The 142,270-nt window shown below is 35.4% G+C and overlaps 4 protein-coding genes and 1 long non-coding RNA gene across 5 annotated transcripts; 4 read left to right on the top strand and 1 right to left on the bottom strand.

The window, feature by feature from the left end:
* The first annotated feature begins 5,329 nt into the window (after positions 1–5,329).
* LOC136043823 (uncharacterized) lies at positions 5,330–10,535 on the top strand. Its single transcript, XM_065728748.1, has 2 exons — positions 5,330–5,487; positions 9,848–10,535. Exons 1-2 carry the CDS (start codon positions 5,404–5,406, stop codon positions 10,481–10,483), a joined length of 720 nt encoding a protein of 239 aa, XP_065584820.1. The 5' UTR covers positions 5,330–5,403; the 3' UTR covers positions 10,484–10,535.
* An 18,732-nt stretch (positions 10,536–29,267) lies between these two features.
* On the top strand, positions 29,268–32,487 carry LOC136043822 (uncharacterized). Its single transcript, XM_065728747.1, has 2 exons — positions 29,268–29,425; positions 31,801–32,487. The coding sequence occupies exons 1-2, from the start codon at positions 29,342–29,344 to the stop codon at positions 32,434–32,436; spliced, it is 720 nt and encodes a 239-aa protein (XP_065584819.1). The 5' UTR covers positions 29,268–29,341; the 3' UTR covers positions 32,437–32,487.
* A 13,599-nt stretch (positions 32,488–46,086) lies between these two features.
* On the top strand, positions 46,087–58,181 carry LOC136043821 (uncharacterized). Its single transcript, XM_065728746.1, has 2 exons — positions 46,087–46,275; positions 57,490–58,181. The coding sequence occupies exons 1-2, from the start codon at positions 46,192–46,194 to the stop codon at positions 58,120–58,122; spliced, it is 717 nt and encodes a 238-aa protein (XP_065584818.1). The 5' UTR covers positions 46,087–46,191; the 3' UTR covers positions 58,123–58,181.
* Positions 58,182–73,204: 15,023 nt separating this feature from the next.
* LOC136043820 (uncharacterized) lies at positions 73,205–86,805 on the bottom strand. The gene is made up of 2 exons (XM_065728745.1): positions 86,693–86,805; positions 73,205–74,687 (listed from the first exon to the last, which is right to left on the bottom strand). Exon 2 carries the CDS (start codon positions 74,683–74,685, stop codon positions 73,684–73,686), a length of 1,002 nt encoding a protein of 333 aa, XP_065584817.1. The 5' UTR covers positions 74,686–74,687; positions 86,693–86,805; the 3' UTR covers positions 73,205–73,683.
* Positions 86,806–101,804: 14,999 nt separating this feature from the next.
* On the top strand, positions 101,805–138,961 carry LOC136043819 (uncharacterized). Its single transcript, XR_010621736.1, has 3 exons — positions 101,805–101,884; positions 128,594–128,784; positions 136,206–138,961. It is a non-coding gene; the product is annotated as an uncharacterized LOC136043819 (long non-coding RNA).
* The last annotated feature ends 3,309 nt before the right edge of the window (positions 138,962–142,270 follow it).

Below are 142,270 nucleotides of genomic sequence, written 5' to 3'. Positions count from 1 at the left end.
CAAGCTGCGAATTATTAAAAGTACAAACAACTGCCCAAATATGAGACCTGTAGTCAAAAATAAAAAATGCTACAATAATTAAAACATGGTCAATGCAAGAAAAATTTGTCAACGATCACACACAGTTATCAAACGCACAATCTGCGAATTAATAAAAGTACAAACAACTGCCCAAATATGGGACCTTTTAGTCAAAAATAAAAAATGCTAAAATAATTAAAACACGGTCAATACAAGAAAAATTTGTCAACGATCACACAAAGTAATCAAAACGCACGAGTTGCGAATTAATAAAAGTACAAACAACTGCCAAAATATGGGACATTGAGTCAAAATAAAAAATGCTACAATAATTAAAAGATGGTCAATACAAGAAAAATTTGTCAACGATCACACAAAGTTATCAAAACGCACCAGCTGGGAATTATTAAAGTACAAACAACTGCCCAAATATGGGACCGTAAGTCAAAAATAAGAAATAAAATAATAATTAAAACATGGTCAACACAAGAAAAATGGTCTACGATCACAAAAATGTATCAAAACGCAAAAGCTGCGAACTATTAAAAGCACGAACAACGCCCTAAATATGGAAAATGCTACAATAATCAAAACATGGTCAATACAAGAAAAATTCGTCAACGATCACAAAAAGTTATCAAAAGGCACAAACTGTGAAATAGTAAAAGTACAAACAATGGCCAAAACATTGTACCTTTTAGTCAATTAAACAAAAAAAAACAACAGTTTTTTAACTTTAGCGTAAAAAGTGGGGCGTTGAGGAGGAAAAGCTCCCTTCATATACGGAGTAATATCTGTTCGTTTTAAGTTTTAATGTCGCTCCTTACTTTCATTTAAAAAAACTGTTTTTTTTGTTTAATTTCTGGACGTTTTAGAATTAATGTATTTTTTGATCTCGGCTCTCCGCGCATAAATAATTAAAACGAAATTTGCATATTAATTTTTTTGGGCTAAATGGCTTTTTCATAGTTTTAATCCGAAGATTTTGAGAAAAAAGGAGCGAGAGAGGAGGCCTAGATGCCCTCCAATTTTTTGATTACTTAAAAAGGCAACTATAACTTTTAATTTTTTATGAACGTTTTCATAAGTAAAAAATATACGTAACTTACGAATTAACTTACGTAGCGAACTTCTATATTCGTATGTTTTTATTGCGTATATAAGGGGGCTCATCCCTAGTCGATACCTCGCTCTTTACACTAAAGCTTAAATTTTGTCCCAATTCCGTAAGAATGACCCCTGAATCACAAAGGCCGTAGAATAAATAGTTGAAATTATTAAAAATACTTTAGCGTAAAGAGCGAGGTATTACGCGGAGGTAAACCCCTCATATGCGTAATAATTTCTGTTCGTTTTAAGTATTAATGCTGCTCCTCACTTTCAGTAGAAAAAACTTTTCATATTTATTTTTTCATTGTTTTTTAAATAATGCTAGAAAATCCTGCGCCCCCTCCATTGAAAGTCTCTTCCCCCATGAAAAGTTCCTCCATGGAAAGATCCTCCCACGTAGCCCCCCCTCAACCTCCCCCCAAACTAAAAGAAATCCCCCTGAAAACGTCTGAACACTTCCCAGTAACCATTACTGTATGTAAATACAGGTCAAAGTTTGTAACTTGCAGCCCCTCCCACGGGGACTGCGGGGGAGTGATTCGTCCCCAAAGACATAGTTATTGGGTTTTTCGACTATGGTGAATAAAATGGCTATCTCAGAATTTTGGTCCGGTGACTTTGGAAAAAATTAGCATGGGAGAGGGCCTAGGTGCCCTCCAAATTTTTTGGTCACTTAAAAAGGGCACTAAAACTTTTAATTCCGTTAGAATGAGCCCTTTTGCGACATTCTAGGACCACTGAGTCGATACGATAACCCCTGGGAAAAAAAACAATAAAAAAACAAATAATCACGCATCCGTGATTTGTCTTCTGGCAAAAAATAAAAAATTCTACATTTTTGTAGATAGGGACTTGAAACTTCTACAACAAGGTTCTCTGATACGCTGAATCTGATGGTGTGATTTTCGTTAAGATCGTGTGACTTTTAGGGGGTATTTCCCCCTATTTTCTAAAATGAGGCGAATTTTCTCAGGCTCGTAACTTTTGACGAGTAAGACTAATCTTGATGAAACTTATATATTTAAAATCAGCATAAAAATGTAATTCTTTTGATGTAACTATTGGCATCAAAATTCTATTTTGTAGAATTTTGGTTACTATTGAGCCGGGTCGCTCCTTACTACAGTTCGTTACCACGAACTGTTTGAAAATAAAAAATACTATAATAATTACAACATGGTCAATACAAGAAAAATTTCATTGTAACAAAATGGTTGTCAACACTTCAAAAACTTGTAATGTTTTTTTTTAGTATTACTGCAGTAGTACTACTGCAGTATTTACGTTACAAAAGGTTGTTGAAGTCACATTTGGAGGTCGAGTAATAAAAATAAATCGAGTGCAAACAATTCGGTATTTTGCAGTATTGTTGATCAGAATTTAAGCTGGAAAGCTCATATCACTAGCCTAAGGCTTAAGTTAGGAAGGAACGTAGGTGTAATGCATCGCCTTAAATTTTTCCTTCCTTTTTATACTTTAAAATGAATCTATTTTTCTCTTGTTTATTCGTATATTAATTATTGTTCGATTATTTATTTGAGTGCGTTGCAGTCACATATTTCTCCTATTGTGAAGTTACAAAGTAAAGCAATGAGAATCCTTAAGATGTTATTTTAAAATCAATCTATTTTTCTCTTGTTCATTCGTAAATTAATTATTGTTCTATTATTTATTTCAGTACGTTTCAGTCACATATTTCTCCTATTGTGAAGTTACAAAATAAAATTTTAGCTTTTCAATGCATACTTTTCCTAATCGATTATCTAAAGGATCTGCAACGAGATTGTTTTAAATCATTTTTTCCAGGCCCTCCCTCAGTCCGATCACATAATACTCGTTGACCTTTAAGTAAGCTTCTTGTGCGTTTCATTGTCTCCGAACGGTCTAGATTTTCGCCTAAAAATATTATTACAAATTATTGGAACACATATGAATCTTTTTTTGATCCGAGTCTATCGCTATTTACATTAAAGACAAAAATCAAAGCTCTGCTAATTAGTTAATATTAATTTGCGAATAGCTCCCGGCTGTTCAGCAATTTGATAAATAATGACAATAATTTTAAAAAAATGTTTTTTGGCATTTATTTTTTGGTGTGAGATAGAGTGAGAAGTGTGATGACATCCGTTCCTTCTGGGTTTATTTGTTTATACTGTTTGTATTGCCGTCCGGCTTTTGATCCCGTGTCCCTGTCGGGGAATTAGCTCTGAAACTTGTATCATAAGATAAAACAACATATACAAATCGGTATTTGTGATAAGATATCGCCCCCTAGCGTACTTAGAACAAACTCTCTCTTTACTTACAACATAAGACTTAGGGCTAGAATACGGCCGCTGAAACTTATTCAAAGTATGGTACGGCTTAGGAACAGGAGCGTATGTGCACTTGCTAAAATCACAACTTGTACTTGCCTAAATAAGCACAATCAGCATCAGAACATTATTTGAATCGCTCTTTATTTTCATGCTAAGAATTTATTCTCATTACTGAATTTTGATTGCAAATATAACAATTTGGCACAAATTTGAAAAGATTTGTATTAAATCTTATGTTCAAACGTTTGAACAGTTAATATCAAAAACTTAGTTTTTCCAGGTTTGCCTTCATGAAACTGAGCTCAAGCTCAAGACGAGAAAGATGGAGAAGATTAGCACACACTGATCACACATCTTTAAGTTTTAGACTCCCTGTGTTTTTGTGTCAAGTCCAGAGCTGTAGCTTGCTCTAAAAGGACAAGATACTTAAATTAACGGATTCGTCCGACCTATTCATTCACTAGACCAGAATTATGATATTACTTGGATTTTTTCTTAGAGAAGGATCAAAATTTATTAAGAAATACAGACATTTCCTTCTTTTCCCATGCTTCCAAGTCAATCTAAAAGAAACCAAAAGGAAACAGAAGTCTCAAGAAAACGAAAAGAGAAAAAAAAGTCTAAGAAAACGAAATAGAAAACAAACAAAAAAAATACAAGAAAAAATTTGTTGCCCCGCATCTTCCCCCCCCCCCATATTTTGTCCTGTGGTGGCGCAGTGGATTTGACCTTAGCTTGGTAATACGGGACCCAGAGATCGAATCATGCTGCAGGAATGCACTGCAGGGCCGACGCAGGGACCTTAGTAGTCAAGAAGCGTCGTTAATCTGATACAACACAATACAATACAAGAAAAAAAAATTCAATCTAAAAGAAAAGAAAATACAAGTTCCTGAAACTTAATTCGTTAGTAGATTAAGCCGGATCTCAACTATCGAATGATAGAAAAATTGTCCTCTTTTCTCGCAAAATTAAAGCCATAGAACTTCAGAAAAATAACATGCGAGAAACTTGGAAAAGAAGCAAAAACTTCAAAGAAGCCCAGAAATTGGACCTAAACGAAGAGGCATTCCGAAGAATTCATGAAGAGCAAACATCCTTTACCTAAAATTATTCTTAATGCAGTGCTTACCAAGCACTGAAACCCATTACACTCAAATGGAATTATTTCATATAAATTAAGGCTAAACAATGAAAATTACCAAAAAAAAAAAACATTTCCGATGAAACAACGAAAAATGGTATTTTTCAAAATCTAGGGGAACGTCTTGGTCGGAGGCAAATGCCCCCTCTCCCTAATTGACACCCCTGAAAAGCTCTTGTAGTATGAATTTCCTTTGGGTTTCTATTATTCACAATTTTTATAAAACTATAACAAGACAGCTATGGGGATTTCAGAAGAAAAAATAGCATTATGGATTTGAATTCAGCTAAAGAAACTGCATTAGGCGTGTAATTGTTTTCCAGGTGTAATTGTGTTCAATCCTCCATAATAAAAAAATATTTGAGGGGAAAAATGTTTAGGAGATCTTCTGCAATCTTCTGTAAAAGTTTATTTTGAACCGGAGCTTCATCCTGACCTCTTATTTGACATCAACAAAGTCTATGAAGAAATAATTAATTCGCACTCTATTTTTTGACCTTTTTTTCTTTGTCTTACTTATTTATCGATATTAGACTTTGATCGAAAATGTGATTCAGTTTTAAAACAAATATGAATTTTTGATCCTCAAGTACCTTGTACAAATCCTCAATAATTATTCACCGAATCGATGATTCATTCTCAAGTTTGATCTTTGATTCTGCTGTTAATAAGGTAAAAAAGCTACATGTCAATCAATTAGATGCCTGGCGATTATGGACGCTGATAAGTCGATATGTAGGCGGTTTAAATTAGAAGTGCGTTCCTAGCCGAGTTCAGTGGCACTTAACGTCTCTTCGTTGTCTTGAAAACATGGAAAAGAAAATGCCAACTTCTGCGTACAAAGGACTTGGAGCTACATTGATCTTTCTTGGATTTGCATTATTAACTACTTCGGTAAGACTTGTCTCTTAGCTGGCAGGCTGGATAGACGTACCGTTTTTCAATCTAAAAACGGTCGTTTTTATTTAAAGAGTATGTTTTAAAGACCAGCTTTCGGACTTTTTTTCAATCAATACTAATTTTAGAGGGCTTTTTTGCCTATGCAATTGAATTTTGGGAGCTGAACAATAAAAAAAAACTAAATATTTTCAAAATTAGATTTGTGGAAATATCCGGGGAAAAAATTATCCAAGTAGGAATTTTCCGGGGGAGGTGGTTTCTTGTGTTGTTGAACCAGGCATGGAGAAAAACTGTATAGATCTAGCTGATTGAACTATAACGTGAAGGAGGGCATAGTTAGAAGTGCCTATTTCATTCCTCTGTTGACATTGGTTGTATTTTACCATCATAGTTTTAAAATGAACATTAGTTTCTGGGACAAAAGAAGAGGTTCTTCTGGCTGCCGACTGCCGACGTCTCAAAAGAGTGCAAATCAAGGCCCAAAAATGGGATATTTGATCAAGAAGAATGCAAGCTGTACAATTTCTGCGAGCTTAGCAGCGGTCACGTACGTTTCCTTTCTCACTTTTCTGATCAACCTTTCGTCATTTACAAATAATTATCTGTTATCCTAACATCAATGAACCTGTTGCCCGTAAATTTTTCAAATGTATTCATTATTTTTCATTATAAAGTTATAAGGACTCCCTACTTAAATGAAAGTTCTTAAGCCGAACTGGCCAGACATGACAATAAACAATCAAGAGAGATAAGACTCTACAAAAAGAAAACGAGAACGAGAACGACGGCCAGTAGAATTAAAAGACTAAAACAACGCGGATATTTCGCCTGTATAAAACAAGGCGTCTTCAGCACAAGATAGAAAATTAAAAGAAAACTAATCTAAAAACCAATAAAAACCACCACCAAATATAATAAATACAATTGCCGCTACTTATCCACGTAGGGAAAAGTAGCTATGCGAGTTACTTCAATGAGAATCAAAGAGCAACTGAGGAAAAATTTATGAAAATTGAAACTTAGTTAATTATTCTGTTGTGAAATAATCCTCTTGTAAGCTAACATTGAAGCAACTCTTTTTGGTCTATTGGGTAATCTTGTCCCCTGGTGATTGTGTAAAATTTTAATTCCCCCGTCGACTATTGGTTCATTTTTTAAAAGAATATCATAAATTGGGTCAATATTTAAATTTCCTGTGTCTCTATTCATTGAAATATTAGCAAATATATGTTTTTTAATTTCTATAGCCTCCCTCGCCCACTGAGAAAAACCTCTATCATTAGAAATAGCTGTAGCCTCGTCAAATTGTATAAAATGTTCAGGATAAAAGAATGTGTGTTCAGCTAGAGCCGAAACAAAAGTTTCGGGAGGCTTTCTTAGTTGTAGAGTTTTTTCTATTGAGTTGCGATGCTCAATAAATCTTTCAGTAAATTGTTGGTGAGTTCTACCAATATAAAACTTTCCACAGGAACAAGGAATTTTATATACCCCACTAACTAAATCTCCCCGGGTTAAATCCTTCCCAGAATGAAGAAAACTACCTAATGGTCTCACTGATTGGAAACAAGTATCAATGTTATGTTTACCCAAAATTCTTTTAAGCATCTCCCCCAAAGTAGGTACATAAGGTAAAGAAATGAAACGTTTCGGTAAGTTTAAATCTGTGCACTGTGAATCCCCAATAACCCCATTGTTGTGTTTAATGCGTCTATTTTTTATTATTTTATCAATGAAATTAATCGGGTAGCTTTTACAAAATAAAACATCCCTCAAATATAACAATTCAGAATCTAAAAACTCCCGAGAACAAATTCTGAAAGCTCTATCCACCAGTGCAATCACAACCCCTCGTTTCACTGAGATAGGATGGCAAGAGTGAAAGTTCAAATACCTATCACTGTGGGTAGGCTTTCTATAAACTGAGAAAAGTAAATGGAACTCACTTTTGATCAGTAAGATATCCCGAAAAGGTAATTTATCACTTTCTTCAAGCTCCACTGTAAATTTTACGTTTTGGTCAAAACTATTTAAATGTTTATGGAAAAGGTCTAAAGACTCTAAACCGTGTTTCCAAATGCAGACCATATCATCCATGAATCTGCCCCAGAAACAAGGAGAGAGCCTAAAACTGTGTATTTTCATTTCTTTACCTTATGTACCTACTTTGGGGGAGATGCTTAAAAGAATTTTGGGTAAACATAACATTGATACTTGTTTCCAATCAGTGAGACCATTAGGTAGTTTTCTTAATTCTGGGAAGGATTTAACCCGTGGAGATTTATTTAGTGGGGTATATAAAATTCCTTGTTCCTGTGGAAAGTTTTATATTGGTAGAACTCACCAACAATTTACTGAAAGATTTATTGAGCATCGCAACTCAATAGAAAAAACTCTACAACTAAGAAAGCCTCCCGAAACTTTTGTTTCGGCTCTAGCTGAACACACATTCTTTTATCCTGAACATTTTATACAATTTGATGAGGCTACAACTATTTCTAACGATAGAGGTTTTTCTCAGTGGGCGAGGGAGGCTATAGAAATTAAAAAACATATATTTGCTAATATTTCAATAAATAGAGACACAGGAAATTTAAATATTGACCCAATTTATGATATTCTTTTAAAAAATGAACCAATAGTCGATGGGGAAATTAAAATTTTACACAATCACCAGGGGACAAGATTACCCACTAGACCAAAAAGAGTTGCTTCAATGTTAGCTTACAAGAGGATTATTTCGTAACAGAATAATTAACTAAGTTTCAATTTTCATAAATTTTTCCTCAGTTGCTCTTTGATTCTCATTGAAGTAACCCGCATAGCTACTTTTCCCTACGTGGATATGTAGCGACAATTGTATTTATTATATTTGGTGGTGGTTTTTATTGGTTTTTAGATTAGTTTTCTTTTAATTTTCTATCTTGTGCTGAAGACGCCTTGTTTTATACAGGCGAAATATCCGCGTTGTTTTAGTCTTTTAATTCTACTGGCCGTCGTTCTCGTTTGAAGTTTTCTTTTTGTAGAGTTTTATCTCTCTTGATTATTTACTACTTAAATGAGCCTCTTAATAATGAGTTGAATATTAATTTTCGTTTCATTTTTTCCTAGGATACCCCGGTGCGCTGCGATCCCTACTTTAGATACTTTTGGGTCCTGAGGTTAGCTAACTGATAGCCTGATATTAGATCCAAAAGAGCATCGTTGCGGGCACAAGAGATTCGGTATTTTTGTAAGACCCAATAGTCGCATGTCTGATAATTAACGAAGATTATTATACAAGAGATGGTCACATATATATAAAACAAAATTTAAGATAATTTGTTTCCCCTGAGCCTATTTTAGCTCTATTCATACCTGGTCTTTAGGATATCATAATAATTTAATCAGTGGTGCCACGTTTAACCACGAAGAAAAATAAGCAAAACTAATTAATTACATTTGGCAACGCTTTTCATTCGTAATATCCAAAAGCCAGTAATCTGTTGATTCCTTGATACACCTGCAACTTCTATTTAACTTCATATATTTTTCTTTATATATTTTAAATATATATATATATATATTATATATATACATTTTTTTAATATACAAATATGTATTTTTCATATATTTCTAATTATTTTTGCTAGTTTTTCACCCACGGGTCTTTGTCTTTTTTTTAGTTTGGTGCCCGCTACCACCAAAAACTGCACTACTGTATATGGAGGCCGTTTTAGTTGAAATCAAATTCCTGACTTTTCTTTATATTTTCAAAAATTACCTCATTGCATAAAAATCCACTAAACCGATTAGACATTAGTTTCACTATCTCTGGTACATCAAAATATTTTTAATAGTTAAAACTTGAAACATGTTCATACATGTAGTTATTTTTTAATAAATAAATTATATAATTCAATCCTTATTGAATTTTATAGAGTTGTGCTCGAAACCCTTTAAATACTTCATTTTTGAAAAAAAAGTGCGCTCAGCTTTCGAACACAATTGTTGTTGTGTTTTTAGATTGCTTTAGTTCCCACTCAACCAATAAGACACTAGTTTCGCTATCTCTGGTACTTCAAATATTTTTAGCAATTAAAACTTAAAACACATTCATAGTTTTTTTTAATGAATAAATTATCTAGTTCAATACTCATTTTTTGAATTTCATTGAGTTGTGCTCGAAACTCTTTAACAACTTCTTTTTTGAAAAAAAAAAAATCCGCTTAGCTTTCGAACACAATTGTTGTTGATTTTGATCTTCTTGGGAAAATTCTGGCCGCTTGGAAGATTAGCTTGTAGATTCAAAAACTGTGCATTTTTAGCATGAAATTCCGCTCATGTATTTTTTAGTAAATGTATTAATCTTTTTCAGGTTTTAGACTTGATACTCAGCACCTGCAGTTTTGACGTCAAATATGTATGTTCAGGCTTGTGGTCTGGAATACCCTGCATTGTCACAGGCGTCCTTGCAGTAGCTGTTTCCAAGAACTCGTCACATTGCTTCTTGTCAACACATTTAAGCTTTTCCATATTAGCATGCTTGCTTGTATGTGGACCAATTGTGTGTGGAATAATTGGACTGAATTACCATCTTGGGGATGAAAGGGGTTATGTTTTATCAGAAAACCCGCTCCAACTGTGCAAAGATAATGTAACTTCATCTACATACTACTATGACGCCTGTTACATGTCCTGCTGTAGTTGTAATTATGACTATCTTGGTGGTAACCTTTACGATTATCATTTCTTCTACGATTTTGAAGGCGAGAGTGCAGGTATTATAATAAATTCAGTGCTCGCTGGATTGGGGGTTTTATCATTAGCAATATCCACAGCTAATGCGACACTATTCTGTCATGCAACTACATGCTGTCCAAAGAGAGATAAAAAAGAGTCTATGATTTACGATCGGAATGCTTTCCCGCAATACCAAGTGTTTTCTAACCCTGGAGTTGTAAACCAGGCCCAGGATAAGCCAGTGGAAGCCGAGGAAAATACCACTAAGTAGCTTTTTTCATTCTGTTATTAAACAACATGAGTAAATAAAAGGTTCAATAATTTTTTTAAGCTCTGTGTAATACTAGGTTTCCTACAAGAACTGTATACAGAGGATGAGACTAATCGGTTTGACCCCTTCCCCCAACTGCACCACGCTTATTCAAATTTCCGTCTCTTCACCCCGGATTTACGCTTACATATCTGCAGATCCACTCTAAATATACCACCGTAATTTAAAATATCCACTGGGTTAGGGTCAGCTCAGTCCAAAGACTCATGGATATTTAAATAGACTCATGGATAATTTAAAGCGAATAAGATAAGTTTTGGGCTTATTTTCAGGCTCCACCTTCATAGAGCCTGAGTCCCCAGCCTAATTTCTTTATGTATTAGGATTATCTTGGCACAAATATTTGCATATATAAGTTTCAAGTTGGTCGGAATAAACAATTTTTGGTTCTTTTCGGATCAGATTTTTGGACAAAATGATACTCTTCATTTTTCAATTTTGTTTTGTGCAACTGAGTTTCTTTAAATGAAAGGATTTAAACAAAAATAAATTCAACTTTTAAGACGATTGAGAAAAAACTTTTCTGCTCTTTTCGTGCTCTATTTTCTCGAGGGTGAGGGAGGGTGCCTCCATCTCCACTTTCTGTACATTGGGATCTCCTTGGCCCAAGGGATTACTGACATCAGCTTCAAACTGATAAGACACAATAAATTTTTGACCCTATTTCAGAAGAATCTAATGTATCCATGGCCAGCGATAGATGTATGAAAGCTTCAAGCTGATTGTACAGCCGAGACACAGATTTATGCTTAAACGAATCTGTGAATACTGCATAACTTGTATAACTTAAGGTACTTCACCCAGGGCTGTCTAGGTTGTGTTATATCTAGAGGCATATCTATTTTTTACAAACTATTATTGCAAACCGTCAATGTGAAAAATTTTAATTCGACACAATGGGGATAGAGGAGAAGGTCACAGAGTACCCGGGGATAGAATGAGACACGAAAGGGCTGGTTTCCCTCCAATGACATGAAGTTCCTGTAATTGTCGACGTAATACCTTAAATTAGGTCAGGTGGACTCAATCCACAAGCGTGCATTGAAAATTATTGGAGATGTAGGCGACTGTCTGTCCCTTGGTTCCCTTTACCGTCTGTTGTGCTCAGTTTTTGTTTTTAAATTTTATCCGGTTTACTTCCATCTCCCTTCCACAATCTGTTTCGGTTGACATCTCAACAACATAATCGAAACACGCGCTCTGCCTTTGACCTTCAAGTGAGACGAACTCCAACAGTACGTTCAGATTTTCCCCCGGATGTAGCATGTGCTAAAGTGTGGAACATGCTTCTAAAACAGCTGAGATGTAGGAGCTCCCTCGAGTCTTTCAAAAATAATTTAAATAAATATCTAGTTAAAGGTCAATAAGTTAAGAATGATAAAAAAAGAAAGATAAATTAAATTTGATGAAGTTTAGATTTTTTAGAATATTTAGTTGAGGTGGTTGTACGGCCGGGCAGGGAGGAAGGAACCCTCTGGTTAAGATTAAAAAAATTATATAATGAGGAGGCGTGTGGTTGTGTTGAAGAGTGAAGTAGGAGCCGTACTACGTGTTCGTGAAGAGTCTTTTATGTTTATGGGTCTCAACGAGAGTTTTGTCACAGAGCAGTGTACTTTAAGTTTATTTATTTCCTTTTTTTTAAAAAACCCGATTAAACCTTGAACCTTAAACCATTCAAGACCGCACTGCCTTTCTATTACGAACAAATAAACATTCAAATGGCGATAATTTCATTTATTAGACAGTTAAAACAGATACAAAAGTATGGATATTCCGACCACTTAAACAACATATTAAAGCATTAAAATTAATGCAAACATAGTTATACAGAACAAAATAATTGCTTCCGGTTCATTCACTAGATTTTTCTGAGAGAGTTCAGTACCTGGGTTCATCCAGAGTCTTGGATTGTAAATTTTCTTCTTTAATATTGCCAAAATGTAAGATGAAGCTCTACTTCATTCGGCAAATCTTCTTTGTTTTCTAATTACAAAAGAGTGTTGAATTTATGCTATGTACTTGATTGGTCCAATGTTCGCATTTATACGAAGTATTTTCGACATACTACCTTAGATTATAACAATAACATATTATGAGACGCAGGTCATATGCAATGTCGCCCAGTCAGCCCTGGAAGTCCAAAAGGTGGACCAAAAATCTTGGATCACGGATTAAATAATCTCTTTAAGCCAAGAAAAGCGCAACCACACAAAAAAAACTATTTAGAGAAAATTGAAATATGTACAAACGATTGAAAGGTGTGGTAGAGAAAACCCACTCGCCGTGCTCATCGCTCCTATATAAGGGAGAATGTGAAATGGTATTCAAGAAAGATGAAACTCACTTCATGCACAGACGCACAGACGATTGCAGGAACTAACCAAAAAAGAAAAGAATTAAAACCCTCTACTCTCGTCGATGAAGATGGTAAGCAGATCCAAACCACAGACAGAATCCAAACCAGATGGAAAGAAAACTTTGAGATCAAATTTAACTCAACGATCCTCCTAGACCCATCGGTCCTTAACAGCCTCCCCGTTGTCGCCACACTCAAGCCCACCCTCACTTTGTTCTGAGATAGAATCGGCTATCAAGGTTTTAAGGACAAACAAAGCTGCAGGCCCCCATGGAATCCCACCGGAGCTACTAAAAATTAAATGCGATCCACTTGTTAACCTATGCCTAAATATTGTTATTGCTGCTTGGGAAGAAAGTCAATTCCCCTGCTCATGGTGTAAGACCACAATAATTGCACTCCATAAGAAGGACTAAAAGGTAATCTATGGTAACTACCGGTTTATTAGCCTTACGAGCCACGCCGCTATAATACTCACTAGAGTAATGCTGGAGCGTATAAAAGCAACAGCTTCAACTGTTATTCCAGAATATCGGGCTGGTTTCCGCCCATACAGGTCAACGATTGATCAAATATTTACGATCTGTGAGATTATGGACAAATATCTTGAACTTGGACGTGCTATTTTACACCTTTTCACTGACTTAGAGCATGCTTTTGACCTCATATATGCAGATGACATAGACCAAATAAGTGAGAACCTTGGGGATCTTTAGTCCCAGGCCAACAATTTCCAATCAACCACCAGCCACTTTGGAATGACCATTAGTTCCTTAAAGACAAAAACCATACTCTGTTCAAGAAAACCCGAAAACAAAGAAAGCTTAAGCCTCTAGTTCGTTGGTGACAGTTCGGTTAATCAGTAGAAGAGTAAGCGTCGAAGGAAAGAATAAATATGACTTCTAATGCTTTTTTTATCTTATCTTTTCTTAAATTTTTTTGCCGCTTTTTAATGGCTTAGTTGGATATAGATTTGGTTTAAAGGCACGTTATAAAACTCAGTCCGTAGCTAGAGTCTCCTTAATATATTTTTATTTACTTTTCTCATTTTAATTTTGTTCTCTTTGTACGTTTTCTTAGTATTTTTGTTTTACATGAGATAATGTAGCTGTTATTGGCCTAAAAAAAGCGTGATTTTAACTTTAAATAAACATAGTTCGAATTGTATTCTTGAACATTTTCAGAAGTTGTATTGTCTTAAAGTACAACACTCTGGAGATTCTGAAAATTTTGAACTTCCATGTCAATAATACTGCCATATAATTTAAGATCACCCTAAAGCAGATATCATCAGAAAAGCATATACTGCCCCCCCTCAAAGAAAGAAAATAAAAAGAAATACTCCCAAAACTAGAGTTTTGCCCAGAAGCACTAACAAATTGGTTTATGATAATAGGTAAGTAGTATGTTCAATAAAGAGCCGGGGACCTTATGGCCTTGTAGGAGTTGAAAATAATATGCGAGCCATATTTTATCTCTTCCCCCTCCGCTCATGGAAAACGCCACCCCTCTCCAGAAAATACCCCACTACGGATATTACCCGCTCCCCGGGGCTGTTTGGTCCCCAATCACTTTCGACTTATAAAAAAGATCTAGAACTCTCAATTTTTGATCTAATGAGCACCCTCCAAAGTTTCTGCGACCGTTATGCACAGGTGTTGATGAAAAAGGGTCCGTCCCCCTCCTCTGTGGAATATGTTTTGCTCATTTTGAGGTTTAATGTTTAATTGTGACATTAAACTATTAAATGTTTAATTTTGAGGTTTAATGAGCTTTACTTTCATAATTACAGCGCAGACCAAAAATATTCCCAGAAATCTGACCAACCAGCCGCCAAACTGACCAACCTGAAGTCTAAACCAACCAGCCGCAGGGAGTTTTCCAGGGGGGGGGGAAGTAGTAAACATCTAGCTCCAAATAATCTATATATTGTATAAAATTAATTAATGAATCGATAAGCTGTGTTTTGGGACGAGTTAAAAATGCATGCATAGCGTTGATTTTGTTTTTTTTTATGTGTTTTCTTCTATTTTTTATGTTTTGTACACGGCCTTTTAGGCTTTTCAATAAATTTACCTATTATGGGAATTTAAAAAATCATGGAGAACCCGTGTTTTAAGAGAGGCTGACAAATTTGTAGCATAATCCCACCAATACTTATATCTTAAAATAGCAAAATAAATGTAAAAGCTTAAATTTTTGCAGATTTTTTTTAAAGCTTGTTACTGTGACACTTTAGTTCCTGGTGTGGAGGGAGCTTCTGTGTCCAAAAGCCATTATCGAAGGGAGCAAATAACTGTATCATATCGCTTCTCGGCACTACCCTCTTTGATATTTAATCAAGTTCATATAGGAGCCCAAAGAAAAGAAATGGGAAATGTGCTCCGGTACAATAATCTTTAATGCCCACTATAACTGCACATTTTTTAGCCCCACGCTTCTAAAAAATCAAACCAATTAAACGCAACAGTACTTGACAAATAGCGTAGAAACTACTCTCGATTATATTGCGTTTCCCGATACTTCTATACGATACCTCATGGATCGTCCCTCAGTGATGTTTTATCGATGGACGGGTACTCTTAAGACGTCTCGATGTTATGTGATAGGTAGGTAAGTTTTATTTTATCCACAATACAAACGTAAATAAAAAATGACAACACTAATAAATTATTGCAGCAAAAAGAAAGTCCTAAGGACTTGTGCTGCAATTTCATATTATGATTTACATCTTATAAATAAATATCTAAACATAACATCTCATGATTAACCACCTAGCCTATCTTATATATAAAAAATAACAACACATACTCATGAACAAAATGCAACAAAATAATACTATTAAATATCATTTATCGGTATTCAGCCCCCACCCCACATCAATCAAATGCAAAAAAAAGCCATCAAAAACCTTCTGCCCTTCAAAACCTATTACTTAAATAAAATATTTTCAATTTATTTTTAAACCCATATAAAGTGACGGACTCCCTGATGCCAGCCGGCAAACTATTCCAAACAAAAGGCCCCAGATTACGAACCACATATGATGATCGAACTGTTTTTCTTTGTTCATGGCTTAAAAGTTGTGAATTTCTTGTATCATAGTTATGGTACTCCTGATTCAAGGAAAAATAATCATGAAAATACTCAGGGCATATATGTTTCATGCTCTGGAACACAAAAATTTATGCCTGGTAGTCACGAATCTGACCAACATTTAAAACATTACACCGGGAAAAGCTAGCAGTAGTTTTAGATTCAACCTGCTCTTTTATGTCCGCAATCAATCGAATGTTTTTATTTTGCAAAATCTGGATCCTTTTGTAATTAGAGAAGAAATTGCTAGCCCAATGAACACAACCATAATCTATATAAGGATGAACAAGGGAAAAATAAATGATTTTTAAAATCTTGAACGGAAAAGTTTTTTTTACACGTCTCAAAATTCCTAGACCCCTAGCCATTTTAGCACCAATAACACTACAATACTTTTTCCAACTAATATTATTATCTAAATAAAACCCCAAATACCTAATTTCAAAAACTTGTTTAATGGGTAAATGTCAAAAAAAATGTTTATTATTATCATTAAGTAACCTACCTGTTCTATTAAATATAATGTAATTTGTTTTAGATGCATTAACTGCTAGGGAACTACCTACTGTAAAACTGCGCAAACGTTCAAGTGCCAAATTAGCCTTATGTGCAACCTGCACCAAACAACTACCAATTACTGTTATCGCAGTCTCGTCCGCGAAAGAGGTCAGCGCTTCAACTCCAACATGTGAAGCCAACGAATTAACATAAATAAGATAAAGTAGAGGTCCCTGCACGGAATCTTGAGGCACTCCACACTTAACACCGAACTCTCTGCTTGATATATCTGATAAAGCAACTTTGATAGTCCGGCCATGCAAATACGATGAAAACCACTTTACATAAGTACTACCTAATCCAAGCCCACTTAGTCTACTAAGAAGAGTATTAAAATCAACAGTGTCAAAAGCCTTACGGAAATCTAAAAAAAACAGTTAAAGGAACCATATTATTTTCAAACGCATTAACAAAAAAAACTTAAAAGATGGTGTACTGCATGACTAGTGGAATGTTTACTTCTGAAACCAAACTGTCCATTATACAAAATTTTCTTCGAATCTAAAAAATCATACAATCGTTTATAAATAACTTTTTCATAAATTTTATTAAATAAAGGTAAAATGGAAATTGGTCGCCAATTACAGGGGTCTGAGGGGTCCCCACCTTTATGTAAAGGTATGATTTTAGATCGTTTCAGTTCCGACGGGAAATGCCCTTTAACCGTTGAGAGATTAATTAAATGAACCAGTACCGGTAAAAGATACACCGACACATAATTAAAAGCCTTTAGGTTCAATCCATCTACACCAGAAGAATTTGATTTAAGGCTACAAACAATTTTTTCAACTTCTTCTACATTACATGGTACAAATTCAAACCCATTCTGCATGCTTGAAGGATTTGCGTTAATGTTGACGGCACAACCACCTCTAGACACTTCATTCTGTATAACACTACCAATTTTCGAAAAATAATCACCCATGTAATTTGCTATTTCCAATTTATCATGAATAATTCTATTACTAGTTTTTAAATTGGTTACACACATATCTTTTTTTTCACATCCTTTCACTTCACGGACAATTCCCCAAGTATCTTTTATATTACCTTCCTTAATCTTCAAACAGTTTAAATAATACTCATTCTTTGCATTTCTTTTTGAATTATTAACATAATTTCTCAACTCTTTAAACTCATTTAAAATCATTTCAGATGGATTATCAAGATATTGACAATACAACTTATTTCTTTGTCTTATTAAACTCAAAATTTCATCATTTATCCACGGCTTTCTCGGTTTAGCTTTCTTGCAATTAATTTTATTCAATGGGCAATTTGTCTCAAACACAGGGTAAAGAATATCTGAAAAAATATTAAAAGCTTTTGAAGCATCATCCTTTTCATTGTAAATCACCTCCCAATCCAACGAACTAACTTAATTTTTAAATTTAGCCAGATTAACTTCTTTCATGTCACGCCGAAGAATCTTATTTTTTCTTTTAATTTTACAATGTGATAACTTCTGCAACAAACAAAGAAGCGGTAAGTGGTCCGAACCAGAATGGATTAATTCATCACACATGCTATCTTCCACCATAACTTCACTGACGAAAACATTATCAATCAAAGTTGCAGAATGGTCTGTCAATCGGGATGGGATAGAATTTAATGGGAAAAGACCAAATGAAAGCATGACATTAAGGAAATCCAAATTTTTGGCTTGAAGATCTAATAAATCAAAATTAAAATCACCTATGATTACAATTTTATCAAAATTTCGATTTATTTCAGATATTAAAATTTCAAATTCCTCTAGGAAAAAATCCGGACTAGCACCAAGGGGAAGAAGTGGATTATTATTACTTGTCACTATTTCAATAGCAAAAGTTTCAATCTTACCTTCAATCCATAAAGATAAATCTTCCCTTACTTTAAATTTTATATCATCCTTGATTATGAATGCTAAACCTCCCCTTCCCATCAATGACCGGTTCTTGGAAATAAGTGTGTAACCTGCAAAATTAAATAACGAAGCAGGACACTGTTCACTAATAAATGATTCACAAATACCTATCACTCAAGTTTATTAATTATATAAACTACATTTTCATGCGAAGTAGTTAAATGACAATTCCAGTGGAGAATCTGGAATCCGGACAGCATAACGGGTGCACTCACATCATCTACTGCAACATATTTACTAAGCCTTGCAGGCTGTTTATCTGAAAATTCCGACCGGCTACCAAGATCACTCGAAAAAATATTATCCAACGAAAAGTGATTATTTTCTAACTGTAGTAATCGTGAAAAAATTCATAAATAAATTATCCTACTTCCTATTAAAGAACTATTACTACGAAAGAATGTAAATACTGAAGTACACATTTATAACTACTAAAACGAAAAAAAAAATTCAGATTAGATGTCGTCACAACTCCACAGTTGGCGTGTCCGAGCGTCATTTCCAGATCGAGCGAAAATACGGCCGTGATCAGACCATACGTTATGGTTACCTAACCTATCACGAGCCAGTTGCAGAATTTCTCGTCGCTTCTTAGTTAAACTTTCTGACACAAATATACCAGATTTGGCCAGTTTGCTCAAGATACACTAACATTACACAAGTTAATAGTGTCTGATATTTCTTCCTAAAAATGTCTGGATTGTGATCGCTTTATTTACCGATTACTCCGTATATGAAATGGATTGTCCCCTCCGCAATCCCTCGCTCTTTACGATAAAACTTTTAATTGTTTTAAAAAGTAAAATTGTGGCAAAGAGTCAAACTTTAGCGTAAAGAGCGAGGGATTGCGGAGGGGACAACCCATTTCATATACGGAGTAATTTCTGTTCGTTTTAAGTTTTAATGTCGCTCCTTACTTTCAGCTAAAAAAATTAGTTTTTTTTATTTAATTTCTGAACGTTTTTGAATTAATGCATGTTTGGTTTTGGCTCTCCGCACATAAATTATTAAAATGAAATTTGTATATTAATTCTTTTTTTGGCTAAATGGCTTTCTCTTAATTTTGATCAGACGATTTTGAGAAATAAGGGGTGGAGAAGGAGGCCTAGTTGCCCTCCAATTTTTCGGTTACTTAAAAAGGCAACTAGAACTTTTAATTTTTAACGAACGTTTTTATTAGTAAAGAATATACGTAACTTAAGAATTAACTTACGTAACAAACTTTCATATCCTTATATTTTTATTATGTATACAAAGGGATTTGTACCCTGGTTAATACCTCGCTCTTTACACTAAATCGTAAGTTTTGTCCCAATTCTTTAAGAATGACCCCTGAATCAGAAAGGCCGTAGAATAAATAGTTGAAATTACTAAAAATACTTTAGCATAAAGAGCAAAGTATTTATCTCCTCCTAAATACCTCGCTCTTTATGCTAAAGTATTTTTAGAACCCCTCATATGCGTAATAATCTCTGTTCGTTTTAAGTTTCAATGCTACTTCTTCCTTTCATTTGAAAAAAGTTTTCATGTTTATTTTTTCATTGTTTTCTTATAGTAATGCTAGAGAATCCTGCGCCCTTTTCATTGAATTTTTCTTCCCCCATGACAGATTACTCCAATGAAAGATCCTCCAACATAGCCCCCTCTCCTCAGCCCCACCCCCAAACAAAATAAAATCCCCCTGAAAACGTCTGTACACTTCCCAATAACCATTACTATATGTAAGCACTGGTCAAAGTTTGTAACTTGCAGCCCCTCCCCCAGGGATTGTGGGGGAGTAAGTCATCCCCAAAGACATAGTTATTATGGTTTTTGACTATGCTGAACAAAATGGCTATCTCAAAATTTTGATCCGTTGACTTTGGAAAAAAATAAGCGTGGGAGGGGGCCTAGATGTCCTTCAATTTTTTTGGTAGCTTAAAAAGGACACTAGAACTTTTCATTTCCATTAGAATGAGTCCTCTTGCGACATTCTGGGACAACTTGGTCGATACGATGACCCCTGGAAAAAAAAAAATAAAAAAAAAAAATAAACACGCACCCGTGATTTGTCTTCTGGGAAAAAATACAAAATTCCACATTTTTGTAGATAGGAGCTTGAAACTTCTACAGTAGGGTTCTCTGATACGCTGAATCTGATGGTGTGATTTTCGTTAAGATCCTACGATTTTTAGGGAGTGTTTTCCCCTATTTTCCTAAATAAGGCAAATTTTCTCAGGCTCGTAACTTTTGATGCGTAAGATTAAACTTGATGAAACTTATATATTTAAAATCAGCATTAAAATGCGATTCTTTTGATGTAGCTATTGATATCAATTTTTTAGTCAAAATTCAATTTTTTAGAGTTTCGGTTACTATTTAGCCGGGTCGCTCCTTACTACAGTTCGTTACCACGAACTGTTTGATATCACCGTAAAACCAGTCATAGAGACAGAACTAAGTGGTCAAATTTGACCACTGTCGTTCATTTCTTGCCACTGGTCGGAATGCAGTCGGTTCAGTTTACCGATACCACCGTAAACCAAGTCTTAGAGACAGAACTAAGTGGTACATTTGACCAGTGTCATTCGTTTCTTGTCACTATTGGGGGGTTCTCTTGCTAATCAAGAATGCTAGGTTGAATTCCCTGTAAAATCTGATGTTTAGCTTTGAAATGAAAGTCAAATGTAAAACTCCTATCTTTAAGCTCTACAAATTATTTAAGTAATCAAGATAAAAGCTGTGGTGTGATGAATAAATATCTAATTGAGAATAAGTAGTAATATAGACGTGAGGGCAGGTACGGAGGAGGTCAATGGAGTTGATAGCTTCATTTACCTAGGTAGCATTGTTTGCAAGAAAAGTGGATGCAAGTGAAGCCAAAAGAAGAATAGTCAAGGCATTGAGTGTCTTTCTTAGTTGCTAAAGACATTGGTAAGAATAAAAATGGTAAGAATTAAACTAAAATTATGATTTTATTAGCAGGGATAATATTAGTGTTAAGTATGGGCAGCTGAGTGCAAAATTGGGTGCTAGAAAAGTTGAGTAAGACATGCAAGAGGTTTTTGAAATAAGTCGTCTTAGAATAGTTTGAGTACGCTAGTTTGAGTGACTGTTGAGCCAATCATTGTATGATTTCAGGAGAGGGCTCAATTAAGCATATATTTTAAGTTTTATGGGCCTTTTTATGTAGCAAAAGAAGTTTTGCCTCAGTGACGTGCCTATTCGGCATTTTGCGCTGAAAAACGTAAATTTCAGTCCCAATAGAAGACTTTGTGAGTAAAACGGAAGATTTAATTCATGAGCTTAATGTCACAGAGGAGAGAGTGAGTCAGGCCCGGACTTACCAATAGGCTCGCGCTTAGGGGTGCGCAATTCCGGGAGGCGCAATAAATTATCCCTAAGTGGGAGGATCGAGATTTTACGAAAAACCTCCATCCTCTGTAAGAATCCAAACTCTACATCTGAAGATTCACTTTTTGGCAATTTAGGCACCACCCCCTTATGAAGGAAGTTTTCAAGTTGTTTTTTCCCCCTGTTTCCTTGCCTATAAACGAGAAATCCAGCTTTCAAGGGTATGATTCCTCGCGGTGGTGTATTTTGCTCGCAAATTAAGTTGAATTAATTTAAGAAAAACAAGATTTCTGGCTGGAAATGAAAGAGCGAAGCTGAAACTGAAAATTAATACAAATTGCCGTAGATACTAGAGGGTGGGGGTTCCAAACTTTTTGTTCCCCTGCCCTTTGTCCTTTTGTTGGACTTACGCTTTATTAACCTCTGATTTATTGAATGTGTATTATAATTCAAAAAAGTATAGTCTTTGTTAATTATAACTGTTTTGCTCACTTGTTACCTTTCACAACATTTGAGCGGAGACTTTTCAGTATAAAGCAAATACACATAATCGAATCATTTATTGAAGAAAGATACACTTACATAGGTACGGCCCAAACATGGTATCTTTTACTCAAAAGCGGAAAATGCTATAATAACTAAAACTAGGTCAGTGCAAAAAAGAATTGTCAACTATCACAAAAGTTATCAAAACGCACAAGCTGTGAATTATTAAAAGTACGAAAAATACCCAAAAAATGGTAGCTTTTAGTCGAAAATAGAAAATACTATAATAATTAAAACATGATCAATGCAAGAAAAATGTGTCAACAAACACAAAAAGTTATCAAAACACACAAACTGTGAATTATTAAGAGTACGGACAATATCTCAAACATGGTAGCTTTAAGTCAAAGATGGACAATACTATAATGATTAAAACATGGTCAATGCAAAAAAAAAAATGTCAACGAACACAAAAAGTTATCAAAACGCACAAACTGTGAATTATTAAAAGTACGGACAATACCTCAAACATGGTAGCTTTAAGTCAAAGATGGAAAATACCATAATGATTAAAACATGGTTAATACAAGAAAAATTTGTCAACGAACACAAAAAGTTATCAAAACGCACAAACTGTGAATTATTAAAAGTACGGACAATACCTCAAACATGGTAGCTTTAAGTCAAAGATGGAAAATACTATAATGATTAAAACATGGTCAATACAAGAAAAATTTGTCAACGAACACAAAAAGTTATCAAAACGCACAAACTGTGAATTATTAAAAGTACGGACAATACCTCAAACATGGTAGCTTTAAGTCAAAGATGGAAAATACTATAATGATTAAAACATGGTCAATACAAGAAAAATGTGTCAACGATCACAAAAAGTTATCAAAACGCACAAGCTGTAAATTATTAAAAGTACGAATAATACCCGAAACATGGAAAATTTTATGATAATTAAAATATGGTCAATGCAACAAAAATTTGTCGATGATCACACAAAGTTATCAAAACGCACAAGCTGCCATTTATTAAAAGTACGAAAAATACCCCAAATATGGTAGCTTTTAGTCGAAAATGGAAAATACTATAATAATCAAAACTTGGTAAATGCAAGAAAAATTTGTCGACGATCACACAAAGTTATCAAAACGAACAAGCAGTGAATTATTAAAAGTTTGAACAATACCCCAAACATGGTACCTTTTAGTCCAAAATGTAAAATACTATAATAATAAAAGATGGTCAATTTAACAAAAATTTGTCAACGATCACGAAAAGCTATGAAAACGCACAAGCTGTGAATTATTAAAAGTAAGAGCAATACCCCAACATGGTACCTTTTAGTCAAAAACGGAAAATACTATAATAATTTAAACATGGTCAATGCAAGAAAAATTTATCAACGACCACAAAAAGTTATCCAAATGCACAAGTTCTAAAATATTAAAAGTACGAAAAATACCCCAAATATAATACCTTTTAGTCAAAAGTAAGAAATACTATAATTAAAACAAGGTCAATACAAGAAAAATTTGTCAATGGTCATAAAAAGTTATCAAAACGCACGAGCTGTGAATTATCAAAAGCACGAACATTACCCCAAAAATGGTAGCTTTTAGTCAAAAATCGAAAATACTATAATAATTAAAACTTAGTCAATGCAAGAAAAATTTGTCGACGATCACAAAAAGTTATCTAAACACACAAGCTGTGAATTATTTAAAGTACGAACCATACCCTAAACATGGTACCTTCTAGTCCAATATGTAAAATACTATAACAATTAAGGCATGGTCAATTTAACAAAAATTTGTCAACGATCACGAAAAGCTTTGAAAGCGCACAAGCTGTGAATTATTAAAAGTAAGAGCAATACCTTAACATGGTAACTTTTACTCAAAAATGGAAAATACTATAATAATTAAAACATGGTCAATGCAAGTAAAAATTGTCAACGATCACAAAAAGTTATCAAAACGTACAAGCTCTAAAATATTAAAAGTACGAAGAATACCCCAAATATAATACCTTTTAGTCAAAAATAAGAGATACTATAATTAAAACAAGGTCAATACAAGAAAAATTTGTCATCGATCGCAAAAAGTTGACAAATACTATAACAATTAAAACATGGTCAATACAAAAAAAAAATTACCAATGATCGAAAAAACAATTAAAACGCACAAGAAGTATTAAAAGCCCGAATGATGGTCCAAACATTGTACTTTTAGTCAAAAATAAAAAATACTATAATAACTAAAGATGGTCATCTTCTCATGGGAGTCGGGATATAAGAGGGACAAATAAAAAATACTATAATAACTAAAGATGGTCACGCTTCTCATGGGAGTCGGAATATAAGAGGGACAAATGGAGGCATGAGGGAGTATTTGCAGATGGGGTGACGGAAAAGAATTGAGCCAAGTTTCATGCACAGTTTCTCATGACTGACAAAAGGCGGGTCAAGTTTAAATGCTTTTACATAAAAAAGTAAGGTAGCAGGAAACTTGTTTAAATGATCTATAGTGTTCTCTTCTGAATCTGCTCAATTTTGTCACTTTCTTCTATTGTCAGAGCGAAGTGTTAAACAAAATATGTATGTTCTAATAAGGTAATTTTAGTTTATCCTTTGGAACCCGAAATTTCTCTAGAGTTTTCAGCATTGGGATAGTATCGTTTGCCTTAATTACAATCAATGTTGTATTTTCATGCCAAGTAAGATCAGAAGAGATAATTAGCCCTAGTAGGCTATTTCTGGAGCTGAGTAGATTTGGGTCCATAAGTGGTTCAAATTTAGGCTCACTTTTGGTATGAAAAGAATATGTAGTTACAGAGCATTTATTTTTATTTACCCGACCCCCGCCCTCCCATTCAGTTTTGCTGTTTCAGAGGTGAGTTGTTCAATTTGATTGAAAGTTTGGCTTTTACCCCTTCCAGAGACTATCTCAGCTAGAGAAAAGTTATCTATACACTTGTATCTTTCAATCTATCCCAACAGCTATTTCATTGATCTGGAAGAGGAAGTATAAAGGAAGGATCTCTGCTTCTTGTGGGACATCGCAAAAAAACTGACAAAGAAGAAAATCTTTTTATTTTGCAATTTTTTCTCCATTTGCTAAAAAACTTTTTTACAATATTAATAAGACATTCGAAAAAGTTTTCCTCTACAATTTTTTCCAGTAAATCTCGTAAACAAAAAGATTGAAGATTTTTTTAAATTGTATTGCAATTAAATGTTTCCATTCCCATGGCTCGTCTCGATGTTTAAAATGACATGAAGTAAACTATTGAGACAGTTAACACTTCGGGACATTGTTTAAATTGTTTCTTATCAGTTACTTCCGATTTTTTTTTTTAACCACGAAGCAATGAAACTTAAATTTGGCTAAAGATCGGCGGAAGAGTGATCGGCCTCGCACCAGAGAAATCATTAACTGATCATTTTTTTCTGAATAGGAGTGTTGAATCTGATTTTCCCTTTTTAGGAAAATATCCAGTTTTATTTATATTTTTGTATATATTATGAAGGGAGACGATAATTATTTCGCTATTTTTTTTGCTAATGGCTACTGGGACATCTTAGGGTGACAGTTATACAATAGGGAATTTTCTCTTATAATTTCACATCTTGAGATTTGGGACATTAAATTAAAATCTCCTTTTGAATCTTATTGTGAATTTTGTGATGGTGCTTCAGCTGAAAATTAAGGTGGTTTTTCAGGAGAAAGGCGCGGATAGGACTGTACAATAGAAACAACATGAGAATTTAGATCGTTCACTGGTTTCTCCGGTGGCTTATCTTTAATGAAATAAATTGGTCGCAGGCCTCTCTAATTAGGTGTTCAACTTTACGGAAGAACTTTGGCTTGGATTCGAAAAGGCTATATACTTTGATTTTATAATACTTCTCGTAGATAACTTTTCTGGACACAATCTAGTGCTTGTTTGATTTTCCATTTAATTTGTTTCTTAATTTTTTGGCTTCTTTCTTCCCTTTTCCAATAATTGTTTGAGCATTTGTTTAATCTCTGAATTTATATAGGGTTTGTCGGTTTAACACATTTTGGTCCTTCTTTACGGAAAATATTCTAAAAGTTTTCTATTAAAAATTTCTTCCTGTGTCAAAATCCTCAGTAGTTGAAACTCCGGCCCAATTTTCTTTAGTTAGACCTATGCAGTCCCCAAACTTAGAATTTTCCTGATCAGTACTTGGTCTTGAATTCATTTTAGCTACTGAGAAATTGACGTTAACTTTCTCAATTGGATTCCACTGCAATATAAAATGATAGTTACCATCAAGTCGTGTGATTTTTCTCGGTTTTTGATAATAATTGTAGAGATTTATCATTATCATAGCCAGAGAAGTACCACCTTTAGTTATTGGAAAATCGTCAATTTTCTTTATGTTGATTTTGGCCAGAGATTTACTACTTAGTTTAATGATATCTCCTAGCGCAGCTATACTGACAAAGGATATGTATTCTGGACATAATCTGTCGATTTCTGAACCTTTTCCTAAAAAGCCTTTCTTACAGCAGCGGGTTTCCCAGTTGCCTGGGTTGCACACCGCTACCGCTGAGACAAATCTAGGGGGTTGCTTTTGCTGGAATTTATCCCATAAAACATCATCTTACTCATTAAGAGAAGGAATATTCATAAAGTCAGGCCACAGGGTCTCATTGAGTGGGGCCTGACTTTTCCCCTTTTTCGCAAATAAAAATCAGCAGGCCTTAATTAAATAAATAAATAAAACGAATTTGGACATTTTCAGTAAAATAAAGTCTTGCCTTTGTACTTCAGTTACACAAATAACGAAGGAATGAATCTTTGTCAAGCTCTCAAACTGTGTCAATTTTGCCAAATTTGTATTTTCTGCATTAAAATAGAGAAGTGACGGAAATTTTCTGCATTAAAATAGAGAAGTGACGGAAATACGTCACGTTTAGCACTAAATTCACGACCGGCTGCGCCTGTCGCCAGTTCCAAAATTGACTCCAGTTGATCGAATGCTCTAGCGTGTTTAGTATCGAATCTATAACGAGACCGCAGAGAAGCTTAGTATTGGAAGAGGAAACCGAAACGGCGGTAGCGGAGGAGGGGGATTCCGCTGAAGAAAAAAGGAACAGTAAAAGTTGAAGAATCGCTAAGGGTAGCAAACCGATTTCGTCATACGCATGACAGGTAAAAATCGTCAAGTCTCACTGTAGAATTATGCTGCCGTCGCAAAGGAAGTCAATCTGCATTTGGCTGGCGACTATTTTGGCTATAAAAATAATTAACTGTAGTAATGTCATCGGCGGGTAAACGATTGGCTCTAAGACTCGTATCACGGGATAAAACAACGTATACAAATCGGCATTTGCGATAAAATATCGCCCGCTAGCGTACTTAGAACAAACTCTCTTTGTACGTGCACTTGCTAAAATCACAACTTGTACTTACCTAAAAAAGCACAATCAGTATCAGAACATTATTTGAATCGCTCTTTATTTTCGTGCTAAAAATTTATTTTTATAGATTCATTAATTAATTTTAATTGCAAATATAAAATTTGGTACAAATTTCTTGAAGTATTAAATCTTATGTTCAAACATATTAAAACATTTTCCATCAAATACTTTATTTTTACAGGTTTACTTTTACGAAACAGAGCTCAAAAAGAAAAGACGAGAAAGATGGAGAAGGATAGCACACACTGATCACACATCTTTAAGTTTTAGACTCCCTGTGTTTTTGTGTCACGTCCAGAGCTGTAGCTTGCTCTAAAAGGACAAGATACTTAAATTAACGGATTCGGCCGACCTACTCATTTACTAGACCAGAATTATATTATTACTTGGGCTTTCTCGTAGAGAAGGATCTAAATTTATTTTAGAAATGCAGACATTTCCCTATTTTCTCATGCTTCCAACTCAAACAAGAAAAAAAAAAAATAAAAGAAAACAAAATAATTTCAATCAAAAAGGAAAAAGATGCAAAGTCCAGAAAATTAATTCGTTAGTAGATTGAGGCGAACCTCAACTGTCGAATGACAGCAATATTGTCCTCTTTTCTTGCAAATTAAAGCCGTAGAACTTCAGAAAAAAAAGCATGCCAGAAACTTGGAAAAGAAACAAAAAACCTCAAAAAGGCCAGAAGTTGGACCTAAATGAAGAGGCATTCCGATGAATTCATGAAGAGCAAACATCCTTTGCCTAAAATTATTCTTATTACATTACTTACCAAGGCTCCAATGGATTTAATTCATAGAAATTAAGGCTAAAATTTATTTCTCTAAATCTAGGAGGGCTTTTTTGCAATGAAAATTACCAAAAAAATCTATTTTCAATGAAACAACAAAAAACGGTGTTTTTCAGAATCTAGGAGACCGTCTTGGTCGGAGGCAAATGTCCCCTCTCCCTAATTGACACCCTTGAAAAGCTCTTGTATTATAAATTTTTCTTGGTTTTCTGTTATTCACAATTTTTATAAGACTATAACAAGACAGCTATAGATTACATGAAAAAATAGCATTATGTATTTGTATTCAGCTAAAAAAAACTGTATTAGGCGTGTACTTGTTTTTCAGGTGTAACTACGTTCAAAGCTCCATCATAAAAGATTCTTGAGGGGGAAAAACCTTAGGAATATCTTCTGTAAAAGTTGAGTTTTACAGAGCTTGAACTGAAACTTTACCCTGACCTTTTATTTGACGTCAACAAAGGCTATGAAGAAATAATTCAGTCGCTTTCTATTTTTCTACCTTTTTTTTCTTTGTCTTACTTATTTATCGATATAAGACTTTGATCGAAAATGTGATTCAATTTAAAAACAAATATGAATTCTTGTTCCTCAAGTACCCTGTACAAATTCTCAATAATTATTCACCGATGATTCATTCTCAAGTAGGATCTTCGAACCTGCTGCTGATAACGTTAAAAAGCTACATGTCAATCATTTAGATGCGTGATGTTTATGGACGCTGATAAGTCGATATGTAGGCGGTTTAAATTAAAGGTGAGCTCCTAGTCGAGTTCAGTGGCACTTAACGTCTCTTCGTTGTTTTAAAAACATGGAAAAGAAAATGCCAACTTCTGCGTACAAAGGACTTGGAGCTACATTGATCTTCCTTGGATTTGCATTATTAGCTACTTCGGTAAGAGTCTCACTCTTAGCTTGAAGGCTGGATAGACTTACCGTTTTTCAATCTAAAAACGGTTGTTTTTATTTAAAGAGTATATTTTTAAGACCAGCTTTCGGACTAGGAATTCTTTCTGAATCAATGCTCATGTTATTGGGCTTTTTTGCCGAAGCAATTGAATTTTGGGAGCTGAACAATAACCAAAACTGAATATCTTCAAATTGGTTTTGTGGAAATATCCGGGGAAAATTATCCGGGAGGGGAGGGGGGGGGTTTCGGGGAAGAAGTTTTCACGTGGGAATTTTCTAGGGGGGAGGGGATTGATTATGTTGAATGTCTTTTTGTAAGCACCAGTCATGGAGAAAGGCTGTATTGCTATAGCTGACTGAATTATAACCTTAAAAAGTCCATAGATAGAAGTGCCTATTTCATTCCCTTGTTGGCATTGGTTATATTTTACCGTTGTAGTTTTAAAATGAACGTTAGTTTGTGGGACAAAAGGAGACGTGCTGCCAACTACCGACATCTCAAAAGAGTGCAAATCAAGGCCTAAATAGGGATATTTGATCAAGAAGAGTGCAAGTCAAACAATTTCCGCGAGCTCAGCTGCTGCCACGCGCGTTGTCTCTCTCGCTTTTCTGATCAATCTTTCGTCATTTACAAAGAATTATCAGTTATCTAAAGATCAATAAACATATTATCCTTAAATTTTTCAAATGTATTTAAAATAAAGTTATAAGGGCTCCCTACTTAAATAAGCCTCTAAATAATGAGTTAAATATTTATTCGGTAAAATTCTAGTTAATTGATTTCTTGCTATCTCAGAAAGGGTATAGGTTAGGAAAATGAAACTTTCAGGGATGAATCTACAAACTAATGTATGTCCCGGGAAGGTATTTTGATGCAACTACCTCCACTCCTTCTCCCTCTAGAGGGCCCTGACCTTTGATGACCTTTAAAAATATTTCTGTTATAAAAGTGAAACCTTGCAAAATAGATCTTATGCTTAATTGAAGTACAACAAAATTGATTTCAGCTTCATAGCTTTGCCCAATTCCACTTTATAAAGGTTTTAAAGATATGCAAATACATTTCCTAAATTTTGAAGAAAAACATTGATATGGCTCAAAATTCTACTCAAATAACAGAAGTTGCATTTGCATAACTAAAGGCATTGAAAAAGCAACTAGTAACTGAAAATTAAGGTAAAATGTTGTTTTGTCAAAATTTCAATAGGTATAGACCTGTCATGTAGGCAAATTTCAGAGCCCTCTAGAGGGAGAAGGAGTGGAGATGGGTACTTTAAAATACCTTCCCGGGACATAGTTTAGCCTGTAGACCCATCCATGAAAGTTTGATTTTCCTAACCTAAACCCTTTCTGAGATAGCAAGAAGTCAATTAACTAGAATTTCACCATTTATTTTCGTTTTATTTTCCCCCCAAGAAACCCTGGTATGCTGCGATCCCTACTTTAGTTGCTTTTGGTTTCAGAGGTTAGCTAACTGATAGCCTAATATTAGATCCCAAAGAGCATCGCTGCGGGCACAAGAGACTCTGTATTTTTGTAAGACCCCATAGTCGCATGTCTGATAATTAAACGAAGATTATTACACAAGAGACATACATACATACATACAAGAGACACATACATCAAGTAAAATTTGGGGAAATTTGTTTCCCCTGGACCTATTTATAGCTCTATTTATACCTGGTCCTTAGGATAATATAATGTTTTAATCAGTGGTGCCACGCTTAACCATGAAGAAAAATATGTAAAACTAATTAATTACATTTTTCAATGCTTTCTATTTGTAATATCCAAAAGCCAGTAATCTGTTGATTCCTAGATACAACTATAACTTCTATTTAGCGTCATATGTTTTTAAATTATTTTTGCTGGTTTTTCACCCACAGTTCTTTTTTCTTTTCTTTTTTTTAGTTTGGTGCCGGCTACCAGCAATAACTGCACTACTGTATATGAAGGTCTTTTAAATTCAAGTCAAATTCCTGACTTTTCCATAGAGTTTCAAAGATTACGTCATTGCCTAAGTTCCCACTCAATACATTAGACATTAATTTTACTATCTCTGGTACATCAAAATATTTTTAACAATTAAAACTTAAAACACGCTCATAGTTATTTTTTAATGAATAAAATATCTAGTTCAATCCTTATTGATTTTTATAGAGTTGTGCTCGAAATCCTTTAACAACTTCTTTTTTTGAAAAAAATCCACTTAGCTTTCGAACACAATTGGGAATTTTTCCCAATTGTCCTTTGGAAAAATTCTGGCCGCTTGGAAGATTAGCTTGTAGATTCAAAAACTGTGCATTTTTAGCCTGAAATTCCGCTCATGTATTTTTTAGTAAATGTATTATTCTTTTTCAGGCTTTAGACTTGGTATTCAGCACCTGCAATTTCTACGTCAAATATGTATGTTCAGGCTTGTGGTCTGGAATACCCTGCATTGTCACAGGCGTCCTTGCAGTAGCTGTTTCCAAGAACTCATCACATTGCTTCTTGTCAACACATTTAAGCTTTTCCATATTAGCATGCTTGCTTGTATGTGGACCAATTGTGTGTGGAATAATTGGACTGAATTACCATCTTGGGGATGAAAGGGGTTATGTACTATCAGAAAACCCGCTCCAACTGTGCAAAGATAATGTAACTTCATCTACATACTACTATGACGCCTGTTACATGTCCTGCTGTAGTTGTAATTATGACTATCTTGGTGATAACCTTTACGATTATCATTTCTTCTACGATTTTGAAGGCGAGAGTGAAGGTATTATAAGAAATTCAGTGCTGGCTGGATTGGGGGTTTTATCATTAGTAATATCCACAGCTAATGCGACACTATTCTGTCAAGCAACTACCTGCTGTCCAAAGACAGATAAAGAAGAGTATATGATTTACAATCGGAATGCTTTCCTGCAATATCAAGTGTTCTCTAACTCTGAAGCTGTTACTCAAGTTCAGCATAAGCCAGTGACAGCAGAGGAAAATACCACCAAGTAGCTTTTTTCCATTCTTTTGTTAAACAACGTGAGTAAACAAAAAGTTCAATAATGGTTTAAAGCTCTGTGTAATACTAGGTTTCCTACCAGGACTGTATACAGAGGACGGGATTAATAAGTTTGACCCCTTCCCCCTTCTGCACCACTCTTATTCAAATTTCCGTCTCTTCACACCGGAATTACGCTTACATATCTGTACATCCGCTCTTTTTTCATTCTTTTGTTAAACAGCATAAGTAAATAAAAAGTTCAATAATTTTTTAAAGCTCTATGCAATACGAGGTTTCCTACCAAGACTGTACACAGGGGATGGAAGTAATAGGTTTAACCCCTTCCCCTTCTGCACAAAGCTTATTCAAATTTCCGTCTCTACACCCCGGATTTACGCTTACATATCTGCACATCCACTCTAATTATATCTAAGTAATTTAAAATATCCACTGGGTTAGGGTCAGTTCAGCCCAAAGACTCATGGATATTTGAATAGAATCACGGATAATTTAAAGTTTTTGGCTTTCTTTCAGGCCCCATCTTCATGGAACCTGTATCCCCAGCCTAATTTCCTTATGCATTAAAATTATCTGGGCACAAATATTTGCATATTTAAGCTTCAACTTGGTCAGGAGAAAAAAAAAGAGCTAAGAGCTCATACACCACTTATGACGAGGCCCGACGAGCCAAGAGCCAAGAGCTCATATGGTATGAGCTCTAGCAAAATTCTAAGAATCAATAGATTGATATAAACGGAAAATTGGAGGCTTAATGTAGGTTGGGATTTACAATAAGAGCTCTGAGTCACGAGGTCCTTCTAAATATCAAAATTCATTAAGATCCGATCACCCACTTGTAAATTATAAATACCTCATTTTTTCTAATTTTTCTTCTCCCTTCACCCCCCCCCCAGATGGTCTAATCGGGGAAAACGACTTGATCAAGTCAATTTGTGTAGCTCCATGACACGCCTACCGATTTCCATCGTCCTAGCACGTCCAGAAACACCAAACTCGCCAAAGCACTGAAACCTACCCCCTAAATCCCCCAAAACAGTGGGTCCAGTACGTTTACATCAATCACGTATCTACGACATTTGCTTATTCTACCCACCAAGTTTCATCCCGATTTCTCTACTCTAAGCGTTTTCCAAGATTTCCGGTTTCCCCCTCCAAATCCCCCCAATGTCAACAGATCTGGTCGGGATTTGAAATAAGAGCTCTGAGACATGAGTTCCTTCTAAATATCAAATTTTTTTAAGATCCGATCCCCCTTTCTTAAGTTAAAAACTCCTCAATTTTTTAATTTTTACAAATCAACACCCCCCAGCCCCCTCCGAATTGATCATTCCGTTCTAATTATGTCAATAACGTATGTATAACTTGTGCTCATTCTTCCCATCAAGTTTCATCCCGTTCTCTCCACTCTAAGCGTTTTCCAAGATTTCTGTTTCCCCCCTCCTACCCCCTATGTCACCGGATTCAATTCGAATTGAAAATGGAGCATCTGAGACATAATATCCTTCTATATATCAAGTTTCATTAAGATCTGATCAAACTAATTTGATCATATTTTTTACAAACTATTTTTGCAAACCTTCGATCTGAAAAATTTTAATTTGACACAATGGGGATAGAGGAGAAGGTTACAGAGTACCCGGTGATAGAATGAGACGCGAAAGGGCTGGTTTGCCTCCAATGACTTTAAGTTGCTCTAATTTTCGATGTAATACCTTAAATTAGGTTTTTTTTTCAAGATCACACTGACTTTCTTGTACGAACAGATAAACATTCAAGTGGCGATAATTTCATTTATTAGACAGTGAAAACCGATACAAAAGTATGGATATTTCAGCCACATAAACAATGATCACCATCAGCAGATATAATAAAGCATTAAAATTAAAACTAACATAGTTATACAGAACAAAATAAGTTTCCTGTTAATTCACTGGATTTGTCTGAGAGAGTTCGGTACCTGGGTTTATCCGAAGTCTTGAATTGTAAATTTTCTTTTTTAATATTGCCAAAATGTAAGTTGAATCTCTACTTAATGTGGCAAAATCTTCTTTGTGTTTTAATTACAAAAAGAGCGTTGAATTTATAGTTATGTACTTGATTGGTCACATCTCCCCATATAAATGAAGTATTTTCGACATGATATCTTACATTATAGCAATAACATATTATTGAACTCTCTCAGACAAAGGTTATATGTGATGTCGACCCTGGGAGTCCAAAAGACCGACCCAAAACCTTGAATCACGTATGAAATGATCTCTTTATGCCAAGAAAAACGCAACCAGATAAACAAACTAGATAGAGGAAATAGGGATATGTACAAACGATTGAAACGTGTGGTAGAGAAAGCAACTCGCCGTGCTCAACGCTCTTATATAAGGGAACAATATGGGCAATTTGAAATAGCATTCAAGAAAGATGTCGCTCACTTCAAGTAGAGGCGAGTGCAGGAACACACCAAAAAAAGGGCTGAAATCCTCTGCCCTCCTCGTTGAAGATCCAAACAACAGACGGAATCCAAACCAGATGGAAAGAACACTTTGAGAGCAAATTACACTCAACGATCCTCCTAGACCAATCGGTCCTTAACAGCCTCCCCGTAATCGCTGCTGTATTCAAGCCCACCCCCACTTCGTTCTGAGATAGAATCGGCTATCAAATGTTTAAGGACAAACAAAGGTGCAGATCCAGATGGAATCAAACCAGAGCTACTAAAAGTTAGTTGCGATCCCCTTGTTGACCTATACCTAAAAAATTTTATTACTGCTTGGGAAGAAGGTCGTTTTCCCTCCTCATGGTTTGAAGCCACTATAGTTCCACTCCGTAAGAAAGGTTCAAAGGTAATCTGTGATAACTTCCGGCCTTTAAGCCTTACGCGCTACGCCACTAAAAAAATCACTAGAGTAAGGCTGGAGCGTATAAGAGCTATAGTTTCAACTGTTGTTCCAGAATATCAGGCTACTTTTCACCCAAACAGGTCAATGCCTGATCAGATATTTATGGTCCATTAGATTATGGAAAAATATCTTGAACTTCGACGTAGTATTTTCCACCTTTTCATTGACTTTAAACAGGCTTTTGACCTCATATGGAGAGAAGGTCTGTAACACGTTTTTTCCGCTTTGGTATACCATAAAATTAAGTATCATTGATCAGAGATGTGTACTCAAGGTTAAGAAGCTGTGTCATGATGGGAGAGGGCCTTTCCGATAGCTTTGGAACATCTACTGGTGTGCTGCAGGACTGCTTGCTTTCATCGGAAGTGTTTAACCTGTCCCTTACTTCTGTCCTATCAATCCTTGACAACTCATCACGTGTCCTCATTGGTGAAATATTGATTGATAAATGAACTCATCTAGACGACATTGACCAAATAAATACGAACCGTGAGGATCTTCAGTCGCAGGCTGACAACTTCCAATCAACCACCAGCCTCTTTGGAATGACCCCCAATTATTCAAAGACAAAAGCCATGATCTTTTCACCAAAGCTGGAAAACAAAGAAAGCTTGAAGCCTCTAGCTCGGTTGTGACAACACAGAATGGGTCAAAGATTTCACCTACCTCGGTAGCCTTATAACTTCTGATAACAACCACTCAAAAGATATTAAGAGACACCTGGTGCTTGACAAGTCTAGCTTTAAAGCCTTGATACTGATCTGGAGGAACAAGAATTTGTCAACACTGTTAAAAACAAGACTCTTCAATACACTGACTATCCCCTTTGCCATTAACATTTGTGAATCATGGACCCTCAAAATGGATGACCAATCTCACCTAGCCGCATTCGAAACAAAGTTACTTTGTCGTATTGCGGACATTACGTACCTGGACAGTATCTCTGATGTTAGACTGTTTGAAAGCCTCAACTTCAAGCACGCCATACTTGAGACATACTGGACATACATTCGTCATATTCGTCGCATTCGTCGTAAGAGCACTTGTAAGGTCTTGCAAAGACACTAGAATTCTCAATTCCAATTAGATGAGCTTCCTTTGACGTTTCTATAGATATCCTTTCCATATAAACAGGTTAAGTATTTGGCTCTAAGCTTATCTAAATTTGAATATATTGAATTGGGCACTTGAAGCAGGTACTGGGTAAAATCAGTTTGGAAGAACTAATCTTCGGTCAGAATAGGATAAAAAGGGTTCGGTCATTTACGTACCTTGAGATTATTATTCGTTTTCGTTTATTAAAATCTCTATCGTAGCACTAAGAAATAAGCACTAAATTATGCTACTTTACAATCACAAGAAGAATAAAAAAAGAGAAAGAGAGAGAGAGAGAGAAAAGGCCACTTGTTAAATACGCTTAAAAAATATGGTACAAAGTAGTTGACAAATCTGTTTGTACAACACTTAAAGGGTTGTAGTTTATAGTGATGCTTAGTAATTGTGCTGATCAGTGCAGATGGTGGAAAAACAAGTCAGTTCTAATAGCTTTTCCCAAATTTCACTATCATTTCATGTCTTGAGGAGAATAATGTGGGCAAATTCAAGAGCACTTTCGTAGTTGCTGAAGCGGGGCCGGATCATTATTTTGATAGCACATTTTTGAATATCTTCTAGCTCTCCTGACATGTCAGAAGTGTTTTTAAGTTTGAGGAGCCTAAAGGGGACAGCATTGCTTGAGGATATGCCTAATATAGGTTGTATACGCCAGTGTGAGTTGGCGAACAGAAAAGTCTTCTCACAAAAACTCCGATCCTTTGTTTCTGAATAATCCAGAGTCAGGTAGTACAAATTCTTTGGCTCTTCATTCCTCACCCTACGATGTCTAAAGTCTATAGGGAATCCAAGATAAATTTGCACATTAGGGGGTGTTACAGGTAGAGTGAAGTGAAGCACTTTTAGGATTGATATTAATGTGTATTTTAGGATTCTGCTGATTATTTATGTCATTCCTAAAAGCGCTCCACCTCCTTTTAACGTCTACCCCCCCCCCCCCCCCTAGTGTGCAAATATATGGCCAAGTCACATTTTTCCCATGCATTTAACCTACGTCACATTTTTGTTTCAACTGAATACCCGAAAATTCAAGGAACTTAATCCACGAATAAATAATGGTACAGGTATAACGGAAAAGACCAAAACAATATGTACAGTACAACTGCTAGTTTTAATAGATGAACTGTCTATAGAAATATTAATTATGGACTGCATAATTTATTAAGGATAAATGGGCTACAACACACCAGTCTGTCCTCTGAAATATATCCTTACGAAATATGTCCGATACAAATATTGTTACGATAATCCAAGGCCAATTAGATAACTTCCAATCCATATTATTTCATGGTTTGATCTTTATTTACAAGGGTTGCTCCTTCTTAACAGTTTATTATCACGATTTGTTTCGTGTAAAAAACCTTTAGGATCAAGATTTTTTTCAGACTTTTTATTCTCTTGATTTCAATAGGCCGTAGCGTTCACTTATCCAAGCATTTTCGTTTTTTGTGATGCCAGAAATTACGACAGAAATTACGATCCTTATATGGCACTTGGCCGACGGGCAAGTGCCAAGAACATGGACGATTATAAAAATCCGCTGTTAAGTCTGGTCATTCACCTCCATCATTACCAACGAAGGTCAAGCTAGACGGAAAGGATATTGATAAAGGAAAGAAGAACATAGAAGAAGGATATAGAAGAACAAATAAAATGGGTATTTACATCGTATTTTGCTTCAATTGGTCATTAAACACCTTTCTCTGTATCTGAGTCAAATCTAATAGTGATTTTACTAGATATTTGGGTCCTTCTTACCACAAATCGTTTGTGCTTGAACAAGTAACTGAAACAGAGGCTTCTCGGATAGTTTCTATTTTAAAGGGGTCATCTTGTTCAGGACCTGATTTAGTGTCTACTCGAGTATTCAAGTCTATTATCCCAGTGATAGTGACTCTGCTAACAAAATTAATTAATAGGTCTTTTGAACGTGGAGTTTTCCCTCAGGCACTGAAATCCGCGTGTATAATCGTCATCCACAAAGGTGGTAGCAAAAGTCATGCTTCAAATTAGTGACACTTTCCCCTTCTTTCTACATTCTCAAAGATTTTTGAAAAATCATTCCATTTTTGTTTGGTTTATTTCTTTGCAGCTAAGAAATCTTTTCATGAGCACCAGTTTGGGTTTCGTCCAAAGCATTCAATTGAACAGGCTTGCATTGGCCTTCTCAATTTTGTGAATAATGGTTTAAAGTTCAAGCCGAAATTTTTGTATTTTGGTGTTCGGGGACAAGTATTAGAATGGTTGAATTTCATTTCGTGGCTGATTTATTGCTTTTGATCTAGGGTCTGATATTAAGGCCGAAGTAGACTTTGCAATTCCACCTGGATCTATCCTTGGTTCTTTTCTTTACATTATATCTCGTCGCCTGAAAGCGGTTTTGCCGAATCTGTTTTTCCAAAAACCGGAGAAAACGAGTTTGAAAATTTTGACATTTCTATCTCGGAATTGGCTAAAGCTAGAGCGTTGATTTTTGTTTCAGAATTAAGAAGAAAAATCGCTTAAATCGTTGTGCTAATTTTTATTGGCCTAAGGTGAGCCTTTTCTGAGATAAAACGGAATGAATATCGGTTTCGGCAAAACCGCCTGAAAATTCCGGAACATAGGTAAGATATGGCAAAACCGAATTGGCTCAGCATGAATTAGAAATGCGATTTTCTGCAAAACGTATATCATCTGATAGATAAATTTTAATTTCGACTTTTAACTGGGGGCTATACAATAAAATGCTACAAAAGATCCGTGGGAGGTCTCACTTAGCAACAAGCTTCTTGGAATTTCTGGTTTTAATCTTCGGAGCATTAACGGAAGAGGCTGCTTTGGGACACGCTGTGATTTCAGCTGAAGTACTACGTACCTCAGCTCTCTTACAACTTCTAATAAGACTTTTCACATATGCCACATCTACTGCTGGCATGAAACGGTGAAGCGATTCTACGTCTTTTATTTTTGCTGTTGGCAACTCAACTACTGTACTAGAAGGTACAGGAGGCGGCAACATTTCCACAACACTCAGTGCTGAAACATTGGGCAATGGCCTCCTTGGGCTAGCCTCTGGTGCAATCAGCGCTAAAGAAATTGGCGATTTTTTTGTAATAGAAAGCATGAATTACTGTGAATTTTACTTTTCAGTTTTACAAGTCTAAAACATCTCTAAAAAATATTTAAAAAAAACCATTGCATTCAGGACAAAATTGTGTGTCTTATAAGTCCATCAGTAAGATGTTCTAGCTATTTAATATTATTTCTTAATTTTCAATGTAAATTTAGATGTAAAAAAAGCAGCTGAACTTGCCTACAAAAATTTACTGATACTAAGGAGGAAAAGTCAGTGTTATACAGCAGTAATAGGTCTACTGGACTATAACCTTGATGATCATATTCACATTTTGCCATCTAACTCACTTGCTGGGGTTTCCCATGCACCCAAAACCAGCTCAAAACCACCCAGTTTCATAGAATTTCATTGAAGCACATAGTTCCAATTTGGATACTAGATGGACAGAACCCTAAAGTCAGTAGTAAAACACAGGCATTTCCTTCTGTAAAATACTGTTTTCTAAAAAAGATTTAAAATGCTTAGAGGCAAAATAGAGAGGTGACTTTGGCCTCAAATCAAAGCAGAAAGATAGGAGAATCACATTCTGATCTTCAAAAGCTCAGGTTTTATAATTTTTTTTTTTTTAGTGGCTACACTATCAATGATCTAACATAGAAGGTCTTTAGTAGTAGAGGAAAAACTTTTAAGAACAAAATGGCTATCTTAAAATTTTAATCTGTTGAATTTTGGAAAAAAATTAGCGTGGGAGGGGGCCTATTTGCCCTCCAATTTTTTTATCACTCAAAAAGGGAACTAGAACTTTTCATTTCCGTAAGAATGAGCCCTCTTGCGACACTCTAAGACCACCTGGTCGATACGATGACCCCTGGGGAAAAGAAAAAAAAACAACAAACAAACAAATAAACACGCACGAGTGATTTGTCTTCTGGCAAAAAATATGAAATTCCACATTTTTTTAGATAGGAGCTTGAAATTTTTGCTATAGTTCTCTGATATGCCGAATGCGATATTGTGATTTTCGTTAAGATTCTATGACTTTTAGGGGATGTTTCCCCCTTTTTTCCAAAATAGGGCAAATTTTCTTAGGCTCGTAACTTTTGATGACAAAGACTAAATTAATTGAAACTTATATATTTAGAATCAGCGTCAAAATTCTATTCTTTGATGTATCTTTTAGAGTTCCGTATACTATTGAGCCGGGTCGCCCCTTACTACAGTTCTTTACCACGAACTGTTTGAAAAGAAAATAACCTACGACTTTTAGGGGGTGTTTCCTCCTATTTTCCTAAATAAGGCAAATTTTCTCAGGCTCGTAACTTTTGATGGCTAACACTAAACTTGATGAAACTTATATATTTAAAATTAACATTAAAATGCAATTCTTTTGATGTAGCTATTGATATCAAAATTAAATTTTTTAGAGTTTTCGTTACTATTGAGCCGTATCACTCCTTACTACAGTTCGTTACCACGAACTGTTTGATTTAGAAGATCTTTATTTTTTCTTTATCCAAAATTTTAGATTTTTTTCTGAACTCGTTTAACACCACAAAAAATTGCATTTGAGAGTGGAATAATATCAGAGAGAAACTGATAACTGAAAATAAAGGTAAAATCTTGTTTTGAGAGTGGAAGACGATCAACAATATATATTTTATTTAGACAAATTAATTTTAAGAAAGGTATCAACCAATCTCCATCAGGAATTGTATTTACTAAAGATACAACCAGCAATGTGAATGCTTAGCTTTGTGATATTCTAGTCTTGAAATAATAAAAAAAGAAAAATTAAATGTTCTATATCTTTCCACCAGCTCATTTGAGCAAAATCATTTATAAAATCATTGATTTCATCTTTTCTCTAAAATGCTTTAAAACATAAGAAATTTTAAAACCAATTATACTGATCAGCAAAAAGAATATTAAAATAACTTTCTAAACCTGGCACTTCTTAGGAAATTTTTTAGCAAAGTAAATGCAAAACTTTAATGCTGTCCTATATCATCTCTTAAAAAAACATTAAAATGTATCAGATGTATTTTGATATAAGATACTTCAAAGAGTTTTAGTCAAATCTATTAAATGAAGGGCCAGGCATTCCTTCACAATTTATCTAACATGTAAGAGAACAACAATTCATTTTTTTTTTTACAAAAGAAGAAGCTTGATTTAAACAAAATATATATATTTTTAAGAGAATGCAAGTGACGTCAATGAAATCAAACAAAACAAAAATTCAAGAAGAATTAATAATATCAGTCATATATTTAACCTATACGGAGGTGGGAGAAAAGATTATTCCTAAATTTATAAAAATCCGGTGTTATGGCCTAAAGTTTTACTCAAATAATAAGAATTGCATAGGCCTGAGAACAAGAAACTGATAACTGAAAATGAAGGTAAAATGTTGTTTTGAGAGTGGAAGATGATCAGACCCAGGAAACATGATCACGTCGGAAAAACTTAGATGAATTGAATACATTGTCAATAATCGTTGCAGATTGACTCACGATTCTCGTTGGAATATTGACGAGTGGATATAAATCATTTGCGATCAGAAAATTTAAGAAATCACCATTTTGACTAGATGGATCTTATAAATCAAAATTAAAATCCCCCGTCACTATATGACTAATAAAATTCAGAACTATATCAAGGAGCTCATTTAATCCAAATAAAGGAAAAGGAGTAGGAACTAGGAGGGGTGGGAGGCAGGGACCGGTGGCTCCAAAATCGACTCCAGTCTATCAAACGCACTAGCACGTCCGGTATTGAATCTGTAAGGTGACCGCAGAGAAGCTCATTCGTGATAGAAGAAACCGAAACGGTGGCAGCGGAGGAGAACAATTCCGGTAAAAAAGGATCAGCAAAAGTAGAAGAATTGCAAAGGGCAGCAAACCCATCTCTTGATACGTATGAACGCGTAAAAATCGTCAAGTCTCATTTTGGAATATGGCTTCCGTGGCTAAGGAAGTCAAACTTCATTTGGCTGGCGACTATTTTGGTTAGGAAATGATTAACTACAGGAATGTCATTGGTGGATAAAAGATTTGCTCTGAAACTTGTATCCTGGGATGAAACAACATCTACGAATCCGCATTTGTGACAAAATATTGCCTGCTAGCGTAATTAGAACAAACTCTCACTTTACTTACAACATAAGACTTAAAGCTAGAATACGGCCGCTGAAACTTATTCAAGGTTTGTTACGGTTTAGAAACAGGAATTTATGTGTACTTGCTAAAATTACGACTTTTACTTGAATTAATAAGCAGAATCAGTATCAAAACATTATTTGAATAGCTCTCTATTTTCGTGATAAGAATTTATTCTCATAGATTCATTACATAATTATAATTGCAAATATAAAAATTTGGCACAAATTTTTTGAAGTATTAAAGCTTTCGTTCCAAACTATTGAACATTTAATAATCAAAAACTTGAAATTTTTCCAGGTTTACCTTCACGAAACAAAGTTCAAGTTGAAAAGACGAGAAAGGCGGAGAAGGACAGCACACACTAATTCCACATCTTTAAGTTTTAAGACTCAAGTTTAAGTTTGAAGACTTTAAGTTCATGTTTAAGTTCAAGACTTTAAGTTTAAGTTTTAGACTCACCGTATATTCATGTTAATTCCAGAGCTGTAGCTTGTATTAAAAGAACAAGAGATATAGATTAATAGATTCGTCCATTCGCAAGACCACAAATATGGTATTGTTTTGAGTTTTACGTAAAGAAGGATCTAAATTTATTTAAAAAATACAGACCACTCTTTTTCTTGCTTTTACCTAAATCTAAAAAAAGAGAGACAAAAGTATATGAAAATGGAAAAGAATTTAACAAAATAAAAGGAAACAAAAATTTAATCTAAAAGAAAAATGTATAAGTCCGAAAAATTAATTTGTCAGTAGTTCGTTAATTTGTATACCGAATCTCAACTATCGAATGATAGTAAAACTGCCCTCTTTTCTTGCAAAATTAGTGCCGTAGAACTTTAGAAAAATAACATGGCAGAAACTTGGAAAAGAAATCAAAACCTCAAAGAAGCACAGAAATTGGACCTAAAAGATGAGGCATTCCGAAGAATTCATGAAGAGCAAACATCCTTTGCCTAAATTATTCGTATTGCATTGCTTTCCAAGGCTCCAATGGAACTATTTTATAGACGTTATTGTTACAATTTATTAATCTAAATCTACAAGGGCGCTTTTGCAATGAAAATTATCAAAAAAGCCATTTTCAATAAAACAAATAAAAAAACATTATTTTTTAAAATCCTGAGGGGACGTCTTGGCTGGAGGCAAAGACTCCTTCTCCCTGATTGATACCCCCTGAAAAGCTCTTGTATTATGAATTTTTCGGGTTTCTACTATTCACCATTTTTATAAAACTATAACAAGACAGCTATAGGTTACAGAAAGAAAAATCGTATTTTGTATTTGAATCCAGGTAAAGAACTGCATTGGGTGTGTAATTGTTTCCCAGGTATTTACGTACAATGCTCAAGAATAAAAAAAATTAAGGAGAAAATAATTTACGAAATCTTCTGTAAACACTTTCTGTAAACGAGTTTTATAAAGCTTGACCCGGAACTTTATCCTAACCCCTTAATGTGACGCGAGAGCAACACTTTGATTCTATCCAATTTTTTTTTCTTCTATGCCACCGATCTCAGCTTACTCCTGGAAACTGGTTAGGGTCTAACCTGTGCGGTTTTTACGAAAAGTGTGGACCTCGGGCCGGATTGATGAATATGACATTACATTTCGGAAAGCTCCGCAGAACTCTTGCCTGGGGTAAAAAAGGATGGTTTTTGCTTGTCCACGAGCCAGAGCCTATGGTGTGCGAAGCGAAGTGGAGTTATATAGCCTATGTCAGAGAGGAGTATCTGAAGTTGTACAGTCAAGCTTTCGTTTGATCAAACAAATGTTTCTGCTTTTGAGTGGAAAGCTCCGTTCTAGCAGGCAGGCACCACTTTCAAATTGAAGATGGACTAAAATCTATAAGTGTTAAATTTATGCAGCAGTTACCCGGCCCCACAGCCAATATATCTTCTTTGAGTGATAAATAGAAAAATTTACAGAAACAAAAAAGTGGCATTTTCCCACGGGTCCGAAAGTGCTGCCGTGATTTCGGCTGGGTTTATCATTTGTTTTTTCGGACTCGGGATTGAGGTAGAGAAATGTTATCAGATATATATTTTAAACTTCATAAGTTCTGTCATTGCTAAAGATATTAGAGCTTATCCTTTGCTCCTTTCTAAGTGGTGACGTTAAAAACTTGGCCAACGGCAAAAAAAAAAATCAACTTTTGAACTAACACAGATAGAATTTTTTTCAATGGCAAATCGCTAGCTCTTGATGAGCTGATCAAAGTGTATATCATCCATTTTTTGGTAAAAAAATTGAGGTATACTAGTTTGAAAGTTTCAAGGTGTTGACAACTTCAGTAGTAGGGTACTTACTGAAACCAAAAAAAGGCTGATACTAATTGTTGGACAAGTAGAGGACTTTGTAAGCAACAGTCGACTGTTAGACCATAATCACCTTCGGCAATAAGGGGTTTGCAACTTTGGCTAGTTGGTGTACCTGTTATTTGTTTCCGGTGTATTTGATGGTTAGACTAATTTGGTTCCAGTGGTAAGACATGCAGGGGACTTGTAAGTAATAATCGTCTGTTAGGCTACAATCATCTTCAATAAAGAGGGGTTTGTAACTTTTGCTAGTTGGTGTAGCCTACCCATACTCACTGTAATCTAGAATTAAGTGTTTACGCAACGGGTACAAACGATAATGTAAAACAATGAAAGCGCTGAGGGGTTTGTAACTTTTGCTAGTTGGTTTACCCATATTCACTGTAACATAGAAATAAGTGTTTACGCAAGGGATACAAACGATAATGTGAAACAATGAGGCAGTTTCGTAGTAATTAATGGAGTGTCATCTATGGTATTTTGATCCTGAAAAGTTACTGATAGCTTTATAATACCAACTAGATTATATAAGATATTGTTCCAAGTCTTGATCCGTCACAATGTCTATGACTGGAAAGGATAAAGTTCAAATGGCTTCAAAGTCAATTTAGTCCCTTCTTTCGATATTCTTTTGTTATTGTTTTTTTTCAACGCTGAGGAATAGCCTTTGATCATGTGATTACTGATCGCGTTCTTCCTTGAACATAACGTTTTAAAAGCTTCGACACGCTGACAACTTCAACGTTTAACATAGAAAAGAAACAAACCTAAAGTATTGCTTTCGCAACACTTTATTCGGCGACGTATAAAGGGCTCAGGCAACGTAGGTCTAGATTGGCATCAAGATAGGCTATGAGAAATAACTCAGTCGCTGCCTATTTTTCTATTTTTTTTTTCTTTGTCTTACTTATTTATCGATATAAAACTTTGATCAAAAAGGTGATTCAATTTTAAAACAAATATGAATTTTTGTTTCTCAAGTACCTTGCACAAATCCTCAATAACAATTCACCGAATTGATGATTCATTCTCAAGTTTGATCTTTGATTCTGCTGCTGATAAGGTTAAAAGGATACATGCTAATTTAATAGATGCGTGGCCATTCTGGACGCTGATAAGTTAATACTTAGGCAGTTTAAATTGGAACTGCGTTCCTAGACCAGCTCTGTGGGGCTTATCTTCTCTTTGTTGTCTAAGAAACATGGAAAAGAAAGTGCCAACTTCTGTGTACAAAGGACTGGGAGCTACATTGATCTTCCTTGGCTTTGCATTATTAGCTACATCGGTGAGAGTTTCACTCTTAGTTAGCAATTCGAATAGACACACTGTTTTTTTAAACTAACAAAAGCTAAGATCTCACATGGTACTTGTGAAAAGGTTTGAAGAGCCAAGAGCTCATATGGTATGAGCTCTGGCAAAATTCTAGGAATCAATAGATGGCTTTAAAAGGACAATCAGAGGCTTAATGCTAGTCAGGACTTGAATTAAGAGCTCTGAGTCACGAGATCCTTCTAAATATCAAAATTCATTAAGATCCGATCACCCACTCGTAAGTTAAAAATACATCAATGTTTCTAATTTTCCCTCCCTCTTGAGCCCCACCCCCTAATGGTCGGATCGGGAAAAATGACTTTATCAAGTCAATTTGTGCAGCTCCCTGACTTGCCTACCAATTGTCATCGTCCTAGAATGTCCAAAAGCACCAAACTTGCCAAAGCATTGAACCCCAGCCCCTAAATCCCCCAAAGAGAGCATATCCAGTCCATTTACGCCAATCAAGTATCTACGACATTTATAAGTATTTTCCAAGATTTCTGGTTTCCCCCTCAAACTCCTTCCAATGACAACAGATCTGGTGGGGATTTCAAAGAAGAGCACTGAGAAATGAGTTCCTTCTAAATATTAAATTTCATTAAGTCATCCATCCATTCTTATGGATGGATTATTATCCATTCTTATTCTTATGGTCATCCATCCTTAAGTGAAAATACCTCAATTTTTCTAAATTTTTTTAATTAGCAGCATCAGGCTCCCCTAAAGAGAACGGTCCCGTTCCAATTATTTCAAGTTTCATCGCGATCTCGTCACTTTAAGCATTTTCCGAGATTTCCGGTTTCTAAGATTTCTGTTTCCCCCCTCAAGCTCCCCCAATGTCACTGGATCTGGTCGGGATCTAAAATGCGAGTTTTAAAAACAAGATCCTTCTAACGATCAAATTTCATTAAGATCTGATCACCCGTTAAAAGTTACAAAAACCTTATGTTTTCTATTTTTTCCGAATTACTCCCCCCAACTCCACCAAAAAGAGCGGATCCGGTTTGGTTATTTCCGTCACATATCTTGGACTCGTGCCTATTCTTCCCACCAAGTTTCATCCTGATCTCTCCGCTTTAAGCGTTTTCCGGATTTCCGGTCCTCCCCCCTATGACACTGGATCCGGTTGGGATTTTAAGTAAGAGATCTGAGTTACAACGTATTTCTAAATTTGAAATTTCATTAAGATCCGATCACTCCTTCGTTAGTTAAAAATACCTCATTTTTTAATTTTTTTAGAATCAACCCTTCCCCCAAACTCCCCCAAAGAGATCGAATCCATTCCGATCACGTTAATCATGTATCTAGGACTTATTCTTATTTTCCCCACAAAGTTTCATCCCGGTCTTTCCACTCTAAGCGTTTCCCAAGATTTTAGGTTCCCCCCAACTCCCTTCAGTGTCACCGGGTCCGGTCAGGATAAAAAATAAGAGATCTGAGACACGATATCCTTCCAAACGTCAAATTTTATTAAGATCCAATTACTCCTTGGTAAGTTAAAAATACCTCATTTTTTTCTAATTTTTCAGAATCAACCCTCCCCCCAACTTCTCCAAAGAAAGCGGATTCGTTCCAGTTATGTCAATCACTTATTTAGGACTTGGGACTATTTTTCCCACAAAGTTTCGTCCCGATCCCGCCACTTTAAGCTTTTTCCTAGATTTTGGATTCCCCCCTTGCAACTACCCACAATTTCAGCGGATCCAGTCGGGATTTAGAATAAGAGCTTTGAGACACAATATCCTTCCAAACATCAAATTTCATTAAGATCCAATCACATCGAAAATACCTCATTTTTTCTAATTTTTTAGAAATAAAACCCCCTCTTCCCAAATCTCCCAAAGAGAATGGATCTGTTCCGGGTATGTCAATCATGTATCTAGGACTGTATCCAAGACTTTGTCCCCCCCCCCAAACTCCCCACAAGGTCACTAGATCCGGTCGGGATTGAAAATAAGAGATCTGAGACACAATATCCTTCTAAACATCAAATCAAACAGTTCGTGGTAATGAACAGTATTCCAGAGCTTTGGCTTGCACTAAAAGGACATTATACTTAAATTAAAAGATTCGGCCGACATATCAAACAGTTCGTGGTAGCGAACTGTAGTAAGGAGCGACCCGGCTCAATAGTAACCAAAGCTCTAAGAAATGGAATTTTGATACTAATAGCTATATCAAAAGAATTACATTTTAATGCTGATTTTAAATATACAAGTTCCATCAAGTTTAGTCTTGACCATCAAAAGTTACGAGCCTGAGAAAATTTGTATTATTTTAGAAAATAGGAGGAAACACCCCCTAAAAGTCATAGAATCTTAACAAAAATCACACCTTCAGATTCAACGTATCAGAGAATCCTGGTATAGAAGTTTCAAGCTCCTATCTACAAAATGTGGAATTTTGTATTTTTTGCCAGATGGCAGATCACGGATGCGTGTTTATTTGTTTGTTTGTTTGTTTGTTTTCCCAGGGGTCATCGTATCGACCCAGTGGTCCTAGAATGTTGCGAGAGGTCTCCTTCTAATTGAAATGAAGATTCTAGCGCCCTTTTTAAGTGACCTAAAAAATTGGAGGGCACCTAGGCCCTCTCCCACGCTATTTATTTTCTCAAAGTCACCGGGTCAAAACTCCAAGATAACCTTTTATTCAAAACTGATAACAATTTATTCAGCATAGTCCACAGTCCCCGTGGAAGGGGATACAAGTTCAGATTTTGACCAGTGCTTACATATAGTATTGGTTACTGGGAAGTGTACAGACGTTTTCAAGGGGATTTTTTGGTTGAAGAGGGGATTTGAGAAGAGAGAGATATGTTGGGGGAACATTCCATCGAGGAATTTGTCATGGGAGAAGAAAATTTCCATGAAGGGAGCGCAGGATTTTCTAGCATTATTAAAAAAAAAATGAAAAAATAAATATGAAAAAGTTTTTCAACTGGAAATAACGAGCACCATCAAAACTTAAAACAAACAGAAATTATTACGCATATGATGGGCTCACCTCCTCCTTATATCTCGCTGTTTACGCTAAAGTGTTTTTAGTAATTTCAATTATTTATTCTACGGATTTTCTGATTCAGGGGTCATTCTTAAAGAATTAGGACAAAATTTAAACTTTAGTGTAAAAAGCCAGGTACTGACGAGGGAGGGGGGGTGAACCACCTCATCTACGTAATAAAAACATGAGAATACAATAGTTCGTTTTGTAATCTAATTTGTAAGTTATGCATATCTTTTACTCATAAAAACATTCGTAAAAAATAAGTCCTAGTTGCCTTTTTAAGTAGCCAAAAAACTGGAGGGCAACTAGGCCTCCTCCCCCGCTCCCTTTTTCTCAAAATCATTCGATCGAAACTATGAGAAAGCCATTTAGCCAAAAAAATAAATATGCAAAGTTTATTTTAATTATTCATCTGCAGAGAGCTAAAATCAAAACTTGTATTGATTCAAAAACGTTCAGAAATTAAATAAAAAAAAAACAAGTTTCTTTTAACTGAAGGTAAGGAGCGGCATTAAAACTTAAAACGACCAGAAATTACCTTGTATGTGAAAGGGGCTGCTTCCTCATCAATGCCCCGCTCTTTACGCTAAAGTTTTTATTGTTTTAAAAAGTAGAGTTGAGAAAAAGAGTCAAACTTTAGAGTAAAGATCGTAGCGTTGATGAAGAAGCAGCGTATGGTAGTGCCATAATAACTGTCGTTATTACTTAGAGTATGTTTTTAGACACGATTTAGGATTCAGAATTCCATCAATGAGCTCCATCAATGCTCATTTTTGTTGGCTTTTTGACTTACGTAATTGAATTTTGAAAGGTGAACAACAAAACTGAATATTTTCAAAATTGGATTTGTAGGAATATCCGGCAAAAATTATCTGGGAGTGGGGGGGGGGGCATTTCTGGGGTGAATAAGTTTCCATGTAGGAATTTCTTGGGAGGGATTTTTTGTGTTGTGGAACTTTCTTTTATTCAAGCATCAGTCATGGAGAAAGACTGTATAGCTCTATCTGACTGAATAATAACCTGAATGAGTGTATAGTTAGAAGTGCCTATTTCATTCATTTGCTGGCATTGGTTCTGCTTTATCATCGTAGTTTTAAAATAAACAGTAGTTGATGCGGCAAAAGGAGAGGTGCTTCTGACTGACAACTGCCGAAGTTTCAAAAGCGTCCAAATCAAGGCCGGCCCAAAAATAGGCATTTTTGATCAAGAAGGGTGCAAGTTAAACAATTTCCGCGAGTTCAGTAGCTGCCATGCGAGTTACCTCTCTAACTTTTCTGATCAATCTTTCGTCATATACAAATATTTATCCCAAGATCAATAAACATATTGCACTTAAATTTTTCAAATATATTTATTGTAAAATTATAAGGACTCCCTACTTAAATGAGCCTCTTAATAATAAGTTAAATATTGATTTTTGTTTTATTTTTCCTAGGATACCCTGGTACGTTGCAATCCCTCCTTTAAATTCCTTTAGGTTCTGAGGTTACCTAGCTGGTAGCCTGATATTAGATCACAAAGATCATCCCAACCAGTGCTGCAACAAGTACTCCAAATTCTTACTTAAGTATCAAATATTAAGTACTCATTGTTTTTTTACTTAAATATCAAGTAATAAGTACTTTCCAAATTCTTACTTAAGTATCAAATATCAAGTACTTGCCAAAATTGTACTTAAGTATTACTTCAAGTACTACTTCAAGTATTTATTCTATATATATATATATATATATATATATATATATATATATATATATATATATATATATATATATATATATATATATAGCTTATATATAAATTTCTGATATAAAGCCCATGCTACCTTTTTTTAAAGCCATTCTTAAGGCTTATTAGCCCCTTCCCTTGCCTATAAAATGTCCCCTGTCATTCCTCTCTTGGAAATCTTGATCAAGAACCAAAATTTCCATTTTATCTTTTTAACCGTTTCCCTTGTTCGGTTGGTACACACCCAATGAAGTCCAAGAAAATAATCTTAACCAATTTTCAACACAGCGGCTTGAAAGCAAAAGACTTTCAAAACAATTAAGTGCAGTCAAAAAACTACTGATTGGATCAGACAGATCACATGACAGGATTAACACAGTGCACGTTGAGTTGAACTTCTGGCGATTAGTGTTCAGTCAAATCTGGCACTTTTGAAAAATACACGGTTATTCTGAAACATGTGGGAATTATAAAAAATATATTGAAAATATTTTTTCCCTTGTTTGGCTGGTAAACACCCAACGAAGTCCAAAAAATAATCTGAACCAATTTTCGACACAACGGCTTGAAAGAAAAGACTATCAAAACAATTAAGTGCAGTCAAAAAACTTCTGATTAGATCAGACAGATCCCATGACAGGATTAATACAGTGCACATAGAGTTGAACTTTTGTCGATTAGTGTTCAGTCAAATCTGGCACGTTTAAAAAAATACAGGATTATTCTGAAACATGTCGGAATGGTTTGAAATAAACTTTGGATTGGCTTTAAAACTGATAAAAGGTAATAAAGTAGTTCATTCTCTGATTCAATAAGGAAAAACCTTAGCAACAAAAAACTCAAATTTAAAAGTAAGGAGCCAAGTGAGTCAGGTGCAGACTTTTTTAATAAGATAAATCAAAGGTCAATAATCAAAAATCAATTGATGACATGTCTCGCCCTCGGCACTTTTACAAAGAAACTGCCTCAAGTTTTCAAGTTAAATTACAGACACGCTATGAAAATGTATAGCATCTATATCCTTTAGCTGGTTTTCACTCAAGCAAGCCGCATGCTGTGTAGTCAATTCAGATGGTCGGTAAAACTCCCTACAAATATATATTATAAAATCACGGGCCTGCAACAAGCCCGCTGATTCAGACGCATTCCATACGGCTGGTCAAACTGCAGAATGAATGAATGAACTTTATTATCCGTAAAAGTATAAAAAAACACGAAGTACGGAGTATTATAAATAAACAAAACGATAAACAGCAAGAAAAAAATTTAAACTAACAAAAGACAACATGGACTAATTAACCAGTATCAATATGGAAAATAGGCTGCAGAGGGTCGTAAACGTGAATAAAGTAGATTGTCTTTTTACATAAATCATCACTGGAAGACCGAATCCAAGAAGGCATATCTATTAAACCAAATCGAGCAATGATTTTTCTAATTTGGTGCCATCTAGGAGGCTGGAGGAGGAATTTGCATTATCTGAAATAAGCCGCATGTAGAGTATGGAGATTTTTCTTACGAAACAGATGAGCCATGCCTGATAAAAACAAAAGCACAGGGGCGCAATAAGCGTTATAGATCATGCACAAACCGTTGCGGTTGTAACAGATTTTGTTGTGGGATATTCTTCCGTAAGTGACGCGTAGGTTTTTCACGGCTTGATTCACTAGGGAAAAGGTAGTGGAAAGTGTTGGACCGAAACACAGACCAAGCCAACTAACTAAAGAAGAACATGGCAGAATTGCAGTCCTAGCAACGAATGGAGCGACCGCATAAGGGCTATTAGAACAAATATACTCGCATTTAGACGCATTAACTGACAGTCCAATCTTAGATAGTTTATTGGTTAATATATTAAAATCGGAAAGCAATCCACGGCGAGTCCGGGCAACAAGAAGAACGTCGTCTGCATATGCAACAGAAGACAAACCAATATTACCGTAAGAAACAGAACTTCTAAGGGGAAGCAGGCACGAAAATTTAAATATACTAGAAGACAATAACGGCAGAAGTTGCAATCTATCTGCTTCTAGCAGCAGTTTTCATACCATGAAGTGGTAAAAACCATGAGACTAAGTCGAAAATCTTCTGAGAAAAAAGGAATAAAACAAGAGTTAAGAGCTCATATGGCACTTGTGACGAGGTCGGAAGAGCCAAGAGCTCATATGGCATGAGCTCTAGCAAAATTATAAGAATCAATAGATTAAGTTAAAAGAAAAATCAGAGGCTTATTGCTGGTCGGCATTTAAAACAAGAGCTCTGAGACACAAGGTCCTTTTAAATAACAGAATTCATTAAGATCCAATCACCCGCTCACAAGCTGAAAACACCTCGTTTTTCTAATTTTTCCTCTCCCTTCAGCCCCTCCAGATGGTTGAATCGGGGAAATCAACTTTATCAAGTCAATTTGTGCAGGTCCCTGACACGCCTACCAATTTTCATTGTCCTAGCACGTCCAGAAGTACTGAACTCGCCAAAGCACTGGACCCCCCTAACTACCCCGAAGAGAGTGGATCCAGACCGGTTTCGTCAATCACGTATCTACGATATTTGCTTATCCTACCCACCAAGTTTCATCCCAATCTCTCCACTCTAAGCGTTTTCCAAGATTTCCGCTTTCCCGCTCCAACTCTCTCCCAATGTCACCAGAACCGATCAGGGTTTAAAATAAGAGGTCTGAAACATGAGTTCCTTCTTAATATCAAATTCAATATACTCACGAACAGTCATCCGCTCTTAAGTTAAAAATACCTCAATTTTTGTAATTTTTCCGAATTAACACCCCCTCCAACTCCCCCAAAGAGAGCAAATCCATTTCGGTTATGTCAATCACGTATCTAGGACTTGTACTTATTCTTCCCACCAAGTTTCATCCTGATCACTCCACTCTAAGCGTTTTCCAAGATTCCCGCCCCCCCAAATCTTCCCAATGACACTTGATCTGGTCGGGATATAAAGCATGAGACCTGAGTTACGATGTATTTCTAATATGAATTTTCTTCCGATGAAATTCAAGATCCGATAACTCCTTCGTAAGTTAAAAATACCCCATTTTTTCTAAGTTTTCAGAATTAACCCTCCCCCCAACTACACAAAAGAGATTGAATTCGTTCTGTTTATGTCAATTACGTATCTAGGACTTGTGCTTATTTTTCCCACAAAGTTTCATCCCGATCCCCCACTCTAAGCATTTTCCAAGATTTTAGGTTTCCCCCTGCAATGTCACCTGATCCGGTCGGAGTTTAAAGTAAGAGCTCTGAGACATGATATCCTTCTAAATATCAAATTTAATTAAGATCTGATCTATTTTTTCTAAGTTAACCCACTCCCCCCCCAGATGGTCGAATCGGGGAAACAACTATTTCAAATTTAACATGGTCTGGTCCCTGATACGCCTGCCAAATTTCATCGTCCTAGCTTATCTGGAAGTGCCTAAACTAGCAAGCCCGGGACTGACAGACCGACAGACCTACAGAATTTGCGATCACTGTATGTCACTTGGTGAATACCAAGTGTCTTACAAAGTAATTTTTCTCTGGGAATGGAATGTTTGGTTGAAGGTTGGCTTCAGTATGACTTATTTTTGAAAAGGGTTATTTCCAGGCTTTGGGCAAGCCATGCGTGGAAGTAGTTATAGGCCATACTAAACTGAAGGAAAACTCGACTTTCGTAAAACTTGAAACCCCCTCTCCCTCGCCCTATTTTAGATAGGGCTTGTAATATTAGAGCTCGATATGAGCCCTGATCATAGAAATCTTTGGTCTAGCTTTCATTTGGATCCGTTGCTCCATTCGCAAGTCATACTAAATTAAACCAAAAGCTTCACTGAGATCCATCAATCTCTCGCAAGCTACACTGAATTAAATGAAAAACTCAACTTTTAATTAAGCTTGGGTCTCAATCCCAGGACTCAATGCATACCATACTCTTAGGCACCTTTATTCAATTTTCATCGAAATTCATCTCCATATGCAAGTTACAGTGAATTAAATGAAAAACTCGAATTTTTTTTAACACTTAAAGCCCCATCACCCTAATTAAGCTCAGTTTTAATCCAAATAGTTCTATTTCAATACAAATCTGACTGGCGGTTCTCCTGCTATACTCGATTGCACAGACAGACAGATCTCAAAATCTATCTTGATGGATATTTTCCACTATCAAAATAGGTGATGATACCTGTATGATGATATGCCATTGTTTTCCTTTTTTTGGATCCAATTAGCCAACATTGCTACCTAAGACTTTGCAAAATCTGTCCGTCCGTCTGTCTGTCTATCCGTCCGTATGTGTAATCACGTATAAGGGGAGAAACGCTGGTTGGATTGGGTTAAAATTTTGATGGCCAGATTTGGTGCCAAGGATCATGAGACACATTAAGTTGAAAGATGAAGACCCTAGCTCAAACAAAACAGGGGGGAGAGGGCTCTACCTGCTAAAACAGTTTTTCGTTTTATTCAGAGTAACTTGCGACTGGAGTGATGGATCTGAATCAAAATTGTATCAAAGAGGTTTAAGACCATGACACATATCAAGTTTTGAGATAAACCCTAGCTCAAATTTAACAAGGGGGAGTGGGTTTTAATTCCTGAAAAATTTAAGTTTTCTGTTTAATTTAGTATAACTTGCAAATGGAGTAACGGATCCGAATGAAAACTAGACCAAAGATGCCTAAGATCAAGGCTTATATCAAATTCTGATATCACAAACCCTATCTCAAATAGGTCGAGGGGGAGAGGGTTTCAAGTCTTAAGAAAGTTGAGTTTTCCTTTAATTTAGTAGGACCTATAGCTTACGAATCGAGTGACAAATCTGAAGTCACATTTGTCTGAATACATGAATTTGCTGGAACGAATTTGACAAAATACCACTGCATTGGATCCAGCTAGAATTCGATAGACTTATGTATTGCAGACAACATTTAGATGGGCAAAGATTCATGGCTTCGGTAATTTTACCAATAATATGGTCCTCAAGATGATGAAATGGTAGAAATCTGGTTCAGTTGACGAGATGACAAAACTTAAACACGTATGTCCGAAATATAAGCCCAAATGGACTACAGTATGCAACATTTAGCACAAAACAAGGGATTTTAGCTCCCTGTCGATCAGTGAATTGTGAAACAATTTCAATTTTCTTTGTTATATAACTTTTAAACAGAAATTAAACCAAGTTTTAATAATACTATAATTTTTTTTCGTCAAAAAACAAATACCTTATTTCATATTCAAAAATAGGGCATGGAGCTATATCGAAGTTTACTCTAAATCTAAAGGGTGATGTTTTCTTGTACATTACCAAAGCACAGACACACAAAAGCTATATCTGAGTTTGCTTTAAATCTAATGGTGATGTTTTCTTGTACGTTGCCAAAGCACACACACACAAAATTTTCGTGTCAAAGGTAAAGTATTTGAAAAACAAGTACATTAAGAGTATCTTAAGTAATAAGTATTTTGTATTCTTACTTAAGTATCAAGTAATAAGTACACCCTAGAGTTTTTACTTAAGTACAAGTACAAGTAATGGAAAATTTTACTTAAGTAGTACTTCAAGTAAAAGTACTTCAAGTAAGTGACAGCACTGATCCCAACCTATAGCTGGTAGATCGCATAGCTAGTAGATCCCAAAGAGCATCGTTACACTTGAGACTCGGTCAGTCGCACATCTGATAGTTAACAAAGAATATTATACAAGAGATGGTCACACATTCCTCAAATAAAATTTAAAATAATTTGTTGCCCCTGAACCTATTTTAGCTCTATTCATACCTGGTCTTTAGGATCATAATAATTTAATCAGTGGTGCCACGTTTAACCACGAAGAAAAATAAGCAAAACTAGTTAATTACGTTTGGCAACGCTTTTCATTCGTGATATCCAAAATCCAGTAATCTATTGATTCCTTGATACACCTATAACTTCTATTTAGCATCATATGCTTATAAATTATTTTTGCTGGTTTTTCACCCACGGCTTTTTTTCAGTTCTGTGCCCGCTGCCACCGAAAACTGCACTACTGTATATGGTAGTGTTTTAATCAAAATCAAAATACTGACTTTCCCTTATGTTTTCAAAAATTACGTGATTGCTTTAGTTCCCACTCAACCAATAAGACACTAGTTTCGCTATCTCTGGTACTTCAAAATATTTTCAGCAATTAAAACTTAAAACACATTCATAGTTTTTTTTAATGAATAAATTATCTAGTTCAATACTCATTTTTTGAATTTCATTGAGTTGTGCTCGAAACTCTTTAACAACTTCTTTTTTGAAAAAAAAAAATCCGCTTAGCTTTCGAACACAATTGTTGTTGATTTTTTGAAAATGTATATCTTCTTGAGAAATATTCTGGCCACTTGGAAGATTAGCTTGTGGATTAAAAAAGTGTGCATTTTTAGCATGAAAGTCCCCTCAAGTATTTTTTTTAGTAAATGCAATATCCTTTTCAGGCTTTAGACTTGGTATTCAGCACCTGTAACTTTGAAATCAAATATGTATGTTCAGGCTTGTGGTCTGGAATACCTTGCATTGTCACAGGCGTCCTTGCAGTAGCTGTATCCAAGAACTCATCACATTGCTTCTTGTCAACACATCTAAGTTTTTCTATATTAGCATGTTTGCTTGTATGTGGACCAATAGTTTGTGGAACAATTGGACTGAATTACCATCTTGGGGATGAAAGGGGTTATGTACTATCAGAAAACCCGCTCCAACTGTGCAAAGATAATGTAAATTCATCTACATACTACCAAGCCTGCTACAGGTCGTGCTGTAGTTGTAATATTGACTATCTTGGTGATAGCCTTTCTGATTATCAGTTCTTCTACGATTTTGAAGGCGAGAGTGGAGGCATTATAATGAATTCAGTGCTGGCTGGACTGGGGGTTTTATCACTAGTAATATCTACAGCTAATGCGACACTATTCTGTCAAGCAACTACCTGCTGTCCAAAGACAGATAAAAAAGAGTATATGATTTACGATCGGAATGTTTTCCCGCAACATCAAATATTTTATAACCCTGAAGTTATTACCCAAGTTCAACATAAGCCAGTGACAGCTGAGGAAAATACCACTAAGTAGCTTTTTTCATTCTTTTGTTAAACCACATGAGTAAATAAAAAGTTCAATAATGTTTTAAAGCCCTGTGTAATACTAGGTTTCCTACCAGGACTCTATACAGAGGACGGGATTAATAGGTTTAACCCCTTCCCCCTTCTGCACCACACGTATTCAAATTTCCATCTCTTCACCCCGAATTACGCTTACATGTCTGTACATCCGCTCTTTTTTCATTCTTTTGTTAAGCAGCAAAAGTAAATAAAAAGTTCAATTGTTTTTTAAAGCTCTATGCAATACGAGGTTTCTTACCATGACTATATACAGGGGATGGAAGTAATAGTTTAACCCATTCCCCCTTCTGCACGAAGCTTTTTCAAATTTCCGTCTCTTCACCCCGGATTTACGCTTATATATCTGCACATCCACTCTAATTATACCTAAGTAATTTAAAATATCCATTGGGTTAGGGTAAGTTCAGCCCAAAGACTCACGGATATTTAAATAGAATCACGGATAATTTAAAGTGAATAAGATAAGTTTTTGGCTTTTTTTCAGGCTCCATCTTCATGGAACCTGTGTCCCCAGCCCAATTTCCTTATGCATTAGAATTATCTGGGCACAAATCTTTGCATATTTAAGCTTCAACTTGGTAAGGAAAAAAAAAACAAGAGCGAGGAGCTCATATGGTATGAGCTCTAGCAAAATTCTAAGAATCAATAGATTGATTTAAAAGGAAAATTGGAGGCTTAATATCGGTTGGGATTTACATTAAGAGCTATGAGTCACGAGGTCCTTCTAAATATCAAAATTCATTAAGATCCGATCACCCACTCGTAAATCATAAATAACTCATTTTTTTTACTTTTTCCTATCCCTTCAGTCCCCCAGATGGTCTAATCAGGGAAAACGACTCGATCAAATCAATTTGTGCAACTCCCTGACACGCCTACCAATTTCCATCGTCCTAGCACGTCCAGAAGCACTAAACTCGCCAAAGCCCCCTACCTCCTAACCTGAACCCCATCCCCTAACTCCCCCAAAGAGAGTGGATCCAGTACGGTTACTTCAATCACGTATCAACGACATTTGTTTAATCTACCCACCCAGTTTCATCCCGATTTCTCTACTCTAAGCGTTTTCCAAGATTTCCGGTTTCCCCCTCCAACTCCCCCCAATGTCAACAGATCTGGTCAGGATTTGAAATAAAAGCTCTGAGACATGAGTTCTTTCTAAATATCGAATTTTATTAAAATCTGGTCCCCCGTTCTTAAGTTAAAAATTCCTGAATGTTTTTAATTTTTACAAATCAACACCCCCCGGCTCGTCCAAAGTGAACAGATCCGTTCCAATTATGTCAATAACGTATCTATAACTTGTGCTCATTCTTCCCATCAAGCTTCATCCTGATCTCTCCACTCGAAGCATTTTCCAAGATTTCTGTTTCCCCCCTCCAACCCCCTATGTCCCCGGATTCAATTCGAATTGAAATTGGAGCATCTGAGACATAAGATCCTTCTATATATCAAATTTCATTAAGATATGATAATATAAAAAATGACTCTTTTTTGGGTCAGATTTTTCGACAAAATAATACTATTTATTTTTCATTTTTGTTTTGTGCATTGGAGTTTCTTCAAACGAAACAATAATAACCAATAATTAACGAAAAGAAATACAACTTTTAAGACGATTGGAAAAATGCATCAAAGCCGTTTTTGTGCTCTATTTTCGGAGGGCGAGAGGGAGGGAGCCCCTATTCTCACTTTTTCCGCACGTTGGGATCTCCTTGGCTCGACGAATTACTGATATAAACTTCAAACTGATAAGACACAATAAATTTTTGACCTATTTCAGAAGAATCTAATGTATCCATGACTAGCGATATATGTATGAAAGCTCCAAGCTGATTGTACAGCCGAGACACAGATTCCTTTCTTTTTATGCTTAAACAAATCTGTGAATACTGCATAACTTGTATAACTTAAGGTACATCACCCACGGCTGTCTAGTTTGTGTTATGTCTAGAGACATATCTATTTCTTACAAACTATTTTTGCAAACCGTCGATCTGAAAAATTTTAATTCGACACAATGGGGATAGAGGAGAAGGTTACAGAGTACCCGGGGATAGAATGAGACGCGAAAGGGATGGTTTGCCTCCAATGACTTTAAGTTGCTCTAATTTTCAACGTAATACCTTAGATTAGTTTTTTTTCAAGATCACACTGCCTTTCTTTTACGAACAGATAAAAATTCAAATGGCGATAATTTCATTTATTAGACAGTGAAAACAGATACAAAAGTATGGATATTTCAGCCACATAAACAATGATCACCATCAGCTGATATACTAAAGCATTAAAATTAAAACTAACATAGTTATACAGAACAAAATAAGTTTCCTGTTAATTCACTGGATTTGTCTGAGAGAGTTCGGTACCTGCGTTTATCCGAAGTCTTGAATTGTAAATTTTCTTTTTTGATATTGCCAAAACGTAAATTGAATCAATACTTAATGTGTCAAAATCTTCTGTGTTTTTTAACTACAAAAAGAGCGTTGAATTTATAGTTATATACTTGACTGGTCACATCTCCCCATATAAATGAAGTATTTTCGGCATGATATCTTACATTATAGCAATAACATATTATTGAACTCTCTCAGACAAAGGTTATATGTGATGTCGACCCTGGGAGTCCAAAAGACCGACCCAAAACCTTGAATCACGGATGAACTCTTTATGCCAAGAAAAACGCAACCACATAAACAAACTAGATAGAGAAAATAGGGATATGTACAAACGATTGAAACGTGTGGTAGAGAAAGCAACTCGCCGTGCTCAACGCTCTTATATAAGGGAACAATATGGGCAATTTGAAATAGCTTTCAAGAAAGATGTCGCTCACTTCAAGTAGAGGCGAGTGCAGGAACACACCAAAAAAAGGGCTGAAATCCTCTGCCCTCCTCGATGAAGATTCAAACAACAGACGGAATCAAAACCAGATGGAAAGAACACTTTGAGAGCAAATTACACTCAACGATCCTCCAAGACCCATCGGTCCTTAACAGCCTCCCCGTCATCGCTGCTGACTCAAGCCCACCCCACTTCGTTCTGAGATAGAATCGGCTATCAAGTGTTTAAGGACAAACAAAGGTGCAGATCCAGATGGAATCAAACCAGAGTTGATCCCCTTGTTGATCCCAAGTCAGTTGCGATCCCCTTGTTGACCTATACCAAAAAAATTTTATTGCTGCTTGGGAAGAAGGTCGTTTCCCCTCCTCATGGTTTGAAGCCACTATAGTTCCACTCCGTAAGAAAGGTTCAAAGGCAATCTGTGATAACTTCCGGCCTATAAGCCTTACGTGCTACGCCACTAAAAAAATCACTAGAGTAATGCTGGAGCGTATAAGAGCTATAGTTTCAACTGTTGTTCCAGAATATCAGGCTACTTTTCACCCAAACAGGTCAATGCCTGATCAGATATTTATGGTCCGTTAGACTACGGAAAAATATCTTGAACTTCGACGTAGTATTTTCCACCTTTTCATTGATTTTAAACAGGCTTTTGACCTCATATGGAGAGAAGGTCTGTAACACGTTTTTTTCCGCTTTGGTATACCATAAAACTTAGTATCATTGATCAGAGATGTATACTCAAAGTTAAGAAGCCGCGTCATGACGGGAGAGGGCCTTTCCGATAGCTTCGAAACATCTATTGGTGTGCTGCAGGACTGCTTGCTTTCATCGGAACTGTTTAACCTGTTCCTTACTTCTGTCCTATCAATCCTTGACAACTCATCAGGTGTCCTCATTGGTGAAATATTGATTGATAAATTAACTCATGTAGATGACATTGACCAAATAAATACGAACCTTGAGGATCTTCAGTCGCAGGCCGACAACTTCCAATCAACTACCAGCCTCTTTGGAATGACCCCCAATTATTCAAAGACAAAAGCCATGATCTGTTCACGAAAGCTGGAAAACAAAGAAAGCTTGAAGCCTCTAGCTCGGAGGTGACAACACAGAATGGGTCAAAGATTTCACCTACCTTGGTAGCCTTATAACGTCTGATAACAACCACTCGAAAGATATTAAGAGACGCCTGGCGCTTGACAAGTCTAGCTTTAAAGCCTTGATACTGATCTGGAGGAACAAGAATTTGTCGACACTGCTAAAAGCAAGACTCTTCAATAGACTGACTATCCTCTTTGCCATTAACATTTGTGAATCATGGACCCTCAAAATAGATGACCAATCTCACCTAGCCGCATTCGAAACAAAGTTACTTCGCCGTATTGCGGACATTACGTACCTAGACAGTATCTCTGATGTTAGGCTGTTTGAAAGCCTCAAGTTCAAGCACGCCATACTTGAGACATACTGGACATACATTCGTCGTATTTGTCGTAAGAGCACTTGTAAGCTCTCGCAAAGACACTAGAATGCTCAATTCCAATTAGATGAGCTTGCTTTGACGTTTCTATAGATATCTTTTCCAGAACTTTAAAATAATTTATTGTTCTTATATAAGACCTTGTCTTGAATATGCTTGCCCTATCTGGCACCCTGGACTGACCAAATCCCAATGTTCTAAAATTGAAAGCATTCAAAAAAGAGCTATAAAAATTATACTGGGGACGTCCTATACTACTTATGATAAAGGTTTGGCTAGACTTGAACTCACTACATTGGAATTACGACGTCACTTCCTTATCATGAACTTCGGGCACAAGTGCCTTAGTTCTGACTATCATCGACGTCTTCTTCCCCCCTTCAAAGAAAACCCCCCAATCCTTCCCAATACAAGACTTAATGCTCGTAGAGCTCCAAATACTCAACTTGACTTGTGTCCCCAAATGTTGACAATGAGGTACAAAAACTCTTTCGTTCCCTATTTTGTTTCGCATTTTAATAATTGATTTAACTTTGTAACTATGTTTATCCCTTAACATTTATTTTATCATTGTAATTATAATTGTTCTGACGTGCTTATGCTAGCTTGTGTGCTATTTTAGCCAATAAATCATATTCTATTCTATAAACAGATTAAGTATTTGGCTCTAAGCTTATCTAAATTTGAGTATATTGAATTAGGCACTTGAAGCAGATACTGGGTAAAATCAGTTTGGAAGAACTTATCTTCGGTCAGAATAGGATAAAATGGGTTCGGTCATTTACGTACCTTTAGATTATTATTCGTTTTCGTTTATTAAAATCTCTATCGTAGCACTAAGAAATAAGCACTAAGATATGCTACTTTACAATCACAAGAAGAATAAAAAAAGAGAAAGAGAGAGAGAGAGAGAGAGAGAGAAAAGGCCACTTGTTAAATACGCTTAAAAATATGGTAAAAAGTAATTGACAAATCTGTTTGTACATCACTTAAAGGGTTGTAGTTTATAGTGATGCTTAGTAATTGTGCTGATCAGTGCAGATGGTGGAAAAACAAGTCAGTTCTAATAGCTTTTCCCAAATTTCACTATTAAATCATGTCTTGAAGAGAATAATGTGGGCAAATTCAAGAGCACTTTCGTAGTTGCTGAAGCGGGGCCGGATCATTATTTTGATAGCACATTTTTAAATATCTTCTAGCTCTCCTGACATGTCAGAAGTGTTTTTAAGTTTGAGGACCCGAAAGGGAACAGCAATGCTTGAGGATATGCCTAATATAGGTTGTATACGCCAGTATGAGTTGGCGAACAGAAAAGTCTTCTCGCAAAAACTCCAATCCTTTGTTTCTGAATAATCCAGAGTAAGGCAGTACAAATTCTTTGCCTCTTCATTCCTCACCCTACAAAGTTTAAAGTCTATAGGGAATCCAAGATAAATTTAACCTTAGGGGGTGTAGCAGGTAGAGTGAAGTGAAGCACTTTTAGGATTGATATTAATGTGTATTTTAGGATTCTTATGATTACTTATGTCATTCCTAAAAGCGCTCCACCTCCTTTTAACATCTACCTTCCCCCCCTAGTGTGCAAATATATGGCCAAGTCACATTTTTTCCATGATTTCAATAGGCCGTAGCGTTCACTTATCCAAGCATTTCCGTTTTTATGATGCCCAACGGACAGAAGTTACGATCCCTATATGGCACTTGGCCGACGGGCAAGTGCCATAAACATGGACGATTATAAAAATCCGCTGTTCATTCACCTCCATCATTACCAACGAAGCTCAAGCAATACGGAAAGGATATTGATAAAGAAGAACAAATAAAGCGGTATTTACATCGTATTTTGCTTCAATTGGTCATTAAACACCTAACTCTGTATCTGAGTCAAATCTAATAGTGATTTTACTAGATATTTGGGTCCTTCTTACCACAAATCTTTTGTGCTTGAACAAGTAACTGAAACAGAGGCTTCTCGGATAGTTTCGATTTTAAAGGGGTCATCTTGTTCAGGACCTGATTTAGTGTCTACTCGAGTAGTCAAGTCTATTATCACAGTGATAGTGACTCTGCTAACAAAATTAATTAATAGGTCGTTTAAACGTGGCGTTTTCCCTCAGGCACTGAAGTCCGCGTGTATAATCGTCATCCACAAAGGTGGTGACAAGAGTCATGCTTCAAATTACTGACACTTTCCCCTTCTTTCTACATTTTCAAAGATTTTTGAAAAATCATTCCATTTTCGTTTGGCAGATTTCTTTGCAGCTAAGAAATTTTCTCGTGAGCACCAGTTTGGGTTTCGTCCAAAGTATTCTACTGAACAGGCTTGCATTGGCCTTCTCAATTTTGTGAATAATGGTTTAAACTTGAAGAAAACGCCAGTGACAATTTTTGAATGTAAGAAGAGCTTTTTCTCCCATAGTATTCTTCTTCCGAAATTTTTGTATTTTGGTGTTCGGGGACAAGTATTAGAATGGTTGCAATTTCATTTTCGTGGCTGGTTTATTGCTTTTGATCTAGAGTCTGATATTAAGGCCGAAGTAGGCTTTACAACTTCACAAGGGTCTATCCTTGGTTCTTTGCTTTACATTATATCTGCCAATGACTTATATTGGGCTATAAGAGATGCTCCAATGTCCATTTGTTGCAATATATGTCACCCAGATGAGTTGCAGTACCCCAATTCAATATATATTAAACAATATGTTGATTTATTTGCATTTGCTGATGATAGTACGCTTGTTTCAGCCGAGTGGGATCAAGGTAATTTGATAGCAAAGTTCAAATACTAATGGACAGAGCTTATGAGTGGTTTGAAGGTAATTGTCTAGTTCTAACTGTTTTCCAGGTTTCAATTTTTTTTCCAGAATTGGCTTGCAATTTCCAGGCTTGAATATTATTCCAAGTTCTAAAGGTATTATTTCTAAATCGCAGAAGAGGTTTGTTAGATTTCTAGAAGTTCTTGTCGATGAGAATCTTTATTTAAGAACCATTTAAAATTTCTCCTATTAAAAGTTTCAGGAAACTTAGGTATGATACGTAAGCTAAGGTATATTTTCCCTTGATCTGTTTTAAAGCTTCTTTATAGTTCTCTTATACAGCTGTACATATATTACTGTTCTATTGTTTGAATGACTAATTTTCCTTCCCTATTAATACCACCTTCTCTTCTTTACGAAAAGACCCGTTAGTTAGGTTCAGATACGAATAGTAGGTCAACTAATTCTCTCCTTAGGTTTCGTTCACACTATTTCCTATCTTGTGTTATTTTTATTCATAAATATCTTCATGGTCAACTTCCCTCTTGTTTGTCGAAATTGCTACAACTCCGAGTTAGTGTTAATCTTCATGGAACTTGTAACTCTGAAATTTTATTTGTTGTTAGAACTCCAACTGTGAGGTCAGGATTTAGCCCTTAGTAAAAAAAAAAAGGTTTGATATGACTATTTGCATTTTCCTATTTTTCTTTTTTGTTTTTTTTTCATCTCCGTGTTTTTTTTCCCTTATCTTGTATTATAAATCTTGATAGATATGATTATAATTTTTTTTTCCCTACGTTCACAGGCGGTGGAGCCTTTTGCGGGGATGTTAAAAGAATTGCATGTATTGATTATTTGATATGAATAAAGTTGAAGAAGTTGAAGTTGACTTCCATCAGACTATCCAGGATTTTAGTAGGGCATTCTTTCTCTTCAAAAAATCGACTCGAGTCTATTACACTCACTTCTTCTGAAAACTTTAGAAGATTTTTTTTTTTCGTTATCCAAAATTTTAGATTTTTTTTCTGAACTCGTTAAACACTACAAAAAAATTGTAGCTGAGAGTGGAATATGATCAGAGAGAAACTGATAACTAAAAATTATGGTAAAATCTTGTTTTGAGAGTGGAGGATGATCAACAATATATATTTTATTTAGACCAATTAATTTTAAGACAGGTATCAACCAAACTCCACCAGGGATTGTATTTACTGAAGATACAGCCAGCAATGTGAATGCTTAGCTTTATGATATTCTAGTCTTGAAATAATAAAAAAAAAAAGAAAAATTATATGTTCTATATCTTTCCACCAGCTCATTTGAGCAAAATCATTTGTGAAATCATTGATTTCATCATCTCTCTAAAATGCTTTAGAACAGAAGAAATTTTAAAACCAATTATACTGATCAGCAGGAAGAATATTAAATAACTTTCTACACCTGGCACTTTTTAAGACAATTTTTTAGCAAAGTAAATGCAAAACTTTAATGCTGTCCTATATCATCTCTTTAAAAAACATTAAAATGTATTAGATGTATTTTGATATAAGATACTTCAAAGACTTTTAGTCAAATCTATTAAATGAAGGGCCAGGCATTCCTTCACAATTTATCTAACATGTAAGAGAACAACAATTAATTTTTTTTTTACAAAAGAAGAAGCTTGATTTAAAAAAATGTATATATTTTTAACAGAAAGCAAGTGACGTCAATGAAATCAAACAAAACAAAAATTCAAGGAGAATTTTAATATCAGTCATATATTTAACCTATATAGAGGTGATTATTCCTAAATTTAGAAAAATCCAGTGTTATGGCTTAAAGTTTTACTCAATTAATAGGAATTGCATAGGCCAGAGAAAAAGAGACTGATAACTGAAAATGAAGGTAAAATGTTGTTTTGAGAGCGGAAGATGATCAGACCCAGGAAACATGATCACGTCGGAAAAACTTCGATTCAAATATGTTGAACAAATTGAATACATTGTCAATAATCGTTGCAGATTGACTCACGATTCTCGTTGGAATATTGACGAGTGGATATAAATCATTTGCGATCAGAAAATTTAAGAAATCACCATTTTGACTAGATGGATACTATAAATCAAAATTAAAATTCCCCTTCACTATATGACTAACGAAATTCGGGACTATATCAAGGAGCTCATTTAATCCATCAGTAAACTCATCCAAGTGATCGCTAGGATGCTGATTCACCATACTAATTTTTTTTCTTTATAAAATTCAATATTTACTGAAAACATTTCCACCTTACCTTCTCTCCATATAGTAAGATCGTCCCTTAAACCACTCCTGATCCCTTCCTTCACCAAAAGTGCAATACCACCTCGGCCTAATGAAATACGATTTTTGACATGTAAGTTGTAACCTGGAAATGAATAAAGCGAGAGACTGATTTACACACAAAAAAGTTTCACACGTCTTACGACATCAAACTGGGAATAAAAACCATCTAGTAACTGGAGTAAATCTAGGTAACTTGAAGTTACATGGATATTCCATTAGCATAAATATAAACTTTGGTCATTTATGTTCGTTTTAAGCTTTAATATGCTCCTTACTTTCAGTTCAAAAAGCTTGTTATTTATTCTTATTTAATTCTATAAGGATTGAAACAAGTAAATATTTTATGGCAAGTAGGTTCGTGTAAGAAGCAGTGCTGTATTTATCGAGTACTAAAATGTCTAGCAATTGTTTTTTTTAAACAGTCAGTTGGAAACCAATCCATATTTTATGGCACTTTTGTCGGTAGGAAGTTTTTCAAGTTTTGTCTAATTGCTCTGTGTTTGATAAATTAGTCTTTTGAAAATGTGTTTAAGAGATAAAATAAAGAGTATAGAATTTTTTTTGAAGCATCAGGTAAAACTGTCATCTATTAAATTTTGTATGGTGCTTGGGACTGTTACAGCTTGACCAAGGGGTGTCTGATTTTTGGTTTTGTTAAGACTGTCAGTTGAAACAGTTGACTATTGAATATTTTATGATACTTTGGTCAGTTGCAGCTAGACCAAGGTTTATCTCTCTGGTCTGCGTTTGGCATTATTATTGTGTTTGAGAACATCTATAAAGGGTGAAAATAATTTTTACTCAGAGCAGGAATGACCCTTCCTTAGTCCACTAGCGCTACCTGGGTTTTGTTGAGGTGATATGAAGACTTCGATTATTCGATTATATTTACCGAGAACTAAAAATGCAAAAAATGTATTTTTCAAAATACATTGGGACTTTGGCTTCGAATAAAATGAAACAAAAAACCACAGCTCGTTTTCAAAATCTAGGGGAACAACTGCGCCACCTCCCCAATGGTGACCTGTGTTGAACGTATTTAAGAAACAAGTTGATCACATTGGTAAAGCGGTGTTAAATTGATAAACGGCGTTGTCTATGGCAACTAATTATAATTTTAGTGATTTTTTTGAGTGCTCTCCTCTTTAATAAGGTCATATGTAGCCCCCCACTACAGCCTGAAGAAAAATAAAGGACCGTCTAAGTTGCCCAGAAAAGACCAAGACATCGGCAAAAAAATATGTTGATGAGTACAAAGCTTGTGGCTCCAAATTGCAAGATGACGGTTTTCACAATTTTGCAACTCGTGCAAATCCTGGGTATGCATCGGATGCTTGGAAATGACAGAGCCCGAATACAACTAATTCACAGAAATGACTCGCAGACTCGGGTTACTTTGGTTCTGTCCCGTATGTAAACGACAGAAAAACTTGATCAACCAAGTACTGATATCTCCAGAAATGAAAGATATTTTGAGGAGTGAAATGTAAACGTCATTTAAGGCGATGGAAGATATGTTTTGCGTCTTATTAGGGCCTATCCAACGGAAAGTAGCTGAAATCAAGAAAGACTTAAAAAATAAGTGCAAACTTTCCAACGTCCAGCATTTCACCGAGAACCTAATTGGAGTGAAGTATCAGAGCTTGGAAAAAAGCCTAACTAAAAAATTCGAGAAAAAAGACTAGAAAATCAGTGACAGTAGTTGAAATTTAAGTTCATTCTATGTGTCAGATAAATAAAAAAAACTAGTTTTTTAACTGAAAGTAAGGAGCGACATTAAAACTTAAAACAAACAGAAATTACTCCATGTGAAATGGTTATCCCCTCCTCAACGCCTCGCTCTTTACGTTAAAGTTTTTAATTGTTTTAAAACGTAGAATTGTGGCAAAGAGTCAAACATTAGCGTAAAGAAAGAGGGATTGCGGAGGCAACCCATTTCACATACGGAGTAATTTCTGTTCGTTTTAAGTTTTAATGTTGCTCCTTACTTTCAGTTAAAAAACTAGTTTTTTTATTTAATTTCTGAACGTTTTTGAATTAACGCGTGTTTGATTTTGGCTCTCCGCACATAAATTATTAAAATAAAATTTGCATATTAATTCTTTTTTTGGCTGAATGGCTTTCTCTTAGTTTTGATCAGACAATTTTGAGAAATAAGGGGTGGGGAAGGAGACCTAGTTGCCCTGTAGTTTTTCGGTTACTTAAAAAGGCAACTAGAGCTCTTAATTTTTAACGAACATTTTTATTAGTTAAAAATATACGTAACTTAAGAATTAACTTACGTAACAAACTATTATTCTCTTATATTTTTATTATGTATTGAGGGGGTTTGTCCCCTCGTTAATACCTCGCTCTTTAAACTAAATTTTAAGTTTTGTCCCAATTCTATAAAAATATTCCCTGAATCAGAAAGACTGTAGAATAAATAGTTGAAATTACTAAAAATACTTTAGCATAAAGAACGAGGTATTTATCTCCTCCTAAATACCTCGCTATTTATACTAAAGCATTTTTAGAACCCCTCATATGCGTAATAATCTCTGGTCGTTTTAATCCTCCTCCTTAGTTTCAACTGAAAAAACTTTTTCATGTTTATTTTTTCATTGTTCCTTTTACAGTAATGCTAGAAAATCCCACGCCCTTTTCTTTGAATTCCTCTTCCCCCCATGAGATATTCCTCCAAGAAAAGATCCTCCCACATAGCTCCCTCCCCTCAATCCCACTCTCAAACCAAAAAAATCCCCCCTGAAAATGTCTGCACACTTCCCAATAACCATTACTGTATGTAAACACTGGTCAAACTTTGAAACTTGTAGCCCCTCCCCCAGGGACTATGGGAGAGTAAGTCATCTTCAAAGACATAGCTATTATGGTTTTCAACTATGTAGAACAAAATGGCTATATCAGAATTGTGATCCGTTGACTTTGGGAAAAAAATGAGCGTGGGAGTTTTTGGTCACTTAAAAAAGGCATTCCGTTAGAATGAGCCCTCTTGAGACATTCTAGGACCGCTTGGTCGATACGATGACCCCTGGGAAAAAAAACAACAAAAAAACAAATAAACACTCACCCGTGATCTGTCCTCTGGCAAAAAATACGAAATTCCACATTTTTGTAGATAGAAGCCACAGGGTTCTCTGATACACTGAATGTGATGGTGTGATTTTCTTTAAGATTCTAAGACTTTTAGGGGGTGTTTCTCCCTATTTTCCAAAATAATTTGAATTGAATTGAAGAATATTTCAAAATAATTGAAGAATTTGCTCGGTCGTAGAAATAAACCTAAACTCCAGAGACATATACTCAAAGTAATATATGAAAAAAACAGTCTTTGGCGGTCGTATATTGAGTCACAACATAGTAAAGTAGTCAGGCAAGGACACTCGCATACTCAGCTGCCAAAGGATCTAGGTGAATGGCATGCGTATACACTAGCAAGAAACAAGGTCACTCGGGTTCTTAGGACTAATTGTGAAGAGCTTGAGTCGCGTATTATTTATTCACTCAAGCACCATATCACCTAAAATATTTTAGAAATATGCAGGAATAAGCCTAGCCTTGCACCATCTACATCTACGTTTATACTTCCGGATTCCGGGGACACACCAAAAGATTGATAGTGATTCTGAGAAGGCCCTTATTTTTAATAAAAAATTTTCTTCGGTTTTTGTTAAAACACAGCCAATTCATTCAAATGAAGCTAGTTTTGCATCTCAAGTAGAGTTGGTTGCATCGTCGGATATTCTTGCTCCATTTGATGATTCGGATTTCTCATTGACAGTTTCCCAAACAAAATGATAAGACAAATTGCTCATGAAATCTCGGAACCACTTATCAATATATTTAACTTATCTTTGGGGGCATGGATTGCGTCCTTCGGGATTGAAGAAACCTTGATGAAGCGACTTCACAAAAGTGGGTCCAAGTCGGATTTTAGAAACTATCAGCCGATTTCAATTAAGTCTATTTTTTGCCGAGTGATGGAAAAGTTGATTGTTTCACGCGTTCAAAAGTACTTTGATGGAAATCATCTTTGGAACCCTACTTAGCATGGTTTTCGAAAAAGTAGTTCTTGTTGACCTACTCAGCTTCTTGAGGTTATTTTGGATTTTCAACGTTTTGCCGTACCCTTTGATTGCATTTATATCGATTTCTCGAAGGTATTCGACAAAGTTTCAATACCCGTCCTTCTTCAAAAGTGTGCAGCTTATAAATTGGACAAAAAAACAATTGCATTTATTGCTGATTATCTAATTGGAAAAACTGAACAGGTTGTTGTTGGTGAAGCTATGTCATCCTCAATTGATGTGTTAAGTGGTGTCCCCCAGGGTAGCTGCCTGGGCCCAATTTTATTTATTTATCAATGATCTGCCTTCTTCTATTCAGGATTCTGTCAAGATATTCGCGGACGACGTAAAACATCTACCAGTACGAGACCAAAACGATGTGCAACTTGTACAGGAGGATATTGACTCTCTGACTTATTGGTGCAAATCTAATTCCATGTTCATAAACCCGTATAAGTGTGTTGTTCTACACTATGCTCGTAAACTCCCACCCGTGCATGCTTACCAGCTGTCTGGCATACGAATCCCTTCTAACGAAATAGTGCGTGACCTTGGCGTTTACTTTGATACCCAATTAAAATTTGATAAGCATATTTCGGAAATTGTAAAGAATGCAATTATCGTTTGTCGTCTATAAAGAGAAGCTTCAGTAAGTTTAACCTTTCTTAATTTCTTACTACTATATAAATCAATGGTTCACCCTCTTCTTGAGTATAATACTTCGGTTTGGTTTCCATTAAATCTAATGGATTAGGATAGAGTAGAAAAAGTTCAGAGAAGGGCCACTAGGATGGTCCCATACATTCAGCGCCTTTCTTATCCACAAAGACTTTCTAGGCTTTCTCCCGTCACTGAAGTTTCGTAGACGTCGTAGTGACCTTATAAATGTGCTTCGTATACTTAAAGGAGTGGATGATGCTTTATTAACTGGAAATGCGAAATGTCGTATTTTAGTTTACACCTGATTACAATTGTAAACAATGCCAGTTTACTTTAGATTAGTAATATGATTTTGTGTTTTTGCGACAAGTATTGATACTTACCACTATTGGTAATAATAAATAAATAAATATTATAATATTTCTTGTCAAAGGTAATTGAATCAAGACTTTGAATATCGACTGAAGATTATTCACTTTCATGAGTATATGAACTTTATCGTTTTCAATAAAACACATTGTTCAATCAGTACGATAAAATCTGAGCTTATCTCTGTAAGAAAATCTGCACGGCTTTTATTCGATTTCAAATAAAGGCATTATTTGATTTCACTTTTAATAATCCGGCAGGCAGGCCTTCAAAGATATTTTGTTGAGTAAAAAAGGATTTTCTGAATAACAGATGAGATTTCAAGAACAAGACAGTAGGAACTCAGATATCACTGCCACCTTGTTGCGTAAACAGGGAGGATCTGTGCTTGAGTCCTCCCTTGCTCAGATTCTTACGATTTTGTAAAATATTTTGCTTAGAATGTACTTATTCGTGTTTATGGTGTTAAAACATTTTCTTGCCTAATCGTATAGTTCCAAGATTTCAGACGGCTGATTTCTCCTTTTTCCTGTTAAATGACTGAAGAGAAAATGAAAATCGTTTATTTTTAAGCATTTTCAAATAGAGATGGATTCAGAACATAACTTAAAGTCGACAATAACATAACAAACACATCCAAATTTTCACTACTGATACTATTGTAATTTTTTTCAGTTCAAATATTAATAATAATAAACACCTCAACCAAAACTCTAAATTCGAAACTCATTAGTTTACATTAGCTGCAATATGTATGATAGAAAGAAACGCTTAGTTGAAGATATGCTTAATTGGATTACTAATGTGGTGAGCACATGCACCATAGCCAGAGTCCCCGCGTTGTGTTGTCATTGCAAACGTTTGGTTTGATTTTTTTTTTTTTTTTTTTTTTTTTTTTTTTTTTTTTTTTTTTTTTTTTTTTTTAATGAAATTCTGAGAAGTATAAACACATCTATAAGACAAAACTATAAGTTTGAATCCATTTAACTTCACTAAATGTATCGATATACTATAAAACGCAATAGCTATTTGAAAATTTGCTTATCTGGATGACTAATATGTGTACCACACGCATATGATTGCTTATGCACGTAGAAGGATCTGGAGCACCCATGTATTCCACTACAGTTAGGATCATTATGGAAAGGATAGCAACTATCATGACTGCATTTTTTACACTTTATATTATCACTTTTACATTCCTCCGACGAAGAATTTTTGATAGAGTTTTGCCATACTTTAGACATATTGTCTTCTAAGATGTCAATATGTTCAAAGGATTTTAGAAGTAGTAGTTTGAACCATTTAAATTTTTTAGAAAGCGGGAGCTTCTCTAGTAGAATTTGAACATTCTTTCTAGAAAAATTTTCCATGTTTATCATCCCTACAATTTCCAAAACTGCTGCCGATCTTTCCTCAGAATTTTCGTAAACCCAATAGTAAAGTGTCCGTAAAAGACTTCGAAATCTATCAAAGGCAGAGTTTTTCAAAGCATCACAACTATATCGAGCTAATTCCATAAAATCAGGAGCATTAAATTCGGTAACAAAATCGGGAGTATCTCTCCCTTTTGCAATCATATGAGCTATCTCTTTTATAACTATCGTTTTTTCATATTGGTTTCCATAAGTGAAAAAAATACTTTCAAGAATTCTTAAATCTTGGTTGATAAAATAACTTTGGAGCAAATGTTCAGCAATTCTTTCTTTAATGCAAAGAAAGTTGTACTTTTCCACAATGTATGTAAATATATGCCTGTTCATTGTTATGAAACCAGAAACACTTCCTTCTTTATAGTAATCCATAATAACTTTCATGGTTTCAAAGTTCACATCATCGGCTAGAACAAGATTTGTTCGTTTTTCAAGCATATCCGACTCTAGCATAGCCTTGAAGACGTCACTTACAGCCACTAAAAGGGATTTTTGGGCTTCAATGTTACCTCCTTCACACTGAATAGTAATCATAGGGTTTTCTTCCATATTGAAATTGGTCAAAATTTGCACCAGGCCAGAAACTCGATTCATCTCTGTAAACAAGATGAAATCAAATATGAGCAATGCAGAATTAGTGGGGGGGGGTAGAGGTCGCTATAATAATTTGAAAAGAAAGACATTACTGCATTCGAAAAAAGGAAGTAAACCGTTGAAATTAGGAATTTTTTGACAAGCATAACGTTGGCCCTTTGATTTTTTTGTCATGTGATTACCCTGGTCTCACACAATACTGTAGCATCAGTTACGCAAAGAGCAATAACCCTCTTTTGTATTGCTGATGTGCTCTTAAGCCAATTCTTATGAAAAAGGTGGTCCCAGAAACTATCTCAAACGATTGGAAATTGATATCTCTAGTGTCATTTATAAAGTTCAAAAGTTATTTAGGTACCCCCTTCCGTTCTACTCATTCCCAAAAACCCCCAACCCCCTCCCCATGGTATAAAATCAAATTTTTTACAAATCCATATTTATTTTGCATAGGATAGGAAGAAGGTACAAAAAATGCCTCTTGTATGACATGACTATCACTGCCCCAGGGTAAAAGAATCTAAATTCCCTAATTGTCCACTCATCACAGATAGGTTATTTTTAAACCAAAATGTGCACATACATCATCATATCTCTCTGACCGGCATAGGAATTTCACAGTCATTCTCCGGGCCAAAATAAACCTGAAATGTTTCCTGGGGGGATGCTATGCTCTCCAATGCCTTTCGACTGCTATAAAGGGCACTAGCCCTTTCAATTTCCAATCTGTTAAGCTCTTTTCCAGTTTCCATGACAAGCCCTTCTATGCGAAGCGCCCTGGTTTAACTCCCCTCCCCCCCGAAAAAAACATTATACCCATATTGGTGTTTACTTAGACAAGCAATAGCGCTGTCTAAGTAAACACCGATATGGGCATAACGTTGTTTTAAAATTCAATGTAAACAAAACATAACATAAATGAAATAAATCGACTATTTCTACCTAAAGAATGGGAATTTTCCAGATATGATGCAAATTTATAGAATTATTATATAATTTTAACACTTTCAAAACACCTGTACTTCAAATATTTGTAAAAAAAAAAAAATTAGTCTACAGCTCGTAACGAATGCAGTAAATTCAATCATATAAATCCTCCTGAGATACTTTATTTTCCTACTTTAAAAGACACCCTAAGGATTTTTATGTCGTTATTCAGCAACATATTTAACATTATATAAAATGTTATATGTATTTTAGTGTTTTCATTAAATCTTTAGTCTTTCAAAATCCTAAAAATATAAAGAAACACAGAATATAAGGGAATAGCTGATCTGCCTAAGTTAGTTCAATGGATTTACGTTACATGTGCTACGATACAATAATCTTTGCTCGTTTTGCTACTGGGGGGAGTTGACTTGTAGAAAAGGGCATTGAAAAAGACTGGCTGCCTCCCAAATAATTCCCAAATTATTTTGGTCTTAAACAGACAGTAGAACTTTCAGTCATCAGTTGAAAAAAAAAAAAAACTAAATTCCGTCCGTTTGAGAGTCCCAGTTTCTTCCTGCAGTGAGGTACTTCTTGTCAAAGGCCCAGAATATTAGTTTTGAGTATATCGCAGAGAAATGAGCTTCATTTTTTGGGAGGAGGGGGGAACTGTAACCAAAAAATAAAGTTTTACAATAGGCCAATATCTTCCGTCAATAAGTTTCAAACTGAACATGGACGAAATGTTTCTGGGCCCATTTTCGGAGCCCTAGCCCCTTCTTTTCACACTAAAATGCTTAATTTCCTTATCCCAATAAACAATCCTTGAAAGTTTTGACCCAACATCAATGCAGAGATTATGCTCTCTCCAGAAGCATATTTTATTGAACTTACAGACTCAGTTGAGCAAAATGGCTACCCTATAATTTTTGTTTGATATTTTGGGGGGAAGTTATGGGAGGCCTTATAGCAAAAAAGTTCACAGGAATGGGTTTTACTTTCCTTTCTAGTCACTTATGGATATTAAATAGTGCCTAGTACTTTCAATTTTGCATAGAATAAACCCCCTCTGACCTTCATATAAACACTTCTTCCATACCAAGGGGGCGAGGAAAGCAATCAACTAAAACCCGAAACAATTAAGCCCTGTGACTTTTCAGTAAAATAACCTTGATCGCCCCCCTCTGATTTTTATACCCTACCCGCTCTTCTCATTGCTTTACAATGACTTCATGTTAAGAAGTGGATAACAGAATATTTTAGAAGTTTAACAGAGATGGGACCATTGTTGCAATAATGAAAAATTAACAGGGGACTTATCAATAATAAAACATGAAGATCTTCAAAATATAATCAATTAAATTCCGTCTTTCCCATCATTTGAAACCATTAAGCATTCTTGGTAGCTTGGAGAGTGATTTGATATATTTATTGATAAGTGGTGCAAGAAAGAGAATAAAGATAAAGAGAGTCTTCAAAGATGGAAGAATTTAATTATTATTAGAATACAAAATAAAATATATGCTAACTTAAAAAACCAGCAACATTAAATCATTATTTTATAATACCAGGATAAAACAAGCAATTGCTAATCTACAGAATGAATTTGTAATTGCACCGGTGGATAAAACTAAAAACAATTTTGCTATAATTTGTCAGAAGCTGTATTGTGATGTCTAAACAAGGGAGTTATATACGACCAATGTTAACAAAAAGGTGAAGTTAAAGGATGAAAATTTAATTGAAAAAATAGAGGAAATGTTCAAAAAAATTTATATTAGAATTAATGACAGTGCTAAAAAGTTCCTTTTCCTATATTGGACAGTAAAATTTCGTCGCTCTTTAATGTCGCTCCTTACTTTCAGTTAAAAAACTTGTTTTTTTATTTAATTTCTGAACGTTTTTGAATTAATGTATGTTTTGATTTTGGCTCTCTGCACATAAATAATTAAAACGAAATTTTCCTATTATTTTTTTTTGGCTAGATGGCTTTCTCATAGTTTTAATTGGAAGATGTAGAGAAAAAAGGAGCAAAGGAGGGGGCCTAGTTGCCCTCCGATTTTTGATTACTTAAAAAGGCAACTAGAACTTTTAATTTTCTACGAAAGTTTTCCTTAGTAAAAAATATACGTAACTGACGAATTAACTTACGTAACGAACTTCTATGTTCGTATGTTTTTATTACGTATATGAGGGGGTTCACCCCCTCATCAATACCTCGCCCTTTACACTAAAGCTTAAATGTTGTCCAAATTCCTTAAGAATGACACCTGAATCACAAAGGCCGTAGAATAAATAGTTGAAAATTTCAACTATTTATAAATTATTATATAAACTATACTAAAAATACTTTAGCGTAAAGAGCGAGGTATTACGAGGAGATGAACCCCTAATATGCGAAATAGTTTCTGTTCGTTTTAAGTTTTAATGCTGCTCCTTACTTTCAGTTGAAAAACTTTTCATATTTATTGTTTCATTTTTTTTTAAATAATGCTAGAAGTTTCTGCGGCCCCTTCATTGAAATTCTCTTCCCCCATGATAAATTCCTCCATGGAAAGATCCTCACACGTAACCCCCAAACTAATTTCTCCCCCCCAAACCAAAAAAATCCACCTGAAAGCTTCTGTACACTTCCCAATAACCATTACCATATGTAAACATTGGACGAAGTTTGTAATATGCAGCCCTTCCCACGGGGACTGTGGGGGGTATGTCGTCCTCAAAGATGTAGTTATTAGGTTTTCCGACTGTGATGAATAAAATGGTTATCTCAGAATTTCGATCCGGTGACTTTGGGGGAAAATGATCGTGGGAGGGGGCCTAGGTGCCCTCTAATTTTGTTGGTCTCTTGAAAAGGGCACTAGAACTTTTATTTTTCGTTAGAATGAGCCCCCTCGCGACATTCTAGGACTACTGAATCAATACGATCACCCCTGGGGAAAAAACAAAAAAAAACAACAAATAAACACGCATCCGTGATCTGTCTTCTGGCAAAAAATGCGAAATTCCCCATTTTTGTAGATATGAGCTTGAAGCTTCTACATTATGGTTCTCTGACACGCTGAATCTGATGGTGCGATTTTCTTTAGGATTGTATGACTTTTAGGGGGTACTTCCCCCTATTTTCTAAAATAAGGTAAATTTTCTCAGGCTCGTAACATTTGATGGGTAAGATTAAAACTTGATGAAACTTATATATTTAAAATCAGTATTAAAATGCGATTCTTTTGATGTAGCTATTGGTATCAAAATTCTATTTTTTACAGTTTCTGTTACTATTGAGCCGGGTGGCTCCTTACTACAGTTCGCTACCACGATCTGTTTGATAAACATTTTTATCAAATTTTCAGTGAAAATCATGAAAATGAAAGGATAATCCTTCAGAGACTATTCCATAAGATATTACTTTCAATTATGGAAATTACTGTAAACAAAAATAAAATACTTAGTTATCTCACCCTTTAGTTTGAAAATACACCCCCACCCCTTCTTAATTGTGCCAGTTATAGTTCACAACTGTAAGCAGTCTTCTAACAAGAAAATATTGAAACAACAAAATCGGTGCTTCACAGAAAGCCTATATTACAAGGCTTTACATGGGTCCTTTCATCTTCATCGACGCATTCAAATCTCTTCAGTAAAACATTTAAACAACTGCCCCCAATCCTACTACAATTGAATGAAGAAACAAGTTTTTTCAACCGAAAGTAAAAATCAACATCAAAACTTATAACGAACATAAATTGTTACATATGTAAAGGGAACTAACCCCTTCTCATCACCTTGCTCTTTACGCTAAAGTTGTTTAGTGCTTTTAAAATACATCTTATTGTTTTAATTAAAGGGCCCTTGTATTTCAGAAGTTGTTGTTAAAGAATTGAGAAAAATTTTAACTTTAGCGTAAGCAGCGAGTTGTTCAAAAAGAGGTGACCCTTTCGCACACGTAATAATTTCTATACGTTTTCACTTTTAAAGTTGCTCCTTACTTTCAGTTGAAAAAATTTGCTTGTTTTATTTAATTTGTGATGCTTTTTTTAACAATGCCGGGAAATAAGACTACACCTCCACAGAAATATCCTCTAGGGACAATTGCCCTTAACATCTCGACACGTAAAATTAGGTGGAAAAGAGAAAGTAAGACCAATAAAAAATATTTTGTATAGAAATTCTGGTAATTTCCCCAGTGTAAAATGTTCCCTCCCTGTGAGAAATCTCAAGGAAAAAATCCCCCCAATCCACCCAAAAAATATATGCATACTTCCCAATAACAAATAATATTGTAAACAATGGGCAAATTTTATAAGTTAAAGAACTTTTCCAAGAGGCTGTGGGGGAGGGTCATATTATCTCAGAAGGCATAATTACTGGACCTTTCAACTATGCAGAACAAAGTGGTTATCTCAAAAGCAAAGTGGTTATCTCAAAATTTTTATCGGAAGATTTTGGGGAGAAAGGAGGCACAGCAATGGCTTGTTGTCCTTCAATCTATTTGACGACTTATAAAGAAAACTAGAAAAGTTAATCCCCGTTCAAATGAGCCCTTCCCCGATGCTTTAGGACCATTGATTCGAAACGGTCGTCGCACAATCCAAAACACCCATCCATGATGTATCTTCTTGGAAAAAAAAAAAAACAAAAAAACAACAAAATTACACATTTTTTACACTTATATAAGTGCAATATATAAAAACATTTTCAATAGTGCTGCAATTTGTCACGCACTAAGCAACGGATAATATCCATATTTAATTTGTAAAGCAATCTCTGTGTCCACTTCCCTATCTGCTTCGGCTAGTAAAGGAAAATTGAAGCTAAATAAGATTATTCACTTCATATGACAGGAACAATTTGAAAAGAGCGTCGCATTCCCTCCAGAATTCCCAAAATCCCCCCCCCAAAAAAAGGCTAGATTCCTTTTCCGGTGCCTACGCGGCAATAAGAGGAAAAATACATGCTTCATCTAATTCTACTATCCAAAAGGCTTATGCACGCAGTGTTGTCAATTCACCAAACCTTTTAGGGGGGATGGCGTAAAATGCATTTTCAGGATCTAAATACAAAAATTGGTTAATTCTAGTTTTCAGAGAGGCACAAGCAAAATATTATCAAAAGAAATTTCGTGAATGCGATTCACCGAGCAAAACATGGAAAATAATTGAAAGAATAAATAATATCAAAACAAGAGATATTCCATCCCAAATTACAACTTGAAGGAGTTTAACGGATGAGAGAGTAATGGCAGAAGCATATACTAACGATTTTAGGAAAATTGGACGTGATCTGGTGGGTCAAATTTCTGCTGCAACACATAATCATAGAAAACTTATTCCAAATAAAGTAGATAGACTATATTTATGTACCCTATGCAGTTCTTGGAACTTCAAGGAGCTGTTAGTAGTTTGAACAAGAGCTAAGAGCTCATATAGAACTTTTGAAGAGGTCGGAAGAGCCAAGAGCTTCTTCCCACCAAGTTTCATTTCGATCTCTCCACTCTAAACATTTTCCAAGATTTCCAGTTTCCCCTTTCAACTCCCCCAATGTCACTGGATCCGGTCGAGATTTAAAATAAGAGCTCTGAGACACGAGGTATTTCTAAATATCAAATTTCATTAAGATCCGATAACCCATTCGAATGTTAAAAATACCGTATTTTTTCTAATTTTTCCTAATTAATCGTCCTTCCACTACCCCCACATGGTTGAATCGGGGAAGCGACTATTTCTAATTTAATATGGTCAGGTCCCTGATACACCTGCCAACTTTCAGTGATCACTATATTGATCACGTATCTAGTTTCGGTTTTTCTTCATGTAAAAATTGGGGTGTTCTGGGGTTCAAACCTGAGACGTCTCACACCCTAAGCGAGAATCATACCCCTAGACCACAAGCCATACTTGAGAAGAACAATTATTTGTTTTATCGGCAAATAAAATTCTTCTCAACTATCGTGTTCGCTCTCTCTCCCTCAGATGGTCGAATTGGGGAAGAGACTATTTCTAATTTCATTTCGTCTGTTCCCTGATAGGCCTACCATCTTTCACTGTCCTAACTTATCTGGAAGTGCCCAAACTAGCAAAAGCGGGATCGACAGATAGAGAGAGACCGACAGAAATTTGTGATCGCTATATGTCACATGGTAATTGTCAAGTACCATACAAACAGATTTTCGATAGGATATGACGGTATGTCGACTTCTTGGTTTAAAGAATTAACTACAGTGCTTTGTCAGCCCCTTTGATTAATTTTTTATTCTTGCATGAAAAATTTTTTTTTTTCAGTTTGTCTTAAAGTAGCTATGGTTTTGCCTTTGTTTAAAATGGCAATAAAGTTAATCCAAATAATAATAGGTCTACCACTATTTTATCACCTATTTCTAAAGTTTTTGAAAAAATAATAAAGAGTAGATTTACTTCATTTCTGGTAAAGAATAATTTTTTTCTCCCAATCCGTTTGGTTTCTTGCGTGGTAGGTCAACAGAGCAAGCAATAGCTGCTTTACATAATTTCTTATCAGACGCTATGGATGATAGTTATTTGCCGGCAACTCTGTTTTTTGACATTAAAAAAGCTCTTGCTACAATAGAACATGCAATTCTTTTTGATAAGTTGGAAAATATAGGAATTCGTGGAATAGCTCTTGATTTAGTGAGATCTTATCTATTAGAAATAAGTTTTACACTTCAAGTTGGTGAGAAATCATCTCATATTGTTCCTTTAGAAAATATGGGGGTTCCACAAGGGTCAGCATTGGGGCTGTTACCTTTATATAGAGAATACGGAATTTGTGGTTTTTAGGAGAAGTTTGAGAGCAGTGAAATGTGTGTCATTTAAAACTGTTAGTATTGGAACTTCCTCCACAAAAAGAGGATGCATTTAGATATTTAGGTATCTACATTGACTCAACTCTGTCTTTTAAGGCGCATATAAATAAACTCAAGGCATCAGCGTCCAGGAATCTTGGTTGTTTGCATAGACTAAAGTTCCTGTTCCCTTACCAAATAATGAGAAAATTATGTTTTTCATTAGTTGAATGCTATTTTCAATATTACCCAACTGTTTGAATTCTTATATTTCATTCACAACTACGAGGACTCCAAATTGTCCAAAACCAGTCAATAAAAATCCTGGACCATTTTTTAACACACCCTAGGAGGACAAAAGAATTATCTGAAACCATAACATCTTTTTTATTTCTTGATATTCTTCATTTACAACAAATTTTTCACCTTAATATATGCATATGGTTTTTAAGAAATCCAGTGTAGAGATGATATTTTCAATAACATGAAACTTTTTTTTGAAAATAAACACCCATTTATCAAGAGCAAGGAATAAGTTTCTTTAGTACTTATCAGTTATATAATACACTATATAATTTCGGCACAAGAAGCTGGCCAAGTAACTTCTTTATACTGTCGATGATTTCGATGGCAAAGATCACAAGGGATAATAACCGCTTAGTTTGCATTGACTAGTGACAGAAAACAGAGTCTCACCATGGATGTTCAGGTTAAGATTTGGGATTTGCCAGGGACAGAAGAACAGGCAATTATATATCTCCAGAATAAGGGGTTGTTGCCCAAAACAAAAATTCATCAACAATTTTGCTAATAAAGTATTATATTTTCATCTTTTTTTTTCATTAGCTTTATCAAAAGTTTGGGCTATATATTTGCAAATTAGGGGTGGGGGTGGGGGTAAAGCATAGCATATATTAAATACAGCAATGGTTAGTTTACACATTTAATGTATGTTATGCTTTACCCCCACCATCACCACCCCATTCCTAATGTGCAAATATATAGCTCAAATTTGTTTCTAAAAAATTATATATATTTATATCATATTTGTTTCATTTCATTAGCATTAATCGAACTGCACTTCCCGAGTGTCTATTATATAACCGATAAGTACGGTTTCTTTTTCCTTTTATTAAAAATGAGAGATAGAGACTAAGTTTAAGATATATACTTCATGAGGTTTCCAAAAAATATATTTTTCTTCTCTCTCTCTCTCTCTCTCTCTCTCTCTCTCTTCCTCTCTCTCTCTCTCTTTCTCTATGTACTCTGTGAGAGTTATTGAGGTGCAATGCCTTCTTTTTTTTTTCATTGTTAAAGGAGACAAAACAAGTTGTGTCCCTGTCTCCTTTGTATAAAATTTATGTATATTGTTTCTTGTTTAATAAAGTCAAGTCAAACAGGATTAAATGTGTCGTCTCTTTCGCTGACAAATCCAAAAAAGGTATCTTAAATGAAAAACCTCAAAAAGAGGTATTTTCCCCTAATGTGCAAATATATAGCCCAAATTTGTTTCTAAACTATTATATATTCATCATATTTTGTTTCATTTCGTTAGCATTAGTCGAACTTCATTTCTCGAGTGTCTATTAAATAACCGATAAGTACCAAACTATTTCGTAGCATGTTCCCCTCTCAATAGCTCCAAATCTAGACCTTTACCGAGGGATTACATTGCAACTGAACCCCCGGTGAATTGAACCTTCGTGTAACTGAACCCTCGCAACTGAACTCGCGTGCAACTCAACCCCGTTTGACTGAACCTCCGCGTAACTGAACCTCCGCGTAACTGAACCCCGTGCAACTGAACCTCCGTGCAACTGGACTCCCTTGCAACGGAACCACCATGCAACTGAACCACTGTGCAACTAAACCCTCGTGCAATTGGACCCCCTGTGACTAAACCCGTGCAACTGAACATTCATGCGACTAAACCCCGTGCCACTCAACCCTATTTAACTGAACCCTCATGTAGCTGAATCCTCATGCAACTGAACCACCGTGCAACAGAGCCCCACTGCAACTAGACCCCAGTGTAACCAAACCCCGTGCAACTGAACCCTCATGCAACTGAACCCTCATGCAACTGAACCCTCATGCAACTGAACCCCCGTTCCGCTCAACCCTATTTAACTAAACCCTCGTATATCTGAACCCTCGTGCAATAAGATCCCCGTGTAACTAAACCCGTGCAACTGAACCCTATTTAATTGCACCCTAGTGTAACTGAACCCCCGTGGAACTGGCCCACCCTTCAACAGAACCCCCGTGCATCTAAACTCTAGTGCAACTGAACCCTCGAGTAAGTGACCCCTCTTGTAACTGAACTGAAACCAGCTTTTCAGTATTCTACAAATATGAGACAATATCATTGGGTAAAAGATAAGTTAAAATCTTTTCATGTTCAACCTTATTGGAATTGTTTGTGTTTTATAAGGCATAGATATAAATGTCTGTCAAGATGATTCATAAAAAAGCCCCATTTTGCTGTCACAAAAAGCACAGAAAATCGGACGTGATAAACAATTAAGGCGAGACACATTTCTCCTTTTTTATGTCTGTTAATGGGGTTTCCTTTCACCCTGTCACTATATACGAGTGTAGGCGCTTAACCCCCAGAATCCCCCTTGAAAAAAACTGAGGAAAATATTCCCCGTGGCTGGTTGGTTTCTAATCACTTTTAACTTTTATAAAGAGGACTATAACTCTCAATTCCTGATCAAAAGAGCATCCTCCAAATTTTCTACGACCATGAGGCGGATGTGGGGAAGAAGAAAGTGCAGTTCCCCTCCTATATGAAAAAAAATTCGGTACTTTTGTCTTAATTCGGTACCACACTCAAGATCTCGTATCGCGAACATGAGACTATAGCCGGTTTTCACGGTCTTTCTACCAGACAATATTAGCTTCGGCTCGGTGGGAAACTCCATTGTAGCTATATTAGATATTTAATTGGTATTTTGGTTAGGTTAGTTTAGATTACATTTATGATAAAATGCTGTCAAGGCCCTCCCCCTCCATAATTTTTTGCTGTAGTTTTCATAATTTTCGTAACCTAAACTAACTGTAGTTTTTGTAACCTATAGTAACTTAACCCAACGTCACTTCTAGACAGAACTCGAGTGTGGTGGCCATAGGACACAAGTACAAAATTCTGCTCATTTTGTTGTTTAATGTAGCTCTTTATTTTCATTACAGCGTCGACAAGAAATGTTCCCGGAAATCAAGAGGGATTAAATATAAATTTCCCATTTTTGATGTGCTTTTAAAATTCTTTATCCTCCCCCCCCCCCGAAGAATTACCCCAAAAAGAAAAGTTCTGGATTAAAAGCCCTGAGGATTATATTCAACTTCTACCTTCACCCTCCCCTTGTCTCTCTTATAACTAATTCTGTATTTATCTGAAGGCTCAACGAGAGTTGGGATGTTTTGGTTAAAAATGCCCCTTTGAGGCATCTCCCTCCCTCCCTTACTACCAAACAATCATGGAATCCCATTGTAGAGGTTTAAAACCTTTAAATGAAAATGTTTGGGATAGTAAAACAACAAAATTTACTTAAGACAGTGAAAATTGTACAGACCTTAAAATATTTTGGCTAGTTAGGCTAATTTTTTTTTTTGGCTAGTTATTTTATATTTGTTATTTTGGCTTTGGTTTTTCACAACTGGTACTTTTTCGCCTCTAAAAACGTCTTGCCACGATCGCCCTCCTATAATTAGCCTTAATGTTACTTCAAGAGAAATATTTTTACTTTATTGACTATAAAATGTCTTGCAACTAAACGATAACCAGCAACTAAATCAAGATAAATATTTGGTGAATCATTTCCCACAGGGAAACTATACGATTCTGGAAACTACATCAAAACTTTCTAAATACTTATTTAAAATATCCCTAGAAGTGTATCGCAATCCTTACCCCCCCCCCCCAAGGTAAAAATATAGACCCAAAATTAAATGCATCAATGAATTTTCGATAGCACGACCTTTTTTTCTTATTAGCTTTACGCAAACATGCGGAACGATCGCTCTATTGACAATTCATTGAATATATATAATTTGAGGTATGTGTTTGCACATTAGAGGGGGAGGAGTAAACCGATGTGTTTTTAGGAATTATAGTATAAAGTATTTTAGATTGTCTTTAAGTAGTTCACTGAGTTTTATAAATTTCCTTAGAAAGAATTGAACAACTAAATATTTACCTAATACTGAATTTCTTTCTTTTTTTCAGGTGAAAAGCACTAAGTAGTCACATTCTTTTGCTCTAAATACAGAATATATTACCTCTTCAAAGCTTCTTTATCCCTCAAAAGTCAGTTGAGAACTAACGGAAGTATTTCATTTGAAACATTAAAAATTTGAGACAATAGGAATAGAGTCACTAGACTCGTACAATAGCAATAAGTTTGGTTTGATGCTAGAAGATGAAATGTTTTGATGTGTTGTTTTGCTTAGTTGGTATGACTGTCTTCAAATAATATTTTTCTTGTTTGCAAGTCTGTTGTGCTTATTGAAGATATATTATTGGAATTCAATTATAAGAGCATGATTGAAACAATTTCTTTGAGATAAGTAAAGAGAAACATCAAACGGGCAGAAAAATATTTTTTTATATAAATGTTTTTTTATATAAAATGTTTTTTTATATGTCGAATAAAAAAAATAAACAGGGTAAATGATATTAAATAATAATATCATTTGGGCTATGTATTTGCATATTAGGGGGTGGGTAAAATCTTTGGACAGCACTCCTAACCTAACCTGTGCTAACTCCCATCCCCCGTAATGTTCAAATATATAGCCCAGCCCAAATTTTACAAATCCAATGCATTCTATCACTCGTCACTCGTCTTTGTTGCTATGAAATCTGTTTTCTGAGATCTAACCTAAGCCTAATTTTAGAGTGTGTTTCGTTTAATTTACAAGTACCAGAAACAGTAATTACTTTGAGCTAATTAAAGAAACCTAAAAGGAAGCAAGGTTCTAATTATTAATCAAGTTAAGTGATGGAAACGTAACTTAACCCTGTTCAGCTAATCCTTCAAACTCAACCTTCTTTCCCGTTTGAATCAACCCCGTACTCAATCCAGCCACACGCAAATTAATTCCGTTCAACTCAACCCATGTGCAACTCAATCCCCTTCAGCTCAACTCCTTTGTTATTTCTACCCCATTCAACTCCAATTCCTTTTATCTCAGCCCCCATTCAAATATTAGGTTAGGGTTGGTTGAATCGAGATAGCGTTGGGTTTGAGTTGAATGGGAATTGGGATTGAACAGAGAGGGGTTGAGTACGAGGGAGCTAAGTTGCGTGGGGTTGAGTTAAGTAGGATTTAGCTAAATGATTATTGAATTGCACGAGGATTAAGTTGAATAAGGGGTGACACGATTAGGGTTGGTTTGAATGAGTTTGAGCTGAATGAAACGGAGGCAGAATTGCAAGGGTGTTGAGATGCACAAGGTTTGAGTTGAATAGGGTTTAGTTGCATTGGGTCTAGTTTTGCAAAGGTGGAGTTAAATGGGGTTGAGATACATGAGGGTTAAGTTACATGCAGGTTCCATTGCATGGGAACCCAGTCAAGTTCAAGACAAAGGAAATAAGACAAATGCGAATGGGGCTACCAGCCCGTCAAATCCCCTAAGGAATTTTTAGTCATTTGCACTTTGCTGAAAGAAAATATATTTTGTTTATAATTCAAAGGTTTTTTGTTCTGCTTATGAAGCTTGTGAACTTAATACTACTTTTCTATCACTGTTTGTATATTATTAAGTTTTAAACAATCTATTTCCTTTCATTCGTCGAACATGCAATAAATTTTTAGCAATATTTTCTTCCTTTTAAGTCCTTTGTTTCCAGATGAAATATAGATGAATCATTTATTGATTCACCAATTCAAAACATTGCCTTAAAAGATAGAAAAGACGCATTGGTTCAAAATTATCGACTTATCTTAAAATCCTATTTAGGTGTAAATCTATTCTGGAACGAAACGCCGAAAGAATCTTAGAATTAATATTGCATACTTTCAAAATAGTTACACAAAAAATAATGTTCGAAAGAATATTTTTAGCAAAGCATAAATTATACTTTATCCCTTAGCGGGGTCAAGGGGGCGCTAGTCTCACTTTTATATTTGACGATTCTGCTTCGTATTAGGTTAAACTGAATGGTACAGACGTGTTATAGCGACAACACCAAAGAAGTGGAGTAAGGTTAATTTCAATAAAACACACCGAAAATATGCCGAAAATATAATACTTTAATGACAAAATTATGGAAACTACAGCAGAGATTTATGGAAAGCAGGCCGTCCAAAATAAAGTATATTGAATACCTAACCTAACCAACTCTGTACATTACATATTTAATTAAGTACACCTGTATAGTTGTTTATTTCACTCAGACTAAGCTAATTATCTTCGCATGCAGACAGAGAAAATCTTTTACCCAGATCAAGAACTTGAGTGCGTTTGCTATAACGCGCAAGTACTAGCTTGATTACTCATTTTAATTCAGCATATTTTGGTAATTTCTTAAGTACTACACGTTAGTATTTAGTAGTTATAGTACTTTAGTACTACATGTTAGTATTTATTTATTAGGTTATCTCCAGCGCGAAAGCGTTATTTAAATTATTTATTTGTATTTGAATTTGCAATAATAAACTTATATGAACTTATATGAACTCATTCATAGCATGTTGTTTTAAGCTTGAAGTGGTTATTAATTTTCATTTCTCTTCATTTTAGGTTTTTTTTTTTTCTCATTCACTGGTTGTAATTTCTGTTTGTTTTAAGCTCAACTTACTATAGTAAGTAAATTATTAAGTTTATTGTGCTGAAAGCCCTATGGCCATGACAATGAAAGAAGAAAACTAAATACACTGTTAAGGAATTGACATTACATAAATATAACACACTGCAACGGTAGTGAGGGGGTTCCAGTTTCTGTGAGAGCCCTTTCCCTTCGTATTTCAATCTAGACACTTTTTTTTAAACTTCTCCAAGACGCAGATGCATGATACGTCATAGGGAATGTTATTTAGGAGATGCAGGTGTCAGCTACATCGTAGAGAATGTTTACTTTTGCATGTTATACTTGCCTGTTACTTAATAGAGGCTGCAAGACCCCGCCAAATCAGGATTTCTTTTAGTAATGCATAATAGACTTTGGGTATTACCTCATAGAGAGTGTTTAAAAAACCCACAACAGCCAGGGCTTGTTTACTTTATGATTTCCTTGGTTGTTATGATGAAAAACCTGCAGACCCACCACCAAATCATTTTTCTTTGAATAATATGTCATAGAGTTTGGATACTACCTAATAAAGAGCTTTCTCTTCAGGATTCAAACGTTACTTAATAGTTTCATAAATTCTTAAGAACCTTCAGGGCCGACTAGTGGGGGAACCTTCAAAACGCCGGATCCTATCGTGCGATGCCACCAGGCCCCCTAGCATCAAATCACGACAGGGGTCCCCTAACCTAACCACTGGGCTCCTAACATCTAATTTCACTGGAATCCTAGCATCCAATTCCATCGGTTGGCTAGCATCCAAATTAAGCCAAAGCTATGCATATTCCCGCCACCGTGACAATATTTGACCAACCCACCCTAGCAAGCGATTCCGTAGGAGAAGGATTGTTATTAGAGGTAAGTATAAGCCATACTAATAGCCATTTTCGAGAAGTTTTAGTGAAAATGCCTCGTTTCAATCGTACTGTCGGATGCGCCTGCCTGTTGCATTTCGTTAATTTAGATCTTGATACTAGCAAAATCGAATTTAGAAAATTGGAACATGCCAAAGAGCAGAAAAAGCCAGATTTTTGCATTCGATTATTTCTGAGAGGTTTTAATGAAAATGCAATGTTTTATTGAGTCAGGGCTATGCATATTCATGCCACCGTGACAACATATGGCTAGCCCACCCTAGAAAGCAATTCCAGTGGGGGAAGGCTTTTATTAGAGGTAAAATTGGAACATGCTAAGGAGAACAAAAAAGACAGATTTTTGCATTCGATTATTTCTGAGAGGTTTTAATGAAAATGCAACATTTTGTTAAGTCAGGGCTATGCATATTCAGGGCTATGGCTAGCCCACCCTAGAAAGCAGTTCCAGTAGGGGAAAGCTGTTATTAGAGGTAAATTTAATCCCTATTAAGAGGTATCTCTGAGAAGTTTTAGTGAAAATGCCGCGTTTCTATTGCTATATAGGATCCACCTGTCTGTTACATTCCATTAATTTAAATCTTGATACTAAAAATCACATTTGAAAAAAATATAGCACGGAAATAAATAAAATAATAGACAGATTTTTGTGTTCGGTTATTTCTGAGAGGTTTTTAATGAAAATGCCATTTTTCATTGAGCCAAGGCCATGCATATTCACGCCAACGTGACAATATGTGGCTAACCCACCATAGAAAGCAATTCCAGAGGGGGAGGGTTGTCATTAGAGGTAAATTTAAGCAATATTAAGATGTATATCCAAGAGGTCTTAGTGAAAATACCTCCTTTTTATTGAACTATCGGGGACGCCTATGTGTTACATTCCATCGATTTAAATCTTAATACTAAGAAAATCACATGATGAAAAACGAAACATGCAAACGAACAAAACAAGAGACCAATTTCTGCTTACAGTTATTTCTGAGAGGTTTTAATGAATATACCACGTTTCATTGGGTCAAGGCTATGCATATTCACGCTTACAAAATTTTGTTAGACCACCCTTAGAAGCAATTCCAGAGGGGGATGGTAGTTATTAGAAACAGATTTAAACTATATTAAGAGTTGTTTATGAGGGCTTTTAATAAAAATACATCTTTTCTATGAATGAGCGTTAGACTTCACTTCCACTCAGTCGAAAAAATCTTTTAACACCTCCCAGGTAATTTTCAGCTCTAGAATAGGTTAGTTCAAGCAACTCGTGCCACTGTGGCAATATGTGGCAGGCAAATGACATCCCAATGTCACATATTATCAGTCCTAAGACGTTTTCCAGATATTTTCACGATAAAAATGATATAAATCCATTGGGTCATGTTTATGCAAGCCAAACCTCAAAGTCATACACTATCTTAAGTCACGCCACTGTACCACACTATAACTGAACCCTCCGGCACTCTCTAGCACCCTTCATCATTCCAAAGATGTTTTCCAGATATTTTTATGATATAAACACGATTTAAATTCAGTGTCATGGTTTTTCGTAAGCCACCCAAACGTGATACACCATGTCAATTCAAGCCATCGTATCACACTATGACTGGCTCTTTAGCACACTATGGCATCCCTCATCATTCCTAAGACATTTTCTAGTTATTTTTTAATACATTAACATCTATTTCCCGTACTTCTTGCCTCCCGTTACAACGGTTCCACCTCCGATTCTGCAGGCTTCTACTCCGGTTCAACCGGTTCAAGTTCTCGCTGTGCCTGCCCCGATTTCAGTTCCAAATCTGAATCCACTTTGAACAGATAAATTAAATTTGACACGGTTTATTCATTGAATTTTCTTAAGGACTAAAAGGTTTAACTATGTTGATTATAAAGTTTGAACAAACGAATTAAATGTGACTTAGTTTATTGAATGAATTTTCCTAAGGACTAAAAAGTTTTACTCTGTTAATTATAAAGTATGAACAGATGGATTAAGTTTGACATGGTTTATTCCTTGAATTTTCTAAACACTAAAGGAATTAACTCTGTTGAGTAGAAATTTTAACAGATGCATTAAATTTGACACTGGTTTTTCCTTGAATTTTCCTTAGGACTAAAGGAATTAACTTTGTTGAGTATAAAGATTGAACAAATGAAATAAATTTGACACGGTTTTATTCCTTGGATTTGTCTAAGGACTAAAATTTTTAATTCTGTTGAGCATAAAATTTGAAGTTATGAATTAAATTTGACGTGGTTTATTCAGTGATTCTTCCCATGAATAAATAGCTTTAGCTCTGTTGATTGCAAAGTTTGAACAGATGAATTAAATTTGACACGGTTTATTCCTTGAATTTTATCAAGGGCTAAAAGGTTTAAATATGTCGAGTAAAAACTTGGAACTGATGCAAGAAATTTTACGTGTTTTTTTTTATTGAATTTTCCTAAGGGCTAAAAAGTTAAACTCTGTGGTGAAAGTAAAAATTAAATTTGACACGGTTTATTCCTCGAATTTTTCTAAGGACTAAAAGGATTAACTCTTTTGAGTATAACGTTTGAACTGATGAATTATATCTGACGTGGTTTATTCAATGAATTTTCACAAGAATGTATAGCTTTAAATCTCTTGATAGCAAAGTTTGAAAAGATGAATTAAATTTGACATGGTTTATTCCTTAAATTTTTCTAAGTATTAAAACAATTTACCTCTGTTGATTATAAAGTTTAAACCGATGAATTAAATTTGACATGGTTTTTTCAGTGAAGTTCTATTCTAAGCATTGGATTTGCTAGCGTACCCAAAAAAATAATGAAAATATTACTAAGTATGAAATGAGATAATTTTTTTATTGAAATAATGACATATATGATGTTACATGTATATCATGTTTAATATCATCATATAAAAGTTTGAATATTTTGAAACCGTTACTTCCCAACGCTATTTGGATGATCAATAGACCGAAACATATTAAGATTATAGACGATGCAAGCAGTGGGGTTGGAAGATATTTAAGATTAACCCATATTTTTGCAGAAGTAGACTACTTGGATGGCCAGGTGACTGTCACAATTTTCCGGTAGTAATAAAGTTTGATTTCTATTAATGATATGGTATGCTTCACAAAATGTTTCATTCTTCAGGATTAATTCAACCACTTAGATGAGCTGGTCCCAAAGCACTATGAGGGCCTATTTTTCAGTATTCATGGTTAGAAGTTAACCCTTGGAAAAATGAAACTGGACGTACGTGATTGCCTGTCACACTAATAAAACAGACCATGGTTACATTTTGAACGCTTTCTGCTGATGCCCTCTTGGCAACTTGCCTCTGGCCATTCTTGGCAAGCACTCTAGGAGTAGGTAATAAAGTTGGGACACCTGTTTCAACGGTGCTCTAAGTACGGTCTGGAGGGATTTGGTATTTAACATAGACTAAGGCAAGGTTATTGAATAATCTCCCTAATACTAATTCGTTGAAACTGAATCTGATAGAGATCTCAGTGTTCCGCAAGAGATTTCTCAAGTGCGTTGTCATCCATTCTATCGAAGCTTGTGCCTTGATTTTCCAGGATGAAAAAGGAAAGAGTATCGAAAGAGCATAATAAAGGCATAGAGTGTTATATTCACTTTATTCGTGGGTCAGAAATGTGTTTCGTATTTACCTCAATATTACATAAAAAAAACTAGTTTTTTTTAACTGAAAGTAAGGAGCGACGTTAAAACTTAAAACGAACAGAAATTACTCCGTATGTGAAATGAGTTGTCCCCTCCGCAATCCCTCGCTCTTTACGCCAAAGCTTTTAATTGTTTTAAAAACAGAATTGTGGCAAAGAGTCAGACTTTAGCCTAAAGAGCGAGGGATTGCGGAGGGGACAACCCATTTCATATACGGAGTAATTTCTGTTCGTTTCAAGATTTAATGTCGCTCCTTACTTTCAGTTAAATCCGCTAGTTTTTCTTATGTAATTTCTGAACGTTTTTGAATTAATGCGTGTCTGATTTTGGCTCTCCACACATAAATTATTAAAATGAAATTTGTATATTAATTCCTTTTTTGGCTAAATGGCTTTCTCTTAGTTTTGATCAGACGATTTTGAGAAATGAGAGATGGGGAAGGAGGCCTAGTTGCCATGCAATTTTTCTGTTACATAAAAAGGCAGCTATAAATTTTAATTTTTTACGAATTTTTTTATTAGTAAAAAATATACGTAACTTAAGAATTAACTTACGTAACAAACTTTTATATTCTTTAATTTTTTTATGTATACGAGGGGGTTTGTACCCTCGTTAATACCTCGTTCTTTACACTACATCGTAAGTTTTGTCCCAATTCTTTAAGAATGACTCCTGAATCAGAAAGGCCGTAAAATAAATAGTTGAAATTACTAAAAATACTATAGCATAAAGAGTGAGGTATTTATCTCCTCCTAAATACCTCGCTCTGTATGCTAAAGTGTTTTTAGAACCCCTCATATGCTTAATAGTCTCTGTTCGTTTTAAGTTTTACTGCTACTCTTTACTTTCAATTGAAAAAACTTTTCCATGTTTATTTATTCATTGTTTTTTCATAGTAATTTTAGAAAATTCTGCGCCCTTTTTATTGAATTTCTGTTCCCCCATGACATATTTCTCCAAGGATATATCCTCCCACATAGCCCCGTCCCCTCAACTCCACCCCCCAAAACCAAAAAACAATCCACTAAAAACGACTGTTCACTTCCCAATAACCATTATTATATGTAAACACTGGTCGAAGTTTGTAACTTGCAGCCCCTCTCCCAGGAACTCTGGGGGATTAAGTCATTCCCAAAGACATAGTTTTGTATGGTTTTTGACTATGCGGAACAAAATGGCTATCTCGAAATTTTGATCTGTTGACTTTGGAGAAACAATTAGTGTGGGAGGGGGCCTTGGTGCCCTCCAATTTTTTGGTCACTTAAAAAGGGCACTAGAACTTTTCATTTCCGTTAGAATGAGCCCTCTTGTGACATTCTAGGACCGCTTGGTCGATACGATGACCCCTGGGGAAAAGAAGAAGAAAAAAAACAAATAAACACGCTCCCGTGATTTGTCTTCTGGCAAAAAATACAAAATTCCACATTTACGTTGATGGAAACTTGAAAATTTTGCCATTGGGTTCTCTGATACGCCGAATACGATGGTATGATTTTCGTTAAGATTCTGTGACTTTTAAGGGGTGTTTTTCCCTATTTTCTAAAATAAGGCAAATTTTTTCAGGCTCGTAACTTTTGATGACAAAAACTAAATTTGATGAAACTTATATATTTAAAGTCAACATAAAAATCTGATTCTTTTTATTATGAAAAGAGAAATCACCAATGCAACAGCACAAACACAAAAAAAAGAGAGACAGAAGGAGAAAAGGAAGACTGTTTTCCTAAATAGTGATTAATATAGACCAGCACTTGAATGAGGCCTCAACCCTACTCATCCTTACAATAACATAGGTCAAATAGCATAGCCACACACAATCAACCATAAAGAATAATCCATGGACAGGCAGTCATGTCGTCAATAAGTATAAGTCGTCATTTACCAAACAATTGAAAAAATAATATAGACAAATAATTCAGAGGCAACACCCAACATAAGGGCTCATTAGGAGAATACACTGGCCTATATAGGGTATTTTAGCATCAAAATTCCGTTTTTTAGAGTTTCGTTTACTATTGAGCCGGGTCACTCCTTACTACAGTTCGTTACCACGAACTGTTTGATTAAAACCGTAGCCTATATCGTTGGGCTAAACACAGGTGGAATTTATCGGATACTATAAACAGGCTTTTGTTTCTCTCTTTGCGCTTTTATCCCCCCTCATGAGGTTAACTTGATAAAACAGGGTTGTTTCGAACGCTCTCAAAAAGTCATCTGAACCAGACCGAGAATGGCGTCCAAATCAACACTACACTGACCATCTCTAACAAATCACTTGTAGACAAAAATAGCTAAGGTGAGTCCAATTTGTGAATAGCTATAGCAACACAGCTACAAAACAGGTGCATGTTAGTGGACATAAAAAAAAAATAGTTTAAAAAGTGGTTTAAAGGGAATTTATTCGAAACACGTTTTCGGCCACTTTTCAACTTGTGTGCGAAGTCGGCCAATCGTCAATACCTCATCCTGATTTTTGGTAGAATTTATCGTGTAAATCGCAATTTTATAATGGGAGTGTCCGAGCCAACTCAAGTCCGAAACAACCCTGAGCTCCCTTGCCATTTCAAAGGGTAAATATCTGGAATTGTTGAAACCGCCTGTTTGACAGTTCTAGGAGGGAAAAAAAGTTGGGTTAGGTAAGGTAAAATAAATTCCTTACCTAACTTACATACTTAAATTACTTAAATTTTTTTAAGGAGCTAACAGGTTCTAAGGGGTGACTGAATAGGAAGTAATAAAATATTATGTTACTGCGGCTATTTGTTTTTGATGTATCCTCCTATGTATTGATGTAGGCTACATATTTAATGTTTTTTGATCCGTGTTTGTGTGATTTCAAATATTTATCGAACCAAAATATATTCAAGTGCCTACTAATTTAACCCAAAGGTGCTAAATATCTCAAAAACTTGGTACTGTATTGGATTTTTTTTTGCTTGTAGATGTTCATGAAGATTGGGGTTAATTTAAAACATTGTCTCTGAAGTATCCCTGTATCTCCAACCCGTATAAGACATGAAAAAGAGTGCATATTGTGTTTCACTAAAAAATTATACTTAAATTTTCGGGTAGAATCTAAATCTCCTAACTTATATTGAGCTACCATTTGAAATGTTTGAGACGCCCTTGGATACCAGAGCCCCTTCTAAACTGCCATTTATTAAAGCAAAATCACACACTAAAAGTACTCGTGAAAAATAAATTTTAGAAAAATCTTCCGGTTTTTAAGTGCCTCAAAGTTAAGGAGAGTATGTTAAATGTTTTTCCAGAATAATTGTCTGAGGATAGTTTTATGTGCTACATATCAAAATTTCCAGTACTCTTTATCAAATATAAGCTCAACGAAAAATGATTTTCCATCTGAATGTGTAGGGATATAATGAAGAAAGTATTAAGAAGGTTGTGTGACGTATCGGATGAAGGATGATAGGTGGCTAAAATTTGTTCATTGGCAAACCAGCTGGGGCAGAAGCAGCGTTTGGGGGTGTTAAAAGGTTTCTAGGTTTTCATAGATATAACACTTGTATCGTGGTATATGATGTCACTTCTATGAGTAAGTATTAGCACTGTGGGAAAAAATTAAATACCGTATATTCTTTAGATACGATCATTTACGCTTAATCTCCTTCAAAAATGACTCTCCATGAATATGTAAACTATCTCCTTTGCTTTTGACGCATTTAGAAACCCCATGGAAACCATTTTCAAACTTCTCCGTAGAAAAACTGTCGTATTGTACTGGAAGACATCCATCTCTTTGCAACGCTGGCTTTTACGAACTCTTTAACTTATTTGAGAAAAGTACCATACAGAGCTAGGTCTGATGAATAAGGAGATTAAGGAAGGACTAGGGTGTTGTGCTTGGTCCACACTCTAGTATAAGCCTTCTAATTCCAGCTGTATGGTCCTTTAAAATCTTGTGTTTTTCTTCGTGCTGCGTCCCAGAAACAGTAAAGACACCTATGTAGGTCTTTTCTCTACTAGTTTGTGCTTTTGGACCAGGCTCGTGACGATCAATCCGTCAAAAAAAAAATGTCACCTTCACTTTCACTTGGCTGTGCATTTGACAAGCTTTAGTAGGTTTTGCTAGTCTTTTTTTCTTCACCCAGGTTTTAGCAGCACCTGTAATTAGTTTTTAAAATATTTTTTTTTCTGGCAGATTTGGAGCATTGTAGCGAATCAGAGCCAATCTTTCTCCGATTTTTCAGGTTTTAGCAGCACCAGTAATTAATTTTTAATATTTGTTTCTGGCGGATTTGGAGCATTGTAGCGAATCAGAGCCAATCTGTCTTCGATTTTCTTTTTTTCCTCTGATAACAGTTTTTTTTTACAAATTTGGGTGCTACAAAAGAAAGGCTATGCTTTCAATATAGATTAAGCATTTTACCAAGTTTTTAACAAAATTATATGCACTTGCCTTCTTCTAAATTGTTGTTTAAGATGTAATCCGACAAGACGCACAAACAGACTTGGCTTGATCGCTTCTATGAAAAGTTATACTTTATGTATGATAACTATGCACTACTTTCACACTAAAACCGGTCTATAAGTAACACTATCAGGCTTAAAAAAATATAGGTCTTAAAAACCAGATGAAAGCTCATTCTGGTTTATATAACAAGCTTAAAAAAAAGTATGACACTTTTTAAAGCTTAGGAGTGTCAAGGTTTACCAGGCAGCGCTGTATAAAAAGTGCAAGGGATTTTGTTTCATGTAAATTTTGCTTCTATTCCTGTAGAAGCCCATTGAAACTTTGATCTCTTTATGGGCTAATTCGAACAGAAATTTTGTAGTTAGTTAGGTGAATGATTTCGCCAAGCTTAATTATTCCCAGTTTAATAGCAACAGTTTATCCCACAATTGCACTCGAATTTCCTATATGAAAAGGATTTTTATTTGTGAAATCATGAATCTTGGTAGATCGTCAATTATATAGCTACGCTATTCCTTCAGTTATTCTTTTTGGCTCTTTAATCTCGGTATGGAATTAAGTGAAATAAGAGCCCTAGAGTTTAAGAACTGAAAATTAGACTAAGAGATGATGTTAATAGAGTTTTAAGAGAAGAACAGAGTGGTTTTAGGAAGGGGAGAGAATCTGGTTAACAAATTTTCCCTCTAGGATTAATAAATGAGAAGTGTCAGAGCCATCACACCCCTTTGGTCCTAAATTTTATACATTATGAACAAGCGTTTGATGCTGCTGATGCAAGCGCTTTGGAGAATGTACTAGATAAATGAAATAAAGTAATTAGTGCTATGTACGAGAATAACATTGTAGTGATCAAGGCCGAAAATGAGGTTAGATACTGGTTTTGTGCACAGTTTGGAGTTAAGCAGGACTGTACGTCTATTCATTTGGATCATTTCAATGAACTTTGTCCTAAAGAACGCAACAAAGGCAATGGGAGAACATGAAGTCAATAAGAGAAGGAAAACACTTCTAGACTAAAGTTATACTGATGATTTGGCCATCCTAGATGAAAAGATCGGCAGAATGAATTAATTTATAAAGGTTTTACTACTTCAGGCTGCAAGAATAGGTCCGAATAGTAATTTAAAGCGGACTAGGTTGCTATGAATAGAAATAAGTGAGGGTGAAGAGGTAATGTTGGGTAGCGAGAAGATTGATCAAGTGGGCAGCTTCACTTACTTACTTATTGCTTCACTTTAGTTAGATGAAGATAAGTGTGCGAACCAAAGATTAGAATAGTGGTAGCTAGATTGATAAAAATTGTCAATTATGGCTCAGAAGCATGGGCGGTCCAAAAAATGCAGGAGGATTTGCTAAAGATTTTCTAGAGAAATTGCTTGCGGATTTTATTTTGGTCACCGAACTGACTGACCTATCTCAAATAGCAGATTATACCAAAAATGCTGTTCAGTCCCACTTTCTAAGGCTATAATGAGAGATATAATAAGGGCTATAATGGCTTAGATGCGTTCTGCAGATGAAGAATGACAGATTGCTAAAGATGGTCCTTTTTGTCCAGCGGGCTAGCGCCAAACAAAGAGTGTTTCCTCAACACCTCGCTCTTTACGCTAAGGTTTTTTATTACTTTAAAAGGTAGAGTTGTAACAAAGAGTCAGCCTTTAGCGAAAAGAATAAGGTGTTGAGGCCGAGGCATCCCCTTTCATATAAAGAATGATTTCTGGTCGTTTTAAGTTTTAATGTTGCTCCTTACTTTCAGTCGGAAATTTTTTTTTTATTTTATTTTTGATCATTTTGAAATAATGCAGTGAAATCCGTAAGACATAAAGTGGTTTACGTAAATTTTGAAGCCTGTGTGTCAAAACTAATCCATGAAGAAGTAATAAATAAAATCATGCTTGAATATATTGATAATGTAAATTAAATTTTGTTCTTGAATTTCCCATTTTCCCAAGTGCCTTTGGTTATTTTTATTCCTTTTTTTCCACAGTAGGTGATATATTCTTCATTATGTTCTGTAGCCATAGCCATAGCATAAACATTTTATAGCCATTGATCTTGTTTCGAGCAAGTTTTGAGTTATTTGAAAGTTTTTAGTATTTAAATAAAAAAAGCTTTGAATTGTCCTAATTAAATGGCCCTTGTGTATCAGAAGTTGTTCTAAAAGATTTAGGACAAAAAGTCAAACTTCAGCGTAAAGAGCGAGGTATTGAGAAAGGAGCAGCCTGCCCCCTTGAATATGAAATAAATTCTGTTCTTTCTTAGTTTTAATGTTACCCCTTACTTTCGGTTGAAAACAATTAGTTTTTTAAAAGTTAATTTCTGATTGCTTTTAAACAATGCCTGGAAATCCGGCTCCCCCTCCATGGAAAACTCTTTCCACCCCCAAAAATCCCTCAATTTCAAAGTCCATATAAAATTCCTTACACGACAAATACCCCACGCCACAAAAACTCCCGGGCAATTCCATTCTAGTTGAAAATTCTCCACACAAAATTTCTTGCAGACGATTCTGGCTGTTAAATATATCTTAGCACACTTTCATTGGAAAAACTCTTTAATTTCTGATTGTTCTTAAATCACACGGGAAATCGCCCTATCCGTGGAAAATTCTTTTTGCAAATACCCTACCCCCTAGTAACAACTTACTCCCACAAAAATTGCACTCTGGAGAATTTATGCCGTGATAAACTCCTTCATGGAGAATTTTACGTGGAAAAATCCCCCTACGTATCGATACTCAGAAATTTCCAACCGGTTAAAAATTTCCACCCTGGCCAATTCCTCTTAACGTTTCCTTATGTAAAATTTGAAGTTCTGCATTGATAAAATTGGGAGTTCAATATTGTAAAAACTATAATTATTACTTAAAATAGAGAACCAAAAACAAAACAATCAATTTAAAGGAAAGATGAAGTCAAGTCCCCGGTGGATCTGGGAAGACCAAGGGAACCCTGCCCCCTAGATTATTCTGGTGTCCTCTTTTCCAGTTTTTTTCTTTCTTCACTCTTTTTTAGAATGATTTTGTCAATTATTAACCCTTTTGTCACATTGTCTCCCCAAGTTTTTGCTCTTTATCCACCCTTGAGTTAAATTGACGAAAAGGCCATTCATCTGATAAAAAGGGAATAGAAAAAAAATTCCAGACTAGAATCCAGAACAACGCAACTTTGAATACTTAGCGACGCAAATAGGAAATTAGTCTTAATTGAGCAGCTATACAACTTCAAAAACTGCAAAACGAAGCGACCCAAAGCGGGGTATTGGCGAACGTAAGTTTTTAAATTTATTTTAATCTTTAGAAATGATCACAAATCATTATGCTCCGAACATAGAACTGATATTAAGCTTCTTACGGCTCAATAATAATAATACCATTTTCTAAATAATGACTAATTTCGTTTCAGTGTATTTTATTTTATTCAAAACGAAACCTCAATACTATTTTTGCAAGTATTTATTAGCTCAATTAGAGAAATCTATGATTCTTTTTATAAAACGACGGCCAGATGGGGAATTGCTGGAATGATCAGTAAACCACAGGTGGCTGTACAAGCTGACTAAAACGCAGCTTATAAGAACAAAGACTTTCGTCTTTCAATAATTTCTTCAATTTCATTAATAATTCAAAAATTTTGCCGCTCTTTCCACAGATGAATAGAAGTTAGGGTATTGTATCCGGTTTTTAGCCCGAATTTAGACCTGAGGTAGTAGAACCCTTCCAGTCTTTAGATTTGTACGAAATTAGTATTTATTTATGCATTGTTTGCTTCTGATGGTAGGATTAAGCTAAATATTTTATGATCTGAAAGTACATCTACAGGGAATGGTTTATAGCCTAATGGGTAAAAGTCAGATAGGAAGAAAAAGAAATATTGGCTACCAGTAGATTTTCAATTCAGCAGTTTTTCGAAATAGGCCTAGGCTCTAAAAATGCTGGGTAAAATTCTAGTTTAGTGACTTCTTGTCAACATTTTACCTTAATTTTCAGTTGCTAGTTGCTTTTTCTGTGCCTATAGATCTGAAAATGCAATTCTTATTATTTGTGTAGAATTTTGAGCCATATCAATGTTTTTTTTCAAAATTTTGGAAATGTATTTGCATATTTTTAAAACATTATAAAATGGAATTGAGCAAAGTTATGAAGTAATGCTAAAAACAATTTTCTTTAATTAAGCATAAGATCTTTTGACTTTTACCAAACACATATTTTTCAAGGTCATCAAAGGTCAGGGCCCTCTAGAGGGAGAATGAGTAGAGGTAGTTGCTTCAAAATACCTTCCCAGGACATTCTTTAGTCTGCAGATTCACTCTGAAAGTTTCATTTTCCTAACCTAAACCCTTTCTGAGATAGCTAGAAGTCAATTAACTAGAATTTTACTAAAATATTTGTCTAGCTAGTTGGATATTACTACTAAAGGTAAAATTCTAGTTAATTGACTTCTTGCTATCTCGGAAAGGGTTTAGGTTAGGAAAATGAAACTTTCAGGGATGGGTCTACAGTCTAAAGTATGTCCTAGGAAGGTATTTTAAAGTACCCACCTCCACTCCTTCTCCCCCTAGAGGGCACTGGAATTTGCCTACATGACAGGTGTATAGGCTACCTATTGAAATTTTGACAAAACAAGATTTTACCTTAATTTTCAGTTACTAGTTGCTTTTTCTCTGGCTTTAGTTCTGGAAATGCAATTCCTGTTATTTGAGTAGAATTTTGAGCCATATCAAGGTTTTTTCAAAATTTTGGAAATGTATTTGCATATCTTTAAAACCATATAGGCTAAAATGTAACTGAGCAAAATAATGAAGCCAAAAACAATTTTGCTGTACTTCAATTAAGCAGAATATCTATCTAACAAGATTTCATTTTTATAAAATACATACTTTTGAAGGTCATCAAAGGTCAGTAGAGGTAGTTGCTTCAAAATACCTTCCTGGGACATACTTTAGTCTGTAGATTCATCTGAAAGTTTCATTTTCCTAACCTAAACCCTTTCTGAGATAGCAAGAAGTCAATTAACTAGAATTTTACCACTATGAAATAACTAAGATAATTCACTTGTCTACCAAGTTGGCTAATATTTGAAAATCAAGGAATAAGTATTATTTACTTAGTTGAATTTTCATGCTACACACAAGAGGGAACACTACCCTTTGGCAAATAGAAAAAAATAGCATGTAAGCTTATATTAAAAAGTTCTATCCAATCTCCTTATAAAAACAAATATTTTTGCCATCTAGTTAGATAATTTGGTCAATTTCTATTGTAATAATCAAATTTGTCAACTAGTACACACTGGGAGGGGGGATAAAGTACTTTGACAGTGTGAAGTTAGAAAATAATTCTTACTTCATAGTGTACAGAATAATTGTACCTAGCACATTAGGCATGCAGACCAGCTTTACTTCCCTCCCTCTCTAATGTGCAAATTTATAGCCCAGATTTGCTTTTAAAGTATTTTGTTTTTGTCATGCTTAGGTATATTTCATTAGGATGGAACATCAGAGAAACATATTTGAAGAATGTTACCTAGGGGCTATATCATACAAGTACTGTTGCTATTCCAAAAATTACCAGTCACTAGTCATTGAATTTGAAAAGAACTAGACTAGGCTACCAATTTTATCACTAGTTTATCATATTTCATCCTAATATTTAGGTTAATGCTAGATTTTCATCAGGTTCAAAATAGACAGTAGGCTAAATGCAATTGCAAAATGGCACCATCTTTGCGAAATTGTATTGAATGCATTAGGCTACTAGTGTTGATAAAATACTAGCTTAGTTACTTTTTGCTATCTTGGATAGGTTTAGGTTAGGGAAATGGAATTTTCAGGGATAGGTCTACAGACAAGGGTATGTTGTGGATTACCTTAATTCACACTTCAGAGCAAATTAGTTACAAGAACTATGATGCTCCATAGTTGATGATAGCAATAGATCTGGTTGTTGTGTTAAGGTCAAGCAACAAACTATCTGGACTAGAGAGTGTTGAAGAGATGCAAATTAAGCCCACTTGGTAACAGTGATCACATGGTAGGTGTGTTTCAAGAACCATTTTCTAGTGATTTAGAGTTGGCACCACTGCACAACAGTAACTTTGGATTGAGTGTGTGAGATGGTTGGATATAACAAGCTGCATCATACTCTAAGAGTGCTATGGTAGTAAGCAATGGGAGGGGTTTTACCACTAGAATCTCCATGGTTTGGCCTCCCATTCTTTGTTGAGCTTCTCTTTGAATTTCTCATGTGAGGTTGCCAAAATTGTTTCTTGACTTAATTGGTTCCAATTATTCACTAGTTCCTGGTTGAAAAAATCTAGTCAGACCTTGGTGTTAACAGTGGATTTGTACAGCTTTTTGGAAAGTTTTTGTGTTTGTCTTTGTTGGGAAGAGAAGGTGAACAGCTTCTAGTCTGCATGCTGGAAGTATCTGTAGGTGAGCATCATGTCATTACACCTATGCTGAAAAACAAGTGTTGGGAGGTTAGCTGATTGTAATCTACTGCAGTAGGGCTGACTGCATATAGCATCAATGCATTTGGTGGCTCTCCTTTGGACACCTTCAACAAGCTATATATTTTTATTTCTTGGTTTCTGCCTTATATTTAATACTAGCCCATGTTTAGCCTGTATCCACTACTCTACTACATTAACTTCAACACATTAAATTGCATTTCCTAACAGTAAAGATTTTTATAAGGTGGTATCTGCTTCTAGATAAATAAATAAATAGAAAAAAAAACAACTAGGCTACATTTGCTGTTGTTTTAGCACTTTGATGAGTAATCTTGGTTCAAGATTCCTCTTCTGAATTAGCTATAACACTTTCAAAACTTGATCAGTTCTTTTTAGAGAAGATTTATTAAATGTTGCCTTCTTTCAGTTTTGTTGTATCCCCCTCCCCTCACTAAAACCTGTACATAACCCTGGACCAAAACATTAGCAGGTTTTGTTTAGTTTTTTTGCATTTTTTTCTGTACTCTTTTTGGGAAACTTATTAACTTAAATCACATCTTCTAGCAACTAAGGTTGAAGAACCTGTAGATGTTGCCAGGTAACATTGACTTGATACTCATGTCACAGTCCATGAGTGGAACATCACTATTTACATGTATACAGGACAGTTTAGTTTCATTGTTGGGTGTCACTAGATGTGTTGCCAGCCAGGCGTGTTTGAGGGCTAGAAGGGATGGATGACACCCAATAGACCCTGCTGAATGATACTGACTTGTCCCTCTACGTCTTCAATGGTTTATTGTTATCTGGTCAACATGGTATATTTCCTGAGTGAATTCCACTGTGGAACAACATGCTTGGTGAAGAAGTTGAACTTTTCATGCTTTCTGCTAAGTTTTTGATGTAGTTTTGTATGGTGTCCTTGTGTTTTGGTGTATTCACTGTGATCAAAAATGGGCTTAATGGTGTCAGTGGTCATTATCTTAAATGCAAGGATGACATATCCTCTATTTCTATTGTATGTTAGGGTAGGCAGGTTCAGCTTATCTATTCATTAGTCATAGGGGATTTTTTTTCAGGGAGCTTGGTTGTTCTATGCTGGACCTTCTCCAATATCTCCATTAAAAAATCCATGTCCCACTTAAGGTGTGGGTTGGCAACCAACATATTGAACTCAAGATGTGGACAAACAAGGGCTTTGTAAGGCTTTTTGGTAAACTCTTGGTTGGCAACTTGTCACTGAGCAGTAGATCAAACCAAGGACCTTGTTTGCCTTAGCGGCTTGGTTCTGACAGTGACTGAAATGTAAGCTTATTGTCAATGATTATCCCTAGATCATGCTCTTCCTCAACACCCTGAATGGGCATATTGGCTCCTGCAGAGTCAACCATGTTATAACTATGGTAAGGGATGTTTGGAATTAGATGCAGGTATTTCCATTTGCATGGGTTGATCTTGAACATCCAAGTTGTTGCCCACTGAGAGAGGTTGTTGAGATCTTCTTGCAGAGAAGAGCAATTTTCTGTGGAGGCTGCTGATGACCAAAGAGTTTGGAATCTTTTATTTTGGGGTCTTTAAATTAATTTACCGGCTAAAAGATGAACATACTATTTGATGTGCCTGTCAACATCTTCCCAAATTAAATATTGTCACATGGCTTCTTATGTTTCTGCTAGAAGAACTAAGATAAAAAATATCATCACCTTAAATACCTTAATTTGCACTGTGGAGAAATATACTGCTCAATTGCCTTTCCGAATATAGGCTGCTAATCACTTCATTGCAAATTGCATCCTAAGCTCTCCTCTCCCTACCAGTAAAGCCAGATATAGCCCTAGGCTACATAGTTTTCTGACTTAATGAGTGGCAGGAACATAAAACATGAGTATGCTAGAACACTAGGAACAAAATCAAAAATGCCCATTTCTTTAGCCATAAAGGATTGATGTAGTTGTATTGTCTTTTGGTAAAACTTAAGAGAGAGGAAATATAAAGGTTGGCTAAAAATCTAGCCAAAGTCCCAGGAACTGCTTTGGTTAGCCCTGGACTCTAAGAGAAGAAGATTCTTTGTCAAAGACAAAATTTCATGGATGAATTTCATTAGAGGCAGGCTATATCAGACTACAAGGACCCCAAATTAACTATGTAATCTATAGATTCTATTTACATACTTCTGTTTTTTTTTGCAAAATTTATCCAGTTTGATTTTCTTCCTTTGTTTGCTTCATTTTTGCTAGCTATTTCCTTCCTACTTGCTCTGTGTCTAGATTCAATTCAATGTGGGAGATGGCAGTATTACCTGTATGTTGGTTATAATTTCCCTTCCCCAAAAATGAATATGGCCCCATCCCCCTGAAATGTTTTATACACTGGATGCCACCTTCTCCCCTTCCCAGGACCAAACACGAGCACCATCCTCCTTTTGCAGCTATGACTATGTGCTTATATCTTGAGTTGACTTGGTTGGTGACTTTCTTGGATGTAGTGATGATATTGTCTTATTGGCTTGACTGATGCTTTCTTTGTGTGTCATACCAATAGTATCTTGTTTCTTGATCAGTAATGCTCTTTGACAGAACCAAGATAATTTTGTGCTGTTGTTTCAAAATATATCATGTCTCAACTCAAAAATTTTTTTTTTCTGGTTAGTCAGAATTCAAGCAAAAAACTGGTCAACAACCATTTTCATAGTCAAATGTTCAGTCGAAATTTAGTGAACCAAGCACCAAGATAATCTCATATAGTTCTTCAGTATTGGTTGGCACAACCAGCACAGGCTCTCAAGTATTTCAACATTCTTGTCATGTCAGGCAATTCATGAATATCCAGAATGAGGTTTGTCCTCAGTTAATACATCACCATTTGAATGCAAAAAGCAAACCACTTGTACACTTGAATTCATCAATAGTACCTCCTTATAAGTTGTTTCTAATATCACAACAGTTTCATCAACATTTTTACTGAGCAGGCAATGTAATGTCCTGGCTTCATTCTGTTTGCTTAAACTTGCCAGCCGAAAAAAAAGAACAAGAACACAACAGTGCTAAAAACACTCACTCCAGATAACAAAAACTGGCCAGGTCAACAACATATGTGGTACTGAATTTGCAATGATTTGTGTTGAACATGCCTAGGATCATACATTTACGTGTAAAGGCTCTGCACCACATTGCTATTTTTTGTGGGGGGTGGGAATGGTATCCCCTCACATAATTTTTGAATTTTGAATGAACAAGTGGAAATTAAAAAAAAAAATGAATAGCTGGACTGTGAGTTTATAACATGTTTTGCTTGTTTTTGCAAGTTTCCTACAATTTTTGTCCCTTTGTACATATTCTTTTCCCTAATTCTGTTATGTTAATAGATAATCTGAAAAATTAAGGAACTAAAATATAAGTGTCCATAATTCATTTTACTCTATCACCAGTTCAGGAGTTAACATCATCCAGCCTTAAGCCAAACCACAAAGATATAAGTCTTCCAGTATTCAGTTGCCCCTCCCTTTCTGAACTAGAATCTTAGATTAAGTCATAACAATCATCCTCACACTCTAACAAAGCTCTAGGCATTATACTTTCCAAAAAATTATATGCCTGTAAAGCAATCTGGAATACAGCTATTGCAATGCCTAAACTAATTTTGTAGATACTCTTTGGTGGAGTTGGGGGAGAGGGGAGAGTAATTTGGAAAAGTTGAAAAAAATGAGGTATTTCTAACTTGTGAATGGGAGATCACATCTTAAAAGAAATCTAATATTTAGAAGGATCTTGTGCTTTAAAACTCATTTTAAATCCCAACCAGATCCAGTGACATTGAAGGAAGTTAGAGGGGGAAGCCAAAATTCTTGGAAAGCGTGAAATTGAGGTATCTTACAAATGGGTGATTGGATCTTAATGAAACTTGATATATACAAGAATCTTATGTCTCAAATGCTCCATTTTCAATTTGAATTGGATCTGTGGGGAAACAGAAATCTTGGAAAATGCTTAGAGTAGATAGATTAAGATGAAACTTGATGGGAAGAATAAGTACAAGTTATAGATACGTGATTGACATAATTTGAAGGGATCCGTTCTCCTTGGGGGAGCTGGGGGTTGTTAATTTGGAAAAATTAGAAAAATTTTGGTATTTTTAACTTAAGAACAGGTGGACAGATCTGAATGAAATTTGATATTTAGAAGGAAATCATGTCTCAGAGCTCTAATTTCAAATCCCGACCAGATCTGTTGACATTGGGGGTAGTTTGAAGGGGAAACCGGAAATCTTGGAAAACGCTTAGAGTGGAGAGATTGGGATGAAACTTGGTGGGTAGAATAAGCAAATGTTGTAGATACGTTATTGCCGTAAGCGGACTGGATCCGCTCTCTTTGGGGGAGTTAGCGGGTGATTTTCTGTGGTGTGGCAAGTTAGGTGCTTCTGGACGTGCTAGGACAATGAAAATTGGTAGGCATTTCATGGAGATGCACAAATTGACTGGATAAAGTCGTTTTCCCTGATTCAACCATCTGGGGGGGCTGAAGGGAGAGGGAAAATTAGAAACTGAGGTATTTTTAACTTGTGAGTGGGTTATTGGATCTAAAGGAATTTTGATATTTAGAGGCACCTTGTGACTCAGAGCTCTTATTTTAAATCCCGACCAGCATTAAACCTCTGATTTTTCTTTTAGATCAATTTATTGACTCTTAGAATTTTGCTAAAGCTCATACCATATGAGCTCTTGGCTCTTTCAACCTTGTCACAGGTGCCATGTAAGCTGTTAGCTCTTGTTGAGATCTGAAGGCTACTTATGGATTTTTTGTTCCTAACCGGTGTTTTTGGTGTCATTTTAGTGTTCTGTAAAGTGCCCATTTTAGAGAATTCAACAAATATAAGGGAACAAGACTAGTCAGTTTGATTGAACCAGCATTGCAGATATATGGTGCATGAACTGTGAAGCAATAATTTTTGTACATTTTAAGTTTCCACTTTGTTCTTTACTTCCATCAGAAAAACTATGTTTTTTTTTAGTTATTTTTTAGAATACAGTAAGGGATTGAATAGCGTTATTTATATCGAAAATATTTTTCAGTTAAGATGGTTTCATTGTATTTGCATGTTTTCAAATATTTTCTTTGTTTGTATCTAGCTGTAGATTTGTTGTTGTAAAAATCTTACAGAATAAAGTCTTTAGTAATAAAATCATATTTATTCAAAACTTTTTATTCATGCAAAAAATCCTCAAGTACAAAAAAATTGAATTGTATTGTAAATTCAGTGATCATTCCATCTTGACCCTAAAATTCTTGCAATTTTGACATGCACAAAAAAGAGAAGATGCTGTAGCTGTATATAACCTATATGAAGATCCTTGCTACTACTACGATTTAGCTTGGGTAAAGATTAGGCTTGGATTTTGAGAGGATATTACCAGTGTGCTATCCAATCATTATTGTCAATAACCACTTGTCTGTGCTTGGATTTCACCCCCTCTATTAACCTCGGGAGAAAGCTTTTTTTTTCAGATATACCAAAAGCCACACATTTTGGAAATAATATCGCAATTTTGAACTACAAAACTGAACTTATATTGCATGATACTGATTCATTGCATTCTCTTCCAGGGCGATCTTCTTAAAAATATCCTTGATCAACAAGTGGATGAGCTCTTAAAACTGATTGAAGTGGTGGTTTTTCAAACAGGTATGGCTTAGTGACGTCCCACCTTCACAATCAAAATTATGCAGGAAAGATCTCATATATTGAAGCTTGAGCCTGTATCTGTGAATCCGTCTTTTGTTAAAGGTGAAGAAGTATTTTACTTTTGGGATAAAGATTCGTCTTCTGTAATTGCTGGTACTTTGAAAGTTGATATAAAAGGTTTTTTCCTGTATTGGGCTGCTGACAAAATTGGTGGTTTGGCGCCTTGCAGTGACAAAATTTTGGATATAAGTATCATTTGGGATACAAGAACAGGAATAAATGCTAAAACTCCCAAGGATCGAAGTCTTAGGGACCGTGCAAACTTTGGGTCAAGTCATAGTCTTGAAGATGAAACTGTAACAATTTGTTATGGTACTGACTTAGTGAATGTCCGGTTTTTGAGTTTTATTTGTGGCAGTAAGGATGTTGCCAAGATTTGGTGTGATGGGTTATTGAAAGTGGCCTATAATCTGCTTGCTCTTCATGGATCAGTTGAAATGTTCCTCCGAAAAGAACATGCTAGATTATGTTTTATTCATAGTAACAACCAATCTGGATACATGCCAGTTAGTTTTTTAGTGAATAATTTTGCCTCGCACAAAGAAGATAAGAGACAAGTCGAACAGGCGCTTAAATCAGCTGAAGTTTCCATGTTTTTTTTTCAGATAAGGAGAAAGTCATAGATCTAAAAGGTTTTACCTATGACCGTTTTTATCAATTTTACCGCAAGTTGACGGTCTGTCCAGAAGTTGACAAGATTTTTCCCCAAATGTGTAAGGAAAAAAAAACAGTATTTAACATCCAATGAATTAGTAGATTTTTTAAATAAAGTGCAGAGAGATCCTCGACGTGACGAAATACTATATCCTTATGCCAATAAGCAAAACACCTTAAGCATAATACATCAGTATGAGCCATCTATACCACATAAAACTCGTGAGCTACTTTCGCATGAAGGTTTGTTGTGTTATCTTATCAATGAAGAGTGTTTACCGGCAAAACTTGATCTTTGTGATATGACCAAGCCTTTGGCACATTATTTTATCAATTCTTCGCACAATACGTATCTGACTGGAAACCAGGTTTTGAGCAAGTCTTCGTCAGAAATGTATAGACAAGCTTTACTGTCTGGTTGCCGCTGTGTTGAACTCGATTTTTGGGATGGAAAACCTATCAATAAACTAATTGTAGTGCATGGTCATACTCGAGTCAAGGAGATTCTGGCGAAACATGCCATTGATGCTATTGCTGAATCTGCTTTTAAGACCTCTGAATACCCTGTTATTTTATCTTTTGAAAATCATTGTAGCAAAAGTAATCAAGGCAAAATTGCCAAATATTGCCGAAAATCATTTGGAGGGATGTTGCTCGACGGGGTAATTGACGGTTATCCACTCGAGCCAGGCTTTCCTTTACCCTCACCTTCACTGCTAAAGCGCAAGATAATAATAAAAATAAAAAGAAAGCTGATATCGTTACAAAACCTGATATCATTGATGGAAGTGAAGAAAGCGGTGATGACGATGTAATGGAACAAGCTCCAAGTGATCCAAAAACAGAAGAGATCTCTTTGGTCTAAGCTTCTACTGTTAATGCACTCTTGAATTGTGTTTGACTTTTACTACTTATCTTCGTTTCTTTCTTTTGTAGTCTCTATTTCGGTTGTCAGTCCTTTTTTTTTTGTTTTTCTCCCAACCTTTTAGGGGGGGGGGGGGTAAGAGAGTCCGAGAATGATCTAGATTATATATTTGCCCTTTTTCTCCTGTGCCTTGCATTTCTTTCTGCTTACGGGTTTCGCATGATCGTATAAGTTATCTCTTGAAAAAAAGGAGAATAAAACACGTTAAAATCAGAGCTGAATTGTCCAGGAAACTTCTTTTTGCTGTTCTTTTGTCTATATTGAGGGGTCTTGATGGGGGGGGGGGGGGGTGAATTTATCTTTAGTGATGTGAGAAATTATTTCTTGAGTCAGTTTTGAAAAGAGTTTTGTACAATTGCCTAATATAGTAGGTGCAGTAGTATTTCAGTTTAAATATTGTACTTATTCTACATAAGGTTCGATATCGTGCTTGATTTGAAGCAATGTTAACACTTGTAATTTTTAGTTTCGAACAGAATTTGAACTATAGGCCACAAAACAAAACAGTCTTTCCGTACTGCATCATCGGTTTTGGTTTTTCGCTAGTGTTTTGAAGTTCTTTGAAATATCGGCGTCAATAAAATCAACAGTACTCCATGGTGATCTCGCAGAATTTTCTGATTAATAAAAATTAATAACAGGGATTTGAGGAGTTCAGTGGAAAACTGATAATCAGCGTTCGAGTGGATACACCAATTCGAGGAGTTTGTGCATGTAAAGAGGCTGGGAATCCTATTCTACATGCAATTCATGCTCTAAAAATGCACTTTTGCTATGCCTTCTTAAATAGCTTAACACGCTGTAATAAATATGTCGTTTGGCTGATGCAAACGTTGAATGATAACAAGTGATTTGATTTTATCGAGCTTTGCTAGTTGACTAGGGGAGAAATTCCAGCACCTGCTTCAGTTTCTTCACCGGCAGTACCCTTTTTATTTTTTATCATTATCTTGCGCTTTAAAAGTGAAGGTGGAGGTAAAGGATGGTTAGGCTCGAGTGGATAATCGTCAATTGCCCCGTCGAGCAACATCTCCCCAAATGATTCTCGGCAATATTCGGCAATTTTGGCTTGATTGCTTTTGCTACAATGATTTTCAAAAGACAAAATAAGAGGGTATTCAGAAGTTTTAAAAGCAGATTCAGCAACAGCATCAATGGCATCTCTTGCCAGTATTTTCTTGACAAATGTAACACCGTGCTTTACAATTGGTTTATTTTTATTGATAAAGTTCCCATCCCAAAAATCGAGTTCAATACAGCGACAGCCCGAAAGTAAAGCTTGTCTATACATTTCTGATGACGACTTGCTTTTCCACTGGTCTCCGGTCAGATATGTATTGTGTGAAGAATTGATAAAATAATGTGCCAAAGGCTTGGTCATATCACAAAGATCAAGTTTATCGAGTTTTACCGGTAAACACTTTTCACTGATAAGATAACGAAACAAACGTTTATGCGAAGCTAGCCCACAAGTTGGGCTTTCGTCATCCGTTGTAGATGGTTCTTTCTGATTTAATATTTTTGAGTCCTTTAGCGTATTGGCGAAAGGATCTAGCATTTCATCGAGTAGAGGATCTCTCTGCTGCACATTTATTTAAACCATCTACAAATTGATCGGGTTTTAAATACTGTTTCTTTTCCTCACAAATTTGGGCAAAAATCCTATCAACTTCTGGACTGACCGTCAACTGGCGGTAAACTTGAATAAATTTTTCACGGGTAAAACGTTTGATCTTTATGCATCTTTGTGGCTTCGTAAACTTTTGTATGTGTTGTTTAGATACTTTAACACGACAAACATTAAGCGCATCTTTGAGTTTTGAACTATGTTCTTCATGCGAGCCAAAAAGTTTCTCTAAATAGCTAACTTGCAACACTTGTTCTGATTCAACAGATTTAAGTAATAATCTCGTATAGGCTTTCTTGAGGAATGTTTCAACTGATCCATGAAGAGCACGCAGATTATAGGCCACTTTCAATAACTCATCATACCAAATCTTGGCAACATCCTTACTGCTACAAATAAAACTCAAAAACCGGACTTTCACTAAGTCAGTACCATAACAAATTGTTACAGTTTCATCTTCAAGACTATGACTTGACCCAAAGTTTGCACGGTCCCTAAGTCTTCGATCCTTGGGAGTTTTAGCATTTAGTCCTGTTCTTGTATCCCGAATGATGGTTATATCCAAAATTTTGTCACTGCAAGGCGCCAAACCACCAATTTTGTCAGCAGCCCAATACAGGAAAAAACCTTTTATATCAACTTTCAAAGTACCAGCAATTACAGAAGACGAATCTTTATCCAAAAAGTAAAATATTTCTTCACCTTTAACAAAAGACGGATTCACAGATACAGGCTCAAGCTTAAATATATCAGCTCTTTCCTGCATAATTTTGATTGTGAAGGTGGGACGTCATTAAGCCATACCTGTTTGAAAAACCACCATTCTTCTCTTTTTTGTGCGTGTCGAAATTGCAAGAATTTTAGGTTCAAGATGGAATAATCACTGAATTTACAATACGATTCCATTTTTTTGTACTTGAGGATTTTTTGCATGAAAGAAAAAGTTTTGAATAAATATGATTTTATTACTAAAGACTTTATTCTGTAAGATTTTTGCAACAACAAATCTACAGCTAGATACAAACAAAGAAAATATTTGAAAACATGCAAATACAATGAAACCATCTTAACTGAAAAATATTTTCGATATAAATAACGCTATTCAATCCCTTACTGTATTCTAAAAAAGTAACTAAAAAAACATAGTTTTTCTGATGGAAGTAAAGAACAAAGTGGGGAGGATTTGAATAGATTGGGATGGAGGAGGAGCCTGTGTAGCTGTGTTGGCCCCAGGTAAATTGGTACTACGTTGAGCTGCAAGTAGTAGTAGTAGCAGTAGCAGGAGAAATTCCCTTTGGGTGTAGAAAAACCTTAGAAAATCCTAAAATGAAAATCCAACTTCATTATACAACTCTTTTGTGAACATTATTTTCAGGTCTTAATTGAAAAAAAAAATTCCACAAAACAACTTTATCAAAAAAAAGTAGTGCTCCCATTAAGCTAAAAATGATAAACAAATTCTTATAATCTTCCAAGTGTATAACAACCACAAATCACAATCAATGCTATATCTCCAGGTTACAAGCATGTAACTTTTCGTAATGAACTGGGTCAGCCGCTTGGCTTACCATCTATTTTTGTGTATATCGAAGTAGGAAAATACGATGATATTTTTAAAAAAATCCAGCTCTACTGTACCACGGATTAAGAACTTCATTAAGAATTCATATAGAATAGATCACTTCTTTTTTTCTTTTTTTGTATTTGTCCTGAAACTGTCGTTTGTCAACTGCTTTTAGTACGTTTATAGAAAATTGGTGCTTTTTCATTCCAAATGAAGTGGATATTCATTTATTCGTATTTTTACTTTCCATACTGCCTGTTACGTCTAGTTGCTATTTCTTATACTGATTTAAGAATTTACGTTAATAAAATTTGTCGATTAAAATCCTAAGTTGCATCCCTACCAGGTATAAGTGTTGTCGATTGGTTGTTTTCATGTGGCAAATTCAGTGGAAACCGAGACTTGGTTGTATGCAATGAAGTATGTTGTTAGAAACACAATTGTGCTCCTTAGTCCCTTTTATTTATAACTTGTAATTTTTCTGAAATGAAACATTCTGTTTTTTAACCTTTTTAATGTTTGGGATCATCATCAAATATCCATATTGATCTCTTTGGTCTAAGCTTCTACTGTTAATGCACTCTTGAATTGTGTTTGACTTTTACTACTTATCTTCGTTTCTTTCTTTTGTAGTCTCTGTTTTGTTTGTTTTTCTTCCAACCTTTTAGGGGGGGGGGAGAGAGTCCGAGAATGATCTAGATTGTATATTTGCCCTTTTTCTCCTGTGCCTTGCATTTCTTTCTGCTTACGGGTTTCGCATGATTGTATAAGTTATCTCTTGAAAAAAAGGAGAATAAAACACGTTAAAATCAGAGCTGAATTGTCCAGGAAACTTCTTTTTGCCGTTCTTTTGTCTATATTGAGGGGTCTTAATTGGGGGTAGGGGGTGAATTTATCTTTAGTGATGTGAGAAATTATTTCTTGAGTCAGTTTTGAAAAGGAGTTTGGTACAATTGCCTAATATAGTAGGTGCAGTAGTATCTCAGCGAAAATATTGTACTTATTCTAAATAAAGTTCGATATCGTGCTTGATTTGAAGCAATGTTAACACTTGTAATTTTTAGTTTCGAACAGAATTTGAACTATAGGCCACAAAATAAAACAGTCTTTCCGTGCTGCTTCATCGGTTTTGGTTTTTCGCTAGTGTTTTGAAGTTCTTTGAAATATCGGCCTCAATAAAATCAACAGTACTCCATGGTGATCTCGCAGAATTTTCAATATACATAACAGGGATTTGAGGAGTTCAGTGGAAAACTGATAATCAGTGTTCGAGTGGATACATCAATTCGAGGAGTTTGTGCATATAAAGAGGCTGGGAATCCTATTCTACATGCAATTCATGCTCTAAAAATGCACTTTTGCTATGCCTTCTTAAATAGCTTAACACGCTGTAATAAATATGTCGTTTGACTGATGCAAACGTTGAATGATAACAAGTGATTTGATTTTATCGAGCTTTGCTTTTATTCTGATGTTAGCTTTTCTATGTTTTCCAAATACACATATTTGGAAATATATGTAAAAACATATATGTTTTTACATATACGATGTAATTTCTGTTCGTTTTCAAGGTTTAATGTCGCTCCTTACTTTCAGTTAAAAAAAAACTTGTTTTTTTATATTTAATTTCTGAATGTTTTTGAATTAGTTCATGTTTTGATTTTGGCTGAATGGCTTTCTCATAGTTTTAATTGGAAGATTTTGAGAAAAAAGAAGCGGGGGAGGAGGCCTTGTTGCCCTCCAATTTTTTGATTACTTAAAAAGGCGACTGGAACTTTTATTTTATTACGAACGTTTTCATTAGTAAAAAATATACGTAACTTACGAATTAACTTGCGTAACGAACTTCTATATTCGTATGTTTTACTACGTATATGAGGGGGTTCACCTCGTCGTCAATACCTTGCTCTTTACACTAAAGCTTAAATTTTGTCCCAATTCCTTAAGAATGACCCTTTAATCACGAAGGCTGTAGAATAAATAGTTGAAGTTGCTAAGAATACTTTAGCGTAAAGAGCGAGGTATTACGAGGAGGTGTCCCTCATGCGTACTAATTTATGTTCGTTTTAAGTTTTAATGCTGCTCCTTACTTTCAGGTGAAAAAACTTTTCATATTTATTTTCCCATTGTTTTTTACATGAAGCTAGAAAATCCTGGGCTCCCTTCATTGAAATTCTCTTTTCCCTCTTTGCAAATTCCTCCATGGAAAGATCCTCCCGAGTAGCCCCCCCCCAACCAAAAAATATCCTCTAAAAATGTTTGTACATTTCCCAATAACCATTACTATATGTAAACTCTGGTCAAAGTTTTTAACTTGTAGCCCCTCCCACGGGGACTGTGGGGGAGTAAGTCGTCCCCAAAGACATAGTTATAAGGTTTTTTGACTACGCTGAATAAAATGGCTATCTCAGAATTTTGATCCAATGACTTTAATAAAAATAATAAGCGTGGGAGGGGGCCTAAGTGCCCTCCAATTTATTTGTCACTTAAAAAGGGCACTATAACTTTTAATTCTTGTTAGAATGAGCCCTCTTGCAACATTCTAGGACCACTGGGTCGATAGGATCACTCCTGGAAAAAAACTAATTAATAAACACGCACCCGTGATGGGTCTTCTGGCAGACAATACCAGTATCCACATTTTTGTGGATAGGAGCTTGAAACTTCTATAGTGGGGTTCTCTGGTATGTTGAATGCGATGGTGTGATTTTTCGTTAAGATTCTTTGACTTTTAGGGGGTGTTTCCCCTTATTTTCTAAAATAGTGCAAATTTTTTCAGGTTCTTAACTTTTGATGTGTATGACTAAACTTGATGAAACTTATATATTTAAAATCAACATTGAAATACGATTCTTTTGATGTAACTATTGGTATCAAAATTCTATTTTTTAGAGTTTCGTTTACTATTGAGTCGGGCTGCTCCTAACCACAGTTCGTTACCACGAGCTGTTTGATTCGTATTTCCTGAGATTTGAATTTGTATTACCCTTATTAAAATTTGCTTTTTACGGTATGGCTCAATGATCCTCTAGTTTAAGAGTGAAACTCATATATATATATATATATATATATATATATATATATATATATATATATATATATATATATATATATATATATATATATATATATGTATATATATATATATTGTAGTTTTAATTTATCTGAGGGTTTAATTTATGTAGAATTTGTTTTACATGTCGATTTATTTTGACTGTTTAAGGCCGTGGTTAAGTGAACTGATGGAACTCGAAAATCCCATGTTAAATTGAAAATTTATATTTAAAAAGTACTCAAGTATTCATTGGCGGAAGATGCCACTTTTAATATCAGGCCATAGCTTCTTGAAGATGCTACAAAATGTTTGAAAGGATTTTGCTCTATTTCCTCTAATTGCTTAGAAATCTTAGAAAATGTCTAGGTCTTTTTCACAAGTGAACTCGATAAAGGATATTGCTTTTAGAACAAAATCGGTACTATCATGAGCAGAAGACAATAACCTGTAAGATGATAGCAACCATTTTTCGATATATTTTCCTGTTTTCGAACAGTCCCATAGAACATTTTCAGCTACCTAAAACTTTTACAAGTCGGTTGCCAAAAAGAATCGTTTCAGATCGCCGATAATACCCCCCAGAGACCAAAATGACAAGCTGGTATAATCAGCTGCTTGTTAATAGAGTGTGAAATTTCCAAAAATTATTTCAGTGCAATGAAGAGACCTAGAAATGAGAAATAGTCAGGAGCCTTCAGTAAAGTTTTGCACACAAAGCCGAAATCATGGGGAAAATTAAATCAAAGCGAGGTATACATCTTAAAAGTGTTACCACACATAGACAGCGCCTTTGTAAAAAGTAACTTACGAAGTATTTGGAGCTTGGTAGATGCAAATATCCAAAATACCTAATAATGCGATACGCCGAAAAACTAGGCAAGTCAAGAGATTTAGGTCAAGCGACAAACCTTGAGGCGGAGCAGAACCCTGTAGCTTCTTCCCCTTTGCCCTACCGGATCGTGACTGGTGGTAGAAACTTGGTTTGCGACGAATTGAAGGATTGTCGACGGATTTTTGATCCTGCATTTTTCATGCGCGATCTAGAGACTAAAGATTGGAAGCACAGGTGAGGGGGAAACAACCCCTAAAAGTCATAGAACCTAAACGAAATATACACCATCAGATTCAGCGTATCTTTACGCTAAGGTTTTTTGCTGTTTTAAAATGTAGAGTTAAGAGAAAGAGTCAAACTTTAGTGTAAAGAGCAGGGCGTTGAGGAGGAAAAGCCCCTTTCATATACGGAGTAATTTCTGTTCGTTTTAAGTTTTAATGTTGCTCCTTACTTTCATTTAAAAAAACTCGTTTTTTTTGTTTAATTTCTGGACGTCTTTAAATTAATGCATGGTTTGATCTTGGCTCTCCACACATAAATAATTAAAACGAAATTTGCATATTAATTTTTTGGGGCTAAATGGCTTTTTCTTAGTTTTAATTGGAAGATTTTGAGAAAAAAGGAGCGAGGGAGGAGACCTAGTTGCCCTCCTATTTTTTGATTACTTAAAAAGGCAACTATAACTTTTTACGAACGTTTTCATAAGTAAAAAATATACGTAACTTACGAATTAAATTACGTAGCGAACTTCAATATTCGTATGTTTTTATTGCGTATATGAGGGGGCTCACCCATCGTCGATACCTCGCTCTTGATATTAAAGCTTAAATTTTGTCCCAATTCCTTAAGAATGGCCCCTGAATCACAAAGGCCGTAGAATAAATAGTTGAAATTACTAAAAATGCTATAGCGTAAAGAGCGAGGTATTACGAGGAGGTAGACCCCTCAGATATGTAATAATTTCTGTTCGTTTTAAGTTTTAATGCTGCTTCTTACTTTCAGTAGAAAAAAAACTTTTCATGTTTATTTTTTCATTGTTTTTTTTTTAAACAATGCTAGAAAATCCTGCGCCCCCTCCATTGGAAGTCTCTTCCCCCATGAGAAGTTCGTCCATGGAAAAATCCTCCCCGGTAACCCTCCCCCTCAAATATCCCCCCCAAACCAAAAAAAATCCCCCTGAAAACGTCTGTACACTTCTTAGTAACCATTACTATATGTACACACAGGTCAAAGATTGTAACTTGCAACCCCTCCCACGGGGACTGCGGGGGAATAAGTCGTCCGCAAAGACATAGTTATTGGGTTTTTCGACTGTGGTGAATAAAATGGCTATCTCAGAATTTTGATCCGGTGAATTTGGGGGAAAATGACCGTGGGAGGGGGCCTAGGTGCCCTCCAATTTTTTGGTCACTTCAACAGGGTATTAGAAATTATCATGTCCGTTAGAATGAGCCCTTTTGCGATATTATGGGACCACAGAGTCGATACGATCACCCATGGGAAAAAAAAACAAATAAACACGCATCCGTGATTTGTCTTCTGGCAAAAAATGCGAAATTCCACGTTTTTATAGATTGGGGCTTGAAACTTCCACAACAAGGTTCTCTGATACGCTGAATCTGATGTGTGATTTTTGTTAAGATCGTATGACTTTTAGGGGGTGTTTCCCCCTATTTTCTAAAATGAGGCAAATTTTTTCAGGCTCGTAACTTTTGATGGGCAAGACTAATCTTGATGAAACTTATATATTTAAAATCAGCATTAAAATACCATTCTTTTGATATAACTATTGGTATCAAAATTTCATTTTTTTAGAGTTTTGGTTACTATTGAGCCTGATCGCTCCTTACTACAGCTCGTTACCACGAACTGTTTAAAAATGTGGAATTTTGTGTTTTTTGTCAGAAGGCAGATCACGGATGCGTGTTTGTTTGTTTGTTTTTTTGTTTTGTTTTTCAGGGGTGATCGTATCGACCCAGTGGTCCTAGAATATTGCGAGAGGGTTCATTCTAAAAAATGGAATTTCGATACCAATAGCTACATCAAAAAAATCGCATTTTAATGCTGATTTTAAATATATAAGTTTCATCAAGTTTAGTCTTACCCATCAAAAGTTACGAGCTGAGGAAATTTGCCTTATTTTACAAAATTGGGAAAAACACCCCCTAAAAGTCATAGAATCTTAAAGAAAATGACACCATCAGATTCAGCGTATCAGAGAACCCTATTGCAGATGTTTCAAGCTCCTATCTAAAAATGTGGAATTTCGCATTTTTGCCAGAAGACAGATTACGGATGCGTGTTTATTTGTTTTTTCCCAGGGGTGATCGTATCGACCCAGTGGCCCTAGAATGTCGCGAGAGGGCTCATTTTAACGGAAATCAAAAGCTCTAGTGCCCTTTTTATGTGACCAAAAAATTGGAGGGCATCTAGCCCCCCCCCACGGTCATTTTTCCCAAAAGTCACCGGATCAAAATTCTGAGATAGCCATTTTATTCAGCGTAGTTGAAAATCCTTACAACTATGCCTTTTAAGATGACCTACTTCCCCACGGTCCCCGTGGGAGGGGCTACAAGTTACTAACACTGACTAGTGCTTACATATAGTAATGGTTATTGGGAAGTGTACAGACGTTTTCTGGGGCCTTTTCATTTGGTTGGGGGCAGGGGTTGAGAAGAGGGGGATATGTTGGGGGAACTTTTCATGGAGGAAGAAAATTTCCGTGAAGGGAGCGCAGGATTTTCTAGCATTATTTAAAAAAAAACAATGAAAAAATAAATGTGACGAAGTTTTTCAACTGAAAGGAACAGAATATTCCTGTTATTATTTTCCTGTAAATATTCCAGAATAATTTCTGTTAAAAGGAACGGAAATTATTACGCATATGAGGGGCTCTCTTCCTCCTAATACCTCGCTCTTTACGCTAAAGTATTTTTAGAAATTTCAACTATTTATTCTACGGCTTTTGTTATTCAGGGGTCATTCTTAAGAAACTGGGACAATATTTAAGCTGTAGCGTGAAGAGTGAGGTACTGACGAGGGGGGGGGGGGTGAACCCCCTCATATATGTAATAAAAATATGAGAATACAGAAGTTTCTTTACGTAAGCTAATTTTTAAGTTGCGTATATCTTTAACTAATAAAATTTATTTTTACTAATAAAAACATTCATAAAAAAATAAAAGTTCTAGTTGCCTTTTTAAGTAACCAAAAAATCGGAGGGCAACTAGACCTCCATCCGCGCTTCTTTTTTTTCGTCAAGATCATTCGATCAAAACTATGAGAAAACCATTTAGCCAAAAAAAAAAAATAAATACGCAAATTTCGTTTTAATTATTCATCTGCGGAGAGCATAAATCAAAACATGCATTGATTCGAAAACGTTCAGAAATTAAATTAAATAAAAACAAGTGTTTTTTAACTTAAAGTAAGGAGTGACATTAAAACATAAAACGAACAGAAATTACTTCAAAATGAAAGGGACTGCTTCCTCATCAGCGCCCCGCTCTTCACGCTAAAGTCCGACTCTTTCTCTTAACTCTATTTTTAAAACAGTAAAAAACTTTAGCGTAAAGAGCGGGGCGTTCACGAGGAAGCAGTCCCTTTCATTTACGAAGTAATTTCTGTTCGTTTTAAGTTTTAATGTCACTCCTTACTTTCAGTTTTTTTTTTTCAATTCGTAAGAAAACTGGTTTTCTGAGAATCCTCGAAGAAAGCTTTCAACTAAGTTTGGTGTTTAGTTTCGAATTAATCAACTGAAGTATTTTAATTAGCCTATTCCTAGGAAAAAAAGTGGAAAAAACAATAAATTTTCAAATGCACTCTGTGCATGCCGTCCCAGTTTTATATACATGGGCATTTTGTATTTGAGAATGATAGTGCTCTTTTGCTCATTTTCTCTTCACCCTTGGTCGGTAACCAAGCTTTGCAATACCCAGCCAAATATATTACTATTCCTCGGCTGAAGCATCTCACCAAAGGAAGCTGTCTATCAAAACCTCTCACAAGACTTGATAATTGGTACTATTTGAAGTTTTGACATTCGACGGTCTCTAGAGAATTAAAAGACAGAAGACTAACCTAACTTCAATTTTGAAGCTCGATGTTTTCAAGTTCACTTAATCACGGCCTTAGTGAATATATACATTTATGTAAGACACAAATCCATGCAAAACAAGTAAGCTTTTCAGAATCCTATCAGCACTCGTCCCCTCGGTTTTGAGGTAATAGCATCAAATTCCTAGGTTGTCTTTATTTTATATTTTCATAATAATATTGCCAAAAAAGGATTAGTACAACAAAAAAGAAGTTTTTTCATCATTGTGAACTAAATAATTTAAAATTTTTTTTAAAGAAATCTATTCCAAAATAAAAAATAAAAAAAAAAACTTAAAATTTAGAACCAACCATTAATCTTATAAAAATTCTTCCTTGTTTGTATTGACGAACTTGGCCAAATTCGCATATGAACAGCCCAAATCTGTCAGCTAGGGTTAAGTACAATATCTCATATAGTTTTCATGGTGCGCGTTACATCTCCTTAATTTTCTGCTTCTGCTGAAACTCTTACCTTCCAAATCTACTTTTCTTTCGGCAGTGTACTAAGAAAGTCCATTACCGAAATGGCCGATAGCGATTATACGCGTTTCTTCAAAAATAAAGGAAAAGATCAGGAGGTAAGATCCCATTGTTGCTCTTTCCTTATTTTTCGAACATAGTTTCGGTATTTTTAGGGAAAAGTACGTAGTATTTCTTACTGTGGAGTGAAAAATTGTGGCCTGTGTAACTAAACTGAGGATGGAGAGTTAACTATTTGCGATTAAAGCAATCGTTACGGAGTAGCATATTGCTTTTACTCCTTGCGTTGGTTATTGTGTATTAACAAATTGTTTATTCGTATATATTTCATAATTGTTTATTTGTATATTTAGAAGTACATAACCCCTACTCCATGAAGACGACCACGGTCTAACAAACAATCCTTGATCAAATTCTCACTTGTCTTTGAAATCTCTTGTCCCAATTTGTATGTTAAAAAAAAGGTAAACTAATTTTGTAGAACTTTGTAACATTCAAAAAACATGTAAGATCCGAGGAAGTGAGGGAATGATAACTCTAAGTAAGAGACTTAGTTATTTAAGTAAGAGAATAATACTTTTACCGTTTGGTAAACGTATAGTAGCCATTACTATTGTTTATAGTGAAGATATCAGTCATTGGAAGTACATAACCCTAATTCTTTCAGAAACAATTAGGAGAAAAACTTTTGAAAAGTTTTTTTTTAATAATTCGTTTTTGATTGCAAAAAAAACTCCTTATTTCAAAATAAGATTTTTTTTCAACATCAAACTTTCATCAAAGTATGAAAACTAGTATCAAAGTACTAAAGTATCAAACTAAAGAACGGATCAAAGTAAACAAAGTATCAAAGTAACAATAAGCAACTTGCACAACTTACAGCTCTTGCACCGTAAATAGAAGTTACCACGTAAAGTACCAAGTCCGAGCATTAAAGTAACAATAATTAAGTCCCATAACTCACAGTCATTGTCCTGAGGCTGTGGGAGGGGGGTCAACCTCGGAAGCATAGTTATTTGGCCTTTGAACTATTTTGAACAAAATGGCTATCTCCATTTGACCGGTTGTCCTTTGAGGAATTGCGGATTGGGCCAGCCATTTGTTCATTGATCGCTTTTAACAAAACTACAAAGAGCCAGAAGTTTCAATTTCTGTTCGAATGAGCCACCTGCAAAGTTAATACGACCACCTCTTCCACAAAACCTCATATTCTAACAATATGCAACTTACATTAGTTACAATCCTTGTCCTGGGGTTTGGGAAGATTTGTCAACCCTTAAGTTATAGTAATTTGAATTTTGGTCTATTTTGAACAAAAAGTTTTTCAAAATTTTGATTAGATGCATTTGAAAAAAAGACACGGGGGGGGGGGGGCTTGTTACTTTTTGAGTGCTTTCTATTCTTAAGAACTTACAACTTACCTAAGTTGCAATTCTTGTCCCGGGTGCTATGGAGGATTTCTCAACCTCTAATTAATAGTGATCTGAATTTTTGACTATTTGGAACAAAATGGTTATCTCAAAATTTTTATCAGGTGTTTTTGGGGGAAAGGTGTGGGGAGGGGGTAGATACCATTCGATAACTTTTGATGACTCTTAAATAGGTATCTAGAATTTTCAATTTCCATTCAAACGAGCCATTTCTGAAGTTTCCAAGACCGTCCCTTACATAAAACCTTATATGCCATCGGGGAATAGCTTACAACACTTGCTCACGGGTTCTGGGGGGATTTGTTGTCCCCGGAGTTTTGTTATTTAATCTTTAACTATTTTGAACAAAATAGCTATCTCAAAATTTTGATTGGATGCATGTGGGTAAAAAGGCTTGAGGGGTTTGGGGGTAGTTGCCCTCTGACCACATTTGACCCTTGGGAAAGGCATTAGAAATTCCGATTTACGTCATCGGATCACATTTACTCTTAAGTGGTGAATTAGAACTTTCAGTTTCTAATCATTTGAGTCTCCTTTAAAGTTTATGCGACGACCTCCTCCATAGAAACCTAGTATGCCCCTACCGCATAATTTACAACCCTTCCTCTGACGGGGGGGGGGCATGTTGAAAACAAAGTTTTGTTATCTTATCGCTGGACTATTTTAAACAAACGGGCTATCTGAAAATTTTCATTTGATGCATTTGAGGAAAAGAGGATGTTTGTGTCAGGGGGAGGGGGGTAGATGCCCTCTGTTAACTTTTGACTCTTAAAAATTAAATAGAACTTTCACTTTCCAAACAAATGAGCTCTCCGAAGTTTATACGATCATCCCCTCCATAAGAATCATATATACCCCTAGAGCATAACTTACAATGCCTGCCCCGGGTCGACGTAGCAGTTTTCCTTATCTGACCTTTGAACTATTTTCAATGAAATGTCTATCTTAAAAGTTTTATCGGATGGTATTCGGGAAAAAAGGGTGTGGAGGGATTAGTTGGCCTCGGATTTCTTTTGACTCTTAGTGAGCTAGAACTTAACAGTTTCCAATCAAATGAGCCCTCTCTGCAGTTTATACGAGCACACCTTTCATAAGAACCAGATATGCCCCATGGACATAACTTAAAACGCTTGCTTCCGGGCCCTGGTGGGTTGCGTTGACACCACAGTTTTTGTTATCTGACGTTTTGTATCGAATGGGTTTGGGGGAAAAGGGCGTGGAGGACCTGAGTCCCTTTGATCTCTATTGACTCATAGAAAGTGAAATAGAACTTTCAATTTCCATTCAAGTGAGCCCTCTAAAGTTTATACGAGCATCCCTTCCATAAGAACCAGATATGCCCCATGGACATAACTTACAACGCCTACCCCTGGGCCCTGGTGGGTTGTGTCAACACCAGAGTTTTTGATATCTGACCTTTGAGCAATATTTTTTTCAATTAGATAGCTCAAAATTTGCATAGGATGGATTTGGGGGGGAAGGCGTGGGGGGGAATAGGGTCCCTGTGATCTCTTTTGACTGATAAAAAGTGAACTAGAACTTTCAATCTCCATTCAAATGACTCCTCTCTGAAGTTTATACGAGCATCCCTTCCATAAGAACCATATATGCCTCCAGGGCATAACTCACAGCACCTTCTCCCAGGTCTTTGGGGGCTATATCGACACCGGAGTCTTCCTCATCTGGGCTTTGAACTATTTTTAACAAAATAGGTATCTCAAAATTTGTATAGATAGGGAAAAAATGGTGTGTTCTTTTGACTCTTAAAAAGTGAACTAGAACTTTCAATTTCCAATCAAATGAGCCCTCTCTGAAGTTTATACGAGCATTCCTTCCATAAGAACCATGTATGCCCCCAGGGAATAACTTACAATGCCTGAGTTAATCTTTATGTTGAGGTCTCCAGTGATGTAATTCAAGATGATATAGTTGTGATCTTAGGGATTTCAAAAAAAGAGTACATAGTTGTCTGTAAGATATAGATTGTGGCAACAATCATGTAAGATAAAAGCCCAATAGATTCCTGTAACAAAATATCTAATGGTGTTAACTGTCATCTAGACGATTGTAAAAAAAAATGAACATATTAAGTGGTATTATCATGTAGGCTGTATCCTTCTCCATATTATGACCCAGATGATTAATTTTCAACGTCGCTGGTTGCAAAAAGGAGAATTTTCGTTTGAAGGTTAATAGAGGGCTAGAGTTAGAGTTTACTGTCCTGTGTTATACGCATCGTATGTACAAAATTATGAGCATTTCAGAAAAAAAGAAAACTTTCTCTTAGCGCTCTCCTGTTCATCAGATTATACATCTCAGTAATACAAAGACCATCTCAAGTTTTTCATAAATATTCGAATACTAGCATAAATATACGGTCCGTAGTAGAAAAAAGGATTTGGGGGAGGGTGGGGTGTGTCAAATATGAAAAAGTGCATATTTATATCATTTTTTTGTCTAGCAGAGGAATATCTTTTGGGCCAATCTCAGAGTGGGAGAACTCCCTCTCCTTCGTACCCACCAATTTTGTGAGTCGGTAGTAAATATTAGGCCCGAGACAAATTTGGTGTTTCTTACCGAGCGTTTTTGCCGTTGCTACTTCAGTGCTGACGCACGGGGTGGCAAACAGTATTCCGTTGTAATATCAGTCGATCATAATAGGTCTGAATGATCACATGTATATCATATTATTGTAATAGATCTATCTAATAGATCATAAATATATCATAGGTCACAAGCCTTTTGTATTTTCATTCAGAATATTTGAAAACCGACAAAATTCACCCCCTCCCCTATACACGCTAAAATACATGTTGCCCCCCCCCCATATATTTATATTAATTTTTCACAGGTATAGGTATTTGGGGGGACACTTAAAATTGAAGCTACTCTGAAATGCTTTAAGTAGAAATTTTCTTAATGTAAATGAATTCAGGTTTTGTTAGATTAGTATTTAGTTTAGGGCATTTAAATTTGATTAACGCTCATTTCTTTTTTATTTATGATAAATAGGCTTTGATTTGCTTACAGGCGAAGGCAGGTGTTAATTTGGGCCCAAACCTCTGACACTTTGATCTTCCTTGAATTTATTTATCTTAGTACCTAAGTGCCTATATAGGCATGTCAATAAAAAAAAAAAGGGAAACATCTTCAACCAGTAGCAGACATTTCGTCAAAGTCATATGCCAAGTTATTTTCGACAGAAAGGAAAAAAAAAGTGGGTAAACTATGGGAAAAAAGTCGGTTTAATAAAGCTACGGAAACACAAAATTGAACAAATTAATATTTAAAAAAGGAAATAAAACCAAAAGAAATAACTAACTTCGGGCATGCAAAGGTCTGAATTTACAACGTGTGATTTAAACCTATCTTATAATAGTGTCTAAAGCATAAGCAATTTCTCTATTGTATTCATAAGTTATTATCTAATAGTCCTCTCTAAATCTCTTCTGCTTATTTGACGCTATATCCATTCGTAATTAAACTGTGTGGTGTTAATTTTTAGATGTCTCTTTAAGAGAGAAAGAGAGAGCAAAAACTGATAGATTGTTTTTTAGGCCTGAACTTCAGTTTGAAGCTGGTTTAGCTTTAACAAATATCGCTTTTGGGACTTCTGAGCAACCAACAACTGTGGTTATGTAAGATCCCATGCCTGCGTTCGTCTCTCTTCTTACTTCTCGTCTTACGAATGTTGCCGAACAAGCAGTTTGTGCCCTTGGAAATATAGCCGATGACGGGGTTCATCGAGGTGAAGTTTTAGATGAAACGTTTTACCGCCTCTATTGAACTTGATTAATACAACCGCCCCTTTAAGTTACTTTCTTCTTTTTCTAGACCTTAATTTTCATTGGATTTTTTAAATATAATTTGCTTTGATCTTTTAAATGGTCCATACGTCAAATTCATGAACAAGAATTGACACAAACTTATCAATAAAAAGAAAGGACCTTTTGTATTCTTCTCGTAGCTTTTATACTCCTTAGTTTACTGGAAGTTTTTCTTTTATTTTGCTATATTCTCATTTATGATTCATTTTTGACTTGGATCTAAATAATTGATATAAACCAATGAAAATTTCAAAGTTTCTTCTAGTGACGTGGCTACCGAAAGTAAAAAAAAAAAAAAAAAACAAGAGCTAATAGCTCATATGGAACTTATGAGGAGGCAAGAAGAGCTAAGAGTCAAGAGCTCATATGGTATGAGCTCTAATAAAATTCTAAGAATCAATAGATTGATTTGAAAGGAAAATTAGAGGCTTGATGCCGGTCAGGATTTAAAATAGGAGCTCTGAGTCACGATGTCCTTCTAAATATCTAAATTCATTCAGATCCGATCACCCACTCTTAAGTTAAAAGTACGTCATTTATTTTAATTTTTCCTCTCCCTTTAGCCCCCCAGATGGCGAATCTGGGAAAACGACTTTATCAAGTCAATTAGTGCATCTCCCTGACACGCCTACCAATTTTTATCGTCCTAGCACGCCCAGAAGCACCAAAATCGCTAAATCACTGAACCCCTCCCCCCAACTCCCCCAAAAAGAGCGAATCCAGTACGGTTACGCCAATCACGTATCAAGGACAGTTGCTTATTCTATCCACCAAGCTTCACCCCGATTTTTCCACTACAAGCGTTTTCCAAGGTTTCCCCCTCCAACTTCCCCCAATGTCAACAGATCTGGTCGGGTTTGAAATAAGAGCTCTGAGACATGAATTCCTTCTAAATATCAAATTTCGTTAAGATCCGGTCACCCATTCTTAATTTAAAAATATCTCAATTTTTCTAATTTTTCAAATTAACACCCCCCCCCCTCCAGCTCCTCCAAAGAGAACGGATCCGTTCCAATTATGTCAATCACGTATCTAGAACTTGTGCAAGTTTCATGATCTCTCTCCATCAAGTTTCCCTCCTCCAACCCCCTATGTCCCCGGATCCAATTCGAGTCGAAAATGGAGCATCCTAGACATAAGATCCTTCTATATATATCAAGTTTCATTCCGATCCGATCACGTATTCGTAAGATAAAAATACCCCAATTTTCACGTTTTCCAAGAATTCCGGTTTCCCCCTCCAACTCCCCCAATGTCACAGGATCTGGTCGGAATTTTAAATTAGAGCTTTAAAGCACACGATCCTTCTAAATATCAAATTTCATTAAGATGTGGTCACCCTTTCGTAAGTCACAAATACCTCATTTTTCCGAATTAACCCCCCCCCCCCCAAACTCCACCAAAGAGAGCAGATCTGGTCTGGTTATGTCAGACACATATCTTAGATAGGTTTGTATTCTTCCCATCCAGTCTCATCCTGATCTCTCCGCTTTAAGTATTTTCTAATATTTCCGGTCCACCCCCCCCCCCCCCCCCCAACTGCCCCCCTCCCTAATGACGCTGGATCTGGTTGAGATTTGAAATAAGAAATCTGAGTTACGAGGTCCTTCTAAATATGAAGTTTCGTGAAGATCCGATCACTCCTTCGTAAGTTAAAAATACATCATTTTTTTTAATTTTTCAGAATTAACTCCCCCCCCCCATAAGAGCGGATCTGTTCCAATTATGTCAATCACGTATCTAAGACTTCTGCTTATTTTTCCCACCAAGTTTCATCCCGATCACTCCAATCTAAGCGTTTTCCATGATTTTTGGTTCCCCCCAAAGTCACCAGATCCTGTCGGGATTTAAAATAAAAGCTTTAAGACACGATATCCTTCTAAAAGTCAAATTTCATTAAGATCCGATCACCCGTTCGTAAGTTGAAAATATCCCATTTTTTCTAATTTTTCAGGATCAACCCCCCCCCCTCAACTAGCCCAAAGAGAGCGGATCAGTTCCGGCTATGTCAATCATGTGTCTAGGACTTATGCTTATTTTTCCCATCAAGTTTCATCCCGATCCCTCCACTCTAAGTGTTTTCCAAGATTTTAGGTTCCCCCCTCCCAATTCCCCCCCCAATGTCACCATATCCAATTGGGATTTAAAATAACAGCTCCTTTCAATCCCTCCAAACATCAAATTTCATTAAGATCTGATGAACCGTTCGTAAGTAAAAAATACATCATTTTTTCTATTTTTTCCGAATTAACCGCCCCCCCCCAGATGGTCAAATCACGAAAAAGACTATTTCTAATTTAATCTGGTCCGGTCCCTGATAAGCCTGCTAAATTTCATCGTCCTAGATTACCTGGAAGTGCCTAAAGTAGCAAAACCGGTACCGGCAGACCGACAGACAGACCGACAGAATTTGCGATTGCTATATGTCACTTGGTTAATACCAAGTGCCATAAAAATGGTATGTTTATCTTTGGATGATATTACTGTCTCCATTGACTAAGTATTAGAAGCTTTTAACTTTCCTCTTCTATTTTACCCCGGTCCAATGCTCTGTTTGTGTAATGATGAAGGAGAGATGAAGGACACGGAGTCCCCGGCGGGACATTCTTCAAGCTGATTTCCGATCCGTGAGCTTTACCCTGTCTGTACTAATTTTTAAGACTTTTTCTTCTTCTTTTACATTGTCTCTGTGCTCAATGAGCACGTTTTTCACAATATCAATTATTTTTGTAACCATATTTTTGGTTTTGCCCTGAATAGTTCTGATTTCTATTTAAAGTGCTCAAATTCTGTTTTTTAGTGTCTCCATATAGTTCTTTTTTCTCTCTATTTAATTTTTGGTTATTTGTTCAGTTTGTAAGTTATGTGTTACTTAAAATTCTAAGACGACTTTTGATGTTTTAATGATTTTCGATTAGTAATTTGTCGACTCCCTGTTGACACAGTACTTATTTTTCTCCTTCTTAGTTGATGCTTTTTGGGCAACACTTCACTGTTAATTTTCTTCGTTTTTCCAAATAATTCGACTTCTCCCTCGGTATTCTCAATTTTGGCTTTAAGTGGGGGGGGGGGGGTGCTTGCATCGAGGAGTGTTTACACTTGCAAATAATTATATCAAACATAAAAATAATAGATACTGATATAGATGAATTAGTAAATCTTAAAAAGAGTGAAAGCTAAATTGAATATTCAAGTCAAACTCAGAAAGAGCAAAGTAAATTCAAGCTGGAGTTTAGCTACTGCCCCCTTCCCCCTCCTCTAACTGCAAAAGTTCTAAATCCTGTTATTTCATTCGCGCGTTTATACAAATTATATTATATACATTTCTTATAAATATAAGCCTTTGTAGCACAGCGGTATTTGCGTTGGACTTAGTCCGGAGGTCGCAGGTTCGATTACTGCCAGAGGCAATTTATTAAATATTTTGTCCTTGGGTGGCGCAGTAGATTTGACCTTAGCTTGGTAATACGGGACCCAGAGATCGAATCAGGCTGCAGGAATGCACTGCAGGGCCAACGCAAGGACCTTAGTAGTCAAGAAGCGTCGTTAATTCTTAAATAAATATAAATATAATTTTGGAAAAAATGAAAGCAAAAAATCTTGAATTACTGAGCTTTGAGGGATTAATTTAATTTATTGTTCACCCACACTATACATAAAGTAAATATGATGGAGTAAGAATAAATATAAAAATGACACAAAGAGAAAAACAAATATACACAAAATCAACGAAAAAAAAACGGATAAGACGGTGGTGAGGGGATAGGGGCGCAGAAGCTGTACTGGAGAGTTTTCTGTGAAGAATCTCCAACTTTGAAGTTATATTTGAAACTGAAAAATTTCTAACAAGAGTCCGGTTTTTTGTCCAAGGTAGAAGATACAGAAGAAATTTGCCAAATTTGAAATAATTTATCCGAATTCTTTTTAAATTACCATTATTAAAAAGGGGGAAAAGACCAGAAGTATAAAGGACAGAATGATCACAGAAAGTAGAACTAAGTTTGGCCAGCGCACGTCTATTATACTTCCATCTGTTTGCAACAATTTTTGCATAGCCAATCTGAATCTTTTTACTTATTAAATAAAAAAAACGAGTTTTTGTAAAGGAAAGTAAGGAGCGAAATTAAAACTTAAAACAAACAGAAACTACTCCGTCTACTAAAGGGGCTTTTCCTCTTCAACGTCCTGCTCTTTACGCTAAAGTTTCTTACTGTTTTAAAAAGTAGAGTTAAGAGAAAGGGTCAAACTTTAGCGTAAAGAGCGAGGCGTTGAGGAGGAAAAGCCCCTTTAATATACGGAGTAATTTCTGTTCGTTTTAAGTTTTAATGTCGCTCCTTATTTTCATTTACAAAAACTTGTTTTTTTTTTATTTAATTTCTGAACGTTCTTGAATCCATGCATGTTTTGATTTTGGTTCTCCGCAAATGAATAATTAAAAGGAAATTTGCATATATTTTTTTTTTGGCTAATTGGCTTTCTCGCAGTTTTGATCGAGTGATTTTGAGAAAAAACGAGCGGGGGAGGAGACCTAGTTGCCCTCCGATTTTTGGGTTACTTAAAAAGGCAACTAGAACTTTAAATTTTTTACGAATGTTTATTAGTAAAAGATATACGTAACTTACAAATTAGCTTACGTAACGAACTTCTTTATTCTCATGGTTTTATTACGTATATGAAGGGATTCACTCCCTCTTCAGTACCTCTCTCTTTACACCAAAGCTTAAATCTTGTCCCAATTTCTTAAGAAGGACCCCAGAATCACAAAAGCCGTAGAATAAATAGTTGAAATTACTAAAAATGCTTTAGCGTAAAGAGTGAGGTATTAGGAGGAGGTGAGCTCATCATATACGTAATAATTTCTGTTCGTTTTAAGTTTTAATGCTTCTCCTTACTTTTAGTTGAAAAAACTTTTTCATATTTATTTTTTCATTGTTTTTTTTTTAATAATGCTAGAAAATGCTGCTCTCCCTTCATGAAACTTTTCTTCCCCCATGACCAATTCTGCGATGAAAAGTTCCCCCAACATATCCCCCTCTTCTCAACCCCCCCCCCAACCTAAAAATCCCCCCAGAAAACGTCTGTACTCTTCCAAATAACCATTACAATATGTAAGCTATGTTCAAAGTTTGTATCTTGTGGCCCCTCCCACGGGGACTGTAGGGGAGTAAGTCGTCCCCAAAGACATAGTTATAAGGTTTTTTTGACTATGCTGAATAAAATGGCTATCTCAGAATTTTGATCTGGTGACTTTGGTAAAAATAATAAGCGTGGGAGGGGGCCTAGGTGCCCTCCAATTTGTTTGGTCGCTTAAAAAGGGCACTAGAATTTTTCATTTCCGTTAGAATGAGCCCTCTCGCAAGATTTTCGGACCACTGGGTCGATACGATCACCCCTGGGGAAAAAAAAAACAAAAAAAAAAAAAACAAATAAACACGCATCCGTGATCTGCCTTCTGGCAAAAAATACAAAACTCCACATTTTTTTAGATAGGAGCTTTAAAATTCTAGAAGAGGGTTCTCTGATACGCTGAATCTGATGGTGTGATTTTCGTTAAGATTATATGATTTTTAAGGGTTCTTTCCTTCTATTTTCTAAAATAAGGCAAATTTTCTCAGACTCGTAACTTTTGATGCGTAAGATTAAACTTGATGAAACTTCTATATATAAAATCAGCATTAAAATGCAATTCTTTTGATGTAGCTATTGGTATCAAAATTGCATTTTTTAGAGTTTTCGTTACTATTGAGCCGGGTCGCTCCCTACTACAGTTCTTTACCAAGAACGATTTGATATCACAAACAGTACTCTGATGTAAGCTCCAAAGATTGTTAATAATATAGATACCAAGCCAACGAATACCATCAACAAGAGGGATAGTGAAGTTATTACAGTAAAGGGGAGTAGCAGCAGTAGAGTTATAGGAAAGAAACTCACATTTATCTATATTAAGTGAAAGGCCAATATCAGAGAAACCATCAGAAACTATAGATACCATTTGGATCGGCTAATCAGAAGCAAGTCGGCAGCATACGCAAGATAAGAAACATCTGCAAGGCCAGAAAGGTATTACCTGAAATCTTAGCCAGCACACTAGAAATACAAATCTGAAAAAGCGTAGGGGACAGAACACCGCCCTACCTAACTCCTCTTCGTACCCTTATAAAAGTGTCTAGTGCAGATCTTAATTGAAGAAAAGAATTTGAATACCAAAACCTAAGAAACATTATAACAAAGAGCTTGACCCCAGAATTATACAGAGAAAAAAGGAGCTGACTGGACCACACTATCAAACGCTTTCGAAAGATCCAAAGCACAAATACAAATGTTTTTATTTCTTAATGTTTCCAGTACTGCCTCAAAACATCCACTTAAAACAGCTGTTACAACTCATCCCAGAGAGAAGATCATTCTCCTTAATCAACGAATTGGGGAAGGATCTCAGAAACAATTGTCAAGCTCTGGAGATGAACAGGTGAATCAACAGCTGATTCAGACTCTGGCTTGGACTTCTTCCGATGCTATTCAACTAAATGATGGGACCGAAGGAGCTTTGTATGAACCTGGAAGACCGGGGCTTTTTAATTTTTTTTCAGCTGTTTTTGCTGGTCCTAATCAAGGTTATTATACATTTCTAACTCTTCTGTGCTTATTCTTCTTATTTTAATTCTACACTTTCATGTCTCATTTCATGTTTCACACTCTTCTTATCCTCTATTTTCTTGTCTAATTCTTCATATTTTGCATAATTTGTAGCAGAGTAGACCTAAGTGTATCGAGGGCCAAGGCTTAAAGCTCCGTTGCCTCCACATCCTGGGAGGCTGGGCTTACCTAGTCACGCCACCCCGTCTCACACAATGAATTGAGTTTGCCAGCACCGAGAATAAAACCCTCATCTTGAAGGACATAAGATCGCAAGTTCTGTTTGATATCCACTCGACTGGGATGGCTCTAGTCTGTTGACGTTAGAATAGAAAAAACTTTCGAAGAAGAAAAAACGAGGATAATTACAGCCTGTGAAAATAGGAAGGATGATGTCCAGACATTTCCGTCGAGACCTTCGCTCGACCGTCCTCAGTGCACAAAAGTAAATAAACAGTAAAGAGAATATACCAATGAAATTCCTAAGGACAAATTGAAACAAAGTAAACACTAAATAAAAAAGGCCTTCTCAAAACAACGGTGATATTTTATTATTCTTGCTTTTGTTTTGTCCTCTGTAAATGAAGGACTTTTTGACAAATATATGTCTCTGTCTTTTTTGTTATAACGGGTTTTAATAAATAAATAATTATTTGCAGACATTTATTCGAAAATGAGTTTCCACAATAATTGATATTTATAGGTGGCGGAAATGCTCAAAATCGAATACCAATGGTAGGCTACATTCTTTCTATTAGATGATGCAAAGAGGAATACCATCAAGGAATAGTATCCAGCCGATGGTGCAGTCTCAGACACGCTCAATGTATGCATAGCCCATATCTGATGCTCTTCCACCTCACATTACAAATCAACTTCCTAATGTATCGCCGCCCAGTCCTTTGACAATTGGTCATCAGTCACCCTCCCTCTACTCAGTAAGATCTAGTTTCTAAACCTGTTAAATGTAATTTATTTGTACAATATAGGAGATAATTGTTAAAGTATGTCATCGTCTATAAGCGTCCTTATCCTTTTCGTGTTGTTTTTTTTAGAGACAAAGTGTTTTGTGTTTTTTAGAAACTAGGAAGCCTTGATGCTTAGTTACATTTTAATTTGGTGAACTTGCAAAAGAGGTAAACAACAAACTGTAGCATATTATAACCTAGCTTCTAAATTAATTTAAAAATCGATTCGTTTATTATACTCCTGATTTTGTTAACATTGGATTCATTTTTTTTATCTATTAATTGAGTGGAAATTATAGGAAGGCTCATTTTTTATTCAATCACGACAATGTTAATATTATACCGGCTAGGTTTTTTTTTAGACTACAAGTGTTCTATCATAATTTTTTAACTTCAGATTATCTTAATAAAAACTTTATTTAACTGGCTTTGCGTATCATGGACATTTAAAAAACCTGATTGCAACGACATCTTGCTATTTGCATACGAGATCCTATTCAAGAAATCTCTGAAAAGATTATTTTCATTGTCAATAATTTTTGTAACCATGTTTCTGGTTTTGCCCTGAATAGTTTGTATTCAGTATTTAGTTTATATTTGTATTTAAAGCGCTTTTATTCTGTTTCTTAGTGTCTCGACATGCTTCTTTTTTCTCTTTTTGGTGATGTGTTCTCAGCTTGTTAGTTTTTTATTGCTCCAAGTTCTATGATAACTTCTGATGTTTTGGTGATTTTCAATTAGTATATTTGTCAACTTTCTTTTGACAGAGTACTTATTTTATTTTTTACAATGTCTGTGGAATAACCAACGGCAGGCCAATACGTTATTAATAAAAAAAAATTGTAGATGTCAGACAAAACTAAAACGGAATATGGGCATAATTTTTAACAACGTTTTAAATACAAGGCAAAACAGCCCCCCCCCCCCCCCCCATTGAAGAGGATATTTTGTACAAAGGATTTAAGCTATCTAGTAAAATGTCCAAAACAATGCTACATGTAAATGCTATTGCACACGGAATGCTATCAATGGCAAGAAAAACACCACATTGTTATTCTATGATTCAAATCTTGATAAAGTTAAATTTTTTTAAATAGATGGCGCTCTTACATTTACGGTTTGTCCATGGTCTGACGTGTTAAAAGGAAAACATGTAACATGTTGGCTTCAAAATGAAAAGTTGATGAAACAATTTTTTTTCTTACCACAACTAATAATTTTGAATAGATATATTATTTTATGAATAGATACAAATAACATTTCTTTGTATGAATTTTGTATTTTTTTTATATTGATTATTTGTCTCTAATATTCAGTTTTCTGTTGAAAAAAAAACGTTTCCCTTCAGGGAATGTTGATATGGTTATTGCAATAAACAAAAATGCATTAATTAGTCCTACTAAATTAGGATAGAATGTTTTAATTTTTAAGCCGAAGACATGAAAACTGGAGAAATATTCATTAAATTAACCAATAACAAACTTTGGCAGTCAAAAAACGAACAGAAATTAAAGTAAAAAAAAAAAAAAATTGATGAATAAATAAATCTTAAAAAGAGTGAAAGCTAAATTGAATATTCAAGTCAAATCTAAAATGAACAAAACTACTTCAGGATGAAGTTTAGCTACTGCCCCATTCCCCCTTCTCTAACCGCAGAATTCCTAATGCCTGTTGCGTCATTTGCGCGTTTATGAAAACAAATTATATTATATACATTTCTTAATTTTGGAAAACAATGAAAGTGAAAAAGGAAATCTTGAACTGCTGAGTTTCTGGGGATTATTATCCTTACATATTAAATATTGAGTTTATTTTTATTAGTTCTTTTCAATAATCTAGATTATTTTAGTGACTTTTTTTCATTTATCGTCGATATTTTGAATCAACTGTTCAGAATACAAAAACTTTTCAGTAAAATACAAATGACGCGATAGACTTTAAAACTTTTACGGTTAGAGGAGGGGAAGTGGACAGTATCTGTACTGCTGCTTGGAATAATTTTTATACAAAAATACTCTGTCGAAAAATCCTAAGATTACGATACAGCCAAGATAAAAATATGTAAAGGAAATTGGATATTTGCATTTTCAGATATCAAGAAAGAAATAATAGATTTTTTTTTCTTTTAGTTTTACACATAAGCAGCTCTCAGCAGAGTATTAAGCGTATGCTTACGCAATAACATTGCTGTGCTAGCATTATTATTTAAGAATTAACGACGCTTCTTGACTACTAAGGTCCCTGCGTCGACCCTGCAGTGCATTCCTGCAGCGTGATTCGATCTCTGGGTCCAATATTACCAAGCTAAGGTCAAATCCACTGCGCCACCACAGTACAAACAATCTGTACTAGCATTCAGCATATAAAATGAAGTTTTTAAAATATTCGGCCGTCAATGGATTTTATTTATATACAACCCTTTACATAAAACAAAATTCTGTTTAGCAATGGCTATGGAATTTGTATTTTACGTCAAATAAAGCTGTAAATATTCTAGTCAACCATTAAAAAGATAATATGTAGAATGAAACAACATCAACATATATAATATATATATATATATATATATATATATATATATATATATATATATATATATATATATATATATATATATATATATATATATATATATATATATATATATATATATATCCAATCAAAAAAAAGGATATAGTGACAGGTAATTAAAAACAAAATATAAAAATGGAATATGTTTTGCATTTTTTTATATCATTTTGTTTTGTGTTTCTTTATATCAGTATGTTCTCATTGTCAGATGTCAGAATGTTCATTGTTTTGTTTAGTACTATCCATCATCTAGATAGAATGGAAAGTGTCATGTTCTGGTATCCATGCAGACAAAAATAAATAATTTTTGCGAAAATGATAGTGTTATTAAGAACAAGTTTACGAAAATGCTATTATGAGTCATTAAAGAATTATGTTCTATGGAAGTTTTTTTGCACTCTGTTAAAGATTTTCATGGTAGACACCTTCTAATACTTCTAATTCAAGATTTGACCTATCTCCCCTAGAATGGCTTGAAGGGGTAGGAGAACCCCACTTGGTTTTGCGAAGTTGTATAAGCCGTTTATTTTGACCTCATTGGGGTCTCAGGTCCTCAATTCTGAGACAGTCTAAGTTGGTTTTTCCTTCTCCTGAAAACATTTTTGCTTTTTCAGATTTCTCGGTAAAGAAATGGCTGATTTTGACAAAACTAGACTTGACAAAAGTTACGATTGATTCCCTTCTCTGCGATTCCTCAAAATTTTTCTAGGGTAAAGGCTAATTTTATTAGCTAAAACCTCTAACATGAACGTTACAAGGGTAATAGAATAGTAATTGAAAAAGCAAGGGTTTAATTAAGCAGGGGACCGTATGCATGGCAAATAAAATGGTTCGAGCCAACAATACGTTTGTAATACCCAATTTTTCGAAAACGGCAAATTTTTGTTGGCAAGATTTCCTGTTGGGAGTATGAGGTTATGTAAGCTACGCAATATGCATATATACCCTCTCTATTCATCTTTTCCTTTTGAAAGCATGGGAGATCCTATGCTCGCAATTAAGCGTTTGTGGAGCTTTTTAGTAAACATTTTACTTATAATTAATGTTTAATATTGTCTGTACTTAAAAACGTTGGTAATTTTGAACCAACGGGGCTATTTTGACCCTATCTTCCGTCGAAAAACTGAACCTAACTATGATTAAGTAAAAAAATATATAGTTTTTCATTCCTTTGTACCTGACTTTAGCAGCAAATTTGTTTTTGGCTTTTATCTCTCATTATTTTCTTTTTGTCAATCCCCATCAATATTGGTATATAAAAACAAAGGCTCCTTTGTTTTTGGCCTAAAACTGTTGCTTCATGCCCCAAAATTACATGTTTTTATTTTTTTTTAATTAAGATTTATTTTCTTCTTTTGTCACTGTGCTACTTGATCATGAATAGGTTGTCCAGAATTCTTAGCAATTTAAATATTTTTTAGTGGTTCAAGCTCGTCTTTTTAATTAGATTTTGTAGAATATAATAAGAAATCCACCTAAACTAACACCAATAATATTTGATTATTATGTTTTTCGAACATTTCTTTCACCTGTAATAACTTACCAACTAGTTATTTATCAATTTAGAAAAAAAGATACTGAATAATATTCCATATGGAATTAAGCTTATAATTTCTTAATTTCATTTCTTACCTTTTTTATTTAATGCCAGAATTTCCTTTAATTTAATTTCATACCTTAAAATCTGTGAACTTCCATGTTAACACGCCATTTTGTTAAGGGGCTAAGACTAAGGTGGCCTAACTATTTACTCTTTTTCTTAATATTTAATCAAATTTACCTTCATTATTCGAAAAAGTTTTTCTGAGTTTACTATTTTTTAGTTTGATTTCTGTAGCTTTAATTCAAGCCAAAAATGACTAAGCAGAAAGATGTAAATTCCTTCATATTTTGATCCTTATTACTTGAATTGACCGGCTTATCCACTATTTAAGCATAGTTTATTAAATGGTAGGCTATTAGAGAATTATCTCTAAAGAATGAAAATGCCAGAAAAAATCTTAGAAATCATGATGCTATACAATACAAGTTAGGGGGACTTATCCAGGAGGGGTCAGCAGGTATCGACTTGCTGATTCTCTGCCTTCGGCTGGGAGTGCAATGTGTTGTTGGGGGTAAATCATTCAACGCTTCTCGTGTTTTCACCCAGATTTCTCCATGTACCCATTTAGAGCTGGGTCGAATCTTCTTGAGCCTACAGAGTCATATAGCTCAGACTTTTATATACATATATATATATATATATATATATATATATATATATACATATATATATATATACATATATATATATATATACTAGATGTTGGGGTGGCGCTTCGCGCCACCCCAACACCTAGTTGGTGGGGCGCTTCGCGCCCCCCCAAGCCCCCCCGCGCGCGTAAGTCGTTACGCGCCATATTAGTTATGCGCCATTGTAGTTGTGTCCCTGTGTCCCACCTGTGAATATAGATAGATTTACATATGTGTTTCAAACTACGTAAAAATTGCGAATAAACAACATTTTTGGCTTTCCCATTGTCTGTGCATATACAAAGCCGTATGTACTAATAATGACGTCATATGCAAACGCTCTTTTTACAAACAAACAAACATGCATCCACACAACTCGTTTTTATATAGATAGATAGATAGATAGATACAATACATATTAACTGCGTAAAACTTGCGAATATACAACATTATTCGCTGTCCAATTGTCGCTGCATATAAATACATTGTCAGGTTTACCGACCCTCGAACATGCAACGTACAATTGTCCATGGGAAAAACAATCAGTATTAAGATCTATACCACATTTTTTTAATCAGCAGGTAGTTGTATACGTCCTGAAATTGAGTCTACTGTTTGACCAGAGTCATCGTTTTGCAATCGGACACGCATATTTGATCGTATCATAAATGTCTTTTTGTTCCGACGTTAACTTGGAAATGTTGAATTTTGTACATACGACAATAGATCACTCGTACTGTAACTTTGTTCACGATCCAATTCTACACATGTCGAAACAGCAGCGATACGGTTAGCTGAAGGCATTCCCAAATCCTGAAGAGGTTTGTTTGCCATACGTACGCACAAATCTTCTATAATAACTAAAGTGTAGTTATAAATTTCTGATGTAAAATCAAAAGTCATATCTGACGTCTCTAACTGTTTTCGATGGAGTATATCTTCGGACATTTTTGACTTATATTTTTCCCATAACTCTGTAGGAGCTGATGGAGAGCAA

This window comes from Artemia franciscana, chromosome 2 (assembly GCF_032884065.1).
Source record: "Artemia franciscana chromosome 2, ASM3288406v1, whole genome shotgun sequence".
Classification (NCBI taxonomy): Eukaryota; Metazoa; Arthropoda; class Branchiopoda; order Anostraca; family Artemiidae; genus Artemia; species Artemia franciscana.
This window is presented reverse-complemented; position numbering and strand designations above follow the sequence as displayed.

What these genes read in the sequence shown, in the direction of transcription:
- LOC136043821 (XM_065728746.1), top strand. Translation starts at nt 46,192, where the DNA reads ATGGAAAAGAAAGTGCCAACTTCTGTGTACAAAGGACTGGGAGCTACA. An exon ending in TTGCATTATTAGCTACATCG is followed by an intron (nt 46,276 to 57,489) that starts GTGAGAGTTTCA and finishes TATCCTTTTCAG; the next exon opens with GCTTTAGACTTGGTATTCAG.
- LOC136043822 (XM_065728747.1), top strand. Translation starts at nt 29,342, where the DNA reads ATGGAAAAGAAAATGCCAACTTCTGCGTACAAAGGACTTGGAGCTACA. An exon ending in TTGCATTATTAGCTACTTCG is followed by an intron (nt 29,426 to 31,800) that starts GTAAGAGTCTCA and finishes ATTCTTTTTCAG; the next exon opens with GCTTTAGACTTGGTATTCAG.
- LOC136043823 (XM_065728748.1), top strand. Translation starts at nt 5,404, where the DNA reads ATGGAAAAGAAAATGCCAACTTCTGCGTACAAAGGACTTGGAGCTACA. An exon ending in TTGCATTATTAACTACTTCG is followed by an intron (nt 5,488 to 9,847) that starts GTAAGACTTGTC and finishes AATCTTTTTCAG; the next exon opens with GTTTTAGACTTGATACTCAG.
- LOC136043820 (XM_065728745.1), bottom strand. Translation starts at nt 74,685, where the DNA reads ATGAATCGAGTTTCTGGCCTGGTGCAAATTTTGACCAATTTCAATATG.